This window comes from Carassius auratus, unplaced genomic scaffold, assembly GCF_003368295.1.
Source record: "Carassius auratus strain Wakin unplaced genomic scaffold, ASM336829v1 scaf_tig00023929, whole genome shotgun sequence".
NCBI classification, from domain to species: domain Eukaryota; kingdom Metazoa; phylum Chordata; class Actinopteri; order Cypriniformes; family Cyprinidae; genus Carassius; species Carassius auratus.
The window spans coordinates 198141-342319 of record NW_020525302.1 but is presented as its reverse complement, the minus strand read 5'-3'; the positions used below and the strand labels follow the sequence as shown (position 1 = coordinate 342319).

The window sequence follows — 144179 nt, the reverse complement described above, 5'->3', positions numbered from 1 at the left end:
CACTTATAAAATAAAGATAACAAACAAGGTGTGCTGTCTCCAGCCTTGGTCTGCGCTGATCTTCATTTACAGCACGTCATTAAAATGAACTGTAACTCCATGAATACTCAACGAAGAGACATGAGAGATATATCTATAGAAAGCTTAACATGTCTACATTTAAACCAAACGAGTGCTGCCGAACAAATATTCTGTGATAAAGTAATCCATATCAAAACAACGCGATGTCCTTTTTTCACGTCTAATGTGTATGGAAGGCCAAGAGGGTCAAATATACACGTGAATTTTAACGTGTCTCTGTAAAGGGTCTACTTTTTTTTTGGATACAAACATAATAACAACAAAACTTTGGGCACTTATAAAATAAAGATAACAAACAAGGTGTGCTGTCTGCAGCCTTGGTCTGCGCTGATCTTCATTTACAAACACGTCATTAAAATGAACTGTAACTCCATGAATACTCAACGAAGAGCCATGAGAGATATATCTATAGAAAGCTTGACATGTCTACCTTTAAACTAAACAAGTGCTCCCGAACAAATATTCTGTGATAAAGTAATCCATATCAAAACAAAGCGATGTCCTTTTTTCACGTCTCCCTCATTATATCTAATGTGTATGGAAGGCCAAGAGGGTCAAATACACGTGAATTTTAACACGTCAACAACACGTTAAATACGTGTATTTCATGCGTAGACAACACGTATTTAATATTATTTATTTATCGGCGCTGCACAACATGGTAAAGTAATTTATATATATTTTTAAGAGCTTCTTAAAATACTATATTACTCCGATATTATATCCAATATTAGATAACGCATTAAATACATGTTGTTTACACATGAAAAATCAGCGGGTATTTAACGTGTATTTCACGTGTTAAATACACGTGAAATACACGTGAAGTACAAGTTAAAAATCAATTTGAAGAGGTCAATTTCATTGGCTGCTGAGGACTTGGGTCAAACCACTTCTGTGAGCTTAGAAGGGTGTATCATTCATAGACAGGCAACCACCATTTAACATGCTATAGATCAGCTTATTCAGCCTTATTATTTAGTCTTTTTTTCTTTTCTGTTTTGTATAGCCTAAAGAAATAATATATTTAAGTTTCAGTTTTATGAAATATTTATTTTATAATAAATATTAATTAAAATTTTGATTAAAATTCTTTAATTTTTCAGTAATGTGTGATAACTTCAAATATGTTGTCAGTACTATTAAAATAAGATTAAATTGAATGGTATTTAGGAGATCACGGTTTTTGCATGACTTATTTCGCATTCAGCTAGACAACCCTGTCGTAGCTGTTTTCATAGCCTAGGCTTTTTATTTAAAAATAAAACAGCAAGGGACCATGGAAAAAGACTGTCGCAGGTGTATTTTTTTATGGTATTATTTATTTATTTGTTTGGCAGGGGGGCAAATCAAGAATGCTGGGCACACAAGTACTGTGGCTCTTTTGCCCCATGGCCAAGATGGCCAAGCCAACATCAAAGTTAGTTCACTAACTTTTAATTCTAGTTAAGTTGGCTTGAGAGAGCCAACTTACTGATATTCTATTTAAACTTATTATTATTATTATTATTATTCTTCTGAGACTAAAATTTTCAACTGCTACTCCTCCTAGAGCTTTAACTCTACAGACTCCAAACTCAGCCCAGATCTTCAAACTGATCTGAAGTTAGTTGCTATATCTTTTTAGACTGATCGGACTTATACTTTTCATAAAACTGAAGATTAAAAATCATAAAAACTCCCATAGACTTGCATTGAAAAGCCTCTGCTCAACTGAACATTCCGTCAAACTCCAACTGTCAAAAATTCAAATCTAAACACACTGAAGCCCATTAAACTCATAGTCTATGTACTATGTACATATTCTATGTACTATTACTAACCCATTCAAACTCATTCAAACTCATTCAAACTCATCTATCTATCTATCTATCTATCTATCTATCTATAATCTGTCTGTTTCTAATCTATCTATCTATCTATAATCTGTCTGTTTCTAAACTATCTATCTATCTATAATCTGTCTGTTTCTAATCTATCTATCTATCTATAATCTGTCTGTTTCTAATCTATCTATCTATAATCTGTCTGTTTCTAATCTATCTATCTATCTATCTATAATCTGTCTGTTTCTAATCTATCTATCTATCTATAATCTGACTGTTTCTAATCTATCTATCTATCTATCTATCTATCTATCTATCTATCTATCTATAATCTGTCTGTTTCTAATCTATTTATCTATCTATCTATAATCTGTCTGTTTCTAATCTATCTATCTATCTATCTATCTATCTATCTATCTATCTATCTATCTATAATCTGTCTGTTTCTAAACTATCTATCTATCTATCTATAATCTGTCTGTTTCTAATCTATCTATTTTATCTCTATCTATCTATAATCTGTCTGTTTCTAATCTATCTATTATATCTATCTATCTATCTATCTATAATCTGTCTGTTTCTAATCTATCTATCTATCTATCTATCTATCTATCTATCTATCTATCTATCTATCTATAATCTGACTGTTTCTAATCTATCTATCTATCTATCTATCTATGTATCTATCTATCTTCATAGCAACACTCTAGCAACTATCCAAACCAACCTAGAAACCACCCAGGGTATCCTAGCAACCACATAGCAACACCTTAGCAACCACTCGGGGTACCCTAGCAACCGCATAGCAACACCCTAGCAACCATCCCAGATACCCTAGCAACCGCATAGCAACACCTTAGCAACCACTCGGGGTACCCTAGCAACCGCATAGCAACACCCTAGCAACCATCCCAGATACCCTAGCAACCGCATAGAAACACCTTAGCAACCACTCAGGGTACCCTAGCAACCGCATAGCAACACCCTAGCAACCATCCCAGATACCCTAGCAACCGCATAGCAACACCTTAGCAACCACTCAGGGTACCCTAGCAACCGCTTAGCAACACCCTAGCAACCATCCCAGATACCCTAGCAACCGCATAGCAACACCTTAGCAACCACTCAGGGTACCCTAGCAACCGCATAGCAACACCCTAGCATCCATCCCAGATACCCTAGCAACCGCATAGCAACACCTTAGCAACCACTCAGGGTACCCTAGCAACCGCTTAGCAACACCTTAGCAACCACTCCTGGGGACCCTAGATCTATCTATCTATCTTCTGACTGTGTCTATCTATCTATCTATCTATCTATCTATCTATCTATCTATCTGATCTATCTCAGACTGAAAACCATCAAACTTAAAACTTTTTAAACTTCTTAAACTTTTCAAACTTTTCTAACTTTTTCAAACTTTCTGCACCGCCTTTCTCAAGCCAACTTAAAGTTTGTCTCGACGAACTTTTTTATCTAGTTATTATTATTCTTCTGAGACTAAATTTTCAACTGCTACTCCTCCTAGAGCTTTAACTCTACAAACTCCAAACTCAGCCCAGCTCTTCAGACTGATCTGAAGTTAGTTGCTATATCTTTTTAGACTGATCGGACTTATACTTTTCATAAAACTGAAGATTAAAGATCATAAAAACTCCCATAGACTTGCATTGAAAAGCCTCTGCTCAACTGAACATTCCGTCAAACTCCAACTGTCAAAAATTCAAATCTAAACACACTGAAGCCCATTAAACTCATAGTCTATGTACTGTGTATATATTCTATGTACTATTACTAACCCATTCAAACTCATTCAAACTCATCTATCATATCATATCTATCTATCTATCTATCTATCTATCTATCTATCTATCTATCTATCTATCTATCTATAATCTGACTGTTTCTAATCTATCTATCTATCTATCTATAATCTGACTGTTTCTAATCTATCTATCTATCTATCTATCTATCTATCTATCTATCTATCTATCTATCTATCTATCTATAATCTGACAGTTTCTAATCTATCTATCTATCTATCTATCTATCTATCTATCTATCTATCTATAATCTGACTGTTTCTAATCTATCTATCTATCTATCTATCTATCTATCTATCTATCTATCTATCTATCTATCTATCTATCTATCTATCTATAATCTATCTGTTTCTAATCTATCTGTTTCTAATCTATCTATCTATCTATCTATCTATCTATCTATCTATAATCTGTCTGTTTCTAATCTATCTATCTTTCTATATATCTATCTATAATCTGTCTGTTTCTAATCTATCTATCTATCTATCTATCTATCTATCTATCTATCTATAATCTCTCTGTTTCTAATATATCTATCTATCTATCTATCTATCTATCTATCTATCTATCTATCTATAATCTGACTGTTTCTAATCTATCTATCTATCTATCTATCTATCTATCTATCTATCTATCTATAATCTGACTGTTTCTAATCTATCTATCTATCTATCTATCTATAATCTATCTGTTTCTAATCTATCTGTTTCTAATCTATCTATCTATCTATCTATCTATCTATCTATCTATCTATCTATCTATCTATAATCTGTCTGTTTCTAATCTATCTATCTTTCTATATATCTATCTATAATCTGTCTGTTTCTAATCTATCTATCTATCTATCTATCTATCTATCTATCTATCTATCTATCTATCTATCTATCTATCTTCATAGCAACACCCTAGCAACCATCCCAGATACCCTAGCAACCGTATAGCAACACCTTAGCAACCACTCAGGGTACCCTAGCAACCGCATAGCAACACCCTAGCAACCATCCCAGAAACCCTAGCAACGCCATAGCAACACCTTAGCAACCACTCAGGGTTCCCTAGCAACCGCATAGCAACACCCTAACAACCATCCCAGATACCATAGCAACCGCATAGCAACACCTTAGCAACCACTCAGGGTACCCTAGCAACCGCATAGCAACACCCTAGCAACCATCTCAGGTACCCTAGCAACCGCATAGCAACACCTTAGCAACCACTCAGGGTACCCTAGCAACCGCATAGCAACACCCTAGCAACCATCCCAGATACCCTAGCAACCGCATAGCAACACCTTAGCAACCACTCAGGGTACCCTAGCAACCGCATAGCAACACCCTAGCAACCATCCCAGATACCCTAGCAACCGCATAGCAACACCTTAGCAGCCACTCAGGGTTCCCTAGCAACCGCATAGCAACACCCTAGCAATCATCCCAGATACCCTAGCTACCGCATAGCAACACCTTAGCAACCACTCAGGGTACCCTAGCAACCGCATAGCAACACCCTAGCAACCATCCCAGATACCCTAGCAACCGCATAGCAACACCTTAGCAACCACTCAGAGTACCCTAGCAACCGCATAGCAACACCCTAGCAACCATCCCAGATACCCTAGCAACCGCATAGCAACACCTTAGCAGCCACTCAGGGTTCCCTAGCAACCGCATAGCAACACCCTAGCAATCATCCCAGATACCCTAGCTACCGCATAGCAACACCTTAGCAACCACTCAGGGTACCCTACCAACACCTTAGCAACCACTCCGGGGGACCCTAGCAACCGCATGGAAACACCATAGCAACCACTATGGGTTCCCTAGCAACTGCATGGCAACACCTTAGCAACCACTCTGGGTACCCTAACAACTGCATAGCAATTAACAAACTTTTTAACTTAACTTAAAATTTAATTTTAAACTTTAAAATTTCTGGCCAGGCTTTCTCAAGCCAACTTAAAGTTTGTCTTGACGAACTTTTTTATCTAGTTATGTTGGCTTGGCAACAAGCCAACATACTGTTATGCTATTTAAACTTCTTCTTTTTTTTCTTATTATTATTTTTCTGACAGAAATTCTGTACGCTACTCCTCCTAGGGCTTTAAAGCCACAAGCCCCAAACTCGGCAGACACCTGCGGGATAGAGCGGTGGTGTGTGCTATATCTTTTCAGAGTGATCAGACTTAAAGTTTTTTTTTTATTAATTTTTAAATGTCAAAATTCATTACCCATAGACTTACATTGTCTGAGAAAAATTGCGCCCCTACAGTTGCAATGACATTTAGGGGCGGAGTCGGGTTTCGTTTCACTTTTAAACTGGTTAAAAATACTGCTGCTCAGCCCAGGCTGTCTACACGGAGCCGAGAACTAGCGAATTCATTCTTATTTAAGACCTTTTAAAAACGCGATTACACGCAATCCACACGTTAGAACACACCAAGAGCTAAAATCAGATGTTTCTGAACTGTTTAAAGTAATAACATTATATATTCGCGGCAGCCAACTGCTCGCGAGCTGGCGATGTATTTCTCTGAACACTTGAAGTCCACAGAGAATTTACAGCCTTTCGCATTAAAACACTGCAGCGAAACGGCACAAGACAATTAGAATAATATATTATATGGTTTTAAAGTAGTTTTGGCCACTGTCACGCTGGTCTTAGCTGGTTTCTAACTGAATCATCATGCTGAACGTCACAGATGAGCTCGCGATGTATTTGTCTGAACACTTGAAGTACACATTTACAGCCTTTCACATTAAAACACTGCAGCGAAACGGCACAAAACAATTAGAAGAATATATTACACATATGAAAATGAGTGTTTATATGTGCTTCAGTTGGCTTCAGCCCCGCGCTGCGGGAAACTGAACTGAGCAGCTGATGGCGCGTGTGCACGAGAGAGAGCCGTGCGTATCGCGGACAGGGACAGCAACACTGAACAGAGCTGTCGTTCAGGACGTTCACTTCCTCCTGGACCTGAACGAACAAATTCAAATCGCAGTTTAAATAAACAGAAAAAAAGAGCAAAAAGCGAAAGAGCTCAATTCAGCAGCGCGGTGTTGTTCAGGGAGCAAGCAGAGACTCGTCTCAAAGTCTTCTTGCTTTTGTACCGACAACAAGTACATACAAAATATGTCGAAATACCCGTGTTGGAAAATGTGTTCGAAAGATTATGTGTTTATGTCTTAAGTCAAAGTAAAGAGTTGCAAAAAAACCGGATGTGTATCATTATAATGGATGCGTTTGTCTCTTAAGGCGACCGCGCCTAATTCACTAGCTCTGTTGCAGTTTCTTTAATGTACGAAAATGAAAGTAAATCACTCACTGCTCTTGATTGAATTACCTTGTAGTACAAGAATTTATCCAAAGTCAATCCAAAAATCAGATAGAATTGTTTTACTAGTGGGTGCAGGCCACTAGTTCATTTATGTAAGTGAGTATGGCAAAATAGTGTGTGAAATCTGTGAAATATTATACCCAAAAATTCTTTATACTGTAGGCTACCAGTGAAATTTATTAAAAAAATAATAATAATTAGGGACCTGACCATGTTTTGATTAAGTGTTTCTTTCTTTACAAGTATACTTTCTTTCTGTACAACTCTAACCCCAGCTACAAGACAGAGCAATGCACTGTGTCTACTGTAAGAAATAGAACAAGGCATGTGGTTTAAAAGATGGCAAGTAAAACAAAAAGCACATCTGTATGCAATACAGTTTCATTATTGTTCATTTTTATCCAGTAATTACTATAAATAATTTGGGCGACCAAATCATGTTTTGTGCCAGTAACTGAAAAAGTGGTGACTGATAAGAGCCACCAGTGGAAAAAGTTAGTGTAGTTCCCTGTGGTAAAGTCATTTATATATATTTTTTAAGAGCATCTTAAAATAAAATATATATTCAGAATGCACACAATCCACCCTTTAGAACACAACGAGAGCAAAATCCAGGGGTTTTTGAGCCGTGTATGTGTGCAAAACGCAATATTTGACATTGTGAAGGGAAAAAAAGTTACATGACAGCCGTGTTTTGGGGCGAGATCGGACAAATAAATACACATTTCATTCACACTGACAAGCTAAACCAACATATGTTATTATTATCGGGTCAGATCTCATTAATAAATTATGTCTCACACAATCCACCCATTAGAACACAAGAAGAGCAGAATTCAGGTGTTTTTGAGCTGTGTATGTGTGCAAAATAGGTATTGATGCTGGATTGAATATTAAAAGAGATTGCATTCACCAGCTGCTTTCAGTATGTTGTCCACACGATGGCGCCACAGGATAAATACTAAATACTTCAAGATATATTTAGAGACAAAGCAGTTCTTACAAATAAATACATAAATATCCTATTTTCAAGTAAATTATGATTCCTTCTATGAGTACTATTATATGCACAACGTGAAAATAGAGTCAAATTGAATGGTATTTAGGAGATTATAGTTTTAGCATTATTACTATATTGGGCCTTATTGAAGTTTATAAAAAATTATAATGAATATTTATAAATGTTTTATTTATGCACATAAATAAATTTGAAATATTACACGAGTTTGAATGAGTTTAAATTGATTAGAAATAGTTCATAGAAGCTAACTTTGATTGAGTCTAATGGGATTTGGAGCTTGGCTCATCTGAACATCCTGACAATTAAAGTCTATGGGATTTTTATGATTTTTAATATTTATTTTTATTAAAACCGTAAGTCCAATAAGTTAGAAAAAATATAGCACACCTCATCTGTTCAAAGACTTGAACATCATCTCCTAGATATCATTAAATTTTAACATATTTTAATAGTATTGCCAATATTTTTATCAAGTTATCACACATTACTGAAAAAGTAAAGAAGGGACACTGATAGTTATCTATTTTCATGTTGTGCATATAATAGTACTAACAAAAGGACTCATAATTTACTTGAAAAGATACATGTCCATTGTGTAACTGCATCATCTATACACACCATTGTGCTTGGACCCCTTTTGATCTCCTTGATTTAAAATGCATTGTTTCAGTTATCGAGTGTGTCGTTGCCCACAACGCGACGGTGACAGGACTGTGAAATACATACACGAGAAAAATAGGCATGACTTATTTCACATCCAGCTAGACAACCCTGTTGTAGCTGTTATTATAGCCCAGGCTTTTTATTAAAAAAGAAAACAGCAAGGGACCATGGAAAAAGACTGTTGCAGGTGTATTTTTTATGGTATTATTTTTTTAATTTTTTGCAGCAGGGCAACTCAAGAATGTAGGGCACACAAGTACTGTGGCTCTTTTGCTCCATGGCCAAGATGGCCAAGCCAACATCAAAGTTAGTTCACTAACTTTTAATTCTAGTTATGTTGGCTTGGCAACAAGCCAACATACTGTTATGCTATTTAAACTTCTTCTTTTTTTTCTTATTATTATTTTTCTGACAGAAATTCTGAACGCTACTCCTCCTAGGGCTTTAAAGCCACAAGCCCCAAACTTGGCAGAAACCTGCGGGATAGAGCGGTGATGGTTGCTATATCTTTTCAGACTGATCAGACTTAAAGTTTTTTTTTTATTAATTTTTAAATGTCAAATACATTACCCATAGACTTACATTAACTGAGAAAAAATGCGCCCCTAGTTGCAATAACCGAGATTAAAGGGAGGAGTCAGGTTTCGTTTCACTTTTAAACCGGTTAAAAATACCAAGTAAATAATACAATTTCCCTCAAACTGACAAGCTAAACCAACATATCTGATTATTACAGGGGTCAGGGCTCATTAATAATTGATTTCTGGGCAGAGAGCAGTCAGAAAGATGAGAGAAGAATCACTGCTGCTCAGCTCAGGCTGTCTCCACGGAGCTCACAACGAGCGAATTCATTCTTATTTAAGACCTTTTAAAACGGCGATTGCACGCAATTCACACGTTAGAACACACCAAGAGCTAAAATCAGATGTTTCTGAACTGTTTAAAGTAATAACATGATATATTCGCGGCAGCGCAACTGCCCGCGAGCTCGCCATGTATTTCTCTGAACACTTGAAGAGAATCACTGCTGCTGTCTCCACGGAGCTCACAACGAGCGAATTCTTTCTTATTTAAGACCTTTTAAAACGGCGATTGCACGCAATCCACACGTTAGAACACACCAAGAGCTAAAATCAGATGTTTCTGAACTGTTTAAAGTAATAACATGATATATTCGCGGCATCGCGACTGCCCGCGAGCTCGCCATGTATTTCTCTGAACACTTGAAGAGAATTTACAGCCTGTCACATTAAAACACTGCAGCGAAACGGCACAAAACAATTAGAAGAATATATTATACACATGAAAATGAGTTTTTATATGTGATTGTGAGATTTTATCTGTCAGGCTGAACCTCACATCAATTGTTATCCATCGTCACAACATGGTAAAGTCATTTATATATATTTTTTAAGAGCTTCTTAAAATAAATATTCCTGCGAATGCACACAATCCACCAATTAGAACACACTAAGAGAAAAATCCAGGGGTTTTTGAGCCGTGTATGTGCGCAAAATGCAATATTTGACATCGCGAAGGGAAAAAAAAGTCACATGACAGCCGCGTTTCGGGGCGAGATCAGACAAATAAATAGGCTACACATTTCATTCACACTGACAAGCTAAATCAACATATGTTATTATTACCGGGTCAGATATCTCATTAATAAATTATGTCTCTGACCAAAGAACAGAGAGAAAGACGAGAGAGAAATGAGCACTTCATCAGCATTTTTTAAGAGATTCCAAAAATAATATCACAGCACTAGTCCACCCATTAGAACACAACAAGAGCAGAATTCAGGTGTTTTTGATATGTTTATGTGTGAAAAATGACATATAATTTGACAGCGTGATACAGCTTATGAATACTGGAAGGAAAAAAGTCATGACAGCCTTTTAACTCTGGAGTCGATTAACGCATATACGCGTTTTGAGTCATTTTCTGCTGATAACCCTGACAATTACTTAAATTACATTTTCAGTTTTAATCGTACAGATAAGAGCAATACATCAATCGAATCTGTAAAGGGTCTACTTTTTTTGGATACAAACATAATAACAACAAAACTTTGTGCACTTATAAAATAAAGATAACAAACAAGGTGTGCTGTCTTCAACCTTGTCTGCGCTGATCTTAATACTCAACGAAGAGACATGAGAGATATATCTATAGAAAGCTTGACATGTCTACTTTTAAACTAAACAAGTGCTGCCGAACAAATATTCTGTGATAAAGTACGCGATGTCCTTTTTTCACGTCTCCCTTCTAATGTGTATGGAAGGCCAAGAGGGTCAAATACACGTTAAATACGTGTATTTCACGCGTAGACAACACGTATTTAAAGCGTTAAATACGCGTTGTTTACTCATGAAAAATCAGCGTGTATTTAACGTGTATTTCACGTTTTAAATACAAGTTAAATACACGTGAAATACAAGTGAAGTATGCCTTAAAAATCAGTTTGAACAGGTCAGTGTAATTGGCTGCTGAGGACTTGGGTCAAACCACTTCTGTGTGCTTAGAGGGGTGTACCATTCATAGACAGGCAACCACCATTTAACATGCTATAGATCAGCTTATTCAGCCTTATTATTTAGTCTTTTTCTTTTCTGTTTTGTATAGCCTATAAAAATAATATATTTAAGTTTCAGTTTTATGAAATATTTATTTTAAATATTAATTAAAATTTTGTGGTGATAGTATAACGTTTATAAAAGTTACAGTATTTTGTAATGAAACAGAACTTTTTGTTTAGCTCTTGACTCACCGAAGTATACTATATATAGTGTCCCTTCTTTAATTTTTCAGTAGTGTGATAACTTAAAATATGTTGTCAGTACTATTAAAATAAGATTAAATTGAATAGTATTTAGGAGATTATGGTTTTTGCATGACTTATTTCGCATTCAGCTAGACAACCCTGTCGTAGCTGTTATCATAGCCTAGGCTTTTTATTAAAAAAGAAAACAGCAAGGGACCATGGAAAAAGACTGAAATAAGGTGTATTTTTTATGGTATTATTATTTTTTATTTTTTGCTGCGGGGCAACTCAAGAATGTTGGGCACACAAGTACTGTGGCTCTTTTGCCCCATGGCCAAGATGGCCAAGCCAACATCAAAGTTAGTTCACTAACTTTTAATTCTAGTTATTAAGTTGGCTTGAGAGAGCCAACTTACTGATATTGTATTTAAACTTCTTATTATTATTCTTCTGAGACTAAAACTTTTGACTGCTACTCCTCCTAGAGCTTTAACTCTACAAACTCCAAACTCAGCCCAGCTCTTCAGACTGATCTGAAGTTAGTTGCTATATCTTTTTAGACTGATCGGACTTAGACTTTTCATAAAACTGAAGATTAAAAATCATAAAAACTCCCATAGACTTACATTGAAAAGCCTCTGCTCAACTGAACATTCCGTCAAACTCCAACTGTCAAAAATTCAAATCTAAACACACTGAAGCCCATTAAACTCATAGTCTATGTACTATGTACATATTGTATGTACTATTACTAACCCATTCAAACTCATCTATCATATCATATATATTCATCTATCTATCTATCTATCTATCTATCTATCTATCTATCTATCTATCTATCTATCTATCTATCTATCTATCTATCTATCTATAATCAAACTCTATCTATCTATCTATCTAACTGTTTCTATCTATCTATAATCAAACTCATCTATCTATCTATAATCAAACTCATCTATCTATCTATCTATCTATCTATCTATCTATCTATCTATCTATCTATCTATCTATCTATCTATCTATCTATCTATCTATAATCAAACTCATCTATCTATCTATCTATATTCAAACTCATCTATCTATTTATATTAAAACTAATCTATCTATCTATCTATCTATCTATCTATCTATCTATCTATCTATCTATCTATCTATCTATCTATCAAACTTCTCTATCTATATTAAAACTAATCTATCTATCTATCTATCTATCTATCTATCTATCTATCTATCTATCTATCTATCTATCTATCATCAAACTCATCTATCTATCTATCTATCTATCTATCTATCTATCTATCTATCTATCTATCTATCTATCAAACTCATCTATCTATCTATCTATCTATCTATCTATCTATCTATCTATCTATCTATCTATCTATCTATCTATCTATCTATCTATCTATCTATCTTCAAACTCATCTATCTATCTATCTATCTATCTATCTATCTATCTATCTATCTATCTATATTCAAACTCATCTATCTATCTATCTATATTCAAACTCATCTATCTATCTATCTATCTATCTATCTATCTATCTATCTATCTATCTATCTATCTATCTATCTATCTATCTATCTATATTCAAACTCATCTATCTATCTATCTATATTCAAACTCATCTATCTATCTATCTATCTATCTATCTATCTATCTATCTATCTATCTATCTATCTATCTATCTATCTATCCTAACAACATGCTAGTCATGCTAAAAATCATGCTAGCAACATGCTAGTCGCATGCTAATCATGCTAAAATCATGCTAGCAACATGCTAATCATGCTAAAATCATGCTAGCAACATGCTAATCATGCTAAAATCATGCTAGCAACATGTTAGTCGCATGCTAATCATGCTAAAATCATGCTAGCAACATGCTAATCATGCTAAAATCATGCTAGCAAAATGCTAGTCGCCTGCTAATCATGCTAAAATCATGCTAGCAACATGCTAATCATGCTAAAATCATGCTAGCAACATGCTAGTCGCATGCTAATCATGCTAAAATCATGCTAGCAACATGCTAATCATGCTAAAATCATGCTAGCAACATGCTAATCATGCTAAAATCATGCTAGCAACATGCTAGTCGCATGCTAATCATGCTAAAATCATGCTAGCAACATGCTAGTCATGCTAAAAATCATGCTAGCAACATGCTAGTCGCATGCTAATCATGCTAAAATCATGCTAGCAACATGCTAATCATGCTAAAATCATGCTAGCAACATGCTAATCATGCTAAAATCATGCTAGCAACATGTTAGTCGCATGCTAATCATGCTAAAATCATGCTAGCAACATGCTAATCATGCTAAAATCATGCTAGCAAAATGCTAGTCGCCTGCTAATCATGCTAAAATCATGCTAGCAACATGCTAATCATGCTAAAATCATGCTAGCAACATGCTAGTCGCATGCTAATCATGCTAAAATCATGCTAGCAACATGCTAATCATGCTAAAATCAGGCTAGCAACATGCTAATCATGCTAGCAACATGCTAGTCGCATGCTAATCATGCTAAAATCATGCTAGCAACATGCTAATCATGCTAAAATATTGCTAGCAACATGCTAGTCGCATGCTAATCATGTTAAAATCATGTTAGCAACATGCTAGTCGCATGCTAGAAACATGCTAATCATGTTAACACCATGCTAGCGACATGCTAGTAACTTGCTAATCATGCTAGCGACATGCTAGTAACTTGCTAATCATGCTAACGACATGGCTAGTCACTTGCTAATTATGCTAGCGACATGCTAGATACCTTGCTAATCATGCTAAGTACATGCTTGTCACATGATAGTCACTTGCTTGTAATGCTAACAATATGTTAATCACTGTCATTTTTATACTTCTTAAACTTAAATCTTTTTAAACTTTTTAAACTTTTCACATTTTCAAACTATCTATCTACCTATATATCTATCTAACTATCTATCTATCTTCTGACTGTCTATCTATCTATCTATCTATCTATCTATCTATCTATATATCTATCTATCTATCTATCTATCTATCTATCTATCTCTCTATCTATCTATATATCTATCTAGCTATCTATCTATCTTCTGACTGTGTCTATCTATCTATCTATCTATCTATCTATCTATCTGTCTATCTGTCTATCTATCTATATATCTCAGACTGAAAACCATCAAACTTAAAACTTTTTAAACTTAAACTTTTCAATCTTTTCAAACTTTTCAAACTTTTCAAACTTTTTCAGACTTTCTGGTCAGGCTTTCTCAAGCCAACTTAAAGTTTGTCTTGACGAACTTTTTTATCTAGTTAAGTTGGCTTGAGAGAGCCAACTTACTGATATTCTATTTAAACTTATTATTATTATTATTATTATTCTTCTGAGACTAAAATTTTCAACTGCTACTCCTCCTAGAGCTTTAACTCTACAGACTCCAAACTCAGCCCAGATCTTCAAACTGATCTGAAGTTAGTTGCTATATCTTTTTAGACTGATCGGACTTATACTTTTCATAAAACTGAAGATTAAAAATCATAAAAACTCCCATAGACTTGCATTGAAAAGCCTCTGCTCAACTGAACATTCCGTCAAACTCCAACTGTCAAAAATTCAAATCTAAACACACTGAAGCCCATTAAACTCATAGTCTATGTACTATGTACATATTGTATGTACTATTACTAACCCATTCAAACTCATTCAAACTCATTCAAACTCATCTATCTATCTATCTATCTATCTATCTATCTATCTATCTATCTATCTATCTATCTATCTATCTATCTATCTATCTATCTATAATCTGTCTGTTTCTAATCTATCTATCTATCTATAATCTGTCTGTTTCTAAACTATCTATCTATCTATAATCTGTCTGTTTCTAATCTATCTATCTATAATCTGTCTGTTTCTAATCTATCTATCTATCTATAATCTGTCTGTTTCTAATCTATCTATCTATCTATAATCTGACTGTTTCTAATCTATCTATCTATCTATCTATCTATCTATCTATAATCTGTCTGTTTCTAATCTATTTATCTATCTATCTATAATCTGTCTGTTTCTAATCTATCTATCTATCTATCTATCTATAATCTGTCTGTTTCTAAACTATCTATCTATCTATCTATAATCTGTCTGTTTCTAATCTATCTATTTTATCTCTATCTATCTATAATCTGTCTGTTTCTAATCTATCTATTATATCTATCTATCTATCTATCTATAATCTGTCTGTTTCTAATCTATCTATCTATCTATCTATCTATCTATCTATAATCTGACTGTTTCTAATCTATCTATCTATCTATCTATGTATCTATCTATCTTCATAGCAACACTCTAGCAACTATCCAAACCAACCTAGAAACCACCCAGGGTATCCTAGCAACCACATAGCAACACCTTAGCAACCACTCGGGGTACCCTAGCAACCGCATAGCAACACCCTAGCAACCATCCCAGATACCCTAGCAACCGCATAGCAACACCTTAGCAACCACTCGGGGTACCCTAGCAACCGCATAGCAACACCCTAGCAACCATCCCAGATACCCTAGCAACCGCATAGAAACACCTTAGCAACCACTCAGGGTACCCTAGCAACCGCATAGCAACACCCTAGCAACCATCCCAGATACCCTAGCAACCGCATAGCAACACCTTAGCAACCACTCAGGGTACCCTAACAACCGCTTAGCAACACCCTAGCAACCATCCCAGATACCCTAGCAACCGCATAGCAACACCTTAGCAACCACTCAGGGTACCCTAGCAACCGCATAGCAACACCCTAGCAACCATCCCAGATACCCTAGCAACCGCATAGCAACACCTTAGCAACCACTCAGGGTACCCTAGCAACCGCTTAGCAACACCTTAGCAACCACTCCTGGGGACCCTAGATCTATCTATCTATCTTCTGACTGTGTCTATCTATCTATCTATCTATCTATCTATCTATCTATCTATCTGATCTATCTCAGACTGAAAACCATCAAACTTAAAACTTTTTAAACTTCTTATACTTTTCAAACTTTTCTAACTTTTTCAAACTTTCTGCACCGCCTTTCTCAAGCCAACTTAAAGTTTGTCTCGACGAACTTTTTTATCTAGTTATTATTATTCTTCTGAGACTAAAATTTTCAACTGCTACTCCTCCTAGAGCTTTAACTCTACAGACTCCAAACTCAGCCCAACTCTTCAGACTGATCTGAAGTTAGTTGCTATATCTTTTTAGACTGATTGGACTTATATTTTTCATAAAACTGAAGATTAAAAATCATAAAAACTCCCATAGACTTGCATTGAAAAGCCTCTGCTCAACTGAACATTCCGTCAAACTCCAACTGTCAAAAAATTCAAATCTAAACACACTGAAGCCCATTAAACTCATAGTCTATGTACTATGTACATATTCTATGTACTATTACTAACCCATTCAAACTCATTCAAACTAATCTATCTATCTATCTATCTATCTATCTATCTATCTATCTATCTATCTATCTATCTATCTATAATCTGTCTGTTTCTAATCTATCTATCTATCTAGCTATTTCTAATCTATCTATCTATCTATCTATCTATCTATCTATCTATCTATCTATCTATCTATCTATCTATCTATCTATCTATAATCTGTCTGTTTCTAATCTATCTATCTATCTATAATCTGTCTGTTTCTAAACTATCTATCTATCTATCTATCTATCTATCTATCTATCTATCTATCTATCTATCTATCTATCTATAATCTGTCTGTTTCTAATCTATCTATCTATCTATCTATCTATCTATCTATCTATCTATCTATCTATCTATAATCTGTCTGTTTCTAATCTATCTATCTATCTATAATATGTCTGTTTCTAAACTATCTATCTATCTATAATCTGTCTGTTTCTAATCTATCTATCTATCTATCTATCTATCTATCTATCTATAATCTGACTGTTTCTAATCTATCTATCTATCTATCTATCTATCTATCTATCTATCTATCTATCTATCTATCTATCTATCTATCTATCTATCTATCTGTTTCTAAACTATCTATCTATCTATCTATCTATCTATCTATCTATCTATAATCTGTCTGTTTCTAATCTATCTATTCTATCTATCTATCTATCTATCTATCTATAATCTGTCTGTTTCTAATCTATCTATCTATCTATCTATCTATCTATCTATCTATCTATCTATCTATAATCTGTCTGTTTCTAAACTATCTATCTATCTATCTATCTATCTATCTATCTATCTATCTATCTATCATCTGTCTGTTTCTAATCTATCTATCTATCTATCTATCTATCTATCTATCTATCTATCTATCTATAATCTGACTGTTTCTAATCTATCTATCTATCTATCTATCTATCTATCTATCTATCTATCTATCTATCTATCTATCTATCTATCTATAATCTGTCTGTTTCTAATCTATCTATCTATCTATAATCTGACTGTTTCTAATCTATCTATCTATCTATCTATCTATCTATCTATCTATCTATCTATCTATCTATCTATCTATCTATCTTCATAGCAACACTCTAGCAACTATCCAAACCAACCTAGAAACCACCCAGGGTATCCTAGCAACCACATAGCAACACCTTAGCAACCACTCAGGGTACCCTAGCAACCGCATAGCAACACCCTAGCAACCATCCCAGATACCCTAGCAACCGCATAGCAACACCTTAGCAACCACTCGGGGTACCCTAGCAACCGCATAGCAACACCCTAGCAACCATCCCAGATACCCTAGCAACCGCATAGCAACACCTTAGCAACCACTCAGGGTACCCTAGCAACCGCATAGCAACACCCTAGCAACCATCCCAGATACCCTAGCAACCGCATAGCAACACCTTAGCAACAACTCAGGGTACCCTAGCAACCACATAGCAACACCCTAGCAACCATCCCAGATACCCTAGCAACCGCATAGCAACACCTTAGCAACAACTCAGGGTACCCTAGCAACCACATAGCAACACCCTAGCAACCATCCCAGATACCCTAGCAACCGCATAGCAACACCTTAGCAACCACTCAGGGTACCCTAGCAACCGCATAGCAACACCCTAGCAACCATCCCAGGTACCCTAGCAACCGCATAGCAACACCCTAGCAACCACTCCGGGTACCCTAGCAACCGCATAGCAACACCTTAGCAACCACTCCGGGTACCCTAGCAACTGCATAGCAATTATCAAACTTTTTAACTTAACTTAAAATTTAATTTTAAACTCTTTAAACTGGCCAGGCTTTCTCAAGCCAACTTAAAGTTTGTCTTGACGAACTTTTTTATCTAGTTAAGTTGGCTTGAGAGAGCCAACTTACTGATATTCTATTTAAACTTATTATTATTATTATTAAGTTGGCTTGAGAGAGCCAACTTACTGATATTCTATTTAAACTTATTATTATGTTGGCTTGGCAACAAGCCAACATACTGTTATGCTATTTAAACTTCTTCTTTTTCCTCTTTTTCTTATTATTATTTTTCTGACAGAAATTCTAAACGCTACTCCTCCTAGGGCTTTAAAGCCACAAGCCCCAAACTCGGCAGACACCTGCGGGATAGAGCGGGGCTGGTTGCTATATCTTTTCAGACTGATCAGACTTAAAGTTTTTTTTTTTATTAATTTTTAAATGTCAAAATACATTACCCATAGACTTACATTGTCTGAGAAAAATTGCGCCCCTAGTTGCAATAACCAAGATTAAGGGAGGAGTCCCTTTTCGTTTCGTTTCACTTTTAAACCGGTTAAAAATACCAAGTAAATAATAAAATTTCCCTCAAACTGACAAGCTAAACCAACATATCTGATTATTACAGGGGTCAGGGCTCATTAATAATTTATTTCTGGGCAGAGAGCAGTTAGAAAGACGAGAGAAGAATCACTGCTGCTCAGCTCAGGCTGTCTCCACGGAGCTCACAACGAGCGAATTCATTCTTATTTAAGACCTTTTAAAACGGCGATTGCACGCAATCCACACGTTAGAACACACCAAGAGCTAAAATCAGATGTTTCTGAACTGTTTAAAGTAATAACATGATATATTCGCGGCAGCGCAACTGCCCGCGAGCTCGCGATGTAATTCTCTGAACACTTGAAGAGAATTTACAGCCTGTCACATTAAAACACTGCAGCGAAACGGCACAAAACAATTAGAAGAATATATTATACACATGAAAATGAGTGTTTATATGTGATTGTGAGATTCTATCTGTCAGGCTGAACCTCACATCAATTGCTATGCATCGTCACAACATGGTAAAGTCATTTATATATATATTTTTAAGAGCTTCTTAAAATAAATATTCCTGCGAATGCACACAATCCACCCATTAGAACACACTAAGAGAGAAATCCAGGGGTTTTTGAGCCGTGTATGTGTGCAAAATGCAATATTTGACATCGCGAAGAGAAAAAAAAGTCACATGACAGCCGCGTTTGGGGAGAGATCAGACAAATAAATAGGCTACACATTTCATTCACTCTGACAAGCTAAATCAACATATGTTATTGTTACCGGGTCAGATATCTCATTAATAAATTATGTCTCTGACCAAAGAACAGCGAGAAAGACGAGAGAGAAATGAGCACTTCATCAGCATTTTTTAAGAGCTTCCAAAAATAATATCACAGCACTAATCCACCCATTAGAACACAACAAGAGCAGAATTCAGGTGTTTTTGAGATGTTTATGTGTGCAAAAGGAAATATAATTTGACAGCGTGATACAGCTTATGAATACTGGAAGGAAAAAAAGTCACGACAGCCTTTTAACTCTGGAGTCGATTAACGCATATACGCGTTTTGAGTCATTTTCTCCTGATAACCCCGACAATTACTTAAATTACACTTTCAGTTTTAATCGTACAGATAAGAGCAATACATCAATCGAATCTGTAAAGGGTCCACTTTTTTTGGGATACAAACATAATAACAACAAAACTTTGTGCATTTATAAAATAAAGATAACAAACAAGGTGTGCTGTCTCCAGCCTTGGTCTGCGCTGATCTTCATTTACAGCACGTCATTAAAATGAACTGTAACTCCATGAATACTCAACGAAGGGACATGAGAGATATATCTATAGAAAGCTTAACATGTCTACTTTTAAACCAAACGAGTGCTGCCGAACAAATATTCTGTGATAAAGTAATCCATATCAAAACAACGCGATGTCCTTTTTTCACGTCTTATGTGTATGGAAGGCCAAGAGGGTCAAATATACACGTGAATTTTAACGTGTCTCTGTAAAGGGTCTACTTTTTTTTGGATACAAACATAATAACAACAAAACTTTGGGCACTTATAAAATAAAGATAACAAACAAGGTGTGCTGTCTGCAGCCTTGGTCTGCGCTGATCTTCATTTACAAACACGTCACTAAAATGAACTGTAACTCCATGAATACTCAACGAAGAGACATGAGAGATATATCTATAGAAAGCTTGACATGTCTACCTTTAAACTAAACAAGTGCTCCCGAACAAATATTCTGTGATAAAGTAATCCATATCAAAACAAAGCGATGTCCTTTTTTCACGTCTCCCTCATTATATCTAATGTGTATGGAAGGCCAAGAGGGTCAAATACACGTGAATTTTAACGCTTCAACAACACGTTAAATACGTGTATTTCATGCGTAGACAACACGTATTTAATATTATTTATTTATCGGCGCTGCACAACATGGTAAAGTAATTTATATATATTTTTAAGAGCTTCTTAAAATACTATATTACTCCTATATTATATCCAATATTAGATAACGCCTTAAATACCTGTTGTTTACACATGAAAAATCAGAGGGTATTTAACGTGTATTTCACGTGTTAAATACACGTGAAATACACGTGAAGTACAAGTTAAAAATCAATTTGAAGAGGTCAATTTCATTGGCTGCTGAGGACTTGGGTCAAACCACTTCTGTGAGCTTAGAAGGGTGTATCATTCATAGACAGGCAACCACCATTTAACATGCTATAGATCAGCTTATTCAGCCTTATTATTTAGTCTTTTTTCTTTTCTGTTTTGTATAGCCTAAAGAAATAATATATTTAAGTTTCAGTTTTATGAAATATTTATTTTATAATAAATATTAATTAAAATTTGATTAAAATTCTTTAATTTTTCAGTAATGTGTGATAACTTAAAATATGTTGTCAGTACTATTAAAATAAGATTAAATTGAATGGTATTTAGGAGATTATGGTTTTTGCATGACTTATTTCGCATTCAGCTAAACAACCCTGTCGTAGCTGTTTTCATAGCCTAGGCATTTTATTTAAAAAGAAAACAGCAAGGGACCATGGAAAAAGACTGTCGCAGGTGTATTTTTTTATGGTATTATTTATTTATTTGTTTGGCAGGGGGGCAACTCAAGAATGCTGGGCACACAAGTACTGTGGCTCTTTTGCCCCATGGCCAAGATGGCCAAGCCAACATCAAAGTTAGTTCACTAACTTTTAATTCTAGTTATTATTATTATTCTTCTGAGACTAAAATTTTCAACTGCTACTCCTCCTAGAGCTTGAACTCTACAGACTCCAAACTCAGCCCAGATCTTCAAACTGATCTGAAGTTAGTTGCTATATCTTTTTAGACTGATCGGACTTATACTTTTCATAAAACTGAAGATTAAAAATCATAAAAACTCCCATAGACTTGCATTGAAAAGCCTCTGCTCAACTGAACATTCCGTGTGTCAAACTGTCAAAAATTCAAATCTAAACACACTGAAGCCCATTAAACTCATAGTCTATGTACTATGTACATATTCTATGTACTATTACTAACCCATTCAAACTCATTCAAACTCATTCAAACTCATCTATCATATCTATCTATCTATCTATCTATCTATCTATCTATCTATCTATCTATCTATCTATCTATCTATAATCTGTCTGTTTCTTATCTATCTATCTATAATCTGTCTGTTTCTAAACTATCTATCTATCTATAATCTGTCTGTTTCTAATCTATCTATCTATCTATAATCTGTCTGTTTCTAATCTATCTATCTATCTATCTATCTATCTATCTATCTATCTATCTATCTATCTATCTATAATCTGTCTGTTTCTAATCTATCTATCTATCTATAATCTGACTGTTTCTAATCTATCTATCTATCTATCTATCTATAATCTGACAGTTTCTAATCTATCTATCTATCTATCTATCTATCTATCTATCTATCTATCTATCTATCTATCTATCTATCTATCTATCTATCTATCTATCTATATTCAAACTCATCTATCTAGCTAGCTATCTAGCTATATATCTATTCAGACTAATCTATCTATCTATCTATCTATCTATCTATCTATCTATCTATCTATCTATCTATCTATCTATCTATCTATCTATCTTCATAGCAACACTCTAGCAACTATCCAAACCAACCTAGAAACCACCCAGGGTATCCTAGCAACCACATAGCAACACCTTAGCAACCACTCAGGGTACCCTAGCAACCGCATAGCAACACCCTAGCAACCATCCCAGATACCCTAGCAACCGCATAGCAACACCTTAGCAACCACTCGGGGTACCCTAGCAACCGCATAGCAACACCCTAGCAACCATCCCAGATACCCTAGCAACCGCATAGCAACACCTTAGCAACCACTCAGGGTACCCTAACAACCGCATAGCAACACCCTAGCAACCATCCCAGATACCCTAGCAACCGCATAGCAACACCCTAGCAACCACTCCGGGTACCCTAGCAACCGCATAGCAACACCCTAGCAACCATCCCAGATACCCTAGCAACCGCATAGCATCACCTTAGCAACAACTCAGGGTACCCTAGCAACCACATAGCAACACCCTAGCAACCATCCCAGATACCCTAGCAACCGCATAGCAACACCTTAGCAACCACTCAGGGTACCCTAGCAACCGCATAGCAACACCCTAGCAACCACTCTGGGTACCCTAGCAACCGCATAGCAACACCTTAGCAACCACTCCGGGGACCCTAGCAACTGCATAGCAATCATCAAACTTTTTAACTTAACTTAAAATTTAATTTTAAACTCTTTAAACTGGCCAGGCTTTCTCAAGCCAACTTAAAGTTTGTCTTGACAAACTTTTTTATCTAGTTATGTTGGCTTGGCAACAAGCCAACATACTGTTATGCTATTTAAACTTCTTCTTTTTTTTCTTATTATTATTTTTCTGACAGAAATTCTGTACGCTACTCCTCCTAGGGCTTTAAAGCCACAAGCCCCAAACTCGGCAGACACCTGCGGGATAGAGCGGTGGTGTGTGCTATATCTTTTCAGAGTGATCAGACTTAAAGTTTTTTTTTTATTAATTTTTAAATGTCAAAATTCATTACCCATAGACTTACATTGTCTGAGAAAAATTGCGCCCCTACAGTTGCAATGACATTTAGGGGCGGAGTCGGGTTTCGTTTCACTTTTAAACTGGTTAAAAATACTGCTGCTCAGCCCAGGCTGTCTACACGGAGCCGAGAACTAGCGAATTCATTCTTATTTAAGACCTTTTAAAAACGCGATTACACGCAATCCACACGTTAGAACACACCAAGAGCTAAATTCAGATGTTTCTGAACTGTTTAAAGTAATAACATTATATATTCGCGGCAGCCAACTGCTCGCGAGCTGGCGATGTATTTCTCTGAACACTTGAAGTCCACAGAGAATTTACAGCCTTTCGCATTAAAACACTGCAGCGAAACGGCACAAAACAATTAGAATAATATATTATATGGTTTTAAAGTAGTTTTGGCCACTGTCACGCTGGTCTTAGCTGGTTTCTAACTGAATCATCATGCTGAACGTCACAGATGAGCTCGCGATGTATTTGTCTGAACACTTGAAGTACACATTTACAGCCTTTCACATTAAAACACTGCAGCGAAACGGCACAAAACAATTAGAAGAATATATTACACATATGAAAATGAGTGTTTATATGTGCTTGTGAGATTTCTCTGTCAGGCTTAACGTCGCAGCAATTGCTCAGCGTTGCATAACATGGTAAAGCAGGGAGCTACACTGAGACCAAAAGGGTCGCATGCATCACTGATTATTTTTGTACCTACTTATGTGTTATGCTATGATTTAATATGACCATTTATTAAAACAGAAATGTGTATTTTAAGAATACGTTTTATAACGTGCTCCGAGCATTCAACACATCAAGTTGGCTTCAGCCCCGCGCTGCGGGAAACTGGACTGAGCAGCTGATGGCGCGTGTGCACGAGAGAGAGCCGCGCGTATCGCGGACAGGGACAGCAACACTGAAGAGAGCTGTCGTTCAGGACGTTCACTTCCTCCTGGACCTGAACGAACAAATTCAAATCGCAGTTTAAATAAACAGAAAAAAGAGCGAAAAGCAAAAGAGCTCAATTCAGCAGCGCGGTGTTGTTCAGGGAGCAAGCAGAGACGCGTCTCAAAGTCTTCTTGCTTTTGTACCGACAACAAATACATACAAAATATGTCGAAATACCCGTGTTGGAAAGTGTGTTCGAATAAGTATGTGGTTATGTCTTAAGTGAAAGTAAAGATTTGCAAAAAAAAAAATCGGATGTGTATCATCATAATGGATGCGTTTGTCTCTTAAAGGGACCGCGCCTAATTTACTAGCTCTGCTGTCAGAGTCTTTAATGTATGAAAATGAAAGTAAATCACTCACTGCTCTTGACTGAATTACCTTGTAGTACAAGAATTTATCCAAAGTCAATCCAAAAATAAGATAGAATTGTTTTACTAGTGGGTGCAGGCCACTAGTTCATTTATGTAAGTGAGTATGGCAAAATAGTGATCTGTGAAATATTATACCCACTAATTCTTCATACAGTAGGCTACCAGTGAAATTGATTTAAAAAAATAATAATTAAGGACCTGCCCATGTTTTGCTTAAGTGTTTCTTTCTTTAATTGTTAATGCAACCTTTTCACACCACAGACTGAACCAAATTAAGCATTTCTTGCTTGGTAACTGTTCAACAAAGTATTGATAGTTGTGTAAATATTGTCATACTGACAGTCTGAAGTTTTGGTTGATTCCATTACATATCTTTTTATCAAAGTTATCCGAAATTATCAAGATGAATTTGTTCTGAGTTATTGTCATATATTATTACCAGCAGTGTTGGGAATAGTTACTTAGGAAAGTAGTTAGTTAGGTTACAACGTTACCATCAATTAAAAGTAATCAGTTTATGATACAGCGTTACCTATTCATAAAAGTAACGCGTTAGAGTACTCATGCGTTACCAAAAATTAAAAGCCGTTTGCAGCGGCTCAGACACGACAGACACAGCCCCCGGCCCTTTTAAATGCACCTAGAAGTCGTGACTCCCGACAATGAATAACGTCAGTCATCCGACTAAATTAACACTGCAGGATAACAATAACAGGATAGACAGTCAGCAATCGGCTATTCCACATGGCGTTTTATTTATTTATTATCACAGAACATATTATTAATCAAAATTCGCACCTACCCAGCCCGGGTAGCCTGCGCTACTGTATATTATGAGCACCACAAGATAACTCCTGATTTTTCTTTAACTTTAAATAATGCATTTATCAAAGTACAAGTATGCTTACTTGTAAACACAACCTTAAACAGGCTTGCAGATTTAAATCCATTTAGAAATGATGAACAACCAGCCAGCCAACGATCTAACAGAAATTAACAGCTGCCTGTCAAACAAAAATGATAACAAACCGAATTAAATCCTTCATTGTCACACAGGCAAATGACAAATCGCTTCATAGCCGAACTAATTATTATTAAAGTGTCACTCACAGTCACAAGCCTAAATTCGCTTTAACACAGTCCTCTTACATTTACTCTTCAAAGTAGTGATTACAACGTAGCGTTAAATTTGAGGTAGAATTTTTGGCGGTCGACAGAAGCTTTTCACCAAAGCAGATTGTGCATTTTACCGTTATGTTCTTTTCTTTTTCGTTGACAAATTGAAAATAATGTGCGTACTTCCATAAACCAAACGCTGTCCTCTCTGCTATCTTGCCGGGAGTTCGAAAAAAAAAACCCCCACACACACACACACAGGGTCAGGCGCAGGGCACAGACGCATCACAGCCATTGACTTTACGATCACAGAGCTTCGGCTCCGCTGATACATCCGCAGGTGGCACAGTAGACCTAGGACTACTGTCTGACAAAAAGCAGGCTGCAGTCGGGATTTTCCTTTCCTTAAAATAACGGATTACTTTTTTTAAAAAAATAACGAAGTTACTGATTACTTACGCACGAAACTAACGCGTTAAGTTACAAATTTCAGGAAAAAATTAATTAGAGTACTCTAACGCGTTACTTTGTAACGCGTTACCCACAACACTGATTACCAGTTTCTAAACTACAGCAAATAAACTGTGATTATGTGAGAAATGTTGAAGGTGTCTGAATACATTTTGGTTTGATTGTGTATTTTATCTTACAGTGAAGACTATGCAGTGCTATTTTACATTAACAAAAACAAACTTAAAAAAAGTAAACATTATGTAAATAGCACAAATAAATAAATAGAATGAACATACAGTACAAATTAAACAATTTTAAACAGTGTGTAACTGCATCATCTATACAAACCATTGTGCTTGGACCCCTTATGATCTCCTTGATTTAAAATGCATTGTTTCAGTAATCTTGTGTGTCGTTGCCCACAACGCGACGGTGGCAGGACTGTGAAATACATACACGAGAAAAATAGGCATGACTTATTTCACATCCAGCTAGACAACCCTGTCATAGCTGTTATCATAGCCCAGGCTTTTTATTAAAAAAAGAAAACAGCAAGGGAGCATGGAAAAATACTGTTGCAGGTGTATTTTTTTATGGCATTATTATGTGTATTAATTTTGCAGCGGGGCAACTCAATGTTGGGCACACAAGTACTTTGGCTCTTTTGCTCCATGGCCAAGATGGCCAAGCCAACATCAAAGTTAGTTCACTAACTTTTAATTCTAGTTAAGTTGGCTTGAGAGAGCCAACTTACTGATATTGTATTTAAACTTCTTATTATTATTCTTCTGAGACTAAAACTTTTGACTGCTACTCCTCCTAGAGCTTTAACTCTACAAACTCCAAACTCAGCCCAGCTCTTCAGACTGATCTGAAGTTAGTTGCTATATCTTTTTAGACTGATCGGACTTAGACTTTTCATAAAACTGAAGATTAAAAATCATAAAAACTCCCATAGACTTACATTGAAAAGCCTCTGCTCAACTGAACATTCCGTCAAACTCCAACTGTCAAAAATTCAAATCTAAACACACTGAAGCCCATTAAACTCATAGTCTATGTACTATGTACATATTGTATGTACTATTACTAACCCATTCAAACTCATCTATCATATCATATATATTCATCTATCTATCTATCTATCTATCTATCTATCTATCTATCTATCTATCTATCTATCTATCTATAATCAAACTCTATCTATCTATCTATCTATCTAACTGTTTCTATCTATCTATAATCAAACTCATCTATCTATCTATAATCAAACTCATCTATCTATCTATCTATCTATCTATCTATCTATCTATCTATCTATCTAATCAAACTCATCTATCTATCTATCTTTCTATCTATCTATCTATCTAACTGTTTCTATCTATCTATCTATCTTCAAACTATATCTATCTATCTATCTATCTATCTATCTATCAATCTATCAATCTATCTATCTTCAAACTATATCTATCTATCTATCTATCTATCTATCTATCTATCTATCTATCTATCTATCTATCTATCTATCTATCTATCTATCTATATTCAAACTATCTATCAATCTATCTATATTCAAACTCTATCTATCTATCTATCTATCTATCTATCTATCTATCTATCTATCTATCTATCTATCTTCTGACTGTTTCTATCTATCTATCTATCTACTGACTGTTTCTATCTATCTATCTATCTATCTATCTATCTATCTATCTATCTATCTATCCTAAAAACATGCTAATCATGCTAAAATCATGCTAGCAACATGCTAATCATGCTAAAATCATGCTAGCAACATGCTAGTCGCATGCTAATCATGCTAAAATAATGCTAAAATAATGCTAGCAACATGCTAATCATGCTAAAATAATGCTAGCAACATGCTAGTCGCATGCTAGTCATGCTAGAGAAATGCTAGCAACATGCAAATCATGCTAAAATCATGCTAGCAACATGCTAGTCGCATGCTAATCATGCTAAAATCATGCTAGCAACATGCTAATCATGCTAAAATCATGCTAGCAACATGCTAGTCGCATGCTAATCATGCTAAAATCATGCTAGCAACATGCTAATCATGCTAAAATAATGCTAGCAACATGCTAGTCGCATGCTAGTCATGCTAGAGACATGCTATCAACACGCTAATCATGCTAAAATCATGCTAGCAACATGCTAGTCGCATGCTAATCATGGTAAAATAATGCTAGCAACATGCTAATCATGCTAAAATCATGCTAGCAACATGCTAGTCGCATACTAATCATGCTAAAATCATGCTAGCAACATGCTAATCATGCTAAAATCATGTTAGCAACATGCTAGTCGCATGCTAATCATGCTAAAATCATGCTAGCAACATGCTAATCATGCTAAGTACATGCTTGTCACATGGTAGTCACTTGCTTGTAATGCTAGCAATATGTTAATCACTGTCATTTTTATACTTCTTAAACTTTTAAATCTTTTTAAACTTTTAAACTTTTCACATTTTCAAACTTTTCAAACTTTTCAAACTTTCTAAACTTTCTAAACTTTTCAAACTTTCTGGTCAGGCTTTCTCAAGCCAACTTAAAGTTTGTCTTGACGAACTTTTTTATCTAGTTATTATGTTGGCTTGGCAACAAGCCAACATACTGTTATGCTATTTAAACTTATTTTTATTTTTATTATTATTATTCTTCTGAGAAAAAAATTCTGAACGCTACTCCTCCTAGGGCTTTAAAGCCACAAGCCCCAAACTCGGCAGACACCTGCGGGATAGAGGGGTGGTGTGTGCTATATCTTTTCAGAGTGATCAGACTTAAAGTTTTTTTTTTATTAATTTTTAAATGTAAAAAAAAAATAAAAAAAATGCGCCCCTACAGTTGCAATGACATTTAGGGGCGGAGTCGGGTTTCGTTTCACTTTTAAACTGGTTAAAAATACTGCTGCTCAGCCCAGGCTGTCTACACGGAGCCGAGACCTAGCGAATTCATTCTTATTTAAGACCTTTTAAAAACGCGATTACACGCAATCCACACGTTAGAACACACCAAGAGCTAAATTCAGATGTTTCTGAACTGTTTAAAGTAATAACATTATATATTCGCGGCAGCCAACTGCTCGCGAGCTGGCAATGTATTTCTCTGAACACTTGAAGTCCACAGAGAATTTACAGCCTTTCACATTAAAACACTGCAGCGAAACGGCACAAAACAATTAGAATAATATATTAAATGGTTTTAAAGTAGTTTTGGCCACTGTCACGCTGGTCTTAGCTGGTTTCTAACTGAATCATCAGGCTGAACATCACAGCGAGCTCGCCATGTATTTCTCTGAACACTTGAAGTACACATTTACAGCCTTTCACATTAAAACACTGCAGCGAAACGGCACAAAACAATTTGAATAATATATTAAATGGTTTTAAAGTAGTTTTGGCCACTGTCACGCTGGTCTTAGCTGGTTTCTAACTGAATCATCAGGCGGAACGTCACAGTGAGCTCGCGCTTCAGCCCCGCGCTGCGGGAAACAACTGAGCAGCTGATGGCGCGTGTGCACGAGAGAGAGCCGCGCGTATCGCGGACAGGGACAGCAACACTGAACAGAGCTGCCGTTCAGGACGTTCACTTCCTCCTGGACCTGAACGAACAAATTCAAATCGCAGTTTAAATAAACAGAAAAAAGAGCGAAAAGCAAAAGAGCTCAATTCAGCAGCTCGGTGTTCTGGTGTTCAGGGAGCAAGCAGAGACGCGTCTCAAAGTCTTCTTGCTTTTGTACCGACAACAAATACATACAAAATATGTCGAAATACCCGTGTTGGAAAGTGTGTTCGAATAAATATGTGGTTATGTCTTAAGTGAAAGTAAAGATTTGCAAAAAAAAAATCGGATGTGTATCATCATAATGGATGCGTTTGTCTCTTAAAGGGACCGCGCCTAATTTACTAGCTCTGCTGTCAGAGTCTTTAATGTATGAAAATGAAAGTAAATCACTCACTGCTCTTGACTAATTACCTTGTAGTACAAGAATTTATCCAAAGTCAATCCAAAAATCAGATAGAATTGTTTTACTAGTGGGTGCAGGCCACTAGTTCATTTATGTAAGTGAGAATGGCAAAATAGTGATCTGTGAAATATTATACCCACTAATTCTTCATACAGTAGGCTACCAGTGAAATTTATTTAAAAAAATAATAATTAAGGACCTGCCCATGTTTTGCTTAAGTGTTTCTTTCTTTAATTGTTAATGCAACCTTTTCACACCACAGACTGAACCAAATGAAGCATTTCTTGCTTGGTAACTGTTCAACAAAGTATTGATAGTTGTGTAAATATTGTCATACTGACAGTCTGAAGTTTTGGTTGATTCCATTACATATCTTTTTATCAAAGTTATCCGAAATTATCAAGATGAATTTGTTCTGAGTTATTGTCATATATTATTACCACTTTCTAAACTACAGCAAATAAACTGTGATTATGTGAGAAATGTTGAAGGTGTCTGAATACATTTTGGTTTGATTGTGTATTTTATCTTACAGTGAAGACTATGCAGTGCTATTTTACATTAACAAAAACAAACTTAAAAAAGTAAACATTATGTAAATAGCACAAATAAATAAATAGAATGAACATACAGTACAAATTAAACAATTTTAAACAGTGTGTAACTGCATCATCTATACAAACCATTGGGCTTGGACCCCTTATGATCTCCTTGATTTAAAATGCATTGTTTCAGTAATCTTGTGTGTCGTTGCCCACAACGCGACGGTGGCAGGACTGTGAAATACATACACGAGAAAAATAGGCATGACTTATTTCACATCGAGCTAGACAACCCTGTCATAGCTGTTATCATAGCCCAGGCTTTTTATTAAAAAAAGAAAACAGCAAGGGAGCATGGAAAAAGACTGTTGCAGGTGTATTTTTTTATGGCATTATTATGTGTATTAATTTTGCAGCGGGGCAACTCAATGTTGGGCACACAAGTACTTTGGCTCTTTTGCTCCATGGCCAAGATGGCCAAGCCAACATCAAAGTTAGTTCACTAACTTTTAATTCTAGTTATTATTATTCTTCTTAGACTAAATTATCAACTCTAACTCCTCCTAGAGCTTTAACTCTACAGACTCCAAACTCGGACCAGCTCTTCAGACTAATCTCGCCGGGTGTGCTATATCTTTTCTAACTGATCGGACTTATACTTTTCATAAAACTGAAGATTAAAAATCATAAAAATCCCATAGACTTGCATTGAAAAGCCTCTGCTCATCTGAACATTCCGTGAACTCCAACTGTCAAAAATTCAAATCTAAACACACTGAAGCCCATTAGACTCAATCAGACTAACCTATGTACTATTACTAACCCATTCAAACTCATTCAAACTCATCTATCTATCTATATTCAAACTCTATCTATCTATCTATCTATCTATCTATCAAACTCATCTATCTATATTAAAACTAATCTATCTATCTATCTATAATCAAACTCATCTATCTATAATCAAACTCATCTATCTATCTATCTATCTATATTCAAACTCATCTATCTATCTATATTAAAACTATATCTATCTATCTATCTATCTATCTATCTATCTATCTATCTATCTATCTATCTATCTATCTATCTATCAAACTTATCTATCTATATTAAAACTAATCTATCTATCTATCTATCTATCTATCTATCTATCTATCTATCTATCTATCTAACTATCTATCTATCTATCTATCATCAAACTCATCTATCTATCTATCTATCTATCTATCTATCTATCTATCTATCTATCTATCTATCTATCTATATTCAAACTCATCTATCTATCTATCTATCTATATTCAAACTCATCTATCTATCTATCTATCTATATTCAAACTCATCTATCTATCTATTCAAACTTATCTATCTATCTATCTATCTATCTATCTATCTATCTATCTATCCTAACAACATGCTAGTCATGCTAAAAATCATGCTAGCAACATGCTAGTCGCATGCTAATCATGCTAAAATCATGCTAGCAACATGCTAATCATGCTAAAATCATGCTAGCAACATGCTAATCATGCTAAAATCATGCTAGTCGCATGCTAATCATGCTAAAATCATGCTAAAATCATGCTAGCAACATGCTAATCATGCTAAAATCATGCTAACAACATGCTAGTCGCCTGCTAATCATGCTAAAATCATGCTAGCAACATGCTAATCATGCTAAAATCATGCTAGCAACATGCTAGTCGCATGCTAATCATGCTAAAATCATGCTAGCAACATGCTAATCATGCTAAAATCATGCTAGCAACATGCTAATCATGCTAAAATCATGCTAACAACATGCTAGTCGCCTGCTAATCATGCTAAAATCATGCTAGCAACGTGCTAGTCATGCTAAAAATCATGCTAGCAACATGCTAGTCGCATGCTAATCATGCTAAAATCATGCTAGCAACATGCTAATCATGCTAAAATCATGCTAGCAACATGCTAGTCGCATGCTAATCATGCTAAAATCATGCTAGCAACATGCTAATCATGCTAAAATCATGCTAGCAAAATGCTAGTCGCCTGCTAATCATGCTAAAATCATGCTAGCAACATGCTAATCATGCTAAAATCATGCTAGCAACATGCTAGTCGCATGCTAATCATGCTAAAATCATGCTAGCAACATGCTAATCATGCTAAAATCATGCTAGCAACATGCTAATCATGCTAAAATCATGCTAGCAACATGCTAGTCGCATGCTAATCATGCTAAAATCATGCTAGCAACATGCTAATCATGCTAAAATCATGCTAGCAACATGCTAGTCACATGCTAATCATGCTAAAATCATGCTAGCAACATGCTAGTCACATGCTAATCATGCTAAAATCATGCTAGCAACGTGCTAGTCATGCTAAAAATCATGCTAGCAACATGCTAGTCGCATGCTAATCATGCTAAAATCATGCTAGCAACATGCTAATCATGCTAAAATCATGCTAGCAACATGCTAGTCGCATGCTAATCATGCTAAAATCATGCTAGCAACATGCTAATCATGCTAAAATCATGCTAGCAAAATGCTAGTCGCCTGCTAATCATGCTAAAATCATGCTAGCAACATGCTAATCATGCTAAAATCATGCTAGCAACATGCTAGTCGCATGCTAATCATGCTAAAATCATGCTAGCAACATGCTAATCATGCTAAAATCATGCTAGCAACATGCTAATCATGCTAAAATCATGCTAGCAACATGCTAGTCGCATGCTAATCATGCTAAAATCATGCTAGCAACATGCTAATCATGCTAAAATCATGCTAGCAACATGCTAGTCACATGCTAATCATGCTAAAATCATGCTAGCAACATGCTAGTCACATGCTAATCATGCTAAAATCATGCTAGCAACATGCTAATCATGCTAAAATCATGCTAGCAACATGCTAGTCGCATGCTAATAATGCTAAAATCATGCTAGCAACATGCTAATCATGCTAAAATCATGCTAGCAACATGCTAATCATGCTAAAATCATGCTAGCAACATGCTAATCATGCTAAAATCATGCTAGCAACATGTCAGTCGCATGCTAATCATGGTAAAATCATGCTAGCAACATGCTAGTCGCATGCTAATCATGCTAAAATCATGCTAGCAACATGTTAATCATGCTAAAATCATGCTAGCAACATGCTAGCAACATGCTAGCAACATGCTAATCATGCTAAAATCATGCTAGCAACATGCTAATCATGCTAAAATCATGCTAGCAACATGCTAGTCGCATGCTAATCATGCTAAAATCATGCTAGCAACATGTTAGTCGCATGCTAATCATGCTAAAATCATGCTAGCAACATGCTAGTCGCTAGTCGCATGCTAATCATGCTAAAATCATGCTAGCAACATGCTAGTCGCTAGTCGCATGCTAATCATGCTAAAATCATGCTAGCAACATGGTAATGTTAGATGTTTATCTCTCTATCCATCTATATTAAAACTAATCTATCTATCTATCTATCTTCAAACACTATCTTCAAACTCTATCTATCTACCTATCTATCTTCAAACTTTATCTATCTATCTATCTATATTCAAACTCTATCTATCTATCTATCTATCTATCTTCAAACTCTATCTATCTATCTATCTCAGACTGAAAACCGTCAAACTTAAAACTTTTTAAACTTCTTAAACTTTTCAAACTTTTCAAACTTTTCAGACTTTCTGGTCAGGCTTTCTCAAGCCAACTTAAAGTTTGTCTTGACGAACTTTTTTATCTAGTTATGTTGGCTTGGCAACAAGCCAACATACTGTTATGCTATTTAAACTTCTTCTTCTTCTTTTTCTTATTATTATTTTTCTGACAGAAATTCTGAACGCTACTCCTCCTAGGGCTTTAAAGCCACAAGCCCCAAACTCGGCAGACACCTGCGGGATAGAGCGGTGGTGTGTGCTATATCTTTTCAGAGTGATCAGACTTAAAGTTTTTTTTTTTTATTAATTTTTAAATGTAAAAACTCACTACCCATAGACTTCCATTGTCTGAGAAAAATCGCGCCCCTACTGGTTGCAATACCCGGAGTTTTGTTTACTTTCACTTTTACATTGGTTAAAAATACAAGTAAATAATACAATTTCCCTCAAACTGACAAGCTAAACTAACATATCTGATTACAGGGGTCAGGGCTCATTAATAATTTATTTCTGGGCAGAGACCAGTCAGACGAAAGAAGAATCACGGCTGGTCAGCTGCTGGAGGCATTGTCTCTTAGAGCTCACAACGAGCGAATTTATTCTTATTTAAGACCTTTTAAAACGGTGATTGCACGCAATCCACACGTTAGAGCACACCAAGAGCTAAATTCAGATGTTTCTGAACTGTTTAAAGTAATAACATGATATATTCGCGGCAGCCAACTGCCCGCGAGCTAGCGATGTATTTCTCTGAACACTTGAAGTCCACAGAGAAATTACAGCCTTTCACATTAAAACACTGCAGCGAAACGGCACAAAACAATTAGAAGAATATATTACACATATGAAAATGAGTGTTTATATGTGCTTGTGAGATTTCTCTGTCAGGCTTAACGTCGCAGCAATTGCTCAGCGTTGCATAACATGGTAAAGCAGGGAGCTACACTGAGACCAAAAGGGTCGCATGCATCACTGATTATTTTTGTACCTACTTATGTGTTATGCTATGATTTAATATGACCATTTATTAAAACAGAAATGTGTATTTTAAGAATACGTTTTATAACGTGCTCCGAGCATTCAACACATCAAGTTGGCTTCAGCCCCGCGCTGCGGGAAGCTGAACTGAGCAGCTGATGGCGCGTGTGCACGAGAGAGAGCCGCGCATATCGCGGACAGGGACAGCAACACTGAACAGAGCTGTCGTTCAGGACGTTCACTTCCTCCTGGACCTGAACGAACAAATTCAAATCGCAGTTTAAATAAACCGAAAAAAGAGCGAAAAGCAAAAGAGCTCAATTCAGCAGCGCGGTGTTGTTCAGGGAGCAAGCAGAGACGCGTCTCAAAGTCTTCTTGCTTTTGTACCGACAACAAATACATACAAAATATGTCGAAATACCAGTCTTGGAAAGTGTGTTCGAATAAGTATGTGGTTATGTCTTAAGTGAAAGTAAAGATTTGCAAAAAAAAAAAAATCGGATGTGTATCATCATAATGGATGCGTTTGTCTCTTAAAGGGACCGCGCCTAATTTACTAGCTCTGCTGTCAGTGTCTTTAATGTATGAAAATGAAAGTAATCACTCACTGCTCTTGACTGAATTACCTTGTAGTACAAGAATTTATCCAAAGTCAATCCAAAAATAAGATAGAATTGTTTTACTAGTGGGTGCAGGCCACTAGTTCATTTATGTAAGTGAGTATGGCAAAATAGTGATCTGTGAAATATTATACCCACTAATTCTTCATACAGTAGGCTACCAGTGAAATTGATTTAAAAAAATAATAATTAAGGACCTGCCCATGTTTTGCTTAAGTGTTTCTTTCTTTAATTGTTAATGCAACCTTTTCACACCACAGACTGAACCAAATTAAGCATTTCTTGCTTGGTAACTGTTCAACAAAGTATTGATAGTTGTGTAAATATTGTCATACTGACAGTCTGAAGTTTTGGTTGATTCCATTACATATCTTTTTATCAAAGTTATCCGAAATTATCAAGATGAATTTGTTCTGAGTTATTGTCATATATTATTACCAGTTTCTAAACTACAGCAAATAAACTGTGATTATGTGAGAAATGTTGAAGGTGTCTGAATACATTTTGGTTTGATTGTGTATTTTATCTTACAGTGAAGACTATGCAGTGCTATTTTACATTAACAAAAACAAACTTAAAAAAAGTAAACATTATGTAAATAGCACAAATAAATAAATAGAATGAACATACAGTACAAATTAAACAATTTTAAACAGTGTGTAACTGCATCATCTATACAAACCATTGTGCTTGGACCCCTTATGATCTCCTTGATTTAAAATGCATTGTTTCAGTAATCTTGTGTGTCATTGCCCACAACGCAACGGTGGCAGGACTGTGAAATACATACACGAGAAAAATAGGCAAGACTTATTTCACATCCAGCTAGACAACCCTGTCATAGCTGTTATCATAGCCCAGGCTTTTTATTAAAAAAAGAAAACCGCAAGGGAGCATGGAAAAAGACTGTTGCAGGTGTATTTTTTTATGGCATTATTATGTGTATAAATTTTGCAGCGGGGCAACTCAATGTTGGGCACACAAGTACTTTGGCTCTTTTGCTCCATGGCCAAGATGGCCAAGCCAACATCAAAGTTAGTTCACTAACTTTTTTTTCTAGTTATTATTATTATTCTTAGACTAAATTATCAACTCTAACTCCTCCTAGAGCTTTAACTCTACAGACTCCAAACTCGGACCAGCTCTTCAGACTAATCTCGCCGGGTGTGCTATATCTTTTCTAACTGATCGGACTTATACTTTTCATAAAACTGAAGATTAAAAATCATAAAAATCCCATAGACTTGCATTGAAAAGCCTCTGCTCATCTGAACATTCCGTGAACTCCAACTGTCAAAAATTCAAATCTAAACACACTGAAGCCCATTAGACTCAATCAGACTAACCTATGTACTATTACTAACCCATTCAAACTCATTCAAACTCATCTATCTATCTATATTCAAACTCTATCTATCTATCTATCTATCAAACTCATCTATCTATATTAAAACTAATCTATCTATCTATCTATAATCAAACTCATCTATCTATAATCAAACTCATCTATCTATCTATCTATCTATATTCAAACTCATCTATCTATCTATATTAAAACTATATCTATCTATCTATCTATCTATCTATCTATCTATCTATCAAACTTATCTATCTATATTAAAACTAATCTATCTATCTATCTATCTATCTATCTATCTATCTATCTATCTATCTATCTATCTATCTATCTATCTATCTATCTATCTATCTATCTATATTCAAACTCATCTATCTATCTATCTATCTATATTCAAACTCATCTATCTATCTATCTATATTCAAACTCATCTATCTATCTATCTATCTATCTATTCAAACTTATCTATCTATCTATCTATCTATCTATCTATCTATCTATCTATCTATCTATCTATCTATCTATCTATCTATCTATCTATCTATCTATCTATCTATCTATCTATCTATCCTAACAACATGCTAGTCATGCTAAAAATCATGCTAGCAACATGCTAGTGGCATGCTAATCATGCTAAAATCATGCTAGCAACATGCTAATCATGCTAAAATCATGCTAGCAACATGCTAATCATGCTAAAATCATGTTAGTCGCATGCTAATCATGCTAAAATCATGCTAAAATCATGCTAGCAACATGCTAATCATGCTAAAATCATGCTAACAACATGCTAGTCGCCTGCTAATCATGCTAAAATCATGCTAGCAACATGCTAATCATGCTAAAATCATGCTAGCAACATGCTAGTCGCATGCTAATCATGCTAAAATCATGCTAGCAACATGCTAATCATGCTAAAATCATGCTAGCAACATGCTAGTCGCATGCTAATCATGCTAAAATCATGCTAGCAACATGCTAATCATGCTAAAATCATGCTAGCAACATGCTAATCATGCTAAAATCATGCTAGCAACATGCTAGTCGCATGCTAATCATGCTAAAATCATGCTAGCAACATGCTAATCATGCTAAAATCATGCTAGCAACATGCTAGTCGCATGCTAATCATGCTAAAATCATGCTAGCAACATGCTAATCATGCTAAAATCATGCTAGCAACATGCTAGTCGCATGCTAATCATGCTAAAATAATGCTAGCAACATGCTAATCATGCTAAAATCATGCTAGCAACATGCTAGTCGCATGCTAATCATGCTAAAATCATGCTAGCAACATGCTAATCATGCTAAAATCATGCTAGCAACATGCTAGTCGCATGCTAATCATGCTAAAATCATGCTAGCAACATGCTAATCATGCTAAAATCATGCTAGCAACATGCTAATCATGCTAAATACATGCTAGCAACATGCTAGTCGCATGCTAATCATGCTAAAATCATGCTAGCAACATGCTAGTCACATGCTAATCATGCTAAAATCATGCTAGCAACATGCTAGTCGCATGCTAATCATGCTAAAATCATGCTAGCAACATGCTAATCATGCTAAAATCATGCTAGCAACATGCTAGTCGCATGCTAATCATGCTAAAATCATGCTAGCAACATGCTAATCATGCTAAAATCATGCTAGCAACATGCTAATCATGCTAAAATCATGCTAGCAACATGCTAGTCGCATGCTAATCATGCTAAAATCATGCTAGCAACATGCTAATCATGCTAAAATCATGCTAGCAACATGTCAGTCGCATGCTAATCATGCTAAAATCATGCTAGCAACATGCTAATTGCATGCTAATCATGCTAAAATCATGCTAGCAACATGTTAATTATGCTAAAATCATGCTAGCAACATGCTAGCAACATGCTAATCATGCTAAAATCATGCTAGCAACATGCTAATCATGCTAAAATCATGCTAGCAACATGCTAGTCGCATGCTAATCATGCTAAAATCATGCTAGCAACATGTTAGTCGCATGCTAATCATGCTAAAATCATGCTAGCAACATGCTAGTCGCTAGTCGCATGCTAATCATGCTAAAATAATGCTAGCAACATGCTAGTCACTAGTCGCATGCTAATCATGCTAAAATCATGCTAGCAACATGGTAATGTTAGATGTTTATCTCTCTATCCATCTATATTAAAACTAATCTATCTATCTATCTATCTATCTATCTATCTATCTATCTATCTATCTTCAAACACTATCTTCAAACTCTATCTATCTACCTATCTATCTTCAAACTTTATCTATCTATCTATCTATATTCAAACTCTATCTATCTATCTATCTATCTTCAAACTCTATCTATCTATCTATCTCAGACTGAAAACCGTCAAACTTAAAACTTTTTAAACTTCTTAAACTTTTCAAACTTTTCAAACTTTTCAGACTTTCTGGTCAGGCTTTCTCAAGCCAACTTAAAGTTTGTCTTGACGAACTTTTTTATCTAGTTATTATTCTTCCTTTTCTGAGACTAAAACTTCTGACTCTAACTCCTCCTAGAGCTTTAACTCTACAGACTCCAAACTCGGCCCAGCTCTTCAGACTGATCTCCCCGGGTGTGCTATATCTTTTCTAACTGATCGGACTTACGGTTTTCATAAAAATGAAGATTAAAAATCATAAAAACTCCCATGGACTTACATTGAAAAGCCTCTGCTCATCTGAACATTCCGTCAAACTCCAACTGTCAAAAATTCAAATCTAAACACACTGAAGCCCATTAAACTCATAGTCTATGTACCGTGTACATATTCTATGTACTATTACTAACCCATTCAAACTCATTCAAATTCATCTATCATATCATATCTATCTATCTATCTATCTATCTATCTATCTATCTATCTATCTATCTATCTATCTATCTATCTAAATATCTATCTTCTGACTGTTTCTAAATATCTATCTATCTATCTATCTATCTATCTATCTATAATCTGACTGTTTCTAATCTATCTATCTATCTATCTATCTATCTATCTATCTATCTATCTATCTATCTATCTATCTATCTTCTGACTGTTTCTAAATATCTATCTATCTATCTATCTATCTATCTATCTATCTATCTATCTATCTATCTATCTATCTATCTATCTATCTATCTATAATCTGACTGTTTCTAATCTATCTATCTATCTATAATCTGTCTGTTTCTAATCTATCTATCTATCTATCTATCTATCTATCTATCTATCTATCTATCTATCTATCTATCTATCTATCTATCTATCTATCTATCTATCTATAATCTGTCTGTTTCTAATCTATCTATCTATCTATAATCTGACTGTTTCTAATCTATCTATCTATCTATGTATCTATCTATCTATCTATCTATCTATCTATAATCTGTCTGTTTCTAATCTATCTATCTATCTATCTATCTATCTATCTATCTATCTATCTATCTATCTATCTATCTATCTATAATCTGTCTGTTTCTAATCTATCTATCTATCTATAATCTGACTGTTTCTAATCTATCTATCTATCTATCTATCTATCTATCTATCTATCTATCTATCTATCTATCTATCTATCTATCTATCTATCTATCTATCTATCTATAATCTGACAGTTTCTAATCTATCTATCTATCTATATATCTATCTATCTATCTATCTATATTCAAACTCATCTATCTAGCTAGCTATCTAGCTATCTATCTATTCAGACTAATCTATCTATCTATCTATCTATCTATCTATCTATCTATCTATCTATCTATCTATCTATCTATCTATCTATCTATCTATATATCTATCTATCTATCTATCTTCATAGCAACACTCTAGCAACTATCCAAACCAACCTAGAAACCACCCAGGGTATCCTAGCAACCACATAGCAACACCTTTGCAACCACTCAGGGTACCCTAGCAACCGCATAGCAACACCCTAGCAACCATCCCAGATACCCTAGCAACCGCATAGCAACACCTTAGCAACCACTCGGGGTACCCTAGCAACCGCATAGCAACACCCTAGCAACCATCCCAGATACCCTAGCAACCGCATAGCAACACCTTTGCAACCACTCAGGGTACCCTAGCAACCGCATAGCAACACCCTAGCAACCATCCCAGATACCCTAGCAACCGCATAGCAACACCCTAGCAACCACTCCGGGTACCCTAGCAACCGCATAGCAACACCCTAGCAACCATCCCAGATACCCTAGCAACCGCATAGCATCACCTTAGCAACAACTCAGGGTACCCTAGCAACCACATAGCAACACCCTAGCAACCATCCCAGATACCCTAGCAACCGCATAGCAACACCTTAGCAACCACTCCGGGGACCCTAGCAACTGCATAGCAATTATCAAACTTTTTAACTTAACTTAAAATTTAATTTTAAACTCTTTAAACTGGCCAGGCTTTCTCAAGCCAACTTAAAGTTTGTCTTGACGAACTTTTTTATCTAGTTATTATTATTACTTTGTTTGTACCGAAACATGATTGATTTGTTGTGGTAGTGTGGGGGACTCATTCATGTCTTGTGGGACAGTACAGACATGCTTAAGATGCTGCTGGCTAATAGGCAGTGAGTTGTCACAGTCATTGTCAGACAGTGTAATCATAAAGAGCTCCCTGGTGTTTAAAGAGCATTGAGCTCAGGTCCTGCTTGTTTCTGATTGCATCGGAGCATCATGCATTGATTGCATCGACTCCCCCCCACACACTTTCCAGAGCTGGATTAGCTGGAAGTCTGCAGTCTAGCGAGGCACCTGATGAAAGAGATGGAGAAATATCCCTTTTGTTTTTACAGTGAGAGTCATTAGTGCATTACTGGCCAATTGTGTCGACTCTGAACACGTGCCAACCCTCTTGCTACTTTGGCATAGTGTCAGCATATTATTTGGAGAGTGCAACAATTTATATTACATTCATCTTACGCTGTGTGAGAGCCATAAAACTCATCTGATGTCAGCACTCAATATCAGATGTCAAAATAAGCCAAGAGGAATTTAGAATCTAGAAATGAATTGATAAATAAGCACACTACTGTTATTCAGCCAAATTAAACATGCTACAGGAATTAAACCAAATCAAGTGTATTTTGGCTTCAAATATCCTACAATAATCTGTCCAAATGGAGAATTCTGGGATACAAAATCGAATAAAAAAACATGGCAATTTTCTAAATGTAAAATGAATTTGCAAATATTAAGTTGTGCAAAAACTCTTAAGAACATGTTTACTTTTTACTGAAGCTATTACACAAATAATATCATTTATGATAATAAAAAGTGCATTAGATTAGAAAAATGCTAAAAGCATTGTCACTAGTGGCGTCAAAGTTTTGAACCCCATCTCAACACATTCACTGTGATGATAAATGATTTAATAATGAATGCAGTCACATTCAAATTCTGTGATTATAATTCCAGAAAATCATGTGTAACAACTGCATATTTCAGTTGTCATATTTTTATGCTCACAAATACCTTTAAATCTAACTCGTAAACCTACAGACTTGAAAAAATGATTTATTTATTTATGATTCTTTTTTAAATATATGCCTTAGGCATCATCGAAAGCTGTGGTGCCATTTATCACATTTGCTCTTGTGTGAAATTTTGGTCACAGTTTTGCTGGTTTCATAAAGCGTAATATGTAAAATTCTTGCACCCTCACTAAATTAGAGGCATTTAATCCAAAATGGCTGCTATGAAATGCATAGAAGGAAATGGTATGCTTCAGAAGGAAAAGAAAGATAGAAAACAACGCATCTTTTCTTTTAGACATATATGTGTATTTGGCCTTGTTGTTATCATAAAACAAATATTGAAACCTTCTTCGACACCTGTATTTGACATTAAAAATGTGTTTTTGTATTCAGCACTCAATTAATTTTCCATTCTAAACAGATACAGATGAAGATGAGACTAGATCATCCCAGCTTATAGGACAATAAAAAATATTAATACCACAAAGAAAAAAAAGAAGAAAGCCTTTTTTATAGCAAGTGACACTTGCCCATGCTGGATGTTGGCTTATGAAAGTACATTAACTAGAAGAAAGCATCTACAGCTCACATTTTTCATTGTTTTGCCTAAAACCAGAGTTAGCTCTCAAACTTCACCATGATATCTAGATGTACTGTAGCGGTTCCAGATAAGCAGTTGAGTCAGGCATTGGAGGTCTGAACCATGAGCATTGACTGTGCAGACAGATAACAAGTTTTAGCAGGGTGCTGAGGCACTTACAGCCCTCAAGATGAGAGGAGATACATTCATTAGTCCATGACCTGCAAGGTCCTTCTGTGTCACTATTCCCTCAGATCCAAATCTCACTTTATTGAATTCTTCTCTAAAAAGCAATAAGCAGCATACTCTTTCAGAGTGGCTGGGGATATGGATGTTAGACAACACGCCAATATTAAAGAATCACAGCTCAGGCAAATGAAATCATAGAGCCTCTCGCTTGCTAAAAGTCACCGCCGACCGAAAACCTCAACCAAACAGCACAATGACCCCCTCTGTCACCGATTCAGCTAGTTGATGCTTTTCTTCCTTTTGCTCCACTGGAATTAGAGTTTAATGCTTCTCAAATAGTGCTGTGGAGAGTAAAACACTGAAGTCACTCATTTGGAAGGACAGTGTGTGAAGAACACGAGAAGAGCTCTTTGAGGAAAGACAAGGATCTTTCTTTAATGACCCGAGCCTTGCTGGCTGTCTTAAGACTGTAGAATCTATTTTGAGAGCAAATGAAGCAATGTTTCTTCTTATCTGGTACTAATCGTTCAAGCTTTGACTAAAAACTAAGGAAACAAACTGATATAGACAATCGTACTTTTCATTTCCCAGGTGCTTTGAATGAGAACAATCAGGGATGGACTGAGAGTAAGAAAAACGGCCCTGGATTTCTTCCCAAATTGGCCCACCACAACAACAAACGGCCTCTACCATCTCACAATACTACAGCAATCAATGTATCCCAATTACAGCAAATAACATCACAAAACCCGTTGTGACCTTGCTGAAAAAAATAAATAAATCAGAAAATCTCCACCTGGTCTCATAAAAATATGTACCTCTGTGCACTTTTTGTGCAACACCATTTTTATGCACCTTACGGCACGTTTCGCCGTTGTTTCAAAGGCTACGTTCACACTGCAGGCTGAAACGACCCAATTCCGATTTTTTTGCCCTTATGCGTCCTGTATCTGATCTTTTCATGACAGTCTGAACGACACAGATCTGATCTTTTCAAATGTGACCCAGGCCACATATATCCGACCCGTACGTCATTGATACGCTACAAACGTCATAATTCTGCATTGAAGTAGGCGGGAACGAGAAGAGCCACTCACATCAGTATCCCACCACTCCTGGCTGTGACTCCGCACCCACATGCTTCTCTGTACCGACGTTGCTAACACTGCTCCACAAAATGCCATGGCCAAAAACCTTGCTCTCCTCCTTCTTTTTAATTGTCTTAAAACGAAAAGATTGTAATTGTGCTTGCTCCATTGGGAAAAATAACTTTAATATTGCATAAAGAGCTCCGCTGTTGACTACACTGTTGTTGACATCCATGTTTAACGTTAGCTACTTCTGCAAACAATGAGTGACGTCGTTCACCGTTGAGTACTCTTCTGTGCATGCAGGTCACTTCTGGGTCATTTTACGTTCACACAGGAGATCACAAAAGGTCGCATTAAATTGGAAATGTGAACAGCCTTGCAAACATTTTTTTTCAAATAATCGGAATTGAGCATTAAGCCCTGTAGTGTGAACGTAGCCAAAGAAAAATGTCCACTTAGTGGCACTAAAATACCGGTTCAATATGTGAACCCTGTCACGTTTTTTATTACGTTGATATAGGAACTTATTGCTGTGTTTCTATTATGTTTGCTCTGTTACATATTGCGGCAAATCAAAATTAAATTATCCGGGGACTATCACAAAAAGTTAATGCTCTATCATGTTGGAAATACACCCTACACCAAACCCAACCCTAAACCTACCCTACAAATGCAAAACTGATATAAAAATGCATTTGTTGATGCAACCGTGCAATTTAAACTTCCTTATATGCAGATTTGAATTGCTTTGTCGATCCGTGGTCACACAGGATGTGAATTGGAGCTCCAGGCCTCTCAAGTCCGTCTCCATACTCCATGAGCTAACGAACAAACCTATCAGCTATGAAAACCCTTAGATATTAAGCTGGATTTGTGTGATGCTAACATTCAAAGGCATCAGTTTTCAAATCGAATTGTGCGAAAATTTGCTTTATTAATTCGAAACTCTGTAAATTTGTGTGAAAAGAAATAAAAGGTCTCAGAGTTTTACTGCCTCTAGTGTTTATTTATTTTGAAAACTGAAGTGATTTAATTATTGGTACGTATTTCGCATCTCGCAAAAAAGTGCACCCAGGTACATTTATGCCATGAGACCAGGCAGGAAAATCTATGGGTTTCCACTACACATACCATTACAAACAATCAACTTTTAACCATTAAATAATGGTTTCCTGTAGTGTGTATTTGGGACATGTTCCATTAGGATTTAGTGGTTTTAACAAAAACCACCAATATTAGGTGACCAATTACAAGTAAAGACCAACAGGGTCCATGACATTTTCCATGAAAGTAAAGCCAAGTAAAACCGTTATAAATTATATTGCTGGTTTCTAAGTTTTTTTATTTTTATTATTACTATTATTTTTATGTTTTTCAGCAGGGGGTTGAAATAAATGTATTATTGTATAAACTAAAATATTTGAAATCTACATAAAAGAGCAAAAAGCAAAAATGTATATGACATAATAAACATAAACCTAGAATCTAGAAATCTCTGCTGTCTCATTATGAATGAATGGAATATTCACGTCAGACAATGTGGAGTAATAAATAGCAGTGGACATTCAGATTAGGGGTGTACTGGGATTTTACTATAGTGCTCACAGGCTACATGCTCTATAGTGAGAGAGGCGGGCAAAGGTAACCTGATGTAACTGTTTGCTTTTTTTATTTTAGCTTCTCCCAAGTGCCTTTATCATCACATTTTTTCCTTGCCATCATGAGCTCACTTTACTTTGCGTCAGTTTCGGTTTATTATAAGGAAAAATTGCTTGTATTAGCGCCCTCTTTTGTTGGCTGTCAGCATCACTTAATCTGACACCTTTTCTTTGAATATGAACCAGCCAGCCGACATCTCCAGAATGTCCAGATGTCCAGTCCGCCCTTGAGGTCAATGCAGTAGCAGCAAATCACCATCTGTAAAGGTACTTCAGATAAAAAAATGATTTGATTGACTTTGAGAAATGAAGGAATCAAGCAGACCCTTCACTGAGAGTTTGATTGACAGGCGATCTGACTCATGATAAAGCTGAAATTGCCATTTTGTTGAACAAACAAATCAGACAGAAGAGTAGATTTACATCACTGAACTTGAAATTGAAAAATGGCATGCATTGACCTCTTTTCATGGTTGAAACGATACCTTCTGATTTTCATTCATGTTTATTTCGCACTACCACCTCCGGCTCCTTTCCTCGCTCTACCAGGTGAGCCTCCGATTCCCTGGACTAGCTGGTTACAGTCCTTTGAGACTTTCATCTTGGCAGTGGGGCTGACTGATTTGAGTACAGCCCGCAAAAAAAATACTGTTACTGCATTGCTTGGGAGCCGAGGGTCAGCGCGTGCTGGGAGTGTTTGAGTCGTTTTCTGTTCCACCAAAGACACCAGCTTCCTGGTGAGTTTGTGCAACAGTACGTAGCCAGCCTGTTAGGATTGGCCACCACATGCAAGTTAGGTGCGTTGCAGTGATTTGCAACCAGTTAATTGAACATACTGACGATGCAAAAGTGCGTTAAACTCTGCATTATGAATAGAGAGTGCAGCTGCATGTGTGTCAGCTCCGACCAAACAGCAAACAATCGCGGAGTGCTCAGCCCCATCTGCCATGCCATCATCTATGTTACAACCCAGCCAGAATGACACATGCTACTGAGGCACCAGCAGCGGTCTCGGCCACACCCACAAGCACAAGCACAAGCACAAGCATCTGTGGATCTTCATCTCAACTGTCTAGAGCACAGAACTGCCCAGCTCGTGGTCAAATATGCCGCAACTGTGGTAAACGCAATCATTTTGCTTCAGTCTGCAGCTGTGTCAGCCCAAACACCAATAATCATTCACTATGTCTACTCTGGGCCAGTCTCATTTAAAGCATGTTCAGTACGCCTAAATGATGTGTGTATCCCACTGCTTTTTGACAGTGGTGCCAGTGTGTCTCAACTGAAAAGGTACACATACAGCACTTTTTTTGGTGCACTGCCACTTTGGGCACCTTCTGCTTCACTCTGTGCGGCTATGGTGACTCAAAGATTGACTTAGTGGGTTCCCTGCAAGTGACTGTTGGATATGGCAACAACATGGTGCCCAGCTTCACCTTCCATGTTACCCATTGCAGGCCAACCTGATGGGTCTGGATTTGGTCTCGGCTCAGGGATTTTCTTTTCTTGACACAAAAGGAGCTGTGATCCTGACAGTCTCCATGCATTGGCAGGAAAATTGGCCATCCCTGTTTGAAGGCTTGGGCTGCCTTACTGCTTTTGCCCATCAACCTCTCCTGAACCTTGCCATTAAATCAGTCATCCAACCACTCCAATGCATTCCCTTGGCTCTCCCTGATGGTGTCTTGGCTGAGCTTAAGCAGCTGCTAGACGTTGGCATTATATAACCAGTGGATGCGTCGCCCTGGGTCTCAAACCTAGTGGTAGCTCAGAAGAAATCAGGGGTGTTCCCTTTGCCTACCTCAGAAGAGCTCATTGCTCAGTTCCATGGCTCAACCATGTTCTCTAAACTAGATCTCAGACAGGGCTACTTACAAGTGCCTCTCCACCCTGACAGCAGAAACCTCACAGTCTTTGTGACACATGTAGGTGTGTTTCACTAAACACATATGGCATTCGAACTCAGCTCCGCCCCCAGCTGTTTCCAAAAAATCATGGTGTCTGTGTTGGCTGTAATACCAGGGGTGGCCATTTACCTGGATGATGTAATTATCAATGCCATGTCTTTGCAGCCCTAGCTAAACACAAATTAACCCTTATATTCTCTGCACTGACTAAAGAATATCTGGGATTCTGGCTGTCGGCAGATGGCATCACACCACTTCAATCATATGTAGATGCCATACTGGCAATTCCCAAACCCAGCTCAGCTGTGCAGGTCGCCTCCTTTTTGGGCATGACAGGCTACTACCTGAAGTTCCTCCCACATTATTCTTCTACCATTGCCCCACTACAGTGTTGCCTTAGTATGAGCCATGGGTCTTGTCACAGGCATGCTCTGATTCTGTGCTTGCGCTCAAGATGCAGCTCACCACAGGTCCACTGTTGACTCACTTTGATATCTCCAGCACCACCTGGGTGACTTGCAATTCGTCAGCTACAGCCATAGGAGCAGTGCTGTCACAGACCCAGCAGGGTGTTGAGAAGCCCATGGCCTTTGTGTCACGGGCCCTCAATCAGACGGAGCAGCGGTACTCAGTAGGGGAACGTGAAGCATTAGCCTGCATCTGAGCCTGTGAGAGGTGTCACTTTTATCTCCAAGTGATCTCCAGATCTCCATCTCAGTGAAGGCACAAGGTGACATGCAAGCCACCGATGCAAAGTGCCACCCCTGGCACATACAAAGCCACACCCCCAGCTTGGCAGGACTCCCCAGTGCTTCAGCTTACACCTCAGATAGCTCCTGCACTGGCTCCAGACATGCCAGATGAGATGTGTGCCTGCCCATCACAGGCTGCCCAGCCTCATCCCTGTGTTTCTCCATGGCCTGTCATGAAATGTACTTTTTAAAATATTTCAGGCGAGAATGTAGTTGTTTAAAACTCAAATATGCAGTTTATTTATAAAGACAGCGCCTACTTAAAAATGTGTTTGGCTGATATTGGAGACGGTCAGCTCCACGCGATCAGCAGGAGCTCAGTGATCATGTATCCGCCGAGAGCAATCTCACCTCGGCTAGACCTTCTGATATGTGCCACTGGTTAAACATAAAATATAATTCGTTTTGGGTAAATCTAACAGGTAATCATTGGTCTGTATTCAATTTATCTCTATGTTAAAATGAAAATAAAAAGAAGCAATTGATATAATATTTTGTTTCAATGTAACAGCTGGGGGGAAAATAGTTCCTGGAGAAAAAAGTTCCTGGTACAAATGTTCCGGGTAATCTCGGGGGAAACGCGGCATTACAGGACTTTGTGCAAACATTTCATGTTTGAAACTCTGAAGGAGGAGGGGAAATCTTGTGGTCTCACACAAGTGTTGTTTGATAATGCATTGAGTTAGTGTTCAGTGATGCATAGAGTTTTGATTGATTGTGCTGATTGTGCTGAAAGCATTCTGTCGTGCCTGAAAGTAAAAGATGCAATAAGTTGATGTTACTCCCTGTGATCCTCTAGTCAAACACAACATATATATCACAGCAGTTTCCAAAATAAATGAACACTAGAGACAATAAAACTCTGACACCTTTTACTTCCATTTCACACAAATTTAAAGAGTTTCGTTTAATAAAGCACATTTTTACACAAATTACTTAAGAATATCATGTTATGACTTCAAAACAATATAAATATGCTGGGAGATTTGAAAAACTGATGCTTTTGAACGTTAGCATCACACATATCCAGTTTAATATCTATGGGTTTTCAGAGGCAGTAGGTTTGTTTGGTAGCTCACGGAGTACGGAGACGGACTTCAGAGGCGAGGAGCTCCAATTTGAATCCTGTGTAACCACAGTTCGACAAAGCAGTTCAAATCTGCATGTAAGGAAGTTGAAATGGTACTGTTGCATCAACAAATGCATTTTCACATCAGTTTTGCATTTGTTAACACTATCAGGTAGGGTTAGGGTTTGATATTTTTCCAGCAAGATAGAGCATTAACCTTTAGCGACAGTTCCCGGATATTTGAATTCTGAACCGCCATAGTACATACCAGAAGCAACGTAATAAAAACACAGCAATACGTACCTAGATAAATGTAATAAAACGTTCCAGGGAGTTCACATATTGAACCTGTGTTTTACCACTCAGTTGACATTTCTCTTTGAAATTGTAGCAAAATGTTCAGTAAGGTACGTAAAACCGGAGTTGCAGAAAAGTACCCAGAGGTACGTATTTGCCATGAGATAAAGAAGGAGAGTTGATCGGTTCGTATGGTGTTTGAACCGAGGTGCTAAAGTGATCTGTTGGTTTTAACTGCTATCTAAGAGGCATGGCTTATTGGACATACAGTAGCAACAGTAATGAAGGAGGGCCTTTGCGAAGGGTCAATTCTTGTCAATATAATATGCTGTTAAGGCATTGGACAGTTAATTGGCTCTTGTACTGTCCTGAAATATTTGTATCTGATATTTTTCCCAAACTTTACTGTCAAAAGCAGCGTTTTTAGACCCCTTCCCCACACACGCACATCATCCCACACAGCGAACAGCCAAACTTTCTTCTTATTGTGCTTATGTGGATGTGTTGTCATGGCAATGATATTTAAATTCCCCAAAGGCAGGTTACTTTTGAGGATCTGGTGCTAACACACATTTGGGAAACCCACACAACACATGTATAATGTGATAATATAACAATAAACTAACCTTTTTCTTACCTCTAATTTATTTTCTGGCAGTTCCTGCGTGTTAACTTTAAAAGTCGTGTCTAATACTGCTCTCAAGGGATGTTTTTATTCTAGTACTGCATTCCCCTGAGCTAGGGGCTGTATTTTTATCCTGTTTCTTCAGGAATGACAAAGTGTCCCACGAGTTTTGCTGGATTCTTCTCCAAATATACTCCAGGGTTTGCTATCTTAGTCAGCTTTAGAGTCAACATGAAATCACAAACGGACCCTATTTAATACGTTCCTGATCTATGTGTATTAATCACCAGTGAAAAAAGACTTTGTGATCTATCATAATTGTCTGGATCTAATAATTCCTTCAAAAATACATTAAAAAGGCAACTGATACATAAAGTGCAATGATCGACATAATCTTAAGTTTACTTAGATAGATACAATACATGCATCACTTCTATGATCATCACATTGAAATAGCTGAATTAAACATTATTTTAAGAAACAAACATAAAACGCAAGATTATATCATCTTCCTTCCTTCCGCTCAGGTCCATTACACATTATAGCACTTATGAATACCAACACATGCACTTAAACACACAGTGTTACACTACACACCAGACACATGAAAACTGCATGTGTTTCACATGTAAACGAGATCATCTTGAAGTTATTAAGTGAAGCGGACAGCGTAAGGAAAATGTGCATGGCAACGGCTGTATTAAAGCCATGGGTCGTTTAGATCAGGACTCAGCAGACACTTTTAATTGAAAAATTTTATCTAATAAGGTTCTGCGCACCGCTGGCTTTCTCCCTTTAAATCACCTCTACCTGAGCCAAGAGGTTGTAAAATACTCACTAGAGATATCGATCCAAAGATTTACTTAAATGCCAGGTGGTTCTAGAGGCCGCTGTCATTGTTAAATTTAGAGAGACTCTTCAATAAACCCTCAAGGCTTTTTCCTCATATAGGCCTTTGTTATGAATTAATTGGATGGAAATAGAAATGCACATGCATACATAATGAGGTCATTTTTAAAAATCGTATTTTGTAATAACATTTAGCATAAAATAGGCCCGTGACATTGAATATTTCCCAGTGCTCATTCTCCAGTGTAGCAAATTAGAAGCAAACAGATTGGCTGAAATGGGAGGCATGTTTTTGGCTGACACGCAAAGCATTTCACAGTGGTTGACGGTTGGAGTTTGTTTGTTTGTTTTCCCCGTGACAGCTGTTTCGGACTCGACCACACGGCAATTTATGAGGGCACTATGGACAGTTTATCATAGACAGAGCACAGAGCATACAGCATTCATCACAGAGGGAGCCAGGCCATAGCCAGGAGAGCAATTCTAGGGGCTACTGGTTTGCAAGGCACGGCATGAATCACTGCCAAAGCAAAGGCAAAGAAAAGGGGGAAAAAAACCACTTAAAAAAATATAGTTCACCCCAAGATACATAAAAAGTCATGTGGAATGGACTGCGGTAAATCCTTCTGCACATCACGGCTTTAGACACCAATAGAGTCTCTTCAAGAGCAGCACCGAGGCGCGAGCAGGAATGATTGCAATGCTCAATAAATTTCGGTAATAACATCGAATGCACAATCCGCTCACAATGGCCATATCCAGCTACAAGCAAGCACAATTCAGCCCTCCTTCAAAGTAATGGACAGTTTCAGTATTGATTGATATAGGTAAAGAACAAATATATATTTGGTTGTTGTGTTGTGCCCAATTTGGATGCAATTACAAAAGATCTGTGTTGTTTCTGTTGGTACGGATGTAATGGCTGCCTCTAGGCCAGTGGAAATGAGTCCAGCAAATGGTGAATAAACAAATACACCATCCAACAAGCATCCGACATATCTGTAGCCTAAATATTCAAATGTAGAAGAGGGCCTGATTTTAAACTACTCTTTTATTTCACTGCTGGTGTTGTCATTTATTTGTATGGGCTTTAAGTAGGCTCATGTACAGCCAGCCCATTATTATTACAAAATAAAGCCTTTCAGGATTGACCTGTCACTTATTATAGGACCACTCAATAAATAAATAATATGCAGCATTTTGGTTTTTCCCATGTGACTGCTTGTGTCTAATAACATTTATTATACATACATTGTAAAAAAAAAAGAAAAGAAAAGAAAAGAAAATGAAGCTGATTACTGGAGAGAATTTTATAAGAAAATACTAGTTATTTTTATGTGAAATTTGTGAAATTTACTAGCAATTTCTGTGTTATAATGATTTCTGCTCTTTTTTTTATCAATATACTGTATAATGTACATTATTGATAGCATCATGATAGCATTCATGATAGCATTCATTATTTATTTATTTATTTTCAGTATTGCGTTTGCTGTTTGATTACATGTATTTTGATGTCACTATTAAAGCCTGTCTTTAATGACATGTACATGTTGAAGGAAATGGTTTGTCCTAATACTGGCATTAATGTGTAGCATACATGCTGCTTCACATTAGCTTCCTCCATTTACTGTTATATTTATTGCTTATCACCATGAAAATTATACCACAAGGGTGTTATTGGCCTTCATGTAACTTAGTCTAACAGCATCAGTCCCAAACAAGACATTAATTTATCTGACACTGGTAATTGCTAATATAGAGATGTTAGAGGAAATATTTCAAAGAGCAGTTATCTCTTCTTCCTCTCATCCAGAACCACTAGAATGCATGAAACTCATCAGAAATGACCTGCGTGTGCTTTGTATTTCAGAGTTCAGCTATCCTCTAACATGTCCTATAATCAAAATCAGCTGTTAATTCAGGTCAGAGCAGCGGAGGTATAGCGTGCTATTCATCTGAAACTGGATCAGTGGGATAGCACAACTGTCCCATGGCAGCCTCGCTCATTTAACCAAATTTGTAATCATGATTACACAGACATGTTCAAGAAAAAAATGGTTTTAAGTTAATTTCCTAATTGTTTACAAGCCTCCACTGAGACTGAGTAAAGCATGGGCACACCAGGTTAAGAAAAAAGAAAAAAGAAACAAGAAAGGTTTAATCCAGCCCGGCTATTGATCTAAAATGAGTGTGACACCCCTGGGTTAGAGGCTGTCAGTGAACCGCTAAGATGAATAGTGCAGTTTCACTGAAACCTATTGGTCATGTAACAGGCCTAAACAGCTCATGCATTATTTCTAACTGGTTTAATAGTGGGACTATAGAACACAGGACAAATTTGAAATGGCCGAGTTATCATAATTCAGCTTTTGTGACAGGTATTTCAATATTGATCACAGTTAAATAGCTTGTGCAAAACTACTTCCCCTTACAAACTAATTATTGAAAGCATATGCACCATTTTGACATCCGTAATTTAATTAGGGTGAAATCCTGCAAATGGTACACTAGGATGAGCTTATAATGTTATAGTCTGTCTGTGGATTTTGGACTAAGGTACTGGTTTGGTTTTGATGTTACAGAAGGCAGTATGATCACATTAGGTACTGGGCAAACTTGGTAAAGCATTTTTTGGTGAGGACTCATACTATATAATACTGCTGCCAATACATCCACATACATGCTGCTGTGAGCATGTAAGAAATACTGTTGCTGAGCATATAGCAGATATGAAATTACCCCCATATATTACATACATACATTCCCCTATAGCAGATCTATACAGGTGGAGCTGGGGAAGGAGAAGGGTTTCAGAAGCACATTGCTATAACAAGTACTAGAAAGGTGTTTGAATATTTAAGAAAGCAGCAAGCTCATTGGCTGCTGATGTGAAGAGAAACCAATCACCTGTGCCATGTGAATAATGATGTCATCATGTCAGATTGAGTTAGAACCTATTAACTTGCACCATCTAGAGTTTCATGACATAACTTTGTATTTACTAGCAGGCTTTGTCATCCTGCTTCTTGCTGCCTTTATTTATGCCTAAATATATATAATTATAAAATAATTTCAGAATAAAAGGACCCAGTGGCTTGACATTATGGAGGTAAATCTCCAGTAAGTTGTTTTTATTAAATTTGCTTTAGAAAAAATGTACACACATTAAACAATCAACATGCACAGCTTTACTATACACAATCCAATTCTTTTCAATGTGAAAACGGTATTCAGCTCCAGTACATCATCTCACAGAGATGTATTCAGTAAACAATGTATTAATACAGAAATATCAAAACATTAGGTCAAGTGTTGTTACATGTATTCATATGGAAGGTGGATCTATTTGAATCTAACACACGAAAACACAAGTTAATCTCGATCTCGTCGACATTTCAACCAAAGAGGAACAAAATATATTCTTGCATTCCACGACATAATCTTTCCACAAATCGATCCGTGACAGCCATAATCAAATTACTTTACTTTTAAAGGACAACACTTGACCTTTAACAAAAAAGCCATTACAAGTTTGATGTCATGAAACTGAAACAACAAAACAATACTTACAAAATACAAAACACTTCTTTTTTTTTTCGTCACCTTTTTTCAGACACAAGCACATAAACCAATGATTTTCTTTTTTGTTCGTTTTTTTAGTTTTTTACATTTATAATAAGCACTTAAGGATCTCAGATGAAGTAGGAACTCCAGAGAAAATATGAATAATATTCACAAAATGGGCTGACAATCCAGAACAAAATACACAAGTCCCAACAGGCACCTAAATGTCAGCAGCCATAATCAAAGGTTAAATCAAAATCATGCAGCAGCCTTCATCCCGGACACAAAAACATCCAAGAGCTTCAACAGAGTTTGATGTGACATCTATATTGTACGGCAAGTCTGTAGGGACAATGCGACTTTTCTCACTCAGAGACCATTTTCATTTCCTCTCACTTCAGACTGCTTCCTATTTGACCTAACAATTCCAAACCAAGGCCGGGTGTGCGGGCGGCCTTGAACAACACCCTGGAGTCTCCTCACATGTGCAGAAGTGAGAGTCGTACAAAGGCCCTTTGAGTGCGGCCATCCAAAAATGGCACAGAAAGGTGGCCACGTCCCTTTCTTGAGGAGAAACAAAAGAACAAAAAGCAAAGCTCGTCAGCTGTCTGGACAGTCCTGATACCGCTCATCATGCTGTTCATCTCACATCCATCTTGTCTTCGCCTCTGCTAATAACCATTATTTCCTTGCAGATTTGGTCAAAAGCCACTGTAGGGCTCACTGTAATTTATTAGCATGGTTTAATGGCTTCTAAATCACGGTAAAGACCAGTCAAATCATGTTCTTTCAGGTCATGGATCTAAATTTTCCAGCGTTCTTGTGTTTATATCTTTCGACAGCGATGTTTTAGGCCACATTTTATTTTAGGATTGCAATACACAAGCATAATAATTAAAGGAATAGTTCTCCTAAAAGTGCTGAAAATGTACTCACCCTCAGGCCATCCAAAAAGTAGACAAGTTTGTTTCTTCATCAAATTCAACATTACATCACTTGCTCACCAGTGGATCCTCTGCAGTGAATGGGTGCCTTCAGAATGAGAGTCACAACAGCTGACAAAAACATCACAATAATTCACAAGTAATACAAGACTTTAATGGTGGATTATTGTGATGTTTTCATCAGTTGTTTGGAATCTCATTCTGACGGCACCCATTCACTGCAGAGCATCCATTGTTGAGAAAGTGATGTAACGCTACATTTCTTAAAGAAACAATCTCATATATATTTCAGATGGTGCAAGGGGGTGGGTAAATGTTCAGCAGTTTTTCAGTTTTGGGTGAACTATTCCTTTAATTACCAGGACTGAATGAGTCTAAAGCAATTTGAGCGTTACTGGATAAGCAGTTTTTTTTTGTCCCGAACTTTCCTAAACACATCTGATTCAGCTGATAAAGGCCCTGAGGAGCATCTGGTGAGTGGCCTAGAATCTGCGCCGCAGTCCAACACAGCGAGAAAGTGACAAATAAAACACCAGCTATTTATCTGAGGTTTGCTAAACAAGCTTCGAATGCATAAAGTACCAGAACTTTTAACAGTCACAGAAGAACAAGTCACAATATACATGGCCAAAAAATGAACAAAAACAAAACACAAGTGGCTTTTAGCAACCATTCAGCATTTCTGGTTTAAGATCCAGCAGACGTGTGCAGTATCCAGCGCTGCCCACCCTTTGTGTTGATATCTGGACTAAAAGCAACAGCCAATACAACACTGTTTGCATCCTCTGCTGTGTGAAGAAGCACCGCCAGCAGACTGAGTAAGCTTGCTCAGATCTAACAGTGTGCAGATAAACCAAGGGCAACGAAAATAACACTAGCTGACATCTAATTTGTTATTATATGTAATAAAACAAGTTATGCTGTAGTGCTTAACAGATTATTAATACATTAAACCTATCATATCTGGGTCACTTTGCTGTTTCTGAAAATTGTAACAGTATTAAAAACAACAACAAAAAAAGTACAATACTTGGGTCATCCCTTGTCAAAAAGAAGTACGCTTAGGTATGCTTTTAAAAAGACAACTTATTATGGAAATAATATACGTTAAAAGAATTTCGTAATCACTTGTATTGTCTTTTAAATATGGTTAAAGTGTACTTCTGAATAGAATGTAATGAAAAGCATTTATGGTCAACTAAAAATGCTTTAATGTCAGTTCTATTGATGTTTGCCATTTATTTAAATGTATGTGTAATTACACATTTGCAATGAAGCAGTTTAGTATAAATCTATTAACTGTGTAATATTAACATACTACTGTTCAAATTTTAATCGCGTTGTTTGCATTGCTTTAATGTGTCAACACATCAAAATAAGTCAATTTATTATTTAAACAATTATAAAAAATTTACTTTAAAGTCATTAAAAGTGAATACACTAAAGTGGCCTTTTTATTTAATATGATCTGCGATGTACTTTTTTAAGATTGAAAGTACACTACAAATACAAATTGAATACAATTAAGAACATTTCTTTTTCACAAGGGATAATTAAGAGATACTTATAAAAAAAGGTCATTAAAATGTGGCTTTAGCGCTCCAGATTTTCTGATAGTGAGGAAAGAAAATCTAACATCTCTCATATTGTAATTCTGTAATAATTGGTTGCTCATCTCAAAATTACATTTTCACCCACCTTTTACTAAAACAGTGCATTTTTTATCATCAAAAATTATTCAATTATTCTTTATTAAACGGAATCATTATGACTGCATTAAGTGTCTAAATGCTTAATCAAATTCTAAACTAAGAATCAGCGAATTTATAAAAGTCTAATAAGATCCCTCACGTCACTATCATCTGATATCATTACTGTTGTGAGTGTACACAGATTTACCCATAACCTCTTCTAGTGTTAACACAGTTGAAATAGTGTAGATCCTGTACTGTAGCACTTTGACAATCATGAATACTAGAGGCTTGTAGCTGCAACATGGTGCTTGGAGCAAACAAACACAAGCCTTGTGTGTGCTAAAACATAGATAAGGCACAGACACAACTCTTGAACAAATAATTAAGCAAAGGCGAAATGTTAATTAATGATGTGATTACAGAACAATCACAAGTATAACAAACAGCTTAAAGGGATCATTCACACAAAATATGAGTCTTCTGTCATTATTTACTCACCCTCATGTTGTTCCCAATGTCTTTCTTTTTTCTTCAAAACACAAAAGGTGAATATTTTGGCTTGTTTCTCAAATAAAATTATGAATTTGTAAGTGGTTACATAGCCTAGAAGTTGTATGGACCACATTTATGATATTTTTTTATAGCTCTTCCATGACCTTAAAAATTTTAATTTGCTGGAAATATACTCATCCTCAGGTCATCCAAGATGTAGATGAGTTTGTTTCTTCATCAGAACAGATTTGGAGAAATGTAGCATTACATCACTTGCTCACCAGTAGATGCTCTGCAGTGAATGGGTGCCGTCAGGTTGAGAGTCTAAACAGCTGATGGAAGCATCACACTAATCCACAAGTAATCCACCCCACTCCAGTCCATCAGTTAATGTTGTGTGAAGAGCTGAGTGTTTGTAATAAACAAATTCATCTGTAAGATGTTTTTAACGTCTTGCTCTATCTATAATATTGCCTTCTCCAGTGAAAATGGTCTGAATCAGGAGCGAAATATGCACAGATCAAGCAATGTTGAAAAGCAAAAAACAGTCTAAATTAGTTCTGAACAAATATGTATGGTTGATTTTGATGTGAAAGCACAACAGGGGATGGACTTTTTCCATGTACGGTTTAATCAATTTTGGCCAAAAGTGATGAAAAAGTTCAAATGCCTTAATGATGGATTTGTTTCTTATAAACAAATGGTTTTGCAGGTTACAAGATGGACTGGACTGGAGTGGTGTGGATTGTGATGTTTTCATCAGCTGTTTGGATTGCCATTCTGACGGCACCCATTCACTGCAGAGGATCGATTGGTGAGCAAGTGATGTTATGCTAAATTTCTCAAGAAACAAATCTTGGATGACCTGAGTATAAGTGAATTTAATTTCTGAGTGAAATATTGCTTTAAAAGGCCTCTCTCTAAATTCATTTTAATTGCATGGGAACATTCTTTAAAATCGCACTTTGTGTCCCACAGCCAATAAAGTCACATGACAACAACAAGAGGGTGTGTAAACGATTTTTGGGTGAACTAATCCTTCAGTTAATGATGTGATAACTACAAACCAGTCATAAGTTTAACAAACAGTAGCTTAGGAAGAAGCAAAAGGATGTTAACTACTTTGGCATGTACATGGAAGTAAGGCATTTGTTCCGACGGATCAATGAGAAGATGAAATCTTAGTGCAGTAACATGACTCAACCCTCCTCATACACCAATACGCTTCAAAAACCTTCCGTTGAAACCTTGTTAGGGTCTCGGATCGCTTGCAAGGACACAATGATACACAGTACATAACACATGCACATGAAATCTGACCACCCTGACGCTGACGTTTTCCCGTTACGCTCCTTGAAGGCTTCGCCGGACATTGCCCCAGATAACTATGGAGAGATAGATCGATAATATCTCTTCCAGTGTTTTGGTGCACCTCTCCAACGGCTCCACAGCGAGGAAGAGTGCAGGCAATCAAACTGGTCAGAGGTTGCTAACACAAAGTTGGCCGCAGTGTTGATAACGCGATGATGGAAAGCAAGGAGACTGGGATGGTGTTGGGTCGCCAGGCTCTGGACCCTCGTACGCTCATACCTGGAACATGGAAAACTGGACTTAAAGGTGCTGAAGCTTATTAACTTTTAATTGATGAATAAAAATAGACAGAGTAATATAAGAGCAATAAAGGAAAGCATCGTTGGGAATTGAAGGATGAAATTAAAGCTTTATCAGTGTTTAGCTCTACATCTGGTGGTGGACAGTCTTGTGCTCTAAGCAGATTTGCATTGACTTCCAGTAGACGTTCACTGTGCAGTTTTCCAGTTTAAATGACTAACTAATTAATGGTAAAGCAGGTTAGAAAACCTTGCTATTGGCACAGCTAATAATTTCCTAGATTAACAACAGAACATTTGAAATAACATTTTCTCTTCTGTTACATTGAGATTTAAATGAGCGTTATGACAGCAAAGTAATTCTTTAAAAAAAAAAAAAATAGATTAGTTTAAACCAAAAATGAAAAATTGCTGAATAACTCCTCATCATCCTACACTATAAAAAAGGTCCTATAAAAAAGTACTGGCAGCTATGTCTGCAAAACAGAAACTTAAAATTAAAGTAAAATATCGTAACTGAAAAAGCTGTAAATTAACAGGATTTTTTCTTCTGCAAATGCTTTAATGAAAAAATCTGTAATTTTGTTTTTACATTTTATTTCAATGAAGATATTTTACTGTAATTTTATGGCTTTTGTTTGACAGCCGTTGCTGCCAGTCATTTGACCATTTTTTTTTTTTTTTGTATATGATCCAGGATGTAGAGGAGTTGGTTTCTTCACAGATTTCTTCACCAAAGGAAACAATTAGCATTGCATCACTTGCTCACCAATGGATCCTCTGCAATGAATGGGTGCCGTCAGAATGAGAGTCCAAACATCTGACAAAAACATGACAATAATCCACAAGTAGCCCACACTACTTCAGTCCATTAATTAAAGACTTGTGAAGAGAAATGCTTTGTGTTTGTAATTAACAAATCCATAATTGAGTTTTTAAATTTTAAACCAATTGCTTCTGGCTGAAATACGATTCCTTTATCTATAATATTGCTTTCTCCAGTGAAACAATTGTTTTGTCTGAATCGGGAGAGAAATATGCACAGGATCAAACATCATTTACAAGCAAAAACAGTCCAAGACAGACAACAGTTGATTGCTTGTGGATTATTGTGATGTTTTTCTCAGCTGATTTGACTCTCAACCTGACGGCACCCATTCACTACAGAGGATCCATTGTGAGCAAGTGATATAATGCTAAACTTCTCTATCTTAGATGTCCTGAGGGTACATTTTCAGTTTTTGGGTAAACAACTGTGCACAACTGTTCATAAGTCTGGGGTCTATCAAATTATTTAATTTAAGAAGTATCTTATGCTCAACAATTATTTAATCAAAATTAGAGTAAAAACAGTTGCATTTTCACTGAGGTCCAGCAGATGCTCACTGAGCAGTTTTTCCCAGTTTAAATGACTAACTAATTAATAATAAAGCAGGTTGGAAAACCTTGCTATTGGCACACACCTAATAATTTCCAACATTAACAAAAGAAAAGAGTCAGGGCTTTTTCTTGAAAACGAGACATTGCAAGCCATTAGATGAAAAATGTGAACAATAAGCCACAGAGAACAGTTGTCCCTTGCAGTTGCATCAGCCTGTGTCGTTGTATCCATGGGGGAGCGGAGACCAACGGGCAGAGATAGATGGCGAGGGCTTGGGCTAGTTAATAAAGATCAGACTGCTTAGCCCAGTGGAGAATAAAAGGTGTACAAGGAGGACACATCAAATCAGTGAGAACTCATTTAGAGAGGCGCATTAAACTCTGGACTGCAGTAAGAGAGCGTCTACGCTGCAAACTGCACCTGCGCGGTTCACTCGTGGGAACAGGAGGAGAACATTATGAGGTCAACTGTGCATTGTTTATTTTATAGGGGCCTGTGTGTTTAATATCCCTTTAGCATTGAATATTTATCTTTGACATCACAGGCTTTGAAAGAGGAGAGCAGTGAATGTGCTTTGTACACTCCTGCAGGCTTAACTCACCTACGGAAATGTAATATTATATATGCAGACGTGAAATAAATGAGCCGAGTATAAACAACTGATAAAATCAAATTCATAAATCGCATACTTTTTTAAAGTAACAATGTCCGACAGAAACACAAGGATGGTAGCATTGTCATAAAGGTTTTGAAGGGTAATCAGCAAATATGAGCATTGAATTCACAGCATTGTGATTGGCTCATTACCCTCTCAGTGTCATTCCCCCATTTCATTGTTCGTAACAGGTTCACAAGAAAAAATGGCCGGAATAAATATTGTGTTAACTATTCAGCCACTGAGAAAGATATGCGAGTCAGGTTAGCGGAGTCCGATTTTTGTTTTTTTAGTGAAACCGGATATTTTAAAAGAAGAATGTGTGGCAGGACTTGCCACACATTTATAATTTGAATTTAAACTTGGAACATTAAGAATTTGAATTTGGAACATTTTGAATTTGAACTTGGAATTTGATTCATTAGGAATTGATCGGATGGAAAAAAGAAGATAATACATTCCAAATATTTTGCTATTGGTTAACATTATCCAATAGCCTATGCAGCCTAAGTGATGTCAGTAAAAAAGGAAAGTTGTTTGAAAGGTGGAGCACATTATAAAATTTCACCTATTGTAACAGATTTAACAATGTATTGTAACAATTGTGATAGATATGACAATGTTAATGTATATGGTCTTGACGGAATAGATCTGCTACACTGCTGCATCTGAATTGCTGCTGCTGTTATTGGTGTAGATGTAGATTATTGCTGCAGGAACTTGCTGATGTCAATGCACATTCCTATACGGTGCCTTGAGTATTTAAGACATACTGCTGCTGCACAAATAGCACATACAATAACCCATAGCAGATCTATACAGGTGGAGCTAGGGAAGGAGGAGGGTTTCGGAGGAACTCTGAATGCAGGCTGCGAACTGCTGTAGTGAATACTAACCAAACACACCACTTACAGTAAATGTAAAGCTGCAAGCTCATTGGCTGCGTATGCCAAGTAGATTAATGCTGTGAATTTCATCAGTTACGTTAAGACCCATCAGCTGGCGCCATCTAGCATTTCATGAAAGAACTAGGTATTTATGCTGCATAATTATTCTGTAGAAATTAATTATTTTATTTTGTAGGATATTTTGATGAACAATGTTCAAAATATCTGTATTTACTAGATTTTTTTTCATTATTCCTTGCTAAATTAATGAACACTTATTATTGGCCTCAAACCTTTGAACAATAGTGTACACTGGACTAAGAAAAACAAAAAACTTGTTGACCACTATATACAAATGCATCAAAAAATAAATTAAAAAAGCATGTTTTCTTACTAAGTTTATGTATGTTGATGGGTTCGGTTGGCATCCCTTCTCCTCCGTCACTCAGCGCTCGTATCTGAATGATGTAATCATCATCTGCAGGTAGCGTGAGCTCCACTGAGGTCAGATTTGTTGTTATTGTGTTAATTTCTTTATGCCGGTTCCTTCTGTAAGACACCTGGAGAGAACAAATGACAGAGGTGCTAACAACCACTTAGATTTATTCAGCACAAGCTATTTTAGTCGATAAATGAAGTAAAATCAAATTATCATACACTATGGGGAACTGTAGTGTTTATTAGCACACCTGGTGTTTTTGCTATACTGTATAGCACATATTTTGTAGATCCGCAGTATAAATTCGTTTTATTTTTAATTTCCGTTACCACTGAGGTGGGTAATCGTCCAACAAGAAAAATAATATAAGCCCTCTAATGTAGTTGTTTCCTAAATGCCCACTAGAATAGAACAAGCTAATATGATTATGTGAAAATAATGCCCTACAGTTTGGCTTTGAGGTTTACATTGCTGAGAAGCACTTACCTGATAACCAGTAACATCTGACTCCATCTCCAGAGAAATGACAGGTTCCCAATGAACAGTGAGCTTAGAGCCAATCAGATTCCACTCCACGTTCAAAGGTGGCTGGCCGGGTGCTGAGGGGAAACACCACTATTAGTTACTGTACACATGACCACATCAGAAAGCCAGGAGAGGTGCCTGCCTGGCTGTCTGTTCGTTCATAAATACATAACGTATTATACTAAACGGATAGTTCTAGAACTAGAAAAGGCAGTTCTGGCATTTGAAATGTGTATGAAATTCTTTTCCTCTCTGGAACACAAAAGGAAACATTTAGTAAAATGTTCACACTGCTCTTTTCCGAACACAAATAAATTTTTTTCATAATGCTTTGTATGTTATATCCCTATTTTTTTGTGGTCATATGAATATATAGTATGCAAGTTAAAGACTACCTAGGTACTTTTCACTGTATTTTTTCAATGAATGAGAAAGCAGCATGAACATCTACTTAAATATCAAATTTGTTTTCCCCCACACACACACACACACACACACAAAACACTTTACTAGTAATAACAGTATATATATATATATATATATATATATATATATATATATATATATATATCAAATGACAGATGTCTTTATCCTATTTAAATATTATAAAGGACTATTCTACTTTTTCACAAAGTGCAATTTGATCCTGGACCCCAAAACCACTCTTAAATGTCAATATTTAGAGATTTCTGAGATTTATACATCATTTATACAAAATAATATTTCCATTGATGTACGGTTTATTAGGAAAGGACAATATTTGGCAAAGATACAACTATTTGAAAATCTGGAATCTGAGGGTTAAAAAAAATCTCAATATTGAGAAAATTACCTTTGAAGTTTTCCAAATGAAGTTCTTAGCAATGCATATTACTGATCAAAAATTGAGTTGTTATATTTACTGTAGGAAATGTACAAAATATCTTCATGGAACATGATCTTTAGTTAAGAAAAATAGATAACTTTGACCCGTACAATATTTTTTGGCTATTGCTGAAAATATACCCAACCCACTTGTGGTCCAGGGTCACAAATATTACAATTAAAAAACAAAACAAAACAAAACAAAAAAAACACTTATTAATTAGTTTTATATACCTGCAGTGGCAATGCAATGCAGAATTATTACGGTGTATACTTATTTAACTAAATCTATACTTACGGGTCTTCTTGGTGGTCACATTGATGGTGGGAGAAAGAGGGCCAGTTCCTGCTGTGTTGAAAGCACTCACTGTCAGGAAATACTGAGTGTATCCTCTCAGACCGCTGATGTTAACCTTGTTCTGATTGGCAGACACTCTGACTTTGCCCATGGTCTCTGGTTTTGTATCGTCCTCCCAGTACACCACCTGATTTCAAGAGCAACGGAGAAAAAGCACAGCCTGTGGGATCTAAAGCCTCGCGGATATAATGCTACGGTGCCATTATGTTCAGTGCAGGAGAATTATTATACAGGAGTATTTCACTTTTTCCACACAGTGGGTTTGGGGTGACATGGATGAAGAGTTTCACAGTGGAATGTGTAATGTGTTCTCTGTGTCCTAAAAAAGGATGAAGAAAAGCCATTTCGCCCATGCGGCAGAGAGGGCCTCCTATGCATACTGTAAGAACAGGGAACCCTATTCTTATTTTCAAATGGAGCGTTTCCATGGGTACAGAGGGAACTTTGAGGTGCAGCGTGGGAGATGACAGGCTCTGACAGAACCCACGGTGCATTTCAAAACCGGACAGAGAGTCATTTCCATTTAGAAGAAGGGACGCACCTCATAGCCCAACACTCTTTCTGGGGAAGCGCTGAGAATGTGCCAGCTCACTTCAATTTCAGTGGCAGAAATGCTTCTGGCCCACATGCCGTCTGGAACGCCACTGGGCTCTGAGAGGAAAGATAAAAAGAGAAAAAGATGAATGCATAAAGACAGAAAAGAAGCAAAGAGATGAGAACAAAGGAGAAGAAAAGAGATAAGGAAATATGAGAAAAAGGAGAGCCAAAATAAGAGAAATATGAAAAAAGTAAATAAAAAGATTCGAGATGAAAGAAAATGAGACAATGTGGAGATGAAAATGTGACTGAAAGAACAGAGATAAGTAGAGGATGCAGTGAAGAGAGATATAAGACAAAACTATGAGAATTAGATAAATGAGATAAAATGAGAGAAGACAGACAACATGAGAGAAGAAGTTGATGGAACAAGGAGAGAAACCGAAATGAGACTGAGACCAAAAATGAGACCAAAGAAGACTAGACGAGACGAAAGGAAACAAAAAGAGAAAACAAAAAGGTCAAGAGAATAGATGAGATGAAATATGACAGGACAAGAAGAAACAAGGAATAAGAAAGAGGATACAACAAAGAGACAAACCTGAAAGGGGTGAGACGAGAAAAGACCAAACGGAGAAAAGAAGAGATTAGAGTTAATTAGAGAAGTTGAAATGAGACTCAAAGGAAAGTGAAGAAAGCAGAAAAGACAAGACGATGAGAAAAGAGAGGAGAAGAGATGAGAGAAAATACAAAAAAAAAAAAGATTTAGAGAAGAGAAGAGACTAGAGGAGAGGAGAAGAACTAGGATGCATCAGAGAAAAGATGATACAAGACTTAAAAAAAAACTAAACAAGAGATGGCAAGAGAAGATGAAACGAGTAAACACTGAAAGAGAGGATGAGAAAAGAAGAGACTATGAGGAGAGAAGACTTGTGACAAGACTGAAAGAAGAAAAAGAGGATGCATCAAAGACTGATGTACCAAGAAGACCAAACCGAAAGAGAATAAATGAGAATAAAATGAGAAGAGATAAGAAACAAGACTAGAGAAGACAAGAAGAGAAGAGCAGCAGAGACTGAAAGGAAAGAGAATAAAAGAAAAAAAAAGAAAAGAGACAGGAAGACAAAAAAATGAAATGATGAAACAAGATAAAACTGAAAGACAAGAGATGAGAATAAAATAAAAGACAACAGGATGAGAAGAGACAATTACGAAGAGAGAAGACCAAGATAAGACAAGATTGAAAGAGAATAGACAAGAAGAAAAGACAATGGAACAATGTAAAGAGACAAAACTGAAAGTGAAGAGATGAAATAAAACAGTAAGACGAGGAGAAAAGACGAGATCAGGAGAACGTAAGACACAAGGAGACGAGGAGAAGTAAGACGCACAAAAAGACAAAGAGACAAGACATGACTAGAAGAGAAGCATAATCAGTGCACAAATCAGAGACTGATGAGAAATCATTTATAAATGACTGATGCTAAATCTTTTGTCTTTTGTTTACTAGCCTTCATTTTAATAGGATAGTTGAGTGACAGAGGAACATTATCTGTACAGGAATTCAATTAATGGGGTAGCTTTCTGACACACTGCTGTCTGCCTGTCACTCCATGCTGTAATAGCTCATCTCAAACCGATCCTAACTAGCTGAAAGATTCCCACACTGCCGAGCATGAGATTCCAGAGCTAAAATCACTTGACATTTACAAACCAACGTCAGATACAGTCATTATAGTACATGCTTTACTTTGTAGTTACTATAAAAAGAAAATTGCATTATGTATTCTTGGACATTTTGAAAAAATACAAAATATATTTCCTGTTAAAAAAGGATAAATTACTGCCAAAAGAACAGAAAACAGCCACCGACAGTGTTGGAAATACCCATAAAATGATATAACATTATATAATCTAAATCTATATCCTACATTGTCCCGCTTTTCCTTAATCATTCATAAAAAGATATGTGTTCTTTCAGTGCTGCACACAATAAAGTGCTGGTGGTAAGGAATCAATTCCAGCCTGTTCTTTCAATGTTTTATGCACCTTACAATAGCTGAATAAATACATAGCGAAAAGAAAAATCCATTGAAAACACTGAAAATGACTGAAAAGGTAAGCTTTTGTGCGCTGCTCGTAATGCGATTGACAGTCTCACCATTCTCAGCCGAGAACACAATGGTAACAGGGCTGAACGGTCCCTGGCCTTTGGTGTTGTAGGCACCCACTTTGACACTAAATGGAGAAAAGGGTGGGATGCTCTCGTTACGGTACACGTAACGGGACTGGGATGGGATGGAGGTGACGGCGTGCGTCCAGTTGACCTCCCCCAGTGGCCGGAAAGCAATGATGTAGCCGAAACCATCTCCGTTTTGCAGGTCTTCAGGCACAGGCTGGGAGGGAAACAAGAAACTGTAGTGATATTAAAACATACAGACCAGATCCAGCCTCAGGTTCACACCCAGTGCTTTTCCAAACCCCGCACAGTTTTCACAAAGTAATGCAACCTCTTGAGAGTGCAAATGAACCGCTTTCTAATATACAACCAAATTTGAATTGAATGCCATTACAGGAGTAAAGGGCCCAGATGGAAAACAGGCTTGGCTTTGACTGAGGTAATAAACACCCCCATTCAATTCCATTTAATTAGCCAAAACTATTACCTCGCCCAGAGGGAGTGATAATATAGACAGATGACTTACCTCCCATGTTATTACTAGCTCTGACTTGGAGCCACCCCCACCTCCAACATCGGTGGGGGCCGTGTCAGGAACTGTGTATAGGAAAACAAAGAAAAACAGCCATGTTTTCAGTACAGCAGATAGATGCAGCCCCTGCCTTCCTCATTGTTGCTTTTCTTTTTCTCAAAGCCTCATTATCAAGAATCAAGAAACAAGACTCTGGTCCCTTAGCAACTGCTTTTAAAAGATTCTGTGGGCAGCATCTCAGTTAACTGGCTTTGTTTCTAGTGAATTTTACCATTTGCCAAGAGTCTCTCAAGAATAATGCACAAAGAATTTGTTCTATAATAAACAAAGAGGCACTTGAGCACCTAAATTGTATCGCTTCATCATGGGACGTTTGAAGAATATGGGCACTTGAGGTTTAGTGGATTCAACCTCAGACAGCATGCCCACAGGCCGCCCACAGTCGATTACTGATCATCTGATGTATACTGCGCACAAAAAATTGGATTGCGCTTTCTCGATCTGGCAAGCACTGTTCTGATTGGCTGAGTAATTTGATGTGCATTTTGCGTACCTTTGGAGGGGGAAATTATCACTGAACTTGCCAAGGTTTGCCATGATCAAATAAGACGCAAAGCAGCTCTGTGAAATAAACTTTACTTCATACTTTTGTAAAGGCAGAGATTCTGATCTAGGAGTAATTTCGCTTCTGAACTCTTCTTTGTTTATTGGGTCAAAGAAAATTGCTAACAAAAATGTAAGTGAACAAAAGATTTTTGATTGTTTTGATTGTGCGTTTGAATATAATTAAACATTTTTTTATCTAAGATTTTAATCAAAGTGTACTAGTAATGAAAATATGATGAGAAAAAATAAGTGCAAGGTATTTACAATGCTTTTAGAAACATTTAGAAAAAGAAAAAAAAAGATTGTTTCATATAACCCACTGACAGTTACCACTGACACTACCATTTAATAGTTTAGGAATAGTAAGATAAAAAAACAACAAAAAAAAAAAACAGTTTATAACTGTTATCTAGTAGTGGTGTAATGGCACTCAAAAATGATGGTTCGGTATAGTTTCAGTTCAGTTCAGTTCAGCTGGGCGGGGTTGGGGGGGGGGTGAATTGTGGATGCATGGGACGTGATGCATTCATTCCCTCCTTCAGGGAATGGGGTTACAATACGTAACCAAGACCTTCCCTTTCAGTCGGTCACTCTCGGCGTCACATCGGATGACTGACGAATTGGGATCCATAACATGGAAGCCTCCATGTTATGTGTATTTTTTCACACAGGCCAGGGCTACCACAATAAGTCCAGCTACTATGGAAGATTAGAGGTGAAGTCTGCCATGGAAATATGGGCTCTGAGGCTATACTGTGGATTTTACACATATGGGATCCACTTATGGGGTCTCTACATATGGAACCTAGCCCTCTACCAGTTCTCATGGATTTATCGAGGGGATGGAGGAGCTCCACAGGGTCTACGATAAGTGCTCTCTGGAGTGGTTTTAGCAAGCTGACCCAAAGTCAGGGCCTCTTAGTGCTACTACCCATTTGAGGTGAGAACACAGGAGGATACCAGCTCCACATGAAGGCTATAGCATCTAGTGAATGTGTTGGGGGTCGACGAGCCCATGGCTTTACAAATATCTGTCAGTGAGGTGCCACGAGTCAGCACCCAGGAGGATGCAACACTTCTAGTACAGTGAGCTCACAGCCTGAAGAGGCAGGGCACACCCTGTGCATGATAAGATTGGGTGATGGCATCCACTATCCAGTGGACCATCCTCTGTTTAGAGATGGCATTCCCCTTCTGCCGGCCACCGTGACAGAAAAACAGCTGGTCTGAGGTCCTGAAACCTTGTGTCCTGTCTATATAGCATCTCAATGCCCGGACAGGACAAGGCAAAGCTAGTGCTGGGTATGCTTCCTCTGGGGGCAGTGCTTTCAGCCTCACCACCTGATCGCTAAAGGTAGTAGTGGGGACCTTGGGCACAAAGCCGGGCTGGGGTTTTAGGATTACCTGGGAGTCAGCCGGCCCAAACTCTAGGCATGAATCATCGACCAAAAATGTGTGGAGTTCTCCTACCCTCTTGATGTGCGCCAATACAAGCAGGAGCAGAGCTTTTTAATTGACATAAATGGCCCTGCTGTAGTGCTCTGAGCACTAGTGACAGGTCCCAAGAAGGCCTTATAGCCTTATAGCCACCTTAAGGAACCTCCCTGGGGGTCTTCTCGGTGAGAAGAGAACCACTTGATGAACAGGTTTCTACTTCAATGCATAAGTGTGTCTTGTAGAAGGAAATCGGGCCGAAGTGATGGTGTCAATTACCTCTCTGGGTAGGTCACCTAGAACCTCCTGAAGGAAGTTTTGTAGATCCTTCCTCAGAGGAATCAGTCAAGGAAGGGCTGTCACAAGGAGCATTAGTTCTGGGAACCAGGTCCGGTTGGGCCAATAGGGCGCCAGTAACAGGACCTACTCCTCGTCCTCACCAGCTGCCAGCTGCCCACTGGGCAGAAATTCGGATTTCCTCAGTATGCCCCAGTGCAGGCGAGAACTGCTGGCCAATGTTTTTGACTGTGTCATTGAAAAGGCCAGTCTGGGACACAGAGACCTTGAGGAACCAAACTTTGTTGGCATCCCTCATGTTGACCAGACACAACCAGACGTGATGCTCCTGGACAACAAGTGTGTACATCGCATAACCCAGAGAACTCTCAGTGACCTTCATCGTTCAGAAATTGAAATCAGCTGTGGTTTGAAGCTCTTTTAGACCTTCCAGATCATGTCCACCCTCGTGCACGTCCCTCAGTGATTTAGCCTGAAGAACCTGCAGCAGCGCTGTAGCGTGTAAAGTGGAGGCATAGATAGATATTATTTAAACATAAAGTGTCTAAAATATATAAATTGTTATTTATCTGTTGCACAAAAGCAAAAAGAGCAACTAATATTAATATTAAAATGATTGACATACACAAGCTTGGCATATTTATAACATGTATTTAAAGGGTTGCGCAATGTAACCAATCACAGACTCAGTTGTTGATTTCTGGAATGCAATGGCCAGTCAGAGGTGATTTAGTTAGAATCCTCTCACCGCAGTGCTGAAAATTTGTGCTCACGAATACTCTCATTTTAACACACAAAGTGTAGACTTTGTGAAAGATTTATTTTGCATATATTTATTGTATTATAACAGAGCTTTAAGAGATTGCGATTAACTAAGATGTCAGCTTTTAGTGATAATAAAGTAAGAGCTGCTGGCATTCTGCCATGCTAAATCGTGCATGCAGCAGCCAATGCTTGCTTTTCTTTAAAAAAATAACAGTGGCCTGTGAATGTTAATGCTTAGTCTAAACAACAAGTATTTTATCATAAGTGTTTATGCTGTGATGTTGTGGAGTTTAGGAAATGTTACAGAATTATTTCATGTAAATTTCTTAGAATGTACGGAAAATCTATATAGATTACCTTTATGCCAGCTTTTGCGGGTGGGAGTGGGAAAAAACATAAATGTTGTGGGCGGGAGCGGGACCAGATAGCGAAAAGCTGAATATGCACTGCACCTGCTGCCTACTTATACTCACACTGTGATCAGTGGCAGCTGGAAGCAATAAGCTCATACCAATGTGCATTGACTCATTTAGTTTACACTCAAAGTGGATTGGTCTCTCTAAGCGAGATCCCAATTCGTCGGTCATCTGACGATACGTCGAGAGTGACCGACTGAAAGGAAACTCGTCTCATATTAGATTTATTAAAAAATACATTATTAAAAAATACATTAAATATTTAAAACATCACTAACAGGTAAAGTAACATTTAATGAGTATATAGTCTAATATTTCATGAAATGCTCCTCTCTGCACTTAACTTCTCTAGCGAACTAATGAGCTGTGGACAATGATGACTTGCCTGAGGTAAATGAAATGCTACAAGACATAGTAGTAAAGAGAAGGAGATGATCACCCTCACTGCTGTTTGAGTCACTTAAACAGCGATCTGTCATGCCACATCAAACACTGTCAAAAAGACATTTACAGTTTAAATTTCCCCAAAAAAGTAACATTATTTGAAATATGAGAGACATCAAATATGAAAATATTAAAACCACTCGTGCAGTGGTTAAAACAATGCTGTATTTGTTTAGAACACGTGTACCAAACCAAAAGACCCATACCAACATTTTTTTGTACTAAGGCGTTTAACATTACACCAATATTATCTTGTGATAATATTTTACTATATTAAAATTTTTATTGTATTTTCGATCGAATATGCATGTAATGCCTTGGTGAGCATTGGAGAATTCTTTCAAAAACAAAAAAACTGAATGACCGCAAACTTTTGATTTGATGGCAGTGTAAAAATAAAGTTTGTATTTGAAATCATTGTTTTACAGGCATTTGTTAAATGTTGGAATGTTTAATTTAATATATAAAATGTTTGAATGTTTGCTGTAATGTTGTTCTCTCTCAAGTAAAATGTAAATTTCATAGATTAAAATATGATCAAATTAAAATCAACGACTATTACATGGAAAAAAGACAATTTAAGTAAGAAATTCTCTGATTTGACTTTCAGTTGTGTATAAAAGAACACTGTTGGTGACTCACCTGCATCTTCAGTTCTTGTTTTAAGAGAAGCGGGACTTGGTTCTCCCACGCCGACGCTGTTTCTGGCCAGCACTCTGAACTCAAACTCCACCCATGCGTTCAGATCCACCACCGTTGCCGTCAAGGTGTTCCCATCAATCACCTCTGGGACTGAGAGCAAACAGAAGAGCCAAGGTTTAGATGAAAATACCTGGATTACATGGAGGCGCCATAAGTCAACAACAGGAGCGCAATTTTGAGCCGATGTTTACAGTAAGCCAGAAAAAAAAACACAAAACATAAAAAAATGGTTCTATTCCACATCTCCGTTGTTCAAATGAATTCGTATTCGAGCGGCAGGGGCAAGAGACCAGATTAAGTCGTTTTGCGTTAGTACTTAGAGGCTCTTATATGTACTCAAAGCGAACATAAGCTTCTTTCTTAAAAGCACATGAGACGTGCTATGGTAATTTCAGTCTCTCGCTGAATTGATGCTCCGCTTGACTAGCTTTAGCTAATCCTGTATTGTTACCCGTGTTCACCGCTTGCCAGCCCACTGTGAATGCTGTCTTGGCCTGGATGATATAGCTTGTGATGGGGCTGCCATTATCCTGGCCAGGTCTCCAGGAAAGCTGAGCTGTGCTGTCTGTGATCTCCTCCACTGTTACACCATCTGGAGCTCCTGGGGGACCTGATTCAATCAGACAATCAGCAGTGAATTAGCAATTAGAAATGAAGTTACCTTCACTGACATCTAACCTTGCTCACCCCCTGCCAGGAAGTTCTCCGCTTATCGCCCCACTAAGCTGTGATATAAGACCAATGTCTAAAAGGTGTTATTACATTTGAAGCTGTTGCTTTTGTGGAAACACTAGATCTCTTTGAGAATCATAGGAAAGGTTTTCAGAGGCTTGAGCTGTTGCCTTAACAGCTACAGCATGTCTCCTTTGAAAAGCTGCAAGCAGGCCTCGCTCTGCACATCTTTAATTGGCTCCTCCAATTATAAATGTGGAGAGGGTTGTGTTCCGTTGTCAAAAATCACACTCCTTTGGGGGAAATATAAAGAAATGGAGCATGATGTTTAGTGGCTTTGTCAACACAGGTCATTGTGTCACTCGTAGCATCAATAATAAGATCAGACTGCGTTGAGCTTTGAGATTGCATTAATTTATAAGACTTTTCTAGATGTAGAAGTCATACATTTATAATTTGACTCCCCATCTATATAGCACACGCAGCTGTGACTTCAAAACCTGGAAGACTAATCCGTCATGCGTTCGCTCAAGGTTTTCCTATGGGTTTTTATATTCATATGTAAAATAAGGTCTGTGGTAAATATAACTTGTCAATACTTGTTTTGTTGTACAACATAAAGTGCTGTAAATTTAGCAAACGCTTTTATCCAAAGTGACTTACTGTACAGTGCATTCAGGCTATAGAATTTTTTATTTTGATTTTACCAGTATGTGTGTTCCCTGGAAATTGAACCCACAACCTTTTGCACTGCTAACACAATGCTCTACCACTAAGTCTTAGGAGAACACTATTACATTATTAAAAACACACTGTAGCAGCTTCAATATTCACATTCATTTTTTTGCAACGTAGATCAAAATGTCCAAGTATCATCAATTTTTGTTTACCTCAACACAGACCTTGTTTTACTTATAACTTTAAAAAACCCATTATAAAAACCCATAGGACAATCTTAGTCTTTCGGTTTATCCAGGTTCATGGCTGTAGCAGTCAATTCAGTTTTTTTTTCAAGACAATTGGAGTTAGTTGAATGACCAAATATCTTTAGTTGTTTTAACTGATTCTGCAGTTTTTTTTAAAATCATCTTAAGTCAACTTGAAGCCCTCTTGGAAGTTTGCTGAGGCCATCTAGCGGACCCCGGCCCCTTTTTGAGAACAATGCAGATCCTTATAAAATGATTTTATTTGGTCACTCCAGCCAGTTTTAACATGCATTCTGTGCTTGCTGAGCGCTAATTTTTATTCCCTGCCTCTATACTGTTATAAAGCATAATTAAAGGTTCTGGCAGTTGGCAGAAAGTTGGCATGTCAATCTAATTTCAATTGAAAGACATTGATCCCGCTAAATCTCATTTGTAACCTTTGATAAACAGCTTTGATATGTTCCTCTAATTACCTCTAATGGAACATGTAATAACAGATCAATTCAACAGACGGATACATTTCCTAGGCAAAGCAAGCAAAGCATTTGAGTGTCCTTCTATCAAGTTTTCCTTTCAAATCCAAACCCTGCATGCCTGGCCGTCGCTCTCTTACCTTTCACGATTAAAATAGCTGCCGCTGATAAACTCTCGACATCCGTGTCAACCACACAGACGTACTTTCCGGCGTGTTTCAGCTGTATATTCCGTATCATCAAATCCCCAGATGTACTCTAGAGATATAAACACACACATACGCATTACTATCCACTCTATCAAGCTGGGGTTTTAAAGCGACAGGAAGATGTGCGAGTTATTTGCTATGTTTGCCGGCAAGTGATTCAGTAAGTGTAGACACCCTGCTGGGTTTGGGAATGAAAATGTGGCCCAACTCCACAGCTAATGGATGACTTTTGGCAAAGGCTGTTCGCTGCTGCGTTTGAAACGTCCGTCATGGATAAACATTTCCTCTGGCCAAGCCTTAGGCTCCTTCAGCACTGCACAGAATCCAGCTACCAAGCTTACTGGCTAATTGGCTAATTAGAGCTTAATCACATTTAAGAGGTAGTGTGATTGGATTCAGTGTGCCGAAACCCCGAGATACGAAACCGTACAAGTGATGAATACTAAATCCACACGTGACAATTAACCGCCTTTGTTAATCTAATAAAGATGAAGAAAGTTGTTCATAAGAGTGGAGGTGAACTTTAAAAGCACTTTGTCAAGGGAATAGATGAAGTTCTGTGAAAACAGGTAAAGTGATAAAGATATTTCCAATTATATTCAGCATGATACATGTAATTAACAAGCAAAAAGAGCATGAGAATCCTCATCTAGAAAAAAGTTATAATCATAAAGAGGACCTTAATTATTGTACTTTGAATGTACTTTCTGACAAACTCATTTTTATTCTTAATATGAAAATTAGGACTGTCAACTGATTAGGGTTAGGGTTAGTTAGGGTTAGGGTTATGAATCATATTAATTGATTTGCTGATTAATTGCATGCATCAATATGTACTTAGAAAAGAATCCAAATTAATTCAAACACTGTAAGCACTGAATAGACAATTTTTAAAAGAACAGACAACTTTGAAAAACTCAAGACTCCAGCATTTTGTTTCACTCCATTGCTCTCCATTTAGATAACTGTTAACATAAGCATTTATGTATGCATTAAATGAACATTATACAATGAAAGCCCTAATAAGAAAATATATTTGCCTGACTTCCACTATTCTTCTAAAGTTTGAGGTCTGTATGATTTTATTCATTTTTTTAGAATAAAGGAATACTTTCTCTTAGCAAGGATACATTCAATTGATCAACAGAAACAATTAAGACATTTACATGGTTACAAAAAATGTATATTTCAAATAAATGGGGTTCTATGAAACTTTCTTTTCCTATAAAAATAAAATAAATGCATCACGATTTCCATAAAAAATTGTTTTTAACAGAAAATGTTTCTTGAGCAGCGAATCAGTATATTAGAGTGATTTCTGAAAGATCATATGACAATGAAGACTAGAGTAATGATGCTGAAAATTCAGCTTTACATCACATTTTAAAATATATTAACATAGAAAACAGCTATTTTAAATTATAATAAAATTACATCATTTTACTGTATTTTTTATTAAATAAATGCAGCCTTGATAAATGCAGCATATGGTATAGCATATAGTGTATTAAATTAGGTGATCAAATAAAGTTAATGAAAAAAGAATTTCATGTGATATTTCAGCATCACTTTTGTGGGTGATTTTATTATGTTACCTGATTTGCATAAATCTCTTAAGTCGCTAAAACCATGCAGACAGCAGATGCAAATAAATAGCACAATCAGTGGGCGCATTTAGTTCTTACTTTATTCACCCATCTGTCAAAAATCTTCAGTTTACTAAAATGGATCCTTTATTGCCCTCGTTTATAGACACTGATTCGCCTGGATGTTGATATTGTCTGTGTAGCATCTGAAGTCTTTGGCACGGACAACTTCACTAATTTAATAAAAAGCGCTTAGATTTCAGAAATCAATTAAATTACATGAGATAAGATGTATATTCTTATCTGAGGGGGAGATTGTGGTTGGTAGAAAAGAGGTAACTCTGCGATTTCAGCAGTAAGGACATTAGGCTACAAATTTTGTTTCATTATGGAAATGAATTCATCCTAGCTGTGAACTTCATGCTGATAATCCTACAAGACGGGTGGCATCGGAGAATTCATAAGAACTGGAATATAATTACTGATAAGAATCACTGGCTTAAATGAAGATGAGAGCGCTTCTTACAGTATGTGTGTGTCCCAAATGTTAAAAACCTTCACATTTTCTGTTCACATTTATGATGGAATTACCATAATTAAATAAAAGTCAAAAGATATTTTATTTTACTGTTGCGGTTCACAAAAACCTCATTTAATTCTCTAAAATATGCAACCTGTTTTGAAAAAGTAGTCATCTTTTTGATGGCTTTGGAGTGGTGATTAATGAATCTGTTTAAGGATTGCTCAGTTGAGTCATGCACATCCAATATTGACCAGTCAGTCCTCATTACGGCATTCTCTCAGTCTTTAAAGTCATTACTATTTCTAGAACGGCGTCATTACATCCCAGAGAAAAGCAATCGGAGATGAGATCTGACCATTCAAAGGCCATATGAGGACATTACACTTGAGATCATTGAAGGCAAAACTTTGATGGATTGATTTCTATTCTGTGAAGAGGAGGGAAAGAGCTCAAAGTGAACGTAGTAGGCTGTTAAGCAGTGGAAGGAACAGCTAAAAACCTCAAAAAGTGAGTGATGAATTGATCCCTGCCAAGTTTTCCACATTTTAACAGTAGGTCTTGCTCAGAGTATAATAGCATTATACAGAAAACTACTGGATCTACTCCTTCAGAAGGTGACATTTGTTGAGTATAATAAATGCATTCATTGTAAGAGCTGTCCGGCACCAAGACATTAAAGCTACACTCAGTATTTTTCCAAATTAGAAAGGTTTTACACAGAGAAATGAATAGTACTTTTCATAAATTTGTTTCAGATCATTTGCATTCACATACAGTATGATGCAGACTCCAGTCATATGAACAGCCAAACAGATTTTCAAAAATTGCTTATAGACTTTTTCCAAATATTGGATACAATTTTTAATCTACTTTTAGCACAGTTTTTGTATTTCATTTGAAACCGACTGATTGGACGCCTCATTGATTTGAGGTTATTTTTGATTGAACATTGGCAAAAAAAAAATCTGCACAAGCACAGACCAATTAGGGCTACGATCAATCAGTTCCAAAAAGAAAAGACAAAAAGTGCTCACCGAGTATAGAACAGAATATCGACAGAAAAATTATCCAATAAAATATGACTTACCCCACCCACATGCTCATAATGTTGGTCTAGTTTATTGAGGAGCTGCCCATTGAAGGCCCAGGAGAATGAAACATCCAGAGCGGGGTCACAGGAGATCTGGCAGGGCAGTACGATGCTCTCCCCAACAATGATCTCCATGTCCACTGGACCCTGGGTGATTTGTGTGGGATCTGCTCCAAATCACACGCAAGCTTGATTCATTTAAATGTATAATAAATGCAAATATATACACATACAGTATATATCAATTCTAAACCACAGAATTAAAAGAGCCATATTTTCAAACCAGATCTCATAAGAAACATGTGACATTTGTGCAAAACCTGAAATCAATGCTCCAGGTACAAAAGCCAGACCAACCTACTGTAAGATTTAGAGCAAACCTAAAATATTAGAAAATCGGAAGCAGACAAAGGTGGGAGAATGTGTCCTTATCAATGAAAAAACTGCTAATCCCATGATGAAGCACTGCAATGTATTTTTACGGGCTGCTACAAAGGCATATTAACAACCTTGGGGCTCACAGTAGGTCTGTCTTGAAAGGTTTATACAATATCACTAAAAACCAATTTCTCTGAGGAGGAAATGAAAGGGATTTTTACTTCTATCCACTAGGTAGGACACTGCAGCTTTATCTACTGTACAGGGAAAAAGGCTTAGTAGTCTCTTGCTCGTTCCCTCTGTTTTTGATGTAGATTGATTTAATACCACAGGAGTGAAACACACACACACACACACAGTAGAAAAAAACAAACGGGGTCAATTGGATTGGACTATTTTTTAATGATTAGTTACAATAACCCTAACTGATTTTTTTTTCTTTATAGTCTAATGAACTTTAAGAATTTCAAATGATCGAGGAAAATTCCATCACTATACAACTGATATGACCCCTTTAATCACATGAATGTTTTTACAAGTGCCTGGTTGCTTAATGCGAAATGTCAGATTCATATTCAAATCTGCTGGCGTGGAATCTGCTGTAAAAGACTGTGATGTAGTAATCTCAGCAAAACCCAGAGTGCAAATGCAGCATTCTATATTTTTCTCTCTAAATTGTGCACGCTCAACCTATAACCTACACCCGCACACACACCATTAGTGTAATCCAGGGTAATTGCAATGCCATAAGCGGAGCGTTAAAATGGGTAATTACAACAACACACAAAAAGCCACTGTACCCTATCCCTGTTGAGTTGAGCTGAGAGAAAAAAAAACCCTGCCAGTTGGAGAGCTGAACCGCTCAACCCATTGCATTACACTAGAGGAGCATGTAAGCCCCAGAAAGCAATCAAACAACTTTCCTTTCAGAATGCATTATAAAAACAATGAACTACATGAAACAGAAATCCTCTAATTGGCAGAACACCTTTGTATATACTCCTCTGGTTGTATCTATTTGTTGCTTTTGCTGCTTTTGTTCCTTTATTGTAAGTCATTTTGGATAAATGCGGCTTCTAAATGCATAAATGTAAATGTTGTTCTGGGGTAACTGGCAGGTCAGGATAGCATATTCAAGCTCCAAAAAGGACATAAAAGGTAGCGTAAAAGTAATCCATACAACACCAGTGGTTTAATGTTTAAAGTTTTCTCAAGTGATCAAATAAATTAAGATCAATTCATGTATACAGAATCCAAATCAAATATCAGAGTTATTTTTGTATCACTGAGATACTATACATAGCTTTTATAAATTATATTTTATTTTGGGACATTTTATTTTTTATTTATTTTTTTAGTTTGTTTAAAGGGGACCTAACACACACAAATGAATCTCAAATGAATCTTGAGTACCTATAGAGTAGTATTGCATCCTTCATATCACCAAAAGGTTTTTAGATTAACCATATTTATAAAAGAAAGATACAGCTTAATGATTCTCTCGGAAAACAGCCGAGCTCCTGGAGGCGTGCCGTGGGCGGAGCTAAAGAGTGACGAGCACTTGAGTGCCGACTGCCAACAAAACACAGCTTTTGATGCCAGTGCTGCCGAATGAAGCACATTGATGGGTGCACTCTTGCTCTCGCTCCGGTCGATGTGTGCGCATTTTAACTCTTTTACAGTGTAAACAATTTTGAATGCATTAAACAGCATTGTGCACCCCCCTCCCAATAGTTTTATTGTGTGTTTTATTATTATTTGTCATTATTTTTGGATATTGTTTTTTTTTATGTCTATATAGTTTTTATTATTATCATTTTTTAGCTTTACTTATTAAAAGTAAATTAAAATGAGAAGTGTTGTTTTAGAAACAAGCTGAAGTTTATGTTTAATTTATTTCAAGTTACTTTTCTTAATGGTTTTACTTTTAGTTAACTATATTAACTCGGCGTCACATTAATAACATGAAATCTCATTGGTTCTTAAATGTGACGTGACTGAAAATAACGATGTCGTAACACAAAGACGGTTTGATGTTATTCACACCTGTCCATATTTAATTTGGATTTTCTTTGGCTGTATCATAAACACTACCTTATGTCCTTTTTGGAGCTTGAAACTGATGGACCCCAATGACTTCCATCATATGGATGAAAACAGTGGAGACATTCTTCAAAATATCTTTTTTTGTCTTCCAAAGAAGAATGAATCATTTGAAACAACATGATGTAGAGTAAATGACAGGATTTTCATTTTTGGATTAAGAAGAAACTGTCATGATTTTGATGAATTGTGCAGCTGTATCAAGCACACAATTGCATGTGATGCCTCCAGAGAAAAATCACCACTTCCCACACCACATTCCCACAGATGAATGACAGTCTGAAATAACTTTTATCTGCAGCAAAAGCAAAGAGGAAGCCCAGAACGTAATACTGTTACAGTAATCCATACCTGTGACCAGCAGTCTTCCTGTAGTGCTGGCCGCACCAAACTGGTTTCTAGCCAAGCATGCGTAGTTTCCCCCGTCCATCTTGGTCACATTTGTAATTCTAAGTGTTCCATCAGGGAGTAAAGTTATCCTAAAGGAGAGAAGCACAATCCTCTCAAATCAAATTTAAACTTGGTTAACTCACAATGGAGCTAGATTCCGAGTACAAATGTGTTTTATCTTTCGGGAACAGAAGAAATGTAGTAAGAAGAACATAATGTGTTTCTATACAATGGCACATCAATCTCTGTTCACTGGACAGTCTCCATGGCTCGATGCATGCAGCTGTCCGAAAGCCAATGAAGCTGAAGAGTGTGCATTCACATGAAACAGTCTTTCAAACGTAAAGCCAACGAGATATAACAGCGGGCTGCATCGCTCAATCTACCGCCCCATCATGTGAATTAGACTACCTTCCAACTCCTTCTCTTAAACATGCTCTGAAGAAATACAAACCTTATTTCCTCATGCACATGTGAAGTGCCTATAATTTGAAGTGCTTTTCATTTCATTTACAGTAATTGTTATTTACCTAGAACTGCAATCTATGACTCTTTAACCCTTTATAACTGTCTAACAGCCTTCTTACACTGTTGCTTTACACATTTGCATGACCGAATTAAAAGAAAAAGAATAGCTAGTAAGCTAATCAATATATTTTAATAGAAAGGGTTGTGACTTATTTTATACATTTAAATTTAGGTTATAATTTGAAAAAGTTTAAGGTTGGTATGAGTTTAAAAATGTTTTAAGTGTCTAATGCTAAAGGCTGCATTTATTTGATCAAAAAATATACATATATTTTTAAATATTACAGTTTAAAAAGCTTTTTTTTGTTTTTTATCTTAATTTATTCATATGAATTTTCAGCATCATTACTTTCCCATCTTCAGTGTCACATGATTCTTCCGAAATCATTTTAATAGGATGATCTGCTGCTCAAGAAACATTTCTTATTAGTATCAATGGTTGTACTGCTTTATATTTTTGTGGAAACTGTCTTTAAAAAAAAAAAAAAATTCTAAAGTTCAAAAGAGCAGCATTTATTTGAAATAGAATCTTTTATGTGACAATGTATAAGACTATCACTTTTCTTTTTTTTTCTTTTTTTGTGTCCATGCTCAGGAAAATGATCACCTGAGTATAAGTAGCATCAGTCCAAAAATACGTCATGACGAGGAAAAAAACATATATAAGTCGCACTGGACTATAAAGTCGCATTTATTTAAAACCAAGAACCAAGAACCAAGAGAAAATATTACCATCTACAGCCACGAGAGGGCGCTCTATGTTTTCAGTGTAGGGTACAGGAGCACTGAGCAGCATAGAGCGCCCTCTTGCGGCTGGAGACAGTAATGTTTTCTATTGGTTAATTTCTCTCGGTTCATGTCAAATTAATTTTGATAAATAAGTCGCACTTGACTATAAGTCGCAGGACCAGCCAAACTATGAAAACAAGTGCGACTTATAGTGCGGAAAATACGGTAATTATATATAATTACAGAAACCAACATTTCAAACAGATTCTATATTATTATTATTCTATATTATTATTATTATTATTGACATCTAAAGGAATTAGCGTTATATAAATGCAAAAACTGCTTAGTAACGTTAATCTATACTAAGGCAGTGATATTTTGATAAAATATTAGTTTTATCTAATTTTCTAGCAATTTTCTAGTGTTAAAAGCATCCCCGTAAATGGTAAATTTTTGTATCTTGTAATAAATACTAAATTATTCTCAAGCCTTGCTCAGTTTAAAAATGTAGTGGCACTATTAGTAATGGCATATAAATGTATAGCAGTGTTTGATTCATGGAAAAAATAAATAAAAATTCCTCCAGCCATGGTTATATATCAAGAGCTATTCATAATATATCATCATCCAGAGTACCAGACAGCCACTGCTGGTAACCCAGTACTGGAATGTTAATGTTGTAATGCACAATTCCCCGGCAATGCGCTTACAGTTAAATTGGACTTGGGACGTCTCACCGAATGCTCTCAAAACAAACAACTGTGGCTTAATGCAAATCTATTGTTTTCCCACAGTAGTTCTGCACCCTTGACAGGATTCTCCCCATACTATTTAATCCAACTTCATTATAAAAAAAGAGCCAAGCTTGCGCTCCGCCGTGCTTCCTCAAGTAGCCTCCTACCAGGAATCATTTCATACTTGACAGACTCAACCCAAAATGCCGAGCGACCTCCTGCCGGCCCGGCCTAATGGCCTGCTTTATAATTCATGAGTGTTATGGTCAGTGAGCTACCACAATTGGCAATGCGGCTTCCTTTTGATAATGGTTCAGTTGCAGGCTGTGCACAGATATTGTGAACATAGCTGGGCTGTTGGGGTGAAGCCTTGAATGATTAGATGGTCAAAAAGAAGGAATAAGAGGAATTAAGGACATTGTACAGTATCTGTACCTCTCTGAGCTCTGCACTGGTTCGTTGCCTTTCCTCCACATGCTGATGGCTGTGGGAAATGCCTGCGGTCTGCACTCCATGGTGACTGTGCTGCCCGTCTTGGCTTTAAGCAGAGCTCTCAGAGGGCTTCTTGAAAAGTCTGGGGGCGAGGCTGTGGAAAAACACAGGGGCAAGAGAGTCAAACTGCCGCCTCAGGCATGGATGCCCTGCGCACATTACTGTAAACAGACAGCAGGGCCGGAAGCCCATTCTCTTTGTGTTTGTGTGCACTGCTGATGTAGGACCACTTTAGCATTTTCTCTTACACTTTGATGCAAATTCAGGAGGGACTTCACTTGTACGGAATTATGCAAATCAGGTAAGAAAATTAGCGATGAATGCAGTTTGCACGGAGCAGCACCTCATCGTGTGGGTGGTTCTGAGAACTGGGTTGTGCAAGATACAGATGACTACTGTAATCTGACCAGTCTTTGAGACCATCCGAGAAAAAACAAAAAACATACTTTTGGGATACATTTTAACAGATGATTTGCAAAAACAGATGACTTTTGAAAAATGTAAAAAAAAAAAAAAAAAAAAAAAATATATATATATATATATATATCTTATTTATATATATCTTAATTACAGCTAGTTTCCAAGGCAATATTTATCATTTTCATTTAGCTTAACTTATATATAAAATATGTACTAAAATAATTAACTGAAACTTTAAATGACAAAAAAAAAAACACATATACATAAAAACAACAACAAAAACACAACTAAAATTAACACAAGAACAGAATATACAAAAGTAAAAGCCAAGTGAAATTATTCACAAAAACTACTATAGTACCTCAATGATCCTGAAATAACACTGGTTTGTATGTATAAGTAACTTATTTTTTTCTGTCCTTCTATAAGAAGTTTATTTTTCTCTATAAAAAACAACAATGTAAGTCATTTTTGAGTATGCTATCCCTTTAAAAAGGTTTAGTATAAAACCCTAAACATGTTTAAGGATGACTGATATTACACAGTCAGATGACACCAGTGTTTATAGAAGTTGTCCAGCTTTTAAAAGTAGCCCTCATATGGAAGACATTTTCCGATAGTGATGATGCAATGCTAAAAGACCAGCACTAATTGGGTCTAATGTGTCTCCTCTGCCGAGAAGCAGCGTTTATCCGATGCTGTGAATGGGAAAGCTGCTTATGCACTGTCATAGCGAACATGCTGTGGCCTAAAGCATTGTTAAATAGCATCTCTATTACCTAATTAGCCCATGGAGGGTTGCTGGCTCCTACATAAACATCATTAGACAAGACCAGTGGAGGAATTGGCTGCAGTCAGAAAGCCGAGGTGTCCTTAATGACCTCTACCCACTTTCCACCATTTCTCCCTCTCTCCATCTCTGTATGAGCCGATGACAAAGATCTTTCTCTGCTCTTTGTCACTGTCTACTCGGAGGTTTTTTCACCAGTGAACCCCTCGGTTGTGGCTTTGTCATGTTGTCAACAGAGCGGCCACAGTTCCTCATCTCCCACCAGCCAATCAATAGTGGATTAACATTACTGAAAGTCCCAGTGCCACGCCACCCCACTCTAAATGTTGCAAAATCAATGTTCTTATGGGAAATGTTGAAAAGGGGGCAGCTCCTCTGTGTGTGAGGCCATTTCAAGAGTTTATTTGCCTGTGAAAAAAGTGGATGAGAGCTGTGTTCTGATATTCCTAATCAGTCACACTGCAGTTTGAACCTTGTTTTTTATTTGCAAACTGCACTAGTCACTTCTTTGTAGTGCCAACTGAACAAGTGACTCAGAGCTACATTTAAAAGTACTGTCTCAAAGTCTACTCACCGTCATTTTTATTTAAAAAGAAAAACTCAAGCACACTGTAAAAGGATGTAAAAATGGAAAAATGTGCTCTAGTCTTAGTTTACACCTAAATGCTATTATAAGAGTTCCCAAAGTTGCTTGTTAAAAGCTTGCAAATGAAGTGTTGATTTGTTTACATTTATTTTCCTGCAAATTAAAAATGCAATATTATGAAAAAAATAAATCAATATCACAATTTACTACTGGAGTTTCTGTCACGGTTTTACGCTGCCTGAAGGAATACGGAGTCGAGGATAAACGGAATAAGGTTTTTAATATATCCAACACAGGGGATATCCAACATGGAGCACAGAGGTAGACACACGTAAGTAGCAAGTGGTCACAAGTGAGGACAAGTGAGCACAAGTGAGAAGACCCGACAAAACAGAACTGAAGGGACAAGGCTTATGTACAACAGATAATTGGGGAAACACAGGTGGATGGAATCATTAAATTAACAGGGACATGGAACACATGAGGAAGATAATGGACACACCTGGGAACTAATCAAACACGGAAAGACAGAAACTGGGTCACGGGCAAAAACACATTAAATGAGTCCAGGTGTGTGACAGTACTCCCCCCTCCCGGTAGGTGCGTCCTCGCACCGTAGAAACAACAGAGGGAGGCGTGGGTGGGAACTTGGGAGGAGGTTCCGGTGGAGGACGGACTCCCAGGAGGGGGCCAGCAGACAGGGACCACAGAAGGAGGAGCCAGGGAGGAGACGACGGAGGGAGGAGCCAGGGAGGAGACAGGAGCAGGAGGAGCCAGATGGTCCACCAGAGACCAGCCAGGACTGAGATCCAAGGTGGGGTCGACGGCGGGAGGAGCCATGGTGAAGGAAGGGTCGACGACACCAGGGGGCCGACAGGCGGAGACTGCACCGGTGGGTGAGGAGCCCAAGATGGAGCAGCACAGCCGCAGAGCCAGGGTGACGTCGAGGATCCGGAGGGCCTAGGTGGAGCTGAAGGCTCAGGCGACCAAGGCAGAGGCGGGGTCCTGGCAGACCGCTGTGGAGCCGGAGTGACCGAGGATGGAGGTGGAACTGGAGGGAAGGAGGAGCCTGACAGAGCCGGAGGGATGGAGTGACGAGGTGGAACCAGAGGAGTGGAGTCCCGAGGCGGCGGATGGTCGACGACTGACCAAGGTGGAGCCGGAGGGACGAGGGAGCCCGGTGGAGCAGGTGGGATGACAGGCCACGGTGGAGACGAGGGAGCTAAGAGCCAAGGCGGAGCCGCTGGGTCGAAGGACCGAGGAGGAGTCCAGGGCTCGGAGGCTGGAGGCGGAGACAGGGCCTTAACACGCCAAGGCGGAGCTGGAGACTGGCAGTCCAGCGGCGAAGACGAGGAACTGGCTGGTCTAGGAGGAGGAGAGAGGAGAAGGATGGGAGGAAGGACAGGAGGATCAGGACTGGATGGAACCAGCGAAGGAGTAGAGGGACCAGCAGGTTTGGGAGGAGGCGGGAGAGGGAGGCTGGGAGGGAATACAGGAGACACAGAAGATTCAGGGCTGGGTGGAACCAGTGGTGAAACAGAAAAATCATGGCTGGGCGGAACCAGCGGAGACACAGAAAATTCAGAGCTGGGCGGAACCAGCGGAGACACAGAAGATTTAGAGCTGGGCGGAACCAGCAGAGAAACAGGAAACTCAGGGCTGGGCGGAACCAGCGGAGAAACAGGAAACTCAGGGCTGGGCGGAACCAGCGGAGAAACAGGAAACTCAGGGCTGGGCGGAACCAGCGGAGAAACAGGAAACTCAGGGCTGGGCGGAACCAGCGGAGAAACAGGAAACTCAGGGCTGGGCGGAACCAGCGGAGAAACAGGAAACTCAGGGCTGGGCGGAACCAGCGGAGAAACAGGAAACTCAGGGCTGGGCGGAACCAGCGGAGAAACAGGAAACTCAGGGCTGGGCGGAACCAGCGGAGAAACAGGAAACTCAGGGCTGGGCGGAACCAGCGGAGAAACAGAAAACTCAGGGCTGGGCGGAACCAGCGGAGACACAGAAGATTCAGAGCTGGGCGGAACCAGCAGAGACACAGAAGATTCAGAGCTGGGCGGAACCAGCGGAGAAACAGAAAATTCAGAGCTGGGCGGAACCAGCGGAAAAACAGAAAATTCAGGGCTGGGTGGAACCAGCGGAGAAACAGAAGATTCAGGGCTGGGCGGAACCAGCGGAGAAACAGAAAACTCAGGGCTGGGCGGAACCAGCAGAAATGGAGCAGAGGAAATGACTGGAGGAGGTAGGAGTGGGAGACTGAGAGGGTATACAGGGGAATCAGGGCTGGACGGAACCAGCGGGGAAACAGGAAAATTAGGGATTACCTCCATAGACCAGTCCATCAGATCCAGAGCTTGCTCCATATGACTTTCAGAGACTGCATATAGCTCACCCTCAGTCGCAGGAGTGTGGGCAGGGCTTTCCTCCACGCCCTCGATCTCCACGAGGACTCCCACGATGCACAGTGTTGCCGGCTCACACACCTGGTCAGTCGCGCTCTCGAGATCCGGCTCCCTGTCAGTGGATGGCTCGGGCTCTGCGGCTGCGGTGGGCTCTGGCTCCGTGCGGCGAGATGGTGGCTGGCTGGTCTCTGGGTCGGGAGTGGGGCTGGCGAGGTCCTCTATGGGGCAGATGGTGAGAGATGAGCCATTTCTCGCCAGAGTCCACTCCACGTATGCGGCGAAATCCTCTCGAGGACCATCTTCGGACGACAACGCTCTGCATTTGGAGTTCAGGCTGGTGTTGTAGAAGGTGCAGAGCGCGCCGTCCGGGTAGCTGGTGGCATTAGCTAATAGGAAAAACTGTCTGGTATGGTCCTCGAGAGAACGTCCTTCCTGCTTCAGCAGGAGGATGAGGAATTCGGGACGATAGAGGGGATCCATAGAACACTACGAAACAAAAAGACTTTGAAAACACAAAAACAAAACGGAGGAAAAAAACACGCAGTTTTCTATTTTCTTCTTTAGGTCGGGTCTTCTGTCACGGTTTTACGCTGCCTGAAGGAATACGGAGTCGAGGATAAACGGAATAAGGTTTTTAATATATCCAACACAGGGGATATCCAACATGGAGCACAGAGGTAGACACACGTAAGTAGCAAGTGGTCACAAGTGAGGACAAGTGAGCACAAGTGAGAAGACCCGACAAAACAGAACTGAAGGGACAAGGCTTATGTACAACAGATAATTGGGGAAACACAGGTGGATGGAATCATTAAATTAACAGGGACATGGAACACATGAGGAAGATAATGGACACACCTGGGAACTAATCAAACACGGAAAGACAGAAACTGGGTCACGGGCAAAAACACATTAAATGAGTCCAGGTGTGTGACAGTTTCATAATGAAATATATATATATTAATATATTAATATTTCTCCAACTGATTAACCTACATTAAAATACATTAATATATATATATATAATTTATTTATATATATATTATTGATTTTAATTGAATTGCCTTTGTCATTACATTTAAAATACAACAATATTTTGTATGCTCTTCCAACACAACTATCATGAATACAGACACAAACAATAAATTTAATTATACCAATGCTTGTTCATAACAGTTTATAAATCTGGAGGCATGCTTTGATTGACCTGAAACATCTTCCTAATTTATGTTATCCTTATTATCATTATTATTAATATTAGATTTTGTTAATGAAAAATGTCAAATGCGTAATAAACATAATGATTTTACAGCCATTCAAACAGTCTCTTTAATTGTTGATACATCATTAAGAAAAAAAAATCATATTTATTTCTCATGTTTATTTAAATTAAATGTATTGCAGGCAACTGAATGGCAGTCAAAACAACAAAATAAAACAGCTTCACATTTATGTTTACATACATTAGTGATATTAGTATCTAGAAAGTTTAAAAATGTTATATTGCACATTCAAAACTGCAACCAAGAAGCAGTGTAATGAAATGTTGTAGAAATGTTTTGTGTTCGCTGGTCTTGTGCTGCAGAGTGAACAAAGGCACACGATAACTGGAAACGAGAAGGGTACAGGAGGTTCTCTTACCTAACACCACCAATTCGGCACCAAAATAAATGATTCCGTGTTTGTTCTCAGCGACACACTGATACATGCCAGCATCGGAGAGGTTTACGGAGCTGATTGACAGGGCTCCGTTCTCTATCTGGATCCTGTCCTGTGAAACAGAGGAACAGCAATGAGCTGTGCATTCAACTCAAACAACAGCGCCAGAGTTTTAGGCATTATATAATCAATATATATTCAACAGAGCTCCCCTGCTGAGGTTTGACCCAAGTATCTTTGCACTGCCATCCCTGTCTTTTTATGACTACACCATTGCTTGAATGTTACCTCGGCTGCCAGTAGTTCTCCATTCTTCAGCCAGCTGTATGAAGGCTTGGGCTTCCCATTGGCCTTACACTCCCAGAACAATCTCTCTTCGATTGACAAAGCATTGTCTCGCATCGTCTGAACCCACTGAGGCTTTGCTGAAGGGACAAAAGTCAATCATTTTTATCAATTAATTCATTAGTCATTCTTTATGTATTATTTATATAAGTTTTTGATCTTTTTTATGGTCTTTGATCTCAGTTGTGACCATGTTGTCAACAGAATGGACACATTTTCTCATTTCAGTATTTTTCACATTTTATTCTCACCAAGGCTGCATTTGTTTGATCATAAATACAGTAAAAACAGTAAAATATTATTAAAAATGTAAATAACTATTTTCTGTTTCAATATATTTTTTAATGTAATTTATTTCTGTGATGTAAACACATGATCCTTCAGAAATCATCCTAATATGCTGATTTGCTGCTCAAGAAACATTTATGATTATTATTCATTTTGAAAACAGTTGGACTGTTTAATGTTTTGGTAGAAACTGACTGTTTCCAGGATTTTTTTTTTTTTTTTTGATGAATTAAAAGAACATTAGAAATATACAATATTATAGCTTTATTAGACATCATGTGTGATAATAATGCACTAGTCACTTTCATCGGTTTAATGTGTACTTGCTGAATATAGTAAAAATAAAATCTGTAGTGTGTAATCATCACATTCTTCACTGATAGGTTGACAAAAGGATATTTTTTAATTATACATGCTAGTTAATGTCTTAAGAAAACATTAGTTATGAAAAAGAAAACACGGTTATAATTATTATATTGTTATTTTAAAATGAAAATTCTTCTCTGCATTCCTCCTCTTTTCAAGCTTGCCTCCTTGTTGCCTAATAAACACAGCATTGTGTATTACGATAATTGTTGGCTCTTTGACAAACTGCTTTGTTCCTCTTTTGTAACTCGCTTCGGATAAAAGCCTCTGTTAAATGCATTAATAAATATAGTACCATGTCTTCCAATCTCAATGAAAACATAATTGTTAAGGCAAGCACTGTTAACATTGATTACTGCTTAGTTATTTACTGTATATACGTATTGCATTCTAAATTAATTATTTTCTTATGATTAAAAACATACATTTTTGGGCCATATATATGTATATATATAGGGACTAGAGAATCAGAGAGAATTGTGCTAGTGCTCTGGTAACATGCTAGAAGTTACAAAAAACCTCCAACTGTACAATGATTTTAGGATTTGGCTTTGCTAAAACATCGCCACTCTTTTATTTGATTAATTGCAAGCACAAAATGTCAATAAGCACTTGATCTATCCGTCTTCCTGCCAATTGAAAAGGTGACAGGTTTCCATTCATGTCTCCTATCCGGTCTAGATTCATGATTGAACCAAGCACGGTTCTATAATGTGGCACACTCCTCATGTTCAGCGTTGTTGATTTCTACCAATCACACAAGAACTGTGCAAGCATGCCTATAGATGAATCATCAATCACCAGTCCCGCTAATGGAGCTTGCAGGTTTTGAGGCAACTAAGCACTTAACTGTTCGATCGTATTCACAAACTGATTGACTCATCAAGAAAACTGATCAGCTCTGGTTTCCCAGGAATTAATTAAACCCAAACATCTAGGAAACACAAGCGCTGACCAACCTGACAGCTGCTATCACTTCTTTTTTTACATTCTGGCCTTTTCTTTCAAAGAGCTTGGCGTAGTGCATTATGCAAGGACGCTTGCACTCTAACAGCGCTGTGAAGAAAAGCTTTTTTATGTTTTTGTATCGTTTGTGGAGGCCGGGTCTTTTCAGAAGAAGGTTAGAGTTGCACCTGCCCCTCTAGCCTTCTCAATAAGTCATACACAAACCTTGCGAACTTGCATTCACAATAACAGCATTTCATCTGGGAACTTAGAAGTGGTGGGTACACAAATGTGAGTGGAAGGGGCACCTTTGAAATCCCAGCTGCCTAATGCAATAGCACTGTGCTGATTTAGGCTACAGTTTTGCAAGTGGTTTTCTTATCTGTATTATATATCCATTTATTTGAATCAATAACAACTTATGTGAAAGAGATTGAGTAGCATTTCTGCTATCAATTAGCATTGAGAAACGTGCTATTTCCATGTTACTATTCAATAGTTTAAGCATGCTATGGCTGGTAATTCTACACAAAGTCAGTGATCTCCACATCATTAGGTTGAGGCCTGTTCTTCTTGTTATTGTGTAGATGGAAAATGACAGAGCCAAGGAGGTAATGATTCTTGAATGCTTGCTTCTAGTGCATAATAGTCCTTTGAGTCATGTCTCTTCTGCAAAAATGGGCTCACGAGTGGTTAAGTTCCAGGTAGACCTGCAATTTGTCCATATTTAAAACAATATCCCTTTGAGCCAGACTTTGGTGTCAGATTTGGAACAGAAGCTTTATCTTATAAAACTAAGGCAAAATAATGAATACATTGGATAGAGAAATGCCAAAGATAATAAGAGCTGACCTAATTGCAGCGTATGAATTGCTAATAATGAGCAGCAATGTTAACTAAAATACAATAATGAATAACACACCAGAGGTGAAATAATGATTATATCTATCTATATCTATCTTCAAATGATTTGGCTCTATAAAACTGTAACTTATGCCATTTGACACCTTTCTGGATCAACGAAAGTGTCTCAAATTAGCATTTAGCACCGCTGAGTCTTGGCACCATGCAACATCACACTGCCAAATCCATTATGCGAGCTCGGTTTATTTTGGTCTTTACCATGCGGTTATAGAAACTATAAGAATGTCCAGACAGGGCAGAAAGTAATCAGAAAGCAATTCACTGCAATTGCGAAATGACTGAACGGGCAGGCTTCCTCATGGTAAACACTGGCAAGAATTTGAATCGTCATGACAAAAATAATATCTATTAAGTGCGTTTTAAATGATTAGCAAGCATTAATTTCAATGACAGAGAAAACGATATGGCAAAGGGAGCCTGTCCTCCAACAAAAAACGACCATATAGGTAGTTTGTGCAAGCACCTTATTACGACCTATATTTACATTCCAATTTAAGCACCCTCTAGCGGGCATAAAAATAATGACAGAATTGCGTTGCGTCTGTCGTCATGAAATGATGTATCATGTCATTACCAATCAAAAAGCACGTTTATGTAAATGCAATGTGTGGGCTTTTTTACACCGATCACACAGTATTTCCTACATATTTTACTAGGTTGCTTATTCGTTCGAATGACCACACCTAACCCCACCCCTAAACCTAACCCTTACAGAAATCATGCTAATACATATACATTTTCGTGCACGTCCATTCCTTGGGATCGAACCCATGATAGCATGATTTCATATCAAGGTATGACGCAATAATCTACCAACTGAGCTACACGAAACACAAACCAGAGTGCAAATAAAAGAATACAAAACATTAATATGAAAACGACCTTTTGCCGATAGGGGTGCAATTGTAGGATACGCTCTGATGGGTCGTATTTCAGGGATTTGGACAAACAACCTATACAAGCGTATTGGTTGGAGGACAGGTTGGGCAAAGATGACCGGCTTCTGCAAATCCTACTAATATCCAGTCACTGTGTAAGAGTACTTTGAAATAATGACAAATTCGAACAAAATAAAATAAAACAATGAATAAAAAAATGTGTATCTACATACAGCGCCACTTAGTAATGTACTTTTTTCAGTAACATAATGTTACTGTCAACTCATTACCACAATTTCAGAGCAATTTTTACAGAAGTATTTATACAATGTCAAAGGAAGATTAAAATATTTATGTGATTAGGTAAATCACAATGCAGTGGATAACTACCTAGTCTGCATCAATTTCACTGTAAAACTCCCAATACAGTGATTTATTACAAGAAACTGCTGTGACATTTTGCAAAATCCAGGTTGTTTTTTTCGCGAAAATTAATCATACCATGTGCACTGAACATAAAAGGTACTATAAGTAAAATAATCATACCATGGAAAGACAGGCGTCCTTGAACTGTGTTCTTTCCCATCTTGTTCTCAGCCACACATTCATAGCCTCCGGCGTCCTCCTGCTGGAAACTGGGAATCTCCAGAACTACATTTGAGTTCTTCATCTTCACCTTGCTGGGAAACGGCACTCCATTCGCTCTCCTCCACGTTATCTCTGGAACTGGGCTGAATGTATGAAAAACTATAGTGAGTAATCTTGCAAAAGAGAAAAATGAAAAAGCTACATAGAGAGAAAAAAAAAGAAGAAGGACAGAACCAAACACACAGAGAGAGAAACAGAAAAGATGAAGATAAAGAACAGAAATTTTGTATAATATCATTATATGTAGATTACTGTCGTTCCTCCTCATATCTCTGCTAAAAAATACTAAATGAGTTACATTTCCTCATAAGACACCATCTCATTTCTTTTTGCAAGGAATACGTATATGGCTCATCCACTAATGGGATCAATTGAGAGAGAAAAATTGCCTCAAGGCAAAAAAGAGACTGTTATACGGTATTTTCCAAACAGGTTTTGACAAGCATGTTTAAAAGGTGGCGAGAAAAGGGCCAAGATGAAAAACATTAAGCTCAGTGACAGAGTACCATTAAAAGTCAAGGTAGCCATAAAGGAAGAAAGCGGCATCAGTAACTACAAAAGGGTGAGGAATCACACTTACTTCCCCAAAGCAAAGCACTCCAGTGTCACAACTGATCCCTTTGCAGCTGGAACCATGTCAGAGAAATGAACCTCTATTTTCGGCTCATATTCACCCATTACGCCTATAAAGTAAAAAAGAAAAACTGCTTTATTTTTTCATTCATAACTCATTCACTGATACATAATAATAGTGTAACACTAATATTGTAAGTAGGTGAACAGTTTTTTTCACTCCTGAGAACAAACAGCTAAAACAAAGGCAACTAATTATTCATATCATCATCTGGAGTCTGACACATCTGGAGAGGTGTGGTGTTTGCTGCAGTTTTTACAGTGTCGGTAAATATTGTATCCAGCCATTGTTTGTGTTTACTTTATGGCAAAGTATATTTAGGACTGTGAAAGTGTTTCTTGAGAGTAAGCAGGGATGTCTAAGAAACTCTGACTTCTCAAAAAACACTGTCTGAAACTAATTTACACTGTCTAGTTATGTTAAAAAAAGTGTTTGCATGGTTAACATGCTGTCAAGTCGACACCAGAGAAAGTGTTTTCGGTGTCGCTTTCAAATCTTAAGCAAATTAATTAGTGTTACATTTAAAGTCCAAATAAAAAGAAAGAGATATAAATCATTAATGCATTATTCAAAACATTTATTGCACCATTGGAACCGAGTGCCAACCAAGGTTATTATACACTCAAAAAATGATTCTCCAGCACTGTTAAGTTTAGTTTTAAAAAAAAACACCATTTAATGCCATTATATTAGGTTTCCCCATTTAATCAATTGCAATGTGTTAAACTGACTTGGTTCAACTCTGTATTTTCATTTTGAAAGAACCTGTTTCAATCACACAGACCGAAAATAAGATTTGATGCTTTTTCAGTTTACTTAAGTAAATTAAGTTAATTCAACAGGAAGTGGATTTACCCATCCCATCATGCTTTGGACGGGGCTGGATAAGGAGAGTAAATGTTGAGAATATTGTTACGAGAGGGGCAGGGCAGAGAGCCGTGGGGACGGAGCAAGGCCGGTGGTGTAAATGTTAATGCACGACACCTGCACCCCTCACCGGATTCACAGAGTCCCACGGAGGAGCTCCAGAAGGATAAGAGGAGGAGCGTTGACAGTGGAAGACGAGAGAGGACCAGGCATGGATTTTATTTTGTGTTTTGGTTCTGTTTGTGCGTGACAGTCATCTACAAGGGGCTGTTGTGCTGTTTTTTGTTTATTTTATTGTTAAATATTTGGTTTGGATGTTCGCTGGTTCCCGCCTCCTTCTACCCGTGACTACAAACGTTGTTACATAGGTGCTGAAACTCAGGAGGAAGGAGGGACATGCTGCCAGAGATCCTTCACTGCTGTGGTGAATCCACAGTAATGTTGAGCAAGGCGAAGCAGTCTGCTGCCATGGACGCTCGAGGCGGTGGGCTGGAGTGAGTTGTCTGGGGAGCGGACGAACTCACTGCCAGCTGCTTGAGATGTGGAGGGACAGCTACCATCCGTGAGGGAGCGGAGGAGTCACCGCCGCTCACCTGAGGGGGGACTCCTGCCAGCTGCCCAAATCCGTAGGAGTCGTCACCGTCTACTGGGAGGCAGAGGAGTGTCGGGCCGTCTACCGAGAGCTATCCAGTGCTGGAGTTCTTCCAGCTGGTGGAGGGCTGAGCAACAGTGTGTCTGAGAACTGGAACAAGGATTTTTTGTTCTTTTTCCTCTCTCCCCTCTCTTGTCTCTGTCTGTCCTCATCCTTCCATCCCTTTACTTTAGCCTCGTCTGTCTGTCCATACCTCCAGGTACACCGTGGCTGCCCGGAGAGCCCTGGGAAAGGAGCGAGGCTGGTGGAGCTCCGGAAGGATAAAAGGAGGAGTGTCGACAAAACTGACTTATGGCTATGCCTAACAAGTTTAGGCTAATGTCTAAAGTTAAGTAAATCCTATGTATGTCCTTCTTTTTTAAGAGTAGAAGGTCGTCTGACTAATAATTTATTATCTAGTTCAAGGTTTTAGTTTGAGTTCAACAAGCATGAAGAAATCACTTCATCAGTTTAACAATTTAATTTTAACTATAGCTATTGGATCAAATTAAGTTGGCCCAACTCAATTACATTTCATGACATTAATTTGTTTTGTTTTTTTAATGAGTTTAGGCTACATATTTTTATTGGATGGAAAACCTGCCCTCAATTAAATTGAGTTCATCCACTTAACTATTTTTTTGAATGTACTTGCATTTCTGATTTTGTTGATTTTAATACTATTCTCAAATACACTTAACATTAAGTCTTTGTCTTAGATTAGAAATGGCTCTGATAGTTAATAGTTACTTATAAGACCTTAGCACATTTTATATCATTCTTAGTAATATTATCATTTTATTAGTATTATTGTTACTCCAATAATGTCAAATATTACTACAAGCCAACAATGCTTGATTGCACTCTAAAAAAATCTGGGGTTATTTTTTTTTTACCCAAATGCTGGGTTGAGCCTTTTGGGTAATTTTTGGGGGTTATTTTTTCAGTGTTTGAGTAATTTTTGTGTTACCCAGCTCCTGGGTCAAACGTAATAACCCAGTGTTTGGGTTGTTTTGCAGCTACTGTGTCAAATTTGAAAACCCAATGTTTGGGTAGTTTTTGTTTTACTCAGATCCTGGGTCAGACTTAACCCAGTGGTTGAGTTATTTATCACGGGGATTTGGTTCTCTGGAGAGAGCAGTTCTTACCGCCATCGAATTGACACATTCATCTATATTACAGGTTTATATACATTTTACTTTATCTATAAAATAATTACTGTGCTGAATATCGTTCAATTTTATGCAGAGCAACATGGCATAACAGGCACGTGGTATGAATCACTTTTAACGAGTGTTACGGAAAAGCCTAATGCTTTGCATAAAATAAAAGATTTTATTCATAAAGATACAGAATACAAATATTCAGAGCTCAGAGCTGTTTACTGTTTGTTTTTTTGGGCAGGTTATAAAGGCAATGGCAGTATATTTCGGCTATGACTGAAACGCAGGGGGGCGGCCTCAGGCGTGAGCAGTTCCCCACCAAACACGACTCCAGCTCGGGCTCGAGAACCAGCGCAACGCAGCGCAGTTACGGTGGAAACAGAACAACAGAGACTGGTTAATAACACGTAAATTACTTCTGTTTAACGTTTAATTTTTAGTTTTATTGTTTGTTAAACAAGTTTAAATAAGGGCAATATGTATAGCCTTTTAAAAACTATATAAACAATGCTGTAAATGATAATTAAAGGAAAATAAAGGAAGTTAACATGCAAACCGTTTTGTGGATTATGAGTGGATTATTTTAGAAAGATTTAGAGGATTTAAGTTAATCTGTAAACATTATTTAATGTATAAAGTAAAATATTTGCAAGTAATATAGTAAAAATTAATAAACTTTATCTGGGTTAAATTAACCCCTTATGCTGGGTTAAATAAACAACCTAATTTGCTGTCCTATATTTACCCAGCCCCTGGGTAAAATTTGGGTTGTTTTTAACCCAGTGTTTTTGAGAGTGTGATTAATATTATGTTTAAAGTTCAGTTGTTAAGCTTTTTAAATCATATCACATGTGAATGTATCTTCTTAATTATAAGTGTTAATATTGTATGGTGTACTCTGATGGTAGGGTTAATTAAGAATCAAATTAGTGAAACCTAATATGGACACACACACACACACACACACAAAATACTAGCCAATGGTGTTAATATTGTAAAGGTCTTCTCAGAGGGTTAATTAAGTTAATCAAATTAGTGAAATCTAATATGGAACTAATTTAATATCCTGCTGCTTCATTTATTAAAAAAAGAAACATTGAACCTTAGTCAAATATATATTTATTTAAATGATGTAGCAGGATCTTAAATTAGTGCCAACAAACCTGATGCTTAACTGCATCAACAGTTCAATCAAACCTTTCAGTGCTTTGCTGTGATTTAGCTTTTGTCTAATAAATCGCCCAATGAAAAAAAGAAAAGAAAAAGATATTTACCATCGGTTCGCAGTACTAGAGGGGTTGGGGAGCTGAGGACTTTGCCTTTAGTGATGCGGTTTACCACCACGCATGTGTAGTTACCCACATCTGAGGGCTCGACTTTGGCGATGTAAAGGTTTCCCGTCTCCTGAGAGACAAAGCGACGATTGTCTTGCTGAACAAAGTAAGGGTATTCATTGAAGACCCATGCAAATGAGAGATCTGGAAAGAAGATGGGGAACAAAACATATATAAAACAAATCAACCAAAAACTCTTGGGAATTTAAATGAGGAATTCTTTGTAATTTCTGGTATAATCATTAGGGCACCGATAACATTTTTCTTTTCAAATAGCACTTTTGAAATCTGATGCAGGTGTATCTAAAATTATCATAGAGTAATTAGGAGCTTAAGTGGTGATAAACTCTTCTTTATAAAACACTAAGAATGTCAAGCCAAACAATAGAAAAAAAATAAAAATAAAAACTTGACATAGTTGTCAGGCTTAGCTTCAAATATCAAATTGAACTTGAAAAGAACCCACACATAAACTTGAAAGACATTAAATCTTTCAAATCTGTAAACATTTTTAGAGGCCACAAGGTGCAGAAAAAGAAAAACAACAACATTCATTAAAAAGTTAATTCTATGGCCTCTAAAAATTATTTTAGACAAAGCATGCAAGCTCTTACCATTAAAAAAAACACCATTAAATCTCATGGATCACACTTATAAAAGTCAGAAAGCTGTATTTTTCACATGTGCACAGCATATTTATGCTAGACTAGACTATAAACCAAAGAATTAACACTATAAATGCCTTACCTCCTGCATATGATGGTGTACCACAAAGTAAAACGACCCCCTGGCCTTCTCGCACAGAGACAGCACTCCTGGTTTGAGTTTTTAAATTCAAGTCTGAATGGCATGAAAAAAATAAAAAAAATGTCAGAAGATACAGCAGAGCAAGCTGAAGCTCCGAGAGCTCTGAACATGCCTTATTTATTTTAAGTCAAGTTAGTCAAGATTTGATCAAGATGCACTTTGATATCAATGCTGCCCAGTTATACTCGCGCTGCGATCAGCAGCAGCTGGATGAAATCATCGCATGCCAATGTGCATTGGCTCATTTAGTTTACACTCAAAGTGGATTGGTCATTACTGACGTGATGTCGAGATTGACCAACTGAAAGGGAACCACAGTTGTTTTAAAAGTAAAACCAATGTTATTAATACAACCATGGTTTACAGTTTTTATCAATCGATTTGACACTTTTCTCCAATGCACTGTACTTGTTCTGAAAACATTTAAAACAGCCACCCAAACACAAAATAATCCTAACCGAAAAGTCAAACTTTACTGCAGAAGGAAGCACTGCAATTTTAATGCAATTATTAAATATTTACATCCAATCTATAGATGTGTTATCTATTGATTAAACACATTCAGCTGTATTAGGTCAATTGGCAACATGATTGGGTATAAAAAGAGCCTCTCAGAAGTCAAGATGGGCAGAGGATCACCAATTCCCTCAATGCTGCAGCGAAAAATAGTGGAACAATATCACAAAGGAGTTTATCAGAGAAAAATTGCAAAGAGTTTGAAGTTATCAATATCTACAGTGCATAATATCATCCAAAGATTCAGAGAATCTGGAACAATCTCTGTGCGTAAGGGTCAAGGCCGGAAAACCATACTGGATGCCCGTGATCTTTGGGCCCTTAGACGGCCTTAGAAATCACATCATGGGCTCCAGAAAACATTGTTGGTGAACACAATCCACCGTTGCCGGCTGAAACTCTATAGGTCAAAAAATAAGCCATATCTAAACATGAACCAGAAGCGCAGGCGTTTTCTCTGGCCGTTTTTAAAAAGGACTGTGGCTAAGTGGAAAATTGGGATGCCATGTCATCCGGACTAAAGAGGACAAGGATTACCCAAGTTTTTATCAGCACTCAGTTCAGAAGCCTGCATCTCTGATGGTATGGGGTTGCATGAGTGCATGTCATGGGCAGCTTACACATCTGGAAAGGCACCATCAATGCTGAAAGGTATATCCAAGTTCAAGAACAACATATGCTCCTCCAGATGTCATCTCTTTCAGGGAAGACCTTGCATTTTCCAACATGACAATGCCAGACCACATACTGCATCAGTTACAACATCATGGCTGTGTAGAAGGAGGATACGGGTACTGAAATGACCAGCCTGCAGTCCAGATCTTTCACCCATAGAAAACATTTGGTGCATTATAAAGAGGAAGATACGACAAGAAGCCTTTAGACTACACTGAGCAGCACAGAGCGCCCTCTCGCAGCAGTAGACGTTAATGTTTTCTCTTGGTTCTTGGTTCTAAATAAATGCGACTTATAGTTCAGTGCGACTTGTGTTTTTTTCCTCGTCATGATGTATTTTTGGACTGATGCGACATATACTCAGGTGCGACTTATAGTCTGAAAAATACGGTAAACATGGCCTTGCCCCAACTTTTTTGAGATGTGTTGATGCCATGAAATTTAAAATCAACTTATTTTTCCCTTAAAATTATACATTTTTTTCAGTTTAAACCTTTGATATGTCATATATGTTATATAACCATGATTTTATTGTAGTAAAAGTAAAAGTAAAAGTTTTTTTTTTTTGTGTGTGTACATTGATTACCATTTGTATAACCACAGTTGGTTTAATAGTAAAACCATGGCAAATGTAAGCTATTTGCTGGTCTGAAAATGCATTAAACAGCACATACATCTGTCAAAGCACTTGAAAAGGCAAGCCATATTAAAATATATGCTTAAAGAGCTCTTAATATAACATGTTTTTGGCAGCTTGGATTGTGCATTTTCCCTGCAATGCTCACACTGTGACCTCTGCTATTTTTCAGATGTTCTATCCATTAAAATGAATTATTCACTGCTGTAAAATGACGTGACTGGCAGAGGTTGTCCATGCACAGAGACCAGATTAATTAATGAAATGAAAAGCCATTGTTGATTACTTTCAATAATGAATATTAGCTGTTTGCTATCTGTTGCCAGAAAACATTATTTTTGAGGTTGCATTCAGCAATGTCAGTAGCACAGAAATCACACTTTTTGCACACAGGAACAAACCTTTAAAATAATGCAGAAGATCATGCATTGCATGCACAGGAAACTTCTAACAGTCTGTATAATCAGTCTGATCCAAAACAAACTCTTAACAATTAAACTTACATTTTGCGATATATGCTGAAATGTGTATGGATAAAATAAACAGTAAATGTACAGTGACAATAATTTTAGTTTCAAGATAATATTACATGTAGGCTTAAATATTTATTTCCAATTAGTTAAATCAATGTAATGGAATTGAAAATATTTAACTATCATTCATTAAATGCAACAAAATCAACTTACAGACTAAACATTTTATGAATCTTTATAAACATTAATACATTTTTAAAGTCATTCATACAAATTCAATATGTTAATAATGTTAGATTTTAGTGTCTATACCAGAGGTGCCCAAATGTTTTACTATAAAAAATAAATAAATAAATAAATAAAACTGTGGCAGGTAAGTGCATAGTGAGAATTTTAGTTTAATATAATACTGTAAATGCCATGCAGTATATATACACACATATGCACAGGCTTCTTTTGAATCAAATTGGTTAAATGTGTTAAATAAATGATATGGAATTTAACATATTTAATGACCACAATTAATTAAATGCAATTAAATCAAATGAATAATGACCCAATATTTTGAAACCATAAAGATTTGTAAAAAGTTGTTAATACTGTATGCATTTAATATAATATAGGGTCCTACCACGTTCAAGGTCCAGAAAGGTAGAACAATTGTTTTATTAAGTTATAAAAAAATTTTTTTACAGTTCAACTGCTGATGTCACATGGACTATTTTGTCTATGTGTTTTGGTACCTTTTTGGGCCTTGAATGTGGTAGGACTCTTGCTGTCTATGCAGGGTCAGAAAGCTCTCGGCTTTCATCAAAAATATCTTAATTTGTGTTCTGAAGATGAACGAGGGTCTAAAGTGTTTGAAACAAAATGATGATGAGTAATTAATTACAAAATTGTCATTTTTGGGTGAACTATTCCTTTAATAATGTATTTTCAGTGTCTATATCAGAGGTGCCAAAACGTTTTACTATGAGAAGCCAAAAAAGGCTGAGGGCTGATAGTAAATGTTGCATTATGTTCAACTATATCATAAAAAATTATAAACTAAAATAAAATCAATCAATCAGTCAGACACTCATATTTTCTACATTTCAATGGAAAGACTAAATTAAATTAAATGTGTGCTTGAGTCATAGGTATAGTATAATAATCCAACCATTCGTTTTCACCGTATTTTCTTGTAGGAGCTAAATTTGCATTAGTTGCATTAAGGTGTTGATAAGTAATTTTCTCTCTTCTTAAAGCTAGTCCAATATTGGCAGCATCCACTCTAACACCTGTCACCCTGCATTGAGGGCTGAAGTGCTAATATAGCATGCTAGCACACATTCGATGACTCACATGCAAACTGGAGGCTCGCTCTTCTGCTAAGAATTGCTCCCTGTGGGTTGAAGGCAGTGCACTGGTATATTCCTCCATCCTGGGCTCGGTCCAGACTCCTAATGACCAAATTTCCCCCAGATAGCCGCCGACGGGAATCGGTACTGAGATTAATCAATGTGCCGTTCAGAGACCACCTACAGACACACAAACAGACAGATGATAGTGCACACAGCTCAATGTGTTGTGATAACTGCTGATTGTGAGTGATTGTTCATGATAACCTTTAAAATTGATTTTGTTTTGGATGTAAAACTGTCAAGTGGAATATCAATGAATTATTACAAAGCGGATTCAGATTGGTATTACACTTCATCCCTGATTCATTTCAATAAGAAATATTTCAAAACCCGAACACTCTGATGGCCTATAGAAATGTTGTGAAGAAAAGCTACGTTTTTCTCATTGAACGTCCTGTTTCACTGGATATGGATCATATTATACAGGTAAAATCATTTGCAAATGGCAATTCATGTTGAGTTTTTATGCTGAAAGATTTCCAGCAGCTCCTTTTGCTGTCCTTTTCATTGTGCGATGATTAGCGCCGGAGTCCCATCAATTCTACTTTCTCACACCTCATCTACGCCTATCATTAAGACCCAAGACCCGAACCCACCTGAGGCCTTAACTACTAGCAGGCAATTCAGAGGCCAGCCCGCTAATGTGGACAGATTTTCAAAGGGCGCAAGATCATTTAAGGATCCTGAGGCCTCACTAGTCATTCACTCTGACAGGGCGTCAGCTGGGCTGAACTCCCATAGTTCAGCTGTGTGTCTGCACACCCCAGGAACAGATGCTGAGTGATAATTTACTAGCGTGAGCAGTGGATGCAAATAAGCTAATGGAGGTGTAAATGCAAAAACAATCTTATAGAGCTGTGAGCTATTTTCTACAACAATATACAAAGGCTTTATGACTTTTCCACGTGTTCGCGATTTACCGGACTAGGATTAAGGATTTTTGTCAACATTGACCAATTCTCAATATTAACTTAATTTTAGCATATTGGCTGTTTATTTGCACTTATAAATTTTTTATTCCTTAATACTACCTCATACCTAAACTTACTAAATACCTTACTAACTATCAATAAGCAGCAATAAGCAGAGTTTTAAGCAAAGTTGTAGTTAATAGTGAGAGGTTTTAGAACGTTTTAGTGAGAATTGAATTTTTCAAAATTTGTTTTGCTCAATTTCTAACTAATAACATATTTGATAGTTTAAAGGTACAACAGGTGATTATCTTTAGAAATCTTTTTTTTATACTGCTTAAAAGTCTTTTCACATCTCGATAGCAATCATTAGTTAAGTGGTCTAAATGTATTTATGTGTATTTATATATATATTGTGTGGAAGGCGTAGGACCAAGAAATATTCGTCCAACTGAAATGCTCGTTCTCAGCATTTTTATTAACTTTCCTGCGTGCCTGTCAACATAAGTATTCGCCCAGTTTTCGCGCAGACAGGATACATCATCAGCGCGTTCACGTACACTGTGCAGACAGAGCGAGAATGGCATCAACAACCTGACTCTCCTTCCTGCTATTGTAGTACTTTTACTAACTCTACTATGACGTTTTCTCAACGTTGAATAACACATGATGTATTAATGTTACTCATTTACATTATTTCTCAACTTCACTTCCATACTGAGGCAGAAAAAATCAACTACAATTAACATACAGATGAAAAAGCTAATTGGTCATGTAGTTCATTTTTAAAAAATCAGGCTTTTTCAGTTTGACAAAATTGGTTTTGTGTTCCGAATGTTTTTTTTTTTTTATATAGGAACAAAAATCACAGTTTACTGACAAGGAAGGCCATGATCTGTTTTTCTCCACCCACGCTGTGAAATTCACAAATGTATTCTTAAGAATGCACATCAGCTGTCAAGTGTGCCTTTAGTGAATGGCACAACAGGTTAACCATACATCCATAAATGAGCAAATATGATGGAATATCACTTGACTCAATGCATTGGTTCCAGTCACAGCTTCTTAAGGTTTTCACCCATGTATATTTATTCTCTTTTCTTCTGAGCATGTTTATCTCTGAGAGCAGCTGTATATGTCATGAACATAGCAGGGATCAGGGTAAGGGCCAAGAACAAAACGCTCTTGACATCTCAGAATGTAATAGCTTTCTCGCTCTGCTCAAATCGTCAGCTGCGTCTAATGTGAGGTCTTTCGCGAGCAATGCAAATAAGAGGCGTTCGACGACAATGAGCGGTTTTCTGTTGAGTAAAAATAGTAAGGCAAGTGAGATCCGATCAAGGGCACTTGACACACAGCAGCAAAGAGGTGACACATCCGCACAGGCTGTGATAGCAGGAGAAAACGGAGATCGAGTGAAGGGAGGTGTGAAGTGGGGTTGCGTTCGCCTCAGGGCTTTTCTGGAAAGTGCCGAGTCTCCAGTGTGGCTAAGACTGAACTGGAGTCGACCCTGCTGTTCATATCAATTTTGTATGAGGGGGGCCGGCATCATTGATATGACTGCTGGTGTGGGACCCAAAGCACCAGGCTCATCTGCTCATCTCTCTGCTCTCCTCATGGTGCTCAGACCTTCAACACCTGTGAACCGCCCTGGAGACCAGACTCTGGCTGTGGCGGCCAGCTTATGTTCCAGGAGAGCAATCTCTGCTTCTACACACACACACACACACACACACACACACACACACACACGTGGGCCAGCAATGCAGGCCAGACACTCTCAATGCTTCAAAACAGTTTCTAAGAAAAACCGAAACAAGAACACATGAAAATGAACTGCATTTGCTTGGGCTAGGTACTATATTAAATATTCACAATATATTCATAATGCTATTAAATTAAGTAATTTGCCTGTGCTAACTTTTCAAAATTTTGCGATTTGTGAGTGGGAGAGTTTTCAGACAGATGTCTTAATACACTTTCTGATTTAAACTTTTTTTTATTAATCACCCCCAAAAAAATCAAATAAGTGTTCATAGTGTTTTTTTTCCCATATTAATTTAAATATTCTAGTAACATCAATGTATATACTTCATACTGCTGTGTATTATAGTTTTATATTAGCGCAAATAACAGAAATGTATTATTATTGTTTTTTTATATTGATTACGTCACTTTTCTACATACTTTTTCATTTGATTTCAGTCAAACTAAAACATTTTGTCTTTTTAAAATTCACGTGAACAATTTAGTCCAACTCAAATAGTCCAGCTTTGGTAAAATCAGACTAAAGACACATTCACACAAATAAAAATAACTGTAACAATAGGCTGATTTGACCAAAAATCTTATTTCATGACAAGATAAATGTATTTTACAATGAGGATCTACTGTATATCCCAAAATAGTTATGTATTTTTGTTATTAAAAACTAGAACAAAGTAACAAATTAAAGATAATCGGACAAATATAATAGAACTAAGATACAAGGTTTTTCAGATTCAGTAGGTTCAACATATAGAATATTACAGAAATTAAAAAAAATGAAGCATAAAATTAAAACACTGCATAGTCTTCACTGTATAAAATATAATGATTCTTAATAAATAAATAAAATATTCAGTCAAGAGCAATGAGTGATCTTCTGTTTTGTTGTTTGATTAATATTAATGACACCGGCGGAAACAGGTATATTAGGGTGCTGTCACTTTAAGAACATCAACACTTCTTGCTAGAGACTTGACAGAAATAGACAGAGAAAACGACTTCATATAATTTTCAAAAAGTATGTAATTATACTGCCCTAACAATAACTATATGAGCATCCACACCAATGGATGATACAGTAACTTTCTATTTAATATAAACGCATGCAGCTGTTATGTTGTCTGCAGCATTGAATGCTTGAAAGTCAGTTTGATTCTGATTGGCTGTCAATGTTTTTTATTTATTTATTTATTTATTTATTTTTATTCAGGGGTTCTGAAAGATATTTTTAAGATCTTAACAAAACAGAACAGATATGGACTTCCCTATTCTCACAGAAATGAGAATAACTTGTTGTTGTCTTGAACGGGTCTTAACTGACCTACAGTAGAGTAGATGATATAGCATGATTACATAAACTGTCACTTGTTGGTTTTAGCTTTAAGTATGAATTTGGAATCCAAGTTGTAACCTATAAACTGACTTTGCAGCCGTTTATCAATGGATGCATATCAGAAATTTGTTTGTTTTTAGTTTTGCAATTTCCCTTAAATAACTTGTGTGCAAGTGAAAACGTTCTATCACCAATGAAGCACAAGGAGCAACCAGCAAAATATTCCAGCACCATTGCCGATCATCACAAGCGCGAACAAACAATTAAAAAAATTCTGCTCAACATATAAAAATGCTTCTTCTTCATTTAAAACATTACTGCCACAAACCATTTCACAAAATGGTGTGAAAAGCAAAAAAAAAAAAAAAAAACTAAAAAAGTTTACAGTAAATGACACTGACTCTGTTTGGCTGAAATTATGGCTCTAATCCAATTACATCATGAAGACTGTTAAATATGGTAGCATATGGGTAGCATTATTCAATTTGGGATGTAATATGCAAAATGACAATGCATTATGTAAAATGTCATTGCATTTCTGTATTTACATTTACATTTTCCAATACATTTGTGCAATGTTTGGTGCAAAATTAAAATTAAAATTAAATTACATAATTTCCATTTGTCATTTCCTAAACCAGTTTTAATATGTAAAATGAATATTCATTTTAACGCTTTATAAGTTTCAAAATTAAAATGAAAATGTATTACATAAATTATTAGACATGTCTAACACGTTCAAGCAAAAACTGTGGCAAAATGATCATTTAAATGCTATTTTTCTTGAAAGCATTAACACTCACAGTCAAAGACACTTACGATTGCATTTTCATTCAATGACCCGCAATGAATGTAGCAAAACTCAATGTGCACATTGAAAATGCATTCTGAGCCGATCACGTCTCCGCCCCCTCACGACATGTCAATCACTGCGTGAACAAGGCGGGGCTTACAGAAGGTCAAGAGACTCAAATCTCAAGAAGAGGATTCAAGTGAGAGAACATGGACAAGACAGCTGGTCTGTGTATGTTTTGATCATTTCGGTTTATGGCTTCAATATTGCATTCGCACTTGTGGGCGGAGCTAAAACGCTGCTTTCATCTGATTGGTCGAATCGCTCCGCCTTCAGCTCGGTCTTTTTATTCTTTCAGGCAGAATAAGAGTCAGAGCGAGTGAAGCACTGTAATGTCTGAAACCCCCGCTCACTGTTAATTAGCATAATATTTGAACCAGAGCTGGGCATATAATTCGTGCTGCGGAGACCTGCAAATTATTTCTAGGTTGTAGTATTGTATCAATATTGTCCCACTGATAAATACAGTGCAAATAGTTCTGTCCCTTTGGATAAAAGTGAAGTGGAAATAAAAATCAATAATAGACTGAACAGTTCCATGTCTGTAACATTTACCACTCTCATCTTTTAAGTTATAAGGCACTAGGTATGTGTGTGTGTGTGACATTAATAAATAATTGTAAAAATTAATATAGATACATTTCTAAATAAAAATAGTAAAATTAGCTCTATGCTGCTCAGTGCTCCTGTAGCCTACCCCAGAGCGCCCTCTCGCGGCTGTAGACGGTAATGTTTTCTCTTGGTCCTGAATAAATACGACTTATAGTCCAGTGCAACATATATATGTTTTTTTCCTCATCATGACGTATTTTTGGACTGATGCAACTTATACCGAAAAATACAGTTAACATTATTATTATTATTATGAGAGTAATTGACACAGACTAGAACTTTATCAGCTCTTCAGACTCGTCCGACTGGTGTTGCTTGTATAACTGGCCAGACTTACCTTCACAAAAAAATCCTATTTAATTTTATTTCATAAATGTAACTATACACTGTTATTCACTGTTATCCAAGGAGACAGAACTATTTGCACTGTATTTATCAGTGGTACAATATACATACAATACTATAACCTAGAAATAATTTGCAGGTCTCAGCAGCACGAATTATGTGCCCAGCTACATTTGATTAAAATATTATGCTAATTAACAGTGAGTGCTTTCAGACATTACAGTGCTTCACTCGCACTGACTCTTATTCTGCCTGAAAGAATAAAAAGACAGAGCTGAAGGCGGAGCGATTCGACCAATCAGATGAAAGCAGCGTTTCAGCTCCGCCCACAAGTGCGAATGAAATATTGAAGCCATAAACCGAAATGATCAAAACATACACAGACCAGCTGTCTTGTCCATGTTCTCTCACTTGAATCCTCTTCTTGAGATTTGAGTCTCTGACCTTCTGTAAGCCCCGCCTTGTTCACGCAGTGATTGACATGTCGTGAGGGGGCGGAGACGTGATCGGCTCGGAATGCATTTTCAATGTGCACTTTGAATTTTGCTACATTCATTGCGGGTCATTGAATGAAAATGCAATCGTAAGTGTCTTGACTGTGAGTGTTAATGCATTTAAGAAAAATATAATTTAAATGATCATTTTGCCACAGTTTTTGCTTGAACGTGATATACATATCTAATCATTTCTGTAATACATTTTCATTTTAATTTTGCAACTTATAAAGCGTTAAAATGAATATTCATTTTACATATTAAAACTGGTGTATGAAATGCCAAATTAAACTTATGTAATTTAATTTTAATTTTAATTTTGCACCAAACGTTGCACAAATGTATTGGAAAATGTAAATGTAAATACAGAAATGCATTGCCATTTTACATATTGCATTGTCATTTTGCATATTACATCCCAAATTGAATAATGCTACCCATATGCTTCCATAGTTAAAACGATGCAATATATATGTTTTGTAAGCTATACGACCTAGCCCTATTATTAACAAAATGTAATAAGTCACAAGGACTTTTGATCTTCATGCTTGAAGTCAATAGCATCATCTGGTCTATATTGCAGCATTTAGCTGTATTTGTATTCACTGAGGAAACATGCATCTATTAAAGAAACTCATCTCTCATGCAAGCTGCAGCAGGACAGGAGTTTTGGATTTCTAATATAACTTTAAAAGACTGGATATTTTGAATTCAGGGTTTGATGTATTATTTTAAGCAATTACCTTGTAGTTTGCACAGATCATTTTAGCATACACTTCATTTAAACTCTGCAGACTGACTCAGTTCAAAAAGATAATTTTTGTCTGCAATCACACTACACAAAAGATTTATACGGATTAAATCAAGTCTTTTAGCAATTCATCGTTGATATCTCATGCTGCCAGTAAGTGCTGGGATTTGATAAAGTTTGTCAAATCTTTATTCTTTGGAGTTGCTTCGTCAATATTTTTTTGCCTGGGTGTCAGGAAACTTGGGTGGTAAAAATCATATTTTGACAGTAAGGGTGGCAAGTGATGCACTGTTCAAGAACCGGCCGGTGAGATAGTGTAAGAGTAATTTAAAAGTGCATCTACCTTCAGTTTTTATGAACCTCAAAGTCGTAGCCTGGCAATTTATTCTAGAGAGCTGACAACTCAGCTTCCCTGCTCAATAGCAGGAAGGAGCCAGAGAAGAAGCGCTTCAGCCCTATTTGCACATCAAGAGAGGTATGCAGGTTAAAGCTCAGGCACCGCTCTGCATGACGTGTGGCACAGCAAGAGAAAGAGCAAAAAGATGATTAGAAGAAAATGAGGAACGCACAGGCCTGTAAAAAGTACAGTAAGGCTAAACATCACCCATGCATTTCAATCGGGGGAGGAAATCTGCTCCTTAACTGAGATGAGCACAGCAAGCACTCTGGATGGCGATTAAAGATTTATGTCTTTAGAGTGTCTGTGTCTAACTTCCTGTTTACACTTGGCATCAGAATGCCTTTTGGTAGACTGGATGACGTGTATACACGGGGGACACATTCCCATTCACCATAGATCCCAAACTATTCCAGGAAATCAGGAATGGTAAGAAAACATTGTGCAACCCAGGCTCATTGGAAATGCATGTTTGTGGCGATGTTTCTGCAACACCGATATTTGTACCTAAATGCTTCAAAGTGAAATATCCAGTGAGTGCGCTAAAATGTGCATCCAATATGTGACTGTGCCCATGTTTTTTTTTACATTGGTACAGGAATGTATTGCTGTGTTTTAGGTTAATTACGTTGCTTCAGGTACCTGTTATGGCGGTTCAGAATTCAAAAGTGCTAGGAGTTTCGCTAAAGGTTTAATGCTCTATCGTGTTGGAAAACCACACATACCCTATAGCAAACCCAACTATAGTGTTATTGAAGGCAAAAGTGATATAAATGTATTGGTTTTTTAATCTCGCAGCATGTTCAAATCATTTTGAAGTCAATATATTGCGCAAGGAATTGTGTGAAATTATGGCTTTTTTAGTTGAAACTCCTTTAAATCATACAGTACTTTGTATAAAAAGGATTCATTTAAACTGGAAAGTGCTGTGATTTGTATGTAGTATAGGCAAGAGTTCTGAATTTCGCAGTAATGTAGGTAGAGGAACATATTTCCAATGAGCCCGGGTATGCGTTTAACATTTCAAACCGAACTTAAAATTTCAGCTAGCTAAATTTAAATCCCATCTGGCTAGCACGCTTCAACAACGCATCCCATAATGTTTAAGAATTAGATCAGTAGGCATAAAGGCAGCACTCTTTAGTGCCTGTTCAAATGCATTTGACCGCATTAATGTTTATGAAAGCAATACAGTCAACCAAGAAATGGTTGAATGTGGACAAGCTCACAATGTTTCAGACTCCATTTACAACTGTATTGTACTGTACCGTAACGCAAGGTGTAAACAGGGTCTAAGTCCAAATAAATTGCTGTAGGCCATGCCATACACTGCACTACACTCAATCTGCAGTGAGAAAAAGAGACAAGGTCAATGGATTTCAATGAGAGTTGCTGTTTTCTGGAGACATACTGTAAGTGATTGGCTGCAATTCAAAAAAGCTAAGATGTTTCACTTTATGCAAATGTATAGTGAGCAATAGGAGCAAAGACCATGGAGATCATGTGATCAGGATGTTTATAGTAAACACTTTTACTATTTTTATTCCTCTTAACAATTCCATATCCTTACGTTTAAAGGAATAAAGCAAAAGGAAAGTAAATGCTATTTTTTTTGGGGAAAAAAAAAAAAAAAGCTTTTAATAATTATTTAAGCTGTAAAAGGTACTAATTCATTAAAAAAAAAAAAATCTCCAACAATACTTCTAATTTGTGAGATTTTACACAGATCACCAACATTATTAACACCAAGTCCTAATTGGACACTTGACACCACAAGACATGTTAAAAATCTTAATCAGCCAAGTTGGCTATACGTGAAAAGCACCAGGAGATTCAGTTTCTGGCATGCTTTCTATTTCTGCAACATCACGGCATGACAGCTGATTGGATTTTATGTAACATTAAAATAATGTCATTTTAGCTTGAATATCATTGTGCATGAATTTAATATCCATAAAAAAACTTAGCAAATCATAATTTACCAGATATCTTGAAAGCAAATGAAGACAATTTTAGGAAATATTTTATCCCTCACTGTGTTTTGAATGATTATTTAATTTAATAATTGACTTCCATTCAGTTGTGTGTGGGACAGTGGTGCCCTGGCAGAGAGTCCACCCACACTCTCTTCTGACTGGCTCTGATTAGTGATTGATTTTGTTGCATCCTGTAGCCATGTCGTGTCTGGTACGGACAGAAAAACAATTGCATCCTGTCTGGTTTTGAAGAGGCTGAAAAAGCCTACTAGTGAAGAACAGTACAGCAACCTGGTGACCTCAAAAACACTGTCAGTGTTGAGAAGGGCCTAAAAAATTCTCTATGCGAAAAACATTTCTGATCAGCTATTTTCAGACTTCTTGAAACAGACTGCAAACAGTAAGCATGTTTCAACTCAGTATTTAAAACACACTTTTGAATAAAAGATGTACATATTGCATTTTTGAGCGATGTAGCTTGATTTAAATTGAATGATGCATGGCATATAACATGTGCCACATGTTTAATTGATGTGCATGTGTCAATGCATTCATTGAGCCTTGCCAGCACGAAGCCGGTATAAATATTGCACTTTTATGAGTCTTCAGCTGAGATGGAGCCCAGGAAGACACTACGAGGTACAGCCTCGACATGTGAAATCCATAATCCATTAAATTACAGGAACATTCCTGACTAACCATTACCATCAGATAATGCAGATGTCAAAATGTGACACGCTGTGCCCCGGCGTATATCCGATCCGAACAGCAAAAATAAATGGACTGTTCCAGATCATTTTGTTGTCACGGGCAACTCTCACCATTGCGAGGGAGTTAAAGCTGTGGATTCTGTACATCTTGAACATTAAATTCTAATAATATCACAATACTGCATGAATAAACATAACATCATGCATGAATGGTGTTGCAGAATCTTCCAAATTACTGAGAGGAAGAAAAATGTCTCAAAACTTTGTGAGCTGCCTAGATAGGCAGCATTAAGGCGTCCCAAGCACGCTTTAGATTCGAAGACCGTTCCAAATGGTAATTAATTTAAAAAACTGAATATTTTACATGTTGTGTAGTTTTAAATGTATTAGAGAATATAATTGTTAGCAATATTGTTAACAGCAAACATACACTATTTGTAAGCTCCTGTGAAGGCACTGTGAAGCTCAGTAGATTAAAGAGAGAGAAGAATAAGCAGAAAATGCAAACGTACCTGTACTGAGGGGAAGGAATGCCCTTTGCGTCACAGGCCAGTGTAGCCTCTTCCTCCAGTGAGCCCACTGTCAGATCGCTGGGCTCCATTCGCCATTTCGGCCCATTGAAAGACTTATAATCCACACACTCTGAGAGCAAACAACAGAATGCAATTACATGGCTGTATGTTAATGCACAGTTAAACCTGAAGTGTGTCATTTTTTTCAATATTAAAATACTTTTACCGAATAGTTCACCCAATAAAGAGCAGAACTTTACCTGTTCTTTTACTAAGGAGAGACAATTATATGTAAGCCATATGTTGGTTTATTCCTTCAAAAGATGTAAACGTTATGGCTTTGTGGCGCTATTAAACCACTGATCTGTTTGTTTGAGTATCCTAAGCAGCCAGAGACAGTGACACCGACTCAGTTTAGCGGCGGGAACAATGGCTGACTAATTTGTTCGAACTGTAAAGGCTGATGGGTTTAAAGTCACCATGAATTCAAGACTGACTATTCTTATTGTTATGGAAAATTACAGGGTTTATTATGAATGATTTGTCTTGGTATTCATTATTTTTTTCCATAACATTTAATCAAAAACTTCCTGTCCTCCTCTCTTCTCTGATGACAAGTGCACCATTAAGAGGATGACAACGATCCAATCAGTTCCCAACGGAGAAAATCAAGCCCCATTTTTATCTCTTTCAAAAAGCTGTTTCATACATCACAATAGAGAAGAATAGATGATTGCAAAAAAAGAAAAAAAGAAACCTGTTTTCAATTAATAATTTTTGCAATTCTTTTATGTTATGCCTACAGTAGTAAAAAGAAAAAAAATGACACACTTCAGCTTTAAAGTCAGCTTATTTGACCTTAACAAAAGAAAATTCGATAACACTTTATAATAGGGAACACATATTCACTCTTAACTAAGAGTTTCCCCTCAGTTAACTTTTAATATGCTGCTTATTAATAGTTATAAGGTAGTTGTAATGTTTATAGGTATTGTGTCAGATTAAAATGTGCCTATTAGTATTAATAAACAGCCAATATGCTATAGTAATACGCATGTTATTAAGTAATTAGTTAATAGTGAGAATTGCACACCAGAATTGTTAGTGAAAATTCTACTTGGTAAAGGCATATTTCATCTGAACATAAAAATTCTGTCATCTTTTGCTATGGAACATAAAAGAAGATTTTTTTTCATAAAATATCACAGTGGCTTTTTGTGCATACAATAGAAGTCAACCAAAACGCTGTGTTTACAAACATCCTTCAAATGATCTTCTTTTGTTTTCTGAAGTGGAAACTCATGAGGGTGAGTAAGTGGTGGCAGACTTTCCATTTTGTGTGAACTTTCCCTTTAAGAATGTTTAAAAAGCAGTCTGTGGGTAAATATTCTGCAGGTGACAGTAGCTGCGCAGTAACACGCATGCATTAAGAGTGCAGAAACACGGACCATATGTGGTGAGATCACACCAGGTGTGTGGCTTCTAATCAAGTGCTATGCGCCCATCACTCAATTTCTGCTTAAGATGTTATCAAAGCGGCAAATTTACAGGAATCTTCACATTTAAGTGTGACATTTGTTCAGAAGATGGGATCTATGGTGCTCTCATCTGACATTTACATTGTGTACATTAAAGTTATACTTTACAGAACAGTGTCTTTCTATTTTTTATCCTCTCCTCAACCTGACTGAAATACATCTCTATTCAGTTATATATTACTTTTAAAGGGCTAGTTCAACTCAAAATGACAATTCTGACCAATGATTTTTTTCTACAGAATACGAATTAATGAAATACAATACTGATGATGTAACTAGTAAAAGTATTTAATATATATATATATATATATATATATATATATATATATATATATATATATATATATATATATATATATATATATGTATATGTATGTGTGTGTGTGTGTGTGTGTGTGTGTGTGTGTACAGAAGAGGCTCTAGACTCTAATTCTTAGAGAGCACAAAAGTTGTCATTGCTTACATCATTGCACAAGCCAATTATGAGCTGTCATCAGATGACTGATGATCGCTTTTTCAATAATTTCTCTATTAATTAAAACTAAAGAGTATTTTTTGTTGTTGTTATGGATGTCCCAATTGGGGTACAGGATTTGTAATTTTCAGACAGTTCATGTAACATTTTGGTGAGTTCAAATATTATTGTAATATCGTTATATCAATCCAGTTCACAAAACCAGTTTGAATGATTCATTCACAAATCAAAATGGTCCTCGAGTTCAGCTCACAGACTCCCGTCACAGCCGTAAACAGCTCACAGGAGGTGAAGAATGACTCAAATTTCAATCTGTTCCTCACTCAAAGCTATCATATGGCTTCAGAAGACCTGAAATTCAGCACACATGTTGTACAGACCACTTTCATGGTGCATCCTGTTTGAAGCTTGAAAGCCTCAGCGGGGAAGAGCAATCAGTAAAAATACTCAAAATATCTTCTTTTGTGCTTTTGGGAAAGAATATCACAAATTTGGATCAACACGAGGGTGAGTAAATGTTGACAGATGCATCATTTTACTAGAAGGTGTACTATCCCTTTAAGAGCTGTGGCCTATATTCTCAGTGAATTCTTATTCATGGAAATAAGGCTGCTTTCACACCGGCCTCATTTAGTTCGATTGAATTGTACCAGAGTTTGTTTCCTCGTTTGGTGCGGCTCGTTTGGGCAGGTGTGAAAGCAGCAATTGCACTCGGGTGCGCACCAAAGGTGGACCAAACAAGCATACCGAGATCTGCTTGAAGAGGTGGTTTCAGTGCGCTTTCAAACGAACTCTGGAGCGGTTAGTTTGTGGTGAGAACGTGATCCGACCTCGAACAGACCCAACTGCAAAAAGTACTGATCATTTTTGGACTAAACCAGCTGCCGTAGTCAGCTGCGTTGTGCATTATGGGATGAGGAAGTGTTTGTTGACAGTTTGCACTTTAGCATGGCAGCTCGTGGACAAACTTGTAGTAGTGAGGAGGTGCGGAGCCACATAGAAATTTGGTCAGATGACCATGAGCATGTCAGAGTTAAGAATAATTAATGCACGCCTCCGCTTGAAGTTACGAGCGATACCCCCTCGCCGTTTGCAGTGCATTAAAAAGTTGTTTTCAAGCCGCATCCGCGCTTCATTATAGAAATGTATTGTTTGCATATTGTGGTGTATACAAACAATGTACTAGATTATGACCAGGGACAAAACCAGCCTGCGCAGTCGTCTCTCCATAGTTGTTTGCTGGCTTTTCCTCTTATGTTGGAATTTTCCCGCACGTAAATTCTGACCAATCGAAAAGCAGTTTAGGAAATACGTCATGGCCAATGAGTGATGTAGATGTTGTCATGTGACTGCATTTTGGTTTGTTTCAACTGGTACGGACCAAAGCAATCAGTGTGGTGTGAAAAGGAACCAAAAAAAGCTGAAAAATGCTACAATGTATACTTGTTTGCCCTTGGTTCGGACCAAATGAACCAAACTAGAGATGTGAAAGCATCCTAAGAAAGGATTCTGTAGGAAGCGGAGCCATACAACTGTGACATACTAGTCCAATATTTTTGGAGGACACATTGTATCAAAGCCTCCAAAACCTTCTATGACACATCACAATTCATTTTCAAAATGACTGCACAGCTTAATTGAAAGGCCCTCCAGCACATCCAAAACCCGTCCTGTTCCTGTAAACCTGATTCTGTGCATCAGAGTCTGTTACTGTATTCCGCTCATAATCAAGATATGGCCTGATAGCAACAAATGCTCCAACAACAACAGCCAGGTTGACCACATATACAATACTTCACTGTACAAGAGCATGCTTTCTGTGGAGCACTTGTGATATACAGTATATATATATATAAATACAGTCAGATTTCTCTTTTTAAACTCTGAGCTTTATAACATCGTTACACTCTCAATAAGAAAAGATTAAGTTAAAGTTGATAGAGACATAGTTGTGAATACACCACAAGAGCCACAGAGGGAAGGAATTACCAATTCATTTTACCTGCAAGATACTCCATGATTGATAGCAGCAAAAACTGTTTCCATAGTAACGTCATCTTCAGCTGCCAGGGGCGAGTGTTACTTGAATCCAGTGCGCCGTGAACGAACGGCTGCTCTCTCAAGAGAAAACCACCTGACCTGTTGAGGACCAGATTAGGAGAAATTAGAAATACTTTGTTATGGGCAGTCCAGTTTTATTTTTCTCTGTTAACACTAAAGATTAGTTTTTATGCAAAAGAAAGCCATGAGGTAATGAGCGGTGGCTGCTGTGTGCTCACAATACGCATCAGGGGGCGAAATTATCACAGCGCTAATGTGGCTTCAAAGATCACAAGTGAGATCACTTGAACTCAGAACAATACTCTTTTCCATGATGCAAACTGGTATTGATCGGCTGGAGGAACTAAAGTAGATTTTTGCAATTAAAAAAAGCCTGCAATCAACAATTTGAACAAATAGGTCTGCAGATATGTGAAAGAAAAATAAATAAACTAAACCAGGATTTTAATCAGAAAAGTGTACTATTGCTCATGATGTCACCTCACTGTCATACTTCTATTCCCACATATTGTACATATTGAATCAATGGGAAATCCTCTGATTTTAATGAGAAAACATTACCTACCGAGTCACCGTTTTATATCTGAAATCTCCCTGTTTACACACTGTTAATGATTCAACAATGACAACATTTTTGTTAACAGCAGTTATGATAACAACTTCAACGTTGATTAAATTGACACTTGATTCAACTATATACACATAAACACATCATTCCTATGTATATTTGCAAATTTGAACTGTTCTGTAGCTTTTTAACTGTCCTTGTTTCCAAAAAACTGAAGTGGATGTTGGTTAATAAAAAGTCATCAGAAAATACATGCATCACAACTTATTCAGAGTAGTAAAACTGACTGCATTTGGACATGAAGCTTTATTTCCAAGCATTTATAATGTCTCTCCGAGCAAGATGTTGCATTGGTAAACTTTTAATTTAAAACAACATTATTTTATTCTATCAATTATATCAATCCATTTACCATAAAATTACTGCAGAAAATGTTAAAAAAGTCTGAAGATTCAGTCTGGTTAAAGGGAAAATGATGTCCTAACCTATGCCAGTTGGCCATCACCTTTCAGATGAGTAAGGATGTACTGTACACATTACAGCTGTGATGGTCTGCAGGGTGTGCTTGTTTTTTCAAAATGACACACTATTCACAATAGCCAGTGAGTTATGGGGTTTGGATGGTGTTCAGTCGATTATTTTCTGCAGTGCCAATCTGCCAAGCAACATTTTAAATCAATTTATGGAGCCAAAGACAGTGAAAAAGGACAGAGGGAAGGATGTAGTACTGCTGATGTGAGAACAGAGAGATCCCAAAACAATGGGTTTGTGTTTTGATTTCCAACTGCAATCCAACATAGAACCAAACAAGATACATTTATTCATATTATTAAATAAGAAAAATATTATCATTGAGAATTTGGGGTTAGGGTTCATATTATTATTATTATTCATATATTATGTGAAAAGATCAAAAAGGCAAAAAAAATATAAAACTGTGAAATAACAATTTTCTACAATTTACAACAGTTTTCTTTTTGAATGTATAAAGCATTTCTAAATAAAAATATAACATTTAAATATAAAAATACTTTTTTGTAATAGAATAAAAAGCATTTACTGTAACTTGAGCAATTTTAATTTGTCATTGCTGTTTTTTATTCCAAATAAATAAATGAATACACACTGAATAATTAATATGAATTGAATATTAAATGTTCATATTAATAAATGTATATTTTTACATTTAGCATATACTGTACTAATTGTTATGCAATTGAAAATATGATCAGTATATCTCCTAAATTCTGATAATTTTATTAAAAAAAAAAAATTCTCAGAAGCAAATAATTTACTGCACAAAACATTTCTGGATGGCACCAGACATGTCATGATTATCCTAGCAGCACTGCATATTTAATATTATGCTGGTCATATTTTTTGAACCTTGCGTAGTTTTGTCCATGCTTTTCAAGGATTAGAGCATGTCATACAATCTGTCCATGTTGGCATCTGCCTAATCTGACAAACGGCAGATTAATTTGCATCCACACACCGCAGAGTTTGATCAGAATAGACCTGTGACCCACTTTTGGGCTGCGTCCCACCAGTTAAGAACCTCTGATGTAAGATGCAAAACCGTCAAGTTTCTCATAATACACTTCAGAGAAGCGCTTCATACAATTCACTGGTGCACAAAACACACGCTCGCACAAAGTCGAGTAATATCCAGGCCACTGAAGACTTATAAGGGCACTCCAAGAATGATAATTACTGCCATCTCATGTAGCTGCTGGAGCGTGGGGCCTCAGGAAAGATTTCCCTCATCTTTCAAGTTTTAGGCTGGTTTTAGCAGGAGCAAGTGTGTAAAATGGGATTTAAATACTCGGGATTTTGTGTGAAGAACACTGCATGACATGCATGTCGTGTTTCTTCTTGCTAAGCAGTCTTGAAGTGAAATCCTCAACACAGTGAGTCTGTGAGACCTTCTCATCACACTGAACTGTCTAGATCAGTCCCCTTAATGAAAAGTTGCTTTGCGTAATTAGGGGCTCTGTTATTTGCAGCCTAATTGAATGCCTTTTAATACAAACAATTCAACATCCCTCCAAATAAAACACCCTGAAGATGTAAAGCCGCGCCAATAATGCTTAATTTTCGAACTCTCTAAAGCGAAGACTGCTTCAAAGAGCCATCTCCAGCCCATTACAAACAACTCACTGATTCCTTGATTATGTTTGCTTGTTTCTCGACTAAACATAATACAAAAACACTCGTTTGAATGTACAGTATATGTGTCCAGATTAGGGCGAGTTTCATTAACGAAAATTGTCGAAAAATGTTTGTTGACCACCTTTTTTGCGGCTAAAATGAGACGACGATGAGACGACACCAACATCATTAAAACATTAACTGTGACTATGTCATTGACGAAAAAAGGATGTAGTTTAAAAAATAAAAGTTTAAAACAACTGAATAAAACAAAAAGTGATGTTTTCTTCATCAGAAAGAGGAAACAAAATGATATAGAATGTTTTTAGCTAAGCCCCCCATAAGGGTTGCCAGATGTCATGAGATTAAATCCCCCAATCAGAGCTTTTCTCTTAAAAAGGATACATTTTGTATGTAATTCCTGCCCCGTGAATTACTTAATCTTCACAACCTGGCAACCATGAGAACACTGTGTTCCTTCACATGACTGCTGTGACTAAATCTGCAATCAAACCTTCTCAGTGATGAATAAATCCACACATGGATCTTGGCTCTTTAGTTTGCAATCTTGGTTGCTGCATAAATGCACTTATGAATAAAAGTTTCTGCCACAAAAAGTTAATTTTCTTTAACATCTTTTTCTATTTTATTTAAGAAAAAAGTCAGAATTGCAAAAAAGATTTGTGATATAAAAAGTTGCAATTCACTTTTGTAAAAACTAAACAATAGAAAACTGTTGTTTTAATAGAAAAACAAGTTATGATTACAATTTTTCAGCAAAATAATTGTGATTATCAGTTTAACGATACACATTACTAAAATATGACGTATTCATTGAGTAAAACTAGCCTAAACTAAACTTTTAGACAAATTAAAAATAGGACAGGTTGTCAAAGTATGCTAAATATAAACAATTTTACATAGGACTAAGACTAAAATTAAGACAAACAAACAAAAAAATAGCCAACAAAATAAACACTATTTCAGATTTTTACCCAAATGCAACACTTGAACCACGCTGATATAGCTGAGATACAGAATGAAATGAAAATTTTTTCAAGTGTAGCAATAATTGACTTTTAGTATTCTTCTCTCCTGAGGACAATATTCTGTCAATAGCAAGTGTGACAAAATGCATTACGATGCCCTGAAGTGCTTCAGATAACTGAAATATCAGAGACATTAAGACAAAAAGAAGAATTCTAATAAGCAACACAAGACAGACAGTCTATTTGTGACAAATACATCTTTTACTGTCCCATAACGTTGCAGTTATAGGTTAGTTAGCTGGCGTCTTCATGGCACAACACTTTGTTCTGTGTGATCTTGCTGGTTTATGTTTTGATGATCCTCTGCGGGGTATAAGAGCGATTATTGTGTCGCTGGCCGGCCTGACTGATTTTCTCAATTACAAAGCTGTTGAGCGCAGTTTAGCGGGACAGATGTTATATTTGTATTCATTTCTTTCATTACTTTACAGGGTGGATGACACGTGAAATGAGCCTGAAACAAGAGATGAATATCTATTATGTTCCTTATGTAACGACACACATACAAATGGCATCAGGTGGGATTTTTTCATTTTATTTATTTTTTAAGCTTCTGAAATCAGTCACAAAATGACACCGAACAGCAGTATATCATTTTTTAGAAATGGAATGTAATGCTAGAAACTGAATGAAGTAATAAACCAATTTATATTGGCTAAAACTGATGTTCAAGTTAAATGTGTTGACATGCACAGTCCTACTCTGGTTATGCTTAATAATCTGACAGCATTTAAGATCATGTACAACAGTTCCTTTGCATTTACATTTGTATATTATAGCGTCTTATTAAGTATGCATATGTCTCATGCATCTATATGTTATAGATGCATGTTTATGTATATAGCATCATCAATATAGAGCAATGTATCAGATATTCAAATAATATTTACAATGATGTTATTAAATGATATAACACTGTAATTATTGCAGCAATTCGAATAAACTGTTCATTTGGTAATTACATGTCAAGAGACTAATTATGAGATTCTTCACTGGAAATTAAAACTTAAAGGGACAGTTCACCGAAAAATAAAAAGTAAAAGTTACCCAATGATTTACTCACCGTCAAGCCATCCTAACTTTCTATCATATTAATAAAATCAGAGTCATCTGAAAACATCTCCTGGCTCTTCCAAGCTTTACAATGACAGTGAATGGGGATCGAGATTTTCAAGCCCAAAAAAATGCATCCATCCCTTACAATAAGAAATCCACATGGCTCGGGTGGTTATGAATTGATGGATTTGTGTACGAAATGGTACAAATCAGTGGCACACAAGATGCGATGATGATGTAATTGTCATTACATTTTACATTTTTAGCCTATCCAGTTGAACCCATAAGATGCGGCACTGCTACATTGTTCATTCAAAAGAATTTGGAGAAAGAGAACATCAGCGCTGGGAAGGGGAGCAGTTGGGGATTCGGTGCCTTGCTCAAGAGCACCTCAGTCGTGGTATTGCCCGCCCGAGACTCGAACCCACAACCCTAGGGTTAGGAGACAAACTCTCTAACTACTAGGCCTGTTTCTACATGTTTAGAAAGCCATGTAAAATTCATGTAAGTATGAACTTTTAAAACACATGTATCAAGAATTTATAAATTTTTTCCCCATCCCACTGCATCTTATGTTTTTAAATGCCTAAAAGTACTCTTTGTGATTGGTTTTTGGTTCTTTGTATTAAACTATACATGCATACAAAATGCTGTTTTGCTTGCAATTGTTTAAGCTACTTAATTAATTATATATGGTTTATAAACATTCATTTATTAAACATGCACTTTTATCAAAGATAGTCATATTATTTTATTGCTTTGAAGAAACGTGCGTTACTAATATTTTGCTCTATGCCCCCTCTTGTGAATATAATTTGAATATTGATGATATTTAAGTACAAAATTCGATTTTGCCATTTTGACAGCCCTAATGCAGTGACCACAATGCAGAAAACACACTGGGGAAGTTGTGGCCTAGTGGTTAGAGAGTTTGACTGAGTCTCGGGCCGGCAATACCACTACTGAGGTGCCCTTGACCATGGCACTGAACCCCTAACTGCTCCCCGGGCGCTGGATATATAGCTGCCCACTGCTCCGGGTGTGTGTTCACAGTGGGTGTGTGTTCACTGCTGTGTGTGTGCACTTTGGATGGGTTAAATGCAGAGCACGAATTCTGAGTATGAGTCACCATACTTGGCTGTATGACACGTCACTTCACTTCACAAATCATAAATCAGAGGTACAAAAAACGGATTTGAAAATGTCAGAGGATTTGGATCTACTGTAAGCCGAGAGGAGAAAGGTTTTCCTTTGCTGTAAAAAAACCATGGTACTTACTGTACAAGACAAGTAGACTCTCTCATGATTGTGCATATGACAGTTTGCATAAGCTAGAGATTATGGCTTATAAAGTTTAAAATCTGGATATTTTTCTTACAGGCCATTAGTAACTTTTCGTTAGCCATGTGGAGCTTTTTATTTTTTATTATGATGGATGGATACACTTTATTTTGCTTCAAAATCTTGATCACCATTCAACGCCATTATAAAGCTGGGAAGAGCCAGGACATTTTTTTTTATATAACTCCTGTTGTATTCATCTGAAATAAGAAAGACGGTCAAACTTTATTTTAGGGTCCAATTCTCACTATTAACTAACCATTAACTATGACTTTTGCCTCAATTAACTCCTTATTTGCTGCTTATTAATAGTTTATAAGGTAGTTGTTAAGTTTAGGGTATTGGGTAGGATTATGGATGTTATGCATTATATGTACTTTATAAGCACTAATAAACAGCCAATATGTTAATAAGCAACTACTTATTAGTGTGAATTGGACCCTATACTAAAGTGTTACCAGAAAGACATATACAGTACACTTAGGATGGCTTGAGGGTCAGTAAATCATGGAGTAGCTTTCATTTCTGGGTGAACTATCCCTTTAAGTGCCAAAAACAGCATTTTTGAAATGGTTTCATTTTCATCTATCTATCTATCTATCTATCTATCTATCTATCTATCTATCTATCTATCTATCTATCTATCTATCTATCTATCTATCTATCTATCTATCTATCTAGAAAAGCCTTATATACCACACAGGATATAGGATATAAAAATCTATTGGTCAGACCTAGTGACCTACTATCACCAACTGTCAAACTGAAACCCAACAAATGAAGAGATACAGCGATGAGGAAGGCCCGGCGTTGAGGCACAGTTGAAGTGGACGTGGCAATATTAATCTCAGGTGGTGACGAGTGAAGCTTTCACTCTGAAACACAAAGCCATTAATAACAGCCTATCAATTGCTTTCTCTTTTTCTGGAACCAGAGAGTGGCCTCTACGGGTACCGGAGCACATCATCAAAACAGCAGATGAGGCTGGCGGCAGCGGCGAGGGAAGCGAGAGGCGCCAGATTTGTGATAATCATCATTCACTCGGTCCCTTTGCCTGTAGGCACTTTACATCAAAACAAATGACAACTGCATCTTATAGTGACATGTTAGTTTAAGCAAATGCATCGAAGACAGCTTATCAAAACCATTCCCGACAGAGAAACAGCCGTGTGCCGCCGCCGATACCAGCGAGATTTGAGATAAATGTGCACATTATTGCATTACTGTAACGGGTGAAGTCTGTTTTCCTACATGATGTCTGTTTTTTTTCATTTTTAAATTATGAATAAACGTTTGATGAACAGCTTGGCGAGCAGCTGGGTTGGATTTAGTAACAGGTGAGATGACCAATCTAGCAATTGAGAGAGGGCGGATGAATGCAAACCGTTTCTAGGAACAACAAAACAACAAAACTCTACGAATTATAAAACAAGAGCGATGCAAGAGATTTACATTTTTGTGTACTTCAGTCACGGCGACGTTAAAAAAACCCTGGTTTGATATGTGAATTTCTCAGGGGCCACTAAACGATCAACATGATCAAAACCATGTTTTCGAAAACCTGTTGTACACAACCTACTATACATCTTCTGTTGTCTGTTGATAGTTTATACGTTTTTAGCAGGATAAAAGCCTTTTAATGTAAATCTAAAAATGTTCAATGATACCACAAGAATAACTTTTATATTCTAATCTCAAAACCAACATCTACTGAACTGAAGCAATAGGATTCCTTGATTAACTATATATCATTTTTAGAAAAAAGCATGAATATTTATTGTTTCATCTCTCAATCATCATTGCATTGTAGCTTACTGAAATATGTGTTGACTCCCACAATACAAACTACAGAGCAGAATCATTTAAATATTAGGAAATAGAACGGCACCTGATGTTTCTGTGCATTTTCTGTAAGAATTGAATCTGACTTTTGGTCATATTAATATTAGCAACTGAATCAAATAGTATATATGCATATTTTACTCAGTTTGGGCGCCTGAATTAAATTGAGACGTTTGTTCCATACTCTCAATATAATACTATATAAAAGTCTGATGTATCATATTTGATACATATATTAATATTTTGACAAGAGGTTCATTAAACTGTTCCATATAAAAAATTAAAACTAAAAACATTACAGGGTTAACTTAGTTTCCCTGCTTTTGAAATCAATGAGAGTCCATCAGACAAACGTGTACACGATTCAGAAACTTATTTTCATTAAAAATGCATTCTGTCAAGGACTATTATGTTTTTATCCTTCCTCTCTTCCTTTCCTAAGTACTGACCTTATTTAGTTCTTTCCAAGAACTTTGCAAAGCTACAACTCCATTTAAAAATCATTTCTGCAAATTAGAAGAGCTATTAAAGTGTTTTTTACTGACAAACAGAATTCCTTTAGCCGAAAACGGAGGCACTTATAACAACCCATATTTTGTCGATTATAAAATCGTGAAATTTAAAAAAAAAAAGTGTCTTTCAGGATTTTTCTGTGACATTGTGTTGTTAAGTGCTGATCTGTTGTAATTAGAGTAGGCATGCGTTTGTCCTTAATTTATTTTCTCCCTTAAGCCCAAAGTCGGAGACACTCATTAGGATAACGAATGGCAGCTTCGGAGAGAGGTCTCAGGACACAGAATTCTTCCCACTCCTACATGACTAGACGACTAATAAGTCTCATCATGGATGCTCCCTGTGCACGAGGAGTTTTAAGAACAACGCCGTTTTTTAAATGTCAACCCACAAGGGCATTTATGCTAACAGATACCTAGAATTACTTGTGTTTGTGCCATATAGACTCCGCAAGAGATTATTTGAAATGCAATTTAGTTCTTGCCGTGAATAAATTGAGGGGAGCGCACATATATAAAGCAGGTCATTTAAAGATTCTCCATGGTGTGAATTTTACGCAAGTTGTCTGTGCCGATGAATGACTTCATTTCACAGCTTCAGTGTTATTAAAGGTCCACAGATTTATTTTATTTTTTTACACCACACGTGTGGAATGAAATGAGCAAAATGCTGCATTAAATCTCAGCCTCTCCTCACATGCAATGCAGAATGCATGTCTCATGTGCATGAGCAATAAAGTCCTCGGCTGAATTTGATCACGGATTCATATTAAATCTGTGGCTGCGAGATGAAAGGACACTTGGCACTTCTAAGCAGAGCGGAAAGTGAGGGACATTTCTTGACTTCTCTTGACTCCGTGTGATTCTCATATTGCATGCATACTTCAGATGAATAATTCAAGTGAAATTAAAAACTAAAAGTTCACATTAAAAATGCAAAGCCATATTACAAGTATCATTTCTGGAGGAAGTGGTCGCTCTCGAAGAGAGCATGATATCAGTTTAACCACAGAGCAGTGTTACATCATATGAGAAGCATAATAAACAAAAAATGCCTCGCTGATACAATATCACCACACTCTCAGGAAACACAAACAGGCATTTTAGATAAAATTATGCTATTCTTTACATTATTCATGCAACGTGATTAAGAAGAACCCAACATGGAGCCTACTTTATCAATATAGTTACCGTACCATGCTGAGCTACTCGTAAATACACTTTACACAAAAGCGAACAGTACATTTAGAAATGTATTTGGTAAAAATGACATTCTTGCAAGGACTATATTATGGGTTTTTCGTTTTTATGTTTGTTTTTTTTAAGTGCCCACTCAACTACTTTTGAAGAACTTCACAAAGCTACACTGTCCATTAACCTCCTTTCTGGAACTTTAAAGCGGTTTTACTGATGAATGCATGAACTATGCATGTTTGGGAAAATACATATTGTGTGTGTGTGTGTGTGTAAAATGTTCATCAATGATTCAGCATCACTAAATCAGCCAATACATACACTAAAAGGACTATAACTTCACATAACTAAATAAACTAATACAGTCAATACATTCATTTATACCAACAAAACTTTTTTTTGGGGGGGGGGGGTTGAATCAGGTAGAAATGGATCTTTTAAGGCATGCAGGTTACTGCTTTATACAGTATATATTATTATATCTAGGCTAATCTAATAAGATTATTATGGCTAATATAAAATGCGATTGGTGTAACAAGGACATTGTAATGTAAAGGAATAGGCACTTTTGTTCTGAATGTCAGGCTCTCTCCAGGGGTTTTCCTGACACACCAGCAGAGCACCTGTGCATTTCTGCAGGAGATGCGCAGCTGAAGCTCTGCCTGAACTTCACTGCTGCAGAGCTCCTTATATCCGTGCCTGTCAAATCCAGCCCTGTCAATCAGCATCATTCAGCACACGCTGTTTAACAGTAAACCAACACGAGCTGATGGGTGAGCTAATATTGGACCTGCTGATTAACGCATCTGCTGCTTCCATCACGGATTCACTGGGAATTCTAATGCAGCAATACATGAGCATGAATTATGGGTGAACCTGAAAGCCGTGCAAGGTGAAACAATGAGCAGGCAGAACAATTCTTATAACAAAACGCCAAATTGAATATATAAGATGTTCTACTTTACCCGACTAACGTGTTTTTTTCTTCTCTCAGTTCGTGTATTTCTTCAGTCTGTGCTCCACGAGCGGTAGCCTAGATGAGAGAGAGGTGCTGACATCGCAGTCACTGAGATTTCGGGAAAACCATTTTGCCCAAGTCTTGCGTCCAGAGAAAGAGACAGAGAGAAAGAGAGCGAAGAAAGCGCAGGCTGTAGGAGGGTTTCGCCCTTTCTCCTTCGGTTCTTCACCCCTGAATATATTCCAGCACGGCTTCCTCGCAAATGTGTCTGCAAACTGCGCACAAACCCAGACAGTACTCCTCCTGAGTCAAGCTCACCTTGCAGGATTCACAGCCATACAGAGAAAAGAGAGAGATGTTGTTTGCGGCTAGATTTACATTCAGCGTGTCCAGCCAGCGCTGGGTCCAGCAAATCAGCGAAAGACTGGAGCGACACACTTTATGAACAACAGCGCCACCTTCTGACCGAAGCGCACATCTGGCCGTCATCAAAACAGAAGGGAAGCGTGAGGGATTGTTACGTTTTCGCCTCCACTCCCCAGTGGTTCAATTAGCGATTTATTTTTACGTTTAATGAATAAATGAATGAAATAAAATATTGCATTCTTAATTGCATTGCCTTGCACATTATAAATGTCTTTACTGGTGAATTTAATTGAATACTCTCTGAATACAATTATTTTTAATAAAAAATACAATCTTACTTTTAAATTAAATCGTATTGTGTTATGGTTTTTCACACACACACACACACACACACACACACACACACACACACACAAACACACACACACACACACACACACACACACACACACACACACACACACACACACACACACACACACACACACACACACACACACACACACATTAGACAGAAAAACAAATAAGAAAACAGCTATTTTAAATAATATTTCACAATATTATTGTTCTTTCTGTATTTTTTTTTTTTTTTTTAATAAAAATAAATGCAGCCCTGGTGAGCATAAGGGACTTCTTTCAAAAACATTAGCCAGCAGTCTATTTATTTAGTAATAAATAAATATATAACTAACATTTAAGCCAGTAGTTTACTCTACTTAATCAGTAATTTAACCAGTTTTGTTTTCCAGCATAAATATCTGAAGATGCCTAAACATACTTTCGAAATGAAAAATTAAATATCACGACTTGTTTTCAGAGAAAACGAGTGATATTTATTTATGATTTGCCAGTGGGGTAGGAAAAGTAAACATGTTTTCACTTATGTCAAATATATTAATCTTTCTTATGCCATTGGCAAATAATTATTTCTCTGAAAAAAGAAAATAAAAAAAAGACTTAATACTATATACTCTTTTGCTTCTGATGTAAATATCTAAATGTGTTTTGTATTAAGGATGTTAATGGAAAAGTATGATTTTTCATTCTTTCATACTTTTTTTTTTGGCCGCATAATTAGTCGAAGCCCATTTTTCGGTTGCCTCCCAAAACATTTTTTCCAAAACATTTTTCTATAACATTGCACTGCATATGCTGGACTGACATGCTTTATCTCTGACACCTGCAGCACAAAGCGCGCTGAACTTATGTGAAACATGACAGGCTTGCAGTTATGCTCAATGCCTTCAGAAAGATATATCTGAGTGTGCTCAAATTGACCTTGAAATGAGACTATTCAATTCCATTCAGGAACAAATGGCATGACTCTATGGGTGCCACCAGTCCACAAGTGCAGTCGGACCTGGTGTCAAGAGTGCCAGGTCTCAGCGATTGAACTTGTCAACTACTTTGAGCTCCAAATGGTTCACTATTCTAGAAGGGTTAACAAGTTATTCAGGTCTCTGCAACAAACAAGCCCCTTCACCCTAGCATGCACACAAACCTATAATTCAAGGACGAGAGTAACTTAAATTCACCCTTTTCGTAGGCTACTTTCTGCGTTTTTTTTTGTGTCAGTCAAGAATTTCTCTTAAAAAACATCACTGTCTATCAGCACAGACCCCACAGGCCTGCGCTGGAGTGTAAAACACACCCACGTTCGCCCACAAAAAACACTGCCTTTTATTAGCACTTCCCAGACATATCCATCCATATCACCCCATTATAATTGTTGTTGGAAATAAATCTCGGAACAAGACCGGAAGATTAGATGATCTTTGGAAAGGTCGAACAGCGCTCCTCCGGGTGTTGAGAACAGGTCAATTCCAGAGACAAACCCTGGTAAAATAAGCTCTCTTTATTAAAGCCGAAGCCATGTTCTTCCCCACTGCCATTAAACACATATTAATCATGCTTACTTCAGCCCAGGATACTTTAACACAGCCCAGCCATCATTAATAACGCTCCATCCAGTCCCGCGTTGACATTTCCTTTAATTATCTCCGTAATTTATTCATGTACTGTATCAGTGGCGCTTGTTGTGCGAAGCTGCCTGCGAGGAATATTTTACTCAAGCCTCTTCAAGACGCAGGATTAACTATGCTAATGAGGAGGCTGGGAGGCATGACTGCTATTTGTGCCTGTTAAGCCAGGAAGCCATTAGGCCCTCGATACACACGTGCCAGTTGAAACAGGTTTGAGTTTGTTACAGTGTCAGAAATGTTTTGAGCATTATATTTGTGTTACAAGGACGTCATTTTGTCATACATTTTAGTAAACACTTGAGCCACATTCAAGGCTTTGAGCTTTACGGTTACATTCACATTAATGTTGTCTAATTACTGTGTATACAAGTGTTTTGGTATCATGTTTGCACATTAAATGCAGATCAACGACTGAGGGTCACACAATTCACAATGTTTTATGACATTACCTGATAACTTTGTCTCATTTACAAAATGCATGTGCAAGAAGTGAGACAGGAAACCTCGTAAGACTACAGCTCTTCTCTCTTAAATTTTCTGTGCCATGTATATTGCTTTCTTATTGGCTGTTGCTGGCCACTGATGTATTTTCCATCTAAAACACATTTTACACTACAAGATTGGTAGAAAGGGCATTGGCGTCGCCTCAGAATTCAGGCTGTCACTGAATGAAAATCAAGCCTAAAATTGTGTAGTGGTATTTTATATTTTCAATCAATCCCATCAATTTTCCAAACTGCTTTATCCCCCGTAGTCATCATTTTTATATTCTATAATTGTAACTTATATAGCACTCTTTAAAAAAAAACTTGTTTTACAGAATGTAAGTATGGGAAGACTTTATTTTATATTAAGTTATAATGAATTATTATTAAATAAATAATTGTTGCAATACACCATGCTTTTTTAGTGTGAATATACTACTACTCGCACTAGTTTTTCTTTATTTTTTTTCTTCTTTTTTTTTTAAATATTTTTGTTATTGAAGGAAGAACAGGTTAACATGTTACATGGAAAAAGTAACAATGCTCTTTAATTTACCCCCCCCCCCCCACTTACCATCCCCACAGAAGAGAAGAAGGGGAAAAAAGAAAGTAAACAACAACAACAAAAAATATTTAAATACATAAATAATAAAAAATCAATAATAAAAATCAATAAATCTCAAATTGTTAATATTACATTAAGGAATTACTTATCATCATTGTTAGCCCATTGGGTTTGATTGCATTGTCTGTTACATCATGCACAGGCCTATTTAATTTAACCATTACTTTTATTTTGGGGGAAGAGTTAGATGTTTTTCAAAATATGAGATCATTGGAGTCCATACTGAGTAAAAACATTTAGTGGATCCTCTAAGAGAATATTTAATTGTTTCCAATTTAAAAACATCATCACATCACTAATTCAGAAACTAAAAGGTGGCTTACTTGTTTTCCAATCCAGTAATATTCTTCTGAGGAAGACATGCAAAAGCAAAATTTTTGAACATATCATTTAGAAACTAGGCCCAATTTCTTTCATATATGCCTCAGAAATAATTTAAAATGTAGTTTTCCAGTAGTTAAAGGGTTAGTTCACCCAAATATGAAAATTATGTCATTAATAACTTGACATTAATGACCTCCGTTCATCTTCGGAACACAGTTTAAGATATTTTAGATTTAGTCCGAGAGCTCTCAGTCCCTCCATTGAAGCTGTGTGTACGGTATACTGTCCATGTCCAGAAAGGTAAGAAAAACATCATCAAAGTAGTCCATGTGACATCAGAGGGTCACAGTTAGATTGAAGCATCAAAAATTGTACATTTTGGTCCAAAAATAGCAAAAACTACGACTTTATTCAGCATTGTCTTCTCTTCCGTGTCTGTTGTGAACGCGTTCAAAACAAAGCAGTTTGTCATATCCGGTTCGCAAACTAATCACTCGATGTAACCGGATCTTTTTGAAACAGTTCACCAAATCGAACTGAATCGTTTTAAACGGTTCGCGTCTCCGATACGCATTAATCCACAGATGACTTAAGCCGTTAACTTTTTTAATGTGGTTGACACTCCCTCTGAGTTAAAACAAACCAATATCTCGGAGTAATGAAGAGAGAACTGAAGATGAACACCGAGCCGAGCCAGATAACGAACACTAGACTGACTCGTTTTCGAGGAAAGAACCGGTTGGATTGGTTTTCGGATCACCAGTAGTGATGGGAAGTCGGTTCTTTTCTGCAAACCGGTTCTTTCGGACAGTTCGATTCAATAAACCAGTTGAAATAAACGGTTCACCTGTTCTTTTGCGCTCGACGTAAAGACGTCATTGCCGCGGATTGCCCTTGATTCAAGCCTTTGGTTTACCCGTGCTCATAACACCAGCACAGAATCAGTTCAGAATTAATCACCCATAGGCCTAGTAATAGTTCAGTTCAGATGCACTCGAGAACGAGTCAATCGTTTGTTTGTTTTTTGGAGTGTCAGCCACATTTAAAAAAGTTAACAGCTTAAGTCATTTGTGGATTACTGCGTATTGGAGACGTGAACCATTTCAAACGGTTCAGTTCGATTTGGTGAACTGGTTCAAAAAGATCTGGTTACATCGAATGATTCATTCGCAAACCGGATATCACTACACTGCAGTGTTTTGAACTCTCTCTCACAACAGACCTGGAAGAGAAGACATGGCTGAGTAAAGTCATAATTTTTTCTATTTTTGGACCAAAATGTATTTTCGATGCTTCAACAAATTCTAACTGACCCTCTGATGTCACATGGACTACTTTGATGATGTTTTTCTTACCTTTCTGGACATGGACAGTAGACCGTACACACAGCTTCAATGGAGGGACTGAGAGCTCTCAGAAGATGAACAGAGGTCTCACGGGTTTGGAACGACATGAGGGTGAGTTATTAATGACATCATTTTAATATTTGGGTGAACTAACCCTTAAGAAGTCTGGGGCAAGCCCAAAACATATGAGCCAAATCTGTTTTAGAAGAGTGACATCGCTCACACATGTCAACTTCATTTTGACCTTGCTTTAGTGAAGTCTGTGGAGGACCTTGAACTGAATTAAACCTAAATGAGTACAGGAGGTTGTTCCATTCACTCTAAATAATGCTACTTTTTCTAAAAGGTGTGGTAGAATAGTGCAGAATGATGGGACTTACCTGAAGTAAAGTGAGAAAAATATAAACTAAAATTACACAATTAAGGAAACATATTCATCTATGAAATTCAAAAGAGTCACAGGTCTAAAAAGGGCCTGAAAGTAAAGGTAGAGATACCTTAAAGTGGCTTTTGAAATTGACTCCTTTACAACTCTGACTCCTGGACTAAAACACAACCCGTGGCAGCAGTATAAAAGTAGCCTAATTATGTGATTCAGCAGCTAGCTACTAATGTACTCACATTCACTTAAGCCTTTCTGTCTGTTAACATGCACAATTTTTGTTTAAATCGGACTGAATTCATTACAGTTTATGAATCTGGATGTAGTATCTACATGAACGCTATATCTTTTTTGACATGCATACACTCCACAAATATAGAGTTTTCCTCTGTTTGCACATATTACCCACTCTCGTGTTTCTTTATTAGTTAAACTGCAAAATTAATATTAGTCCATTTCTGGATAAATAACTGCTGTAGTGCTTATATTTATCAAGCAGTAAAAATGTGCACCCTGTGCCCAAAACCACTCTGCGGGAAAAGTTAGGTGACAAGTAAAATGTTTTGAGTAAGTGCGTTACTTGTTATAAACGTAGTGGAGCAAACAGTACCTATACAAAAATGTAGTCAAATTGAGAGTAAAAGTTACTATACTTAAAAAAAAGCTGGGTTAAAAACAACACAACTTTGCAAGTTGTATTTGGCAACCCAGCACTGGATCAATATTGAACAGAACACATGCTGGGTTATTTGCTGGTTGCATGCTGGTTTTTACCTAACATGCTGGGTGTTTTATTTTAAGTCAACCATTGTTTAGAAATTATATTGCTGCCTTACAAACAAAGTGAAACAAACAAATAAACAAAACTTGTTCAACATGCATTTTAAAAATAAAATAGATGACATTTTAAAATTGCATTTTTATTTAAGTTTATTCAACCATTCTCTGTATTCACTTTTTACCACAATAGTGCTAATTCAGATTTAAAAAAAAACAGCCCAGTATTTTTAGAGTGTAGCCAACTCTTTGATGCTCATTCAAATTACAAAGTTGACAAAAAGATACTTAAATACTAATTACATTTACTCAAATACTTCACACAGCTGAAAACAGTAGGCTACATTAATTACATGCGTGCACAACACAAGCTGTGGAGTGGGATTATTTTCTTTAAAGATTAGTGATTTTCGCAAACAGAACCATAACCAATGACATCGCTACAAAATACAGCAACAACTGCAACATTCTGTAGTTCAATCCAATCCAATCCAGTTCACAGCAGTGCGTGCCAAGTGCCACAATCACTGGAATGGAGCTCCGCTTAGTCTATGTGTAATTACCCTCTCTTGCCTTTAGCTTAAGTTTACTTGCGTGCTGTCAAGAGCAGCATATCTATGAAGGCAATAACAGCTCTTGGCAAGACTGTCAAACCATCTGGCATGGGGAACAGGGTGACAAAAACAAACGCAGACAGGGACTTGGTCTTCATCCAGTTTGGAAGGCATAGAGAGAAACCGCCGCGCTCCAGGCAAAGCTTACTCAGCATCACTAAAGGAAATGCACGCAAGGCCATCACCACGCAACACTGACCATACATCTCATTTTTGTTATTCTTCTCTGAGGTGATGACCATAGGAGCACAATTACTTGTGGAGCCCACATCTATCTATTTGTGCTCGCCGGGGGCGGATGTGTATTCTGAAAATGGTCATTTGCGTTTTGAATTGCTGTTTGACTGTGGTCATATTCCTTCCATGGACGGTTTTGTCTAATGGAAATGCATCATGCATCATTTTTAGTACAGTGTGAATATATTCCAAAATTCCAGCATCTTGCTTTATCACTGTTCTTTATTTTCACTGTAAAAGATATAGCTCATTTTCTCGGGACGTGATATGCCTTCAGTCTGATGAAGCCGGATGAGCGCCCCCCATATCACATCCTACCCTATTAAAAATGACAGCAATTTAATAACATTCCCAAATGCGTTAAAAAAACCCTCACAGGTACAACTTTTGGCTTCAAGTGGCGATATAATGCACATTCAGAAACAAACTGAGCAAGACACTTTACACACTGTAGACATGTTGCAATTTAAAACTCCCGTCACAGCATTTTGCTTTGCCTTGCCTTGAGGCTACACTCTTAAATGAAAATATGCTCTCAAGACGAGGATTTTTCCCTGGTAAAGCATCTGAAATTCTCGTAAATGAAGGAATAAGCAAACAAATAAATAAATATGTGAAAATATATATCCACTCAATAAGCACTAAAAACTTTTTTATATCCCTCCTTGTCAGTTTGAGGCCCATGCTCTTCACATTATTTGTCTCTTATGGTGAATTTACCTCTGCAGTGAGAGCCTTATTTCCTCTGGGTGCCCTAACCCTCTCCTTAGTTCATTATCCTGCCTGCTGCTAGTCGGGCCGCATAAGACTAATGGCCCTCTCTGCCTCTCATTGTGCACTGCCGTGCAATGGTGGAGGGATCTATAACGTGTGAGCAGTCTGAATTTACCTTCTCCAAGAGAGTCCATGGTGGACTTTAATGAGAGGACAGCATCCTAGACATAAATCCTTATTGGGTTGGTCTGTGGAGTTGGTGGGATGCGGGATGACAATCGGACCACGTGGCCCTCGGAGGCACATGACAGCGATAACTTATCCCAGACAGACCGCGGCTCCGTCTGTGCCTGGATTCCCGTTATGTGGAGGGAAATGAGACGGGAGCAGGTGGCGGGTCTAAACACTTCCAAATGTCAATCTGGCCTTGAGATTCACGGCACAACATGAGTGGGAGTCAGGCAAAGCTTCGTTGACTCCAGTAAATTGAGATTTAATCAAACCGCTCTTAATTGAAATCTTTTCTCCAAACACTGTTTAAGTCCAACCTGGTGTCGTAGTTTTGTGACAAAAGACAAGAGACTAGAACTGTTTTCTACCATTATGTGCTGCAGTGTAATACAAAGTAAAACAATGGTGAAACAAGTTAATATATTTGCATGAAATGTTGCATTCAGTTTATCAAAAGTTAAATAATTTGCATTGATACTAATTGAAGAGAAAAGAATAAAAGAAATGCTGTTCTTTGTTTTTATCAAATATGTATCATGGTTTCCATAAAAATTTTGAGCAGCACAGCTGTTTTCAACAATGATAATAGGTAATGTTTTTTTTTTAAGTAATATCAGCATTAGAATGATTTCTGAAGGATCATGTGACACTGAACACTGGAGTAATGAAGCTGAAAATGTAGCTGTGCCATTATGGTATAAAATTACATTTTAAAATATGTATTTTTTATTTTTTATTTTTAATGAAATCTATATGTAGATGCATTAAAGGGTTAGTTCACCCAAAAATGAAAATTATGTCATTAATAACTCACCCTTATGCTGTTCCAAACCCGTGTGACCACCGTTTATCTTCGGAACACAGTTTAAGATATTTTAGATTTAGTCCGAGAGCTCTCAGTCCCTCCATTGAAGCTGTGTGTACGGTATACTGTCCATGTCCAGAGAGGTAAGAAAAACATCATCAAAGTAGTCCATGTGACATCAGAGGGTCAGTTGGAATTTTTTGAAGCATCGAAAATACATTTTGGTCCAAAAATAGCAAAAACGACGACTTTATTCAGCATTGTCTTCTCTTCCATGTCTGTTGTGAGAGAGAGTTCAAATCAAAGCGTGTTGTGATATCCGGTTCTCGAACGAATCATTCAGTTCACAAATCGAACTGAATCGTTTTAAATGGTTCTCATCTCTAATGCTCATTAATCCACAAATGACTTAAGCTGTTAACTTTTTTTAATGTGGCTGACACTCCCTCTAAGTTCAAACAAACCAATAGACCCCTTTTGCGCGGACGTCACAGGTACATCACGACGTTAGCTGGAGGCAAAACAAACGGAAAACTGGAGGCGGCTAATACAAACCAACACAGGGTCAGCTACTCAAGGAGCTTAAAATGTCGTCTTCTTGTGTTGTTGGTTGCCAGAATTGACGGAGAACATTTTATATACATTGTTGTGATTAATTGTGACTGGAATTTAAGAACATGGTAAGAAAGAATAAATACAGAGAGTTTATAATTATTTTCCAGTCTTCAGAATTTTTATTTCTAGAAAATATTTACATCTTAATAATAATTTTACTGTAATGTCACTCTTTATTTAATCTAAGGATTTATACACCCTCAGTTTCTCTATACACGCTCGGTTTCTCTATCAGGTAAGTGTAGATGTCAGGCCACTCAATCGGAGGTAATCCTGTCAGATCGTGATTGTGTACAGGTCGACCAATCTGGTTCCGTCCGTTAAAGTTAACTTTTTCAAATAATTATCGCGGTCCCGGACAGTGAGTTACATTAAATATTCAGATAAAGCAGATATATTCAGATTTTCTCCAGCCATTGTTAAAAAAACAAGCTAAGAAAACTCGCTAGCTACCGTTTGTTCAAGTGTTGAGGGGAATCTTTCTGCCTCCAGCTAAGCCCCGCCCACACAAATACGTCACCTTGTTTACCAACTGTAAAAGGGTCTATATCCCGGAGTAATTCATGTACTCAAACAGTACACTGACTGAACTGCTGTGAAGAGAGAACTGAAGATGAACACCGAGCCAAGCCGGATAACGAACAAAACATTGATTCGTTCATGAGTCAATAACCGTTTCTGTCAGACGTGTCCGATTCGTGAACCGAGGAGCTGATGGTACTGCGCATGTGTGATTCAGCGTGAAGCAGACCAACACACAGAGCGTCTGAACTGAACTGATTCTTTTGGTGATTGATTCTGAACTGATTCTGTGCTAATGTTATGAGCGCGGGTAAACCGAAGGCTTGAATCAAAGGCAATCATTGCAAATGACGACATTACGTCAAGTGCAAAAGAACCGGTGAACCGTTTTCTTCAACCGGTTTATTGAATCGAACTGTCGAAATAACTACTGGTGATCTGAACACCGATGCAACCGGTTCTTCACTCGTGAACGAGTCAGTCATCTGTTATCTGGCTCGGCTCGGTGTTCATCTTCACAGCAGTTCAGTCAGTGTACTGTTTGAGTGCATGCATTACTCCGGGATATTGGTTTGTTTGAACTCAGAGGGAGTGTCAGCCACATTAAAAAGTTAACATCTTAAGTCATTTGTGGATTAATGCGTATTAGAGATGCAAACCGTTTAAAACGAAAGTACTATATGAAAAAAATAAATAAATAAAATAAAATAAGGAAGATTTTAACATCTTCATTATGTTCAAAAGTTTTCACCACCCAGCTTTTATACCTGCTTTGTTGTGTTTCCTTCTGAAGCATCAGTGAATGTTTGAACCTTTTGTAATAGTTGCATACGAATCCCTCAGTTATTGTCAGTGTGAAAAGATGGATCTCCAAATCATACAGTCACCACTGGAAATGGTTCAAATATGCAAAAGATGCTAGAAAAGCCAACTTTTGTATGAGGTTATTTTTTAGAAATTCTGCTATAATCTTGTCTTATGAACTATATGCAAACCTTTTTTAATGTAAAATATTTTATTCAGGACAGTGTTGAATACATGCATTTTGTATCATCCTACTTATTTTGGTAAATTAATATAATAATATAATATATAACACATATAAAACAAAGTTTTTCATTAAAAACAAATCTTATTCAGCCTTAAATTGCAAAATGAGTTTCCCATTTGTGTCACTGCTAAATAGCATGAAATCAATATGGGTGATAAGACCAACAGAAATCATCTAGCTGATTAATTGTTTGCTGTGCTTCTGTGTCACATTAAAAAGTGTGAAAAACACATTTTGTTGGTATAAATTATGGTTAATTTTTAGTTTCAAACAATGTTGGCAGTCATATTCCTCCTCATGTTTTTAAACCAGCTTTTCTCTTTCTCTTGTCTCACCTCATCCTCCATAATTTTTTTCTTTGTTCACATGGCCATCTCATTTGTCAGTTATTTAACTGGGGCTCAATTATTAATCCGCCTGCTCATGGAGATGGATCACAGTCAAATTGTGGTAAAAAAAGCTGACTATGCATCTCGAATAAATATTTCAGCACTTATTTTCACCAGACTGCTCTTTTCTCTGCTTCGGTGCTGAGGCAGGATGTTTGTGGTTGCATTTCTAAACACCAAAACAATGAGGCTGTAGAGCGCAAAGTGTTGAGACCATAGGATCAATATGCTAATGTACTGCAACAAAAACAAGCCTCACAGACTGCATTCACTGAAGCTAAATCTAGCTTTGGAGTTTTTGTTTCATAAAAGCATTCACAGCTGGAAATTGTGTATTGTCTGGTGCAAAAGACTATTGCCCGCAATTTTAGTGTGATGCAACTTTGAGTAACTTGATACACACTATTCTAGTTGAGCTTAATTACGTGAATAATCTCCATATTAAATGACCCCAGGGCTCAGGAAGAGCTGCAAGGTTGTGATACTGGTGCAAAAAATTAGGACATACTGTATTGCAACTGTTTCTATAAAATGTGTTCATTATTTTCTTGTACAGCATGTGGTGAGTGGACTCCTCTGGAAAGCTTTCCAAAAACAATAACTCTGCTGTCACAATGCAAGTTCCTCCTGTTACATTATAGCACTGCGTGAGACATCCTGGAAATACATTAAATATAAGTAGTAAGATTTTTTTTTCATGCATGACACAGATTTAGCAAACCCAAGATTAATCTAACCCTAATCATATATTTTAACTGGAATGTTTTAGACATACATTATCTATCTATCTATCTATCTATCTATCTATCTATCTATCTATCTATCTATCTATCTATATATATATCTATATATATATATCTATATATATATATATATATATATATATATATATATATATATATATATATATATATATATATATATATATATATAAAACAGTTCTGTCTGGTCCTCTAATCTGATTGCCTAATAAGAGTGCAATATTCAGAATAACAGAATAACAGAATTCCAACCGTTTCACCGATGGTAACACTCGGCTTACAGTTTTACTCACAGCGAGTATCATGACAGATACCCAAATCCACTATAATTTTTAAAATAATTCAGTTTTGGGTCACAGAGTTTAGTTGTAAGAGTTACTTGCATTTGTGGTAAATCTCCATAGGTTTTTATACTGTACAAACTGTATTTTTTATTGCCCTACACCTAAACCCACCTTTACAGAAAACTACTGCCAATTTTTGAATTTCATAAAACACTGTTTTGTATATTCTTTAAGCCTTTTGTTTTACAGAAGCACAGGAAGTGTCCTCATAAACCATGTTTACGTTGTAGTACCCATGTCATTATGCACATTTGTGTCCTCATAACCCATATATACCAGTACACACACACACACACACACACACACACACAAACAGTTACCGCAGAGCAACACACTAAACCCATTTAGAAAACAGTACCAACCATATATCAACACCCTAAAAACTATCATGATGTCTCAGGTTACATATGTAACCATGGTTTCCTGAGAAGGGAATGAGATACTGCGTCCTCTAGTGGTCACCATGGGGATTCAAACACGACAGTAACACTGGCCATTGACAGCCTATGGCCTCATTACCGGCAGGACCACAGCATAAAAGAGCGGTGGAAGAATGTTTCATCAGCTTTTTTGTCTGAAGCTCACGTCTAAAGCTTGGCAAGGCTTCTAGAGGACACAGTGTCTCGTTCCCTTCTCAACCAACCATGGTTACATACGTAACCTGAGATGTTCCCTTCTGAGGGAACTTCAAACTGCGTCCTCTAGTGGCCGCTATGGGAAATGATAAAACCATGCTGCCATGTTGAGGGGAGTGCATGTCAAACACCAGTTTGTTCCAACTCTACCAAAGTTATTGGAGTTCCTCCTAGGACTCTTTGAGGGTTGTCAGTGACATTATCCCCTTTGGCCAAAGGCTTGGAATCAGAACAAGAGATTCCTTTAAGGGGATACAGCCAAGCTTCTAGGATGAGCCAAGCTTCCTGGCCTGTCACCCCCCCCCCACCCTTTTTTTTTAGTGGATGGTCTCATTCTGTTCTCACTATGTTGCTTTTACTACCAAGAAACAGTTTTTTGAGCATAACTTATTCCATAACAGATACAAACAAAACTCTAACCAAAACAAACGTAAACATAAACAAAGGAATATCCATCCATGTTACAATGTAATTGTTTTATTGGACTAAAAGTGCTCTATGGGATATATACACTGTATATAAGGCTGTTTTTCAGTGCACCCTTACCTTTCTAACTAAACCAGGATTTGAAAGTGAAAGTGACGTGACATTCAGCCAAGTATGGTGACCCATACTCAGAATTCGTGCTCTGCATTTAACCCATCCAAAGTGCACACACAGAGCAGTGAACACACACACACACACAAACACACACTGTGAACACACACCCGGAGCAGTGCTCACCCATTTATGCTGTAGCGCCTGGGGAGCAGTTTGGGGGTTCGATGTCTTGCTCAAGGGCACCTAAGTTGTGGTATTGAGGGTGGAGAGAGCACTGTACATGCACTCCCCCACCCGCTGGCCCGAGACTCGAACTCACAACCCTTCGATTGCGAGTCCAACTCTCGATTTACAGCAGTGGATACATTTGTGACTTGTTATTATGATGCATTTTGTATCCACTGCGTTTTTATGCATGTTTTGATATGTACTTCTAATACAAATACATTCCTTATAAGCTTTCAACTGAAAAACAGCAATCTGTCATTGAGGCTGGAGGCTTAGACCTTTAGAATGATGTATAGTTTGTCAAGATTTATTTTGTCACTTTTTATTTTTTTATCTGTTTGTAAACATTGACATGTTCAAACAAGTGTTCAAACAAGCATTTAGGTGCGAGTTAAAAGGTCAACCAGACCTGGAAGAACTCCCAATAACAGATTCATGCATGAAGACCTACCACTCCTCAGAGCCAAAGCACGCAGGAAGGTTTTCCACAGAAACACATCTCGCCCATACCTTAGGGAAAGCAGTGTAATCAAGCGGTTCACTGGTTCGACCATAAGGGCAGTGTGACAGGGTGGTCCAGGTGGGCCTAACCACCTATCAAGACTGCAGAGTAGAGTTAAGGAGTAAGTCCACTCAACGCTTTAGAAAAAGGAGCTCTTAATCAGAGAATGTGCCTGATGGTTGAGTGGATGACTCAAATCTCAGGAGGCCTATAAGGGTGAGACATGAGTAGCAGATCCTGACAGGGGCAGCTTCTTGAAGGAAACACCCAGCTATTA

At 37.2% G+C, this 144179-nt stretch overlaps 1 protein-coding gene across 1 annotated transcript; it reads right to left on the bottom strand.

Moving 5' to 3' along the window:
- Window positions 1–60024: 60024 nt before the first annotated feature.
- On the bottom strand, window positions 60025–129975 carry LOC113078017 (contactin-3-like). The gene is made up of 23 exons (XM_026250297.1): window positions 129435–129975; window positions 118698–118834; window positions 114683–114812; window positions 103963–104138; window positions 100258–100350; window positions 99451–99654; window positions 95462–95564; window positions 94780–94964; window positions 90776–90912; window positions 90470–90599; window positions 84571–84721; window positions 82103–82230; window positions 79268–79437; window positions 76003–76120; window positions 74243–74401; window positions 73732–73881; window positions 69122–69192; window positions 68578–68812; window positions 66421–66530; window positions 65820–66006; window positions 64619–64731; window positions 64088–64253; window positions 60025–60750 (listed from the first exon to the last, which is right to left on the bottom strand). Exons 2-23 carry the CDS (start codon window positions 118750–118752, stop codon window positions 60650–60652), a joined length of 3072 nt encoding a protein of 1023 aa, XP_026106082.1. The 5' UTR covers window positions 118753–118834; window positions 129435–129975; the 3' UTR covers window positions 60025–60649.
- Window positions 129976–144179: the final 14204 nt, after the last annotated feature.

Excerpts from the sequence above, each read along its gene's own strand:
- LOC113078017 (XM_026250297.1), bottom strand. The coding sequence starts at position 118,752 with ATGACGTTACTATGGAAACAGTTTTTGCTGCTATCAATCATGGAGTAT. Across the intron at positions 100,351-103,962 it reads AGCGAGCCTCCAGTTTGCAT|ACTTGAATTTAAAAACTCAA; the intron begins GTGAGTCATCGA and ends CATGCCATTCAG. Across the intron at positions 84,722-90,469 it reads TGCCGAATTGGTGGTGTTAG|CCTCGCCCCCAGACTTTTCA; the intron begins GTAAGAGAACCT and ends GTTTTTCCACAG.